The 143,288-nt window shown below is 40.9% G+C and overlaps 10 protein-coding genes and 3 non-coding genes across 24 annotated transcripts; 3 read left to right on the forward strand and 10 right to left on the reverse strand.

Annotated features, from left to right (window-relative positions):
• Positions 1-10,122: 10,122 nt before the first annotated feature.
• LOC106650649 lies at positions 10,123-10,671 on the reverse strand. The gene has a single exon (XM_023460750.1). It carries the CDS (start codon positions 10,669-10,671, stop codon positions 10,123-10,125), a length of 549 nt encoding a protein of 182 aa, XP_023316518.1.
• Positions 10,672-17,657: 6,986 nt separating this feature from the next.
• Positions 17,658-18,792, reverse strand: LOC106650692 (transcription factor MafK-like). The gene is made up of 2 exons (XM_014368853.2): positions 18,614-18,792; positions 17,658-18,535 (listed from the first exon to the last, which is right to left on the reverse strand). The coding sequence occupies exons 1-2, from the start codon at positions 18,665-18,667 to the stop codon at positions 18,110-18,112; spliced, it is 480 nt and encodes a 159-aa protein (XP_014224339.1). The 5' UTR covers positions 18,668-18,792; the 3' UTR covers positions 17,658-18,109.
• Positions 18,793-22,934: 4,142 nt separating this feature from the next.
• On the reverse strand, positions 22,935-27,532 carry LOC106650675 (ankyrin-1-like). Of its 8 annotated transcripts, none has more exons than XM_023460733.1 (2): positions 27,474-27,532; positions 22,935-25,484 (listed from the first exon to the last, which is right to left on the reverse strand). In XM_023460733.1, exon 2 carries the CDS (start codon positions 25,465-25,467, stop codon positions 23,107-23,109), a length of 2,361 nt encoding a protein of 786 aa, XP_023316501.1. In that variant the 5' UTR covers positions 25,468-25,484; positions 27,474-27,532; the 3' UTR covers positions 22,935-23,106. The 8 variants fall into 8 exon arrangements, with proteins under 8 accessions (XP_023316501.1, XP_014224311.2, XP_014224312.2 ...); XM_014368825.2 differs by having other exon boundaries at positions 27,464-27,518; XM_014368826.2 differs by having other exon boundaries at positions 22,935-25,471; positions 27,468-27,517.
• A 22,456-nt stretch (positions 27,533-49,988) lies between these two features.
• LOC106650711 (ATP-binding cassette sub-family A member 5-like) lies at positions 49,989-66,645 on the reverse strand. 4 transcript variants are annotated; one of them, XM_014368883.2, is made up of 17 exons: positions 65,530-66,645; positions 60,909-61,028; positions 58,461-58,634; positions 58,193-58,374; positions 57,678-58,109; positions 57,422-57,608; positions 57,048-57,342; positions 56,910-56,986; positions 56,029-56,831; positions 55,281-55,948; positions 54,935-55,202; positions 54,680-54,851; positions 53,985-54,596; positions 53,760-53,906; positions 51,439-52,029; positions 51,042-51,381; positions 49,989-50,952 (listed from the first exon to the last, which is right to left on the reverse strand). In XM_014368883.2, exons 1-17 carry the CDS (start codon positions 65,572-65,574, stop codon positions 50,849-50,851), a joined length of 5,217 nt encoding a protein of 1,738 aa, XP_014224369.1. In that variant the 5' UTR covers positions 65,575-66,645; the 3' UTR covers positions 49,989-50,848. The 4 variants fall into 4 exon arrangements, with proteins under 4 accessions (XP_014224369.1, XP_023316499.1, XP_014224370.1 ...); XM_023460731.1 differs by lacking the exon at positions 65,530-66,645 and adding an exon at positions 62,656-62,966; XM_014368884.2 differs by lacking the exon at positions 65,530-66,645 and adding an exon at positions 61,650-61,671.
• Positions 66,646-71,786: 5,141 nt separating this feature from the next.
• Trnay-gua lies at positions 71,787-71,880 on the forward strand. The gene is made up of 2 exons: positions 71,787-71,823; positions 71,845-71,880. It is a non-coding gene; the product is annotated as a tRNA-Tyr (tRNA).
• Positions 71,881-72,457: 577 nt separating this feature from the next.
• On the reverse strand, positions 72,458-72,530 carry Trnar-ucg. The gene has a single exon. It is a non-coding gene; the product is annotated as a tRNA-Arg (tRNA).
• Positions 72,531-75,990: 3,460 nt separating this feature from the next.
• On the forward strand, positions 75,991-100,505 carry LOC106650648 (nucleoredoxin-like). Its single transcript, XM_014368788.2, has 7 exons — positions 75,991-76,491; positions 87,748-88,017; positions 88,126-88,226; positions 92,458-92,653; positions 99,285-99,375; positions 99,462-99,598; positions 99,680-100,505. The coding sequence occupies exons 1-7, from the start codon at positions 75,991-75,993 to the stop codon at positions 99,929-99,931; spliced, it is 1,548 nt and encodes a 515-aa protein (XP_014224274.1). The 3' UTR covers positions 99,932-100,505.
• On the reverse strand, positions 88,398-91,646 carry LOC106650710 (60S ribosomal protein L3-like). Of its 2 annotated transcripts, none has more exons than XM_014368879.2 (7): positions 91,572-91,646; positions 90,785-90,977; positions 90,303-90,471; positions 89,683-90,005; positions 89,278-89,480; positions 88,872-89,027; positions 88,398-88,672 (listed from the first exon to the last, which is right to left on the reverse strand). In XM_014368879.2, exons 1-7 carry the CDS (start codon positions 91,572-91,574, stop codon positions 88,481-88,483), a joined length of 1,239 nt encoding a protein of 412 aa, XP_014224365.1. In that variant the 5' UTR covers positions 91,575-91,646; the 3' UTR covers positions 88,398-88,480. The 2 variants fall into 2 exon arrangements, with proteins under 2 accessions (XP_014224365.1, XP_014224366.1); XM_014368880.1 differs by lacking the exon at positions 91,572-91,646 and adding an exon at positions 91,484-91,505.
• On the reverse strand, positions 91,056-91,133 carry LOC111694068. Its single transcript, XR_002763558.1, has one exon. It is a non-coding gene; the product is annotated as a small nucleolar RNA U43 (small nucleolar RNA).
• LOC106650709 lies at positions 94,816-97,114 on the reverse strand. The gene is made up of 3 exons (XM_014368878.1): positions 96,390-97,114; positions 95,732-96,322; positions 94,816-95,670 (listed from the first exon to the last, which is right to left on the reverse strand). Exons 1-3 carry the CDS (start codon positions 96,962-96,964, stop codon positions 95,220-95,222), a joined length of 1,617 nt encoding a protein of 538 aa, XP_014224364.1. The 5' UTR covers positions 96,965-97,114; the 3' UTR covers positions 94,816-95,219.
• A 1,638-nt stretch (positions 100,506-102,143) lies between the features above and the next one.
• LOC106650664 (general transcription factor IIF subunit 2) lies at positions 102,144-103,962 on the forward strand. Its single transcript, XM_023460719.1, has 3 exons — positions 102,144-102,424; positions 103,150-103,504; positions 103,636-103,962. The coding sequence occupies exons 1-3, from the start codon at positions 102,270-102,272 to the stop codon at positions 103,885-103,887; spliced, it is 762 nt and encodes a 253-aa protein (XP_023316487.1). The 5' UTR covers positions 102,144-102,269; the 3' UTR covers positions 103,888-103,962.
• Positions 103,963-104,701: 739 nt separating this feature from the next.
• LOC106650663 (cell division control protein 45 homolog) lies at positions 104,702-107,939 on the reverse strand. Its single transcript, XM_014368810.2, has 9 exons — positions 107,602-107,939; positions 107,362-107,514; positions 107,070-107,279; positions 106,822-106,995; positions 106,519-106,751; positions 106,102-106,438; positions 105,627-106,021; positions 105,486-105,562; positions 104,702-105,400 (listed from the first exon to the last, which is right to left on the reverse strand). Exons 1-9 carry the CDS (start codon positions 107,650-107,652, stop codon positions 105,336-105,338), a joined length of 1,695 nt encoding a protein of 564 aa, XP_014224296.1. The 5' UTR covers positions 107,653-107,939; the 3' UTR covers positions 104,702-105,335.
• Positions 107,940-122,445: 14,506 nt separating this feature from the next.
• LOC106650647 (transmembrane protease serine 9-like) lies at positions 122,446-124,275 on the reverse strand. Its single transcript, XM_014368787.1, has 4 exons — positions 124,200-124,275; positions 123,805-124,115; positions 123,406-123,723; positions 122,446-123,315 (listed from the first exon to the last, which is right to left on the reverse strand). Exons 1-4 carry the CDS (start codon positions 124,273-124,275, stop codon positions 122,446-122,448), a joined length of 1,575 nt encoding a protein of 524 aa, XP_014224273.1.
• Positions 124,276-143,288: the final 19,013 nt, after the last annotated feature.

The following is a 143,288-nucleotide window of genomic DNA, read 5'->3' on the forward strand; positions in this document are numbered from 1 at the left end:
AGAGAGATAGAAAAAAAAGCTCGGCGACTCTTACCACTTGAATGTATCGTGACTTAGAAGAATTTTTCCTCTTTACCCACACGCGCCTGTTTTTTTTTTATTTTCATTCTTATAGTCTTATACCGCTTCTCTATTTCTCTCTCGAGCATCGTATAGTGGAGGAAGAAAACTTAAAGCGAGAGAGAGAGAGGCAGAGAGAGAGAGTTGAAGCCGCCCGCATAACTATTTCGCTAATCTTTATAATTGCTAATTAGTCTGCCAAGTTATCATGCAAGCTCTCTACTGCTGCAAGCTCTGCACTGCCAAGCGCGTCTGCATGGCACGAGGCGCAAAGAAAAGTAAAAGGGATAGACGCGCCGCGTACAATTTGCCTCTCAGACTACTACTACTGCTGTGCAAATTTTCTTCGATATATATAATACTTATGTGAGATGTTATACGTATGGATAACGATACACGAGCGTCGAGTATTTATGCGTTAAATCTGCCGCGTACATTGCGTGTACATAATAAGTAGATATAATACGAGAGTGCCGCCGAGTGCAGCAGTGGCAGCAGGAGCAGCTCGGCGTCGAGCCAGGCGCAACGCAACGACGAGAGTGAAAATCAATACACGCGATAGGCCGCGAGAGAGAGAGAGAGGATCGATTTCGAGCAGACGCCCTCGTATATGTATAGTATTTTATATGCGCGTGCGTGTGTGTGAGTATGAAAATTTATCGTCCTGTAAAGCTTTTAATAACTCGAACGCGAAAATCGCTCTCTCTCTCTCTCGGTACCGGGCGTATGAAAATTTATATCTCGGTCCGAAGAGCAGCAGCAGCAGCACCGCCGCTGCAGTTTCTCAATTTGTCAGTCTTATACCGGGCGAATGATCATTCTCGCCCCTGCAGCGGCAGGCCGGTGACGTGCGCGCGACGTACATTCGACCGAGCTGGCTATACATCTCGCTTCTCCTTCCTCCTCGAGCTGCTGCTGCTGGCCCCAATGTAAATCCTCCCCCCCCCGATATAAAACTTGGGTGAGTGATTAATCGCGCGTGTCGCTCGCGTGTATTTTTTTGATTCATTCGCGCTCGCGCGCGCTAGGCCAGTCAGTGTCGACTTTTGTCGACTTTCCGATGCAGCGGATCGCGTGATACATTCATTTTTTTTTTTTTTTTCTTTTCATATGGCTACGTGCGGCACGATATCATACGTGCCGCCGGCTTCGTTGATTGACGCGGGGGCCGCGTCCGACAACGAGCGACGTTATTCTGTTTACGTCTATGAAAAAAGAAATAAATAAAAAAAAAAACAACGATCCCTCGCGTGAATCCAATATATAAGCGAGCGATTGTGGCTGATCACGCGAAATTTTCCCTCGTTTGATTAGTCGGGAAAGAGAGAGAGAGAATGAGAAAACGAGGAAAAAAATCGTACAACTCTGCGAGAGCGAGAGAGAGAAGCAGAAAATCTACGCACTGCTCGGGTTTTCTCGGTGCGCAGCTTAACGAGCTTAAATTAAATATGCTCGAGCTCCGCTTTTATGTATTATTCGTATGCAGAGAATCTTTCGTTCGATTCTCCGTCGGTGAATAAAGTCGATTTGTGTGTATAAGCCAAGTCATGGAGCTAGCTCGATACATCTCTTGGCTCGAACGAACGATACACATACACCCGATCGCGGCTTCGAGCTGATTTTCTTTTCCGTTTTTTTTTTTTTCTTCTTTTTCTATCCTCGACTCCGTTTTTTGCGTTGCCAGTCCCCATTAGCGTGTACGCGACCGCATCGATGGATGCGTGCTACACGTGGTACATATACGGACACAATTTCTAAGCTCGACTTCGTTCGACTCCGTTCGCGTAATTCAACTATACCAATCAATTAGACAGTGTCGTCCTGCGCGCTCGTAATTGGCTGCTTCTCGATCCCTCTTTTAATCCATTAAAAATAAAAAAAAAACAACTGCAGCTGTATGGGTATACACGGTGCAATCGAGAGATGAAAAAGAAGAGGAGAGGCAGGCAAAAAAAATCGAATCAACGATTTCTTGCCTGTACACACTGGTACACAGTCTGTATATATAATATATACCGTATACCAGTCTCTCAGTCACTCCTGTACGTGACAGGTACTCGTCCTTTTCGGACTCTCCCCCGACCCTCTCGCTGCTCGCAGAAGTGAGCGTCGAGCTTCGCCCTTTATATATAAACTAGCTGCTGTATATACAGGTGAGTGGGTGTGTGTGTATGTGTGTGAGTCCTGTCTATACGTGTGTATAACTTGAAAATGGGTACTGCTGCTGCTGCTGCGCAACTCGCTCTCGTTTGCGAAAGTCCGGGAGAGTACGAAGGCCTCTTTCGCCCCGTGTAATTTACATACATAATTAAGCGCCACGCCCGACCAGCAGCAGCAGCAGCAGCAGCAGTAGCAGTAGCAGCAACTTCAACTACATTACATATACATATATAGACGCACGTGCACACACAAAGTCGCGCGCTGGGGGCATATATAGCTCATCTCACTCAACTCTTCTATACAGCAGCACGTGTATGGTATATATTGTAACAGTGAGAGTTACAGGGGAAAAGGGTACTTGCGTTTTTGCTGCGTTGGTCGCGTTAGCGACCGGGTCCGGTTACCTAAAAAGAAGTAAGAGGGAGGAGTGCACAAGCAATCAAGTGACACGAAGGGATTAAGTGTAACAAAATAATGATTATTATTGATAACTAAAGGAGTCAATTACAGCCGTGCTCAGAACGGCGATTTGGTGCAGTACCACGGCCGCGCGAGCGTTCGCCTAAACCGGCGGACGCGAATCGCAATGCAATTTGAGAGAGAGAAAGTCAGAAAACTGGCACTTACAGTAGTTGCCTCCGGATGCGATTTCCGCTGCCCAATCCACGACGCTGGATTCCGGGCCGCTCACACACACTCGCTCACAATGCACCCAAAATGCACGCGTTGCAACGCACTCAAACTCGCGGCGCGATTTACAGCGGGCTAACAATAATCGTCGATTTCGACTTGCGCGTGTCGCTCGAAATCGGGCCCAAACTGTACTGTCCTTGTAGCTCGCTGCTCGTAAGCGTAATTAGTCGCGACGCGCTCGCGTTTCGCGCAGTCCCTGCGCGCACGTGAATTTGTGTCTCTCTCTCTCTCTCATTGCGATCTGCCGTGGTCGCGTTTCTGCACCTGAAAGAAAATCTCACGTATGAGTACAAGTTATATTGGCTTTGGGGGAGAGAGAGACGAGATCCTGTCCGGATTCTCGTCACAATATCTACGCGTATAAAAGGTATATACTCGCGCTTCTGCCGCTGCTGCTGTGCGGGGGTGTAAACCGAGCGTCTGTGGTGATGTTACGCGGAGTACGTATAAGGCCAAAGTCTCGAGTACATCGAAGCTGTACTACTGCCTACACACAAACATACACATACAACGTTGGGGAGGTGTTAGTTGATTACCAGAGCAGCAAAACTGGCTTGGATATATACGTACACGCGTATTACAGGAGCGCGAAACCGATGGTAATACAACAATGTGTATACGCCGCATTATTTGACTATGTAATACGTACGCTGCTGCAGCGCCGCACACGCTCTTCAATTTGTGCGCGACAATTCGTGTATTACGTGTATTCTCCTCGTTGTTCTCTCTTATTTTTGGACGGAGAAAACTAGGAGACTATATATGCAGAGTAAAGAAGCTCCAAAAGAGAGACACGCGCTACTAGGATGCGGAAATAAAAACGAGTAATAAAAAAATGAAATAATAAAAAAAATTCGACGCTGCGTATTATGCAACGCGCGCGCGGGCGAGACTGGAGCGTATGTACACGTCGCGCGTATCCGCATCTGCGTGCTGCTACATATGTATGCAATGTGCGTGTGTGTGTGTGTGTGCGTCTATGTAATATAAATAAGTTTGGCCGCGGCAGCGGCGGCAGCGACTTTATGCTCTGATATGCACGACAAACAATTTAGACGCGGAGCTTTTGTGCAAATATAATGCAGTCCGCGCGTGTTTCGCGCTTGCATGTGTGTGTGTGTGTACCGTGTATACATATGCTACTACGTAAGCCGCAAACCTTACGACACGAGGCAGCAGCAGCAGCAGCAGCAGCAATGCGATCTGGAGCGCGAGCGCATTTTTTTATATACGTACACACGAAGTCGCCGACGACGACGACGACGACGACGATGGTCGAGTCGAGCTCCGCATGTAGCAGTAGTATAGGCAGTGCTACTGTGCGGCGACAGCATACGGCATTGTCTTTCTTATATTTTCTCTTTCTCTCTCTCCTTTGCTTTTGCCAAAGGGAGAGAGAGAGAAATTCAAGTCCTCAGGGCGCTGCTGGCTATGTGTACTGTGCGCTACTGCTCTGCTGCTGCTGCTGTTTCTCTCTCTGTGTACTACCGTGTGTATGTGTGTGTGTGTGCGCGTTGCTGCTTCTTTGAAATAGAACAGAATCCCCGTGTATACACAGCGTATATACAGTAGTATATATACAGGAGCGCGCGCCAACATAAGTTTTTCACGTAGAAACGCAAGCTGCAACGCATATATCTATAGAGGATATACATTTTGTCATCAAAATATTATATACAGGCGCGCGTGTGTGTATGTGTGCCTGTAACGGCGTACAGACAGCGAGTCCGTACACAGTATATAGAGTCTGAAAACAAGTCCTCTTCGGCTCTCTCTCTCTCTCTCTCTCTTTATATGTGTCGACTTTTTTCGTCGTACTTCGGGCTTGTATAAGCCAATAAACTTGGCCTCGAGCATCAGCGCGCCGAGCGTCCGCGCTAGCTAGCTAGTAGTATAGCGGCAGCAGTCAACGCCAGCACCAGAAAAGCATGGAAAATATATAGAGTAAATTTCTTCTCCTGTTCTTTTTTTTTTATTTTTTATTTTGCTGTATACTCTTTTTTTCAAAGAAAATAACTCAAGTTTTTGTTGTTGTAAGTAGCATAAAATACTGACACTGCGCGGAGAGAGAGCGTCGTCGGACTCTCTCTCTCTCTCTCTCTCTCTCTCGGCAGCTGCAGTGTTATGCACACACACACACCCATACACTCGTGTCGAACGTACGACGCGATGTGTCTCTTTTTTTTTCTTTCGGTTCCGAGCGCGCGTATACATATAAAAAAATATATATATCTACCCGAGGGCTGGAGAAAATTTATGCCTCTTCAACTGCGCGCGGCGCGCGTATTAAATATATATAGAGAGAGAGAGAGGAGCTTCGAGACTTTATATCTCAATTGAAATTTATACGTCGATATATAGGAGCGCGGCGACAAAATCTTGCGTACATAAATTTGTGGTTCTTTTGCACCAACAAAATAAATAATAAAAAAAGAGAGAGAGAGGTTGAAAAAGTATATAGTGGAAGTTTCGGAGTCAGATGCAGGAAAAAAACGTCGCGCCGCGCGAGAAATTATTAAACGACGCGCGCTACTGTAGCGTTGTCGTATGTATGTGTGTGTGTGTGCATGTGCAACGCTGCTGCACCATCGTCAAAAAGAAAAGAGCGAGAGTAGTAGTAACCGAGGCAGAAAAAAGGCACAGCAAGACAATATATCACGCGGAGAGAGAATATCACTCGGGCCGTTCGCGCCGAGTTTTGGATTTGACTCCTACACACACACACACATAGGATAGCAGCAGCAGCAGCAGCAGTTGTGCGCAGCCGAGGCCTCTGCGTATGCAGAAAAAAATTTTTTTTTTTCGACTCCTCGTTCTCTTCGCTTTTTTTTCTCCTCGCGCTTTCGCTCGGAGCTTTTGTGTTCTCGTCCTTTGAGCGCGCGCGTCGAAGCCAGGTGCAGTTTTACGTACAGTAAAACTCAGTCGCTCGCACACATACATACAGCCGTACGCGTATAATATACATATAGATATATCATCGTATGGACGCGCGCGAATATAAGCGACTAGCGCGCGCGGCAGCAGCAGCAAAAGAGTTTAAATTTATCGCAAAGTCAGCTGACGGATTACGCGCGCGCGCGTGGGGCTATATATGAGAGATTTAAAAGCTTATACGCATATACATGCACACACACACAGAAACGCACGTGTGCCACTGCACTTTATGAGCTTTATATAGAAGCTGCGCGCCGGAGACTAGAGGGCTGTTGATGCCCGCCAAGCTGCTGCTGCTGGCGCACTAATCACTGTACTGCGCGTCTACTGACTCTCTCTCTCTCTCTACTTGCAAAGCTGAAACGCGTGTTTATCATACACGCAAGTATACTCGCGAATAGCTGCTGCTGCCGTGTGTGTGTGGGTGTGTGCTCTTTCACCTTACTGACCTTAATACCGGGGATGTGGATTTCTTTCACCGTTTCCTTTCTCTCTCTCTCTCTCTCTCTCTCTCTCTCTCTCTGTTTATTTTCATTCAGTCAGTGATTATGCTGGATCGTTACATTAATTACGATGACTTTAATGCGCAGCAGGCAATTTGAGTTCGTTAGACGACCTATCGATCGAACTTAACAATTAAATTTCTCTGATCAACTACAACTTGGAAAAAAGTGTGTGTTTTTTCGTTTAGCAATCGTTCTTTGACTATATCTTCAGAATTGAGTGAACCTTGGAAAAAGAATTGTTCGGCTCATTGTTGAAACGACGATGGTCATTGTTTCGAGAAGCGTTGCGAGCTTTGAAAACAAAACTTTTACAGCTGCGCTGCGTGTATTCAGAATATCCTGGGCTAGAATAGCACTAAGATATTGAACAACGAGGCTGACTTTGGGTGAATATATTGATTTTGGAGATGCTTCCCACACAGCACGGAAAATTTTTTAAAAGATTTCAACGAAACATATTAATGAAAAGTTTTAGAAAAGAAGTTGAAACAATTCAAAATCATTGCAAAAAGTTATAGTTAAAAGTAAACAATGACAAATTGTTGGAAAGTTTACGAAAAGTTTCACATATATCAACGATAAATAAGGACATGAAATGTTTTTGAAAAGTTTCTGATACGTAACGCGATATATTTCTTAGTGAATGAATAATTAGATGATAATTTAAATGTAACTTATTGGATAATATATAGTGGTTGGAAATTTTTTTGCCACTTGCGAGTTTTCAATACTCCATCTGTTGATGTAATTAAAAAGCTCACAATAACATAATATGACACCTTTGATTGCAATGAATCTTGTTACAATACAAGTGGAATACTAATCCTAAAATGTTCCAACAAAATTATAACTAATTTTTGAAAATAACAACAAAATTTCACAGTAAAATCGAAGTCGAAGCAAATTGATAAATTGAATTCAAAATCACTAAAAATGACAGACGAACTTAGTTTTTCACATACGGCGTCTATCGATACAAGATACTCGAATCATTAAAATTAAATTTATAATTTCAATTGAATTGACTAATTTACTTGGACTTCAATTATTTCTTAGCTGTTTGTTGGCGTTTTTTGATTTCTACGATTATCGCGTTCACTCAACGCGCGTAAAGAAGTTTTACTTTCCCAAAAAAGTCGAGATAATTAACCTCCGATACGATTCTCTCTCTCTCTCACTCTTACTCTCTTTAACTAGCCGTCGTATATAGCCTCTCGCTCGCTAAGCGAACATTGACGAGCTATCAAAACTTGGCTCGAGTAAAAAAAAAAAAAGGAAAAGGAAAACATATATATCGTGTGCTCGAGCTTTTGCGCTCTCGACGTAGCTCCAATTATCTCATCGTCGGCATAAAATTCGCCTTTACCATCGTCGTAAATGTGTGTGTGTGAGTGTATACATTAAATATATGGTTGAGAAAAGCTATATATAGGCAGGGTGGGGGGAGGGCGGGCAACTAAAGTCGATCTCTCGCACCGAAGCAAATGCAATATTATGCTTTTCAATTTTCCTCGCCTCTGCACACGCGAGCGGGAGAGTATAGAGAGAGAGCTCTGCGCTCGCGCGGAGAGAGAGCTTTAAAAAAACAAACTACACGCGAAGCGAGCTGGAGAGAGGCTCGAGAAACTTATATAGCAAAGAATGATCGATCGACATTCGGAGCTTGTATTATATAGATGGTGTACAGAGGGGAGGGCGAAATTAACAATTCAGCTAGTCTTTGGCACATAGCGCGCGAGGCGCGAGCTATATATACATACGTAAAACGAATTTTAATTCCGATCTTATTATCATCGCGGACTTATTCTACACTTCTCGCTCTTTCTCGGCTGACGATCTAGCGAGTGACGTATTAAAACTCATTCGAAATGAAAAACAATCGATCTCTTGGCGCGCTCCGAGCTTCATCACGAAACCATCTTCTCGCTCTCTTTTTCTCTTTCTCTCTCGTTGCAGCAGATCTCTCAGGCTTTCTGCTTCTCTAGCTCTTAGTTCTCTCTCTCTCTACTTTGCATATAGCCAGCGTGAAACTTTTCTTACTCGACGTAGCTACTGCCACTGCCACTGCTGCTGCTGTGCCTTTATATAATATAAGTTTCAAGTGTTTATCCTAATTGAGATCTCAAGAATCCCGCACAGTCGCGCGCCACTTATATATATCTCTCGCTAGTTATTTTATTTATTATTTTTTTCTTCGTCTTCTCCTTCTAAAAAAAAAGGACATCTCATACTCTATACGCAGATAGCTCGCCGCGATACGACAGCTCTTATAATCCCTCCCGAGTGTGCGTCGCTGCGACTATTTTTCTTCTTTTTGAGCGCGCGCGCGCGCGTGTACACGTGATTTTTACGCGACGAGACTCGGTTCGCTCTGCCTTGTTTTGTTTTTTTTTGTCGCTGTAACGAGAATCGTATTAGCCTAATAACACCGCAGGCTGCGCTGCTGTGCATTACAGCAGTAGCAGCACAGTACATCCTGCAAAAAGCACACACCAGAGCCTGTGCAGCTTTTTTTTTTGTTTCGTTCATCAGAGTCGCAGCGCACCGGGCATACACATACACACACACACACACGTGGAGGGAAACACGCAGTCGTAATGTAATATCAGGGACACGCGAGATTTCCTTAATTGTCCGACCGATTGCTATCGATTCAAATTATACGCTCGGCTCGATATAGATATATAATATACGGCAGCGAAGCGTGCAGCTGCACATGCAGCAGCGTATATATATATATATGTAGACCGCTATGGTCTGCGCGCTGAATACTCGATGTGTGCCTGTGGGAGCGTGAGTGCCTTTTTCTGGCATCCGCAGAACTCCACTGCTGCCGTTTGCTGGTGTTATTATCGCGTGCGCGCATTTTTTTTTTTTTTATTTCGTTATTTTTTGTTTGCGGAACTGTAGTGCACTCACACGCATATATAGCAGCACACACTCGTGGAAACACTCGCGGCACGATCGCTGTCAAAGATACACGTGCATACATTCCTTTTTTTCGCGGTATTTCGGATCGCGTTATTTTTCCCTATTACTCGCGTCGCGGAATCATTTAGAGGAGAAGCGGGATTGATTCGAGTTTATTACAACCCTCATACGCGATTCTTTATGCCTTAATCAGTCGAGCGATTAAACGCGCGCCTGACTGGCAGGCAGGTAGCTCTCCGCAGGGCAGGTGGAGCTGTGCAGAAAAGTTCGCGCGCGCGCGCGTGCTGTGTAATCATCGAATCGGTTTTGAAGCATGAACGCAGCTCTCCATAGGAGCTGGTCCGCGCGTGGAAGCCTTCAATTTAAACCCGAACAATTATAGGATAAAAAGGCACGAATGATTTACGTTCTTTTTTTTCCCCTAGCTCCCTCTCTCTCTTTTCTTTACCTCTTTTTTTTCTCCGACGCAGCCGCTCACTCTTTCCAATTTTCCAGGCCAAAAAAAGTAATTATCGGACGAGCAAATTGATCAACGGGGTAGGAGGAGGTGGTCGGTCGGTCGATCGGTCGAAGTAGCTCGCCGCGTGTGCATCATGCAGAAATACGAAACTACCGGCCTGAATTATATCGATAAGAGAGAGAGCGAGAGAGAGAGAATTTTCAATATCCTTGAGCTCGAGGCATCGTCGGATGGAGAAAGAAAAAAAAGGTAGAAAAGCAAAAAAGGGGAGTGGAATAATAAAAGCACACACACAAACATACATCCGGCAATTTTGAATGGGGTATAGCGAGTCGCGCATTCATCGCACAATAGACACCGCCGCGAGATAGATATACATTAAAAGTAGGGTGAGAGAGACGTCTCTACGCGAACGTAGGTGTAATCACGCGGGTGGTGGCCTACACGTAAGCCTCGAACAACAACAACAACAACAACAACAAAAACGACGACGACGACGACAAAGAGGAAAAAAAAAGTGACACTCACCGTCCTGCCGAGCACGGTCCTCACGGTCTCGATCCGCTGCTGCGTCGGCCAGCGGGCCCACAGGTACACGAGCGCCGTCAACAACAACGCGCACGTCGCGCAGCGCCAAGCGTGACGGCCGAACAGGCCGCTGGTGCGCGCCAGCAGACGCTTGGCGGGCCGCGTGGCCAGCACCAGCTGGGGCGCGAGCTCGAGCTTGCCCGCCCTGCCCAGGATCGCGGCCAGTTGGCCCCTGGCGAGCTCCACCTCGTCTTGCTGCTGCTGCTGCTGCTGATCGTGTTCGTGTTCATGCTGCTGATTAACCGTAGTAGTTGACGGCGGCACTACTTCACCCGTCTCGTCGTCGTCCTGCATCGTCGCACCCCAGGAGCGGACTGGAAGCGTCGAGCGGATATTCATCCTGCCCATGCCGCGCTGCCGTCTGCAGCGGCAGTAGTATGAGCGCGGTATAGTCAGTCGGTCTGTGTGTGCGCGCGCGCGCACCCGACCTATACACCACCCTCTCTCTCACCCTCCGTAGAATAGCGCCGGGTATGTATATAAATTTTTCCTCGCCTCGTGAGCGGGTGTGAGCGCCTGCGCGAAGATTTACCAGTACTACTGCCGAGTGCCGCCGAGTGCCGGCGCGCACTGCCGCTACTACTACTGCTAGTCTGCCGCGCCGCAGAGTCGATGAGAATTTGTGTCGGTCTGCTGCTGCATGGGCGTATATAAGAGCTGCTTTTGTTTGATTCTTGCGGACTGTTGAAGCTCTCTCGCGTACTCGTTTTTTTTTCCTTCCTTTTTTTTTCGTTTCGTATCCTAGCGTGGCTTTCTCTGTTTTCTCTCTCTCTCTCTCTTTCATCTTTTTCTTCGTTTTTCGCGTTGCCAGCTCGCACACAGCTTCGCGTAACACCACAGAGATCGCTCGCGCGCACGGATCCGTGTATATTTCCTCTCTCTTTCTACCTCCTGTATCCTACCTTTACTCTTTTCCCTCTCTCTTTCCGACCGTTTGAACCCCGATTTTAACGTACCCGCGAAAATAAGCGTATAATTGCGTCGAAAACCGTAACGAAGGCTTATTCATGCGCGCTCACGTACCATACGTACAGACGCGCGGCATTATAATACGGTGCGCCTACGGGTCACGCGCGCCTATACTCCGATTGCGACGCGATTATCGTCATATTACGCGCGTTTAATTTATCCTCCCCGAAATTTGCTCGAAGATATTATGCACGTCCTGTACACCGAGGGTGTATATAGCTGAAAATTGAAATCGCGCGAGCTGTCGAACGACACGTATGTATATCGTTGCTGCAGAGAGGATCGACGCCGTATTTAATATTATGATAAATTGTAGATACTCAATGGTGCCTACGAAGAAAATCCCCCTTTCAAAACAGCAGCATATTAGTTTTTTTATACAAGAATTACTCCGCTTTTTTAGATCTAGTCATTACAAGTTTATGGAAAAGTTTGAATTACGAATCGAATTAGCGATTTTTTTTCGCCGCATTTTGAAAAAAGAAAGAGAATTTCTTCGATACAGGAATTTGTCTGCATTTAAAAAAGATACATAGTCTTCGTAAGCATCGTTGATATATTCTCTTTCTGTCTCTCTCTTTTGCTGCGAACGAGATCGCTCATAGCTCGCCGGCTAACTACATTATACGCGATTCCTCAAACGGCATCTCTCTCTCTCTAGTACGCGAAGCATATTCTCAAGGAGCCACGGCAATTCGTTGTAAATTATATAACGTGTACTAGACTACCAGCCAAGAGAAAGAGAGAGAGAGAGCCTCAGAGCTTATGTAGGATCAAACTCGCCGAACGCAGGCCCCTGCACATTTCTACTCCTCCTCCTCCTTCCTCCTTACTTATCCTCGACTTGCTTCCTGGGGAGAGGTATACACACAACTATTGCAATAATACGCGAGCCGAGGACCAAGGCAGCCGTGTCTAATCCCTTGATTCGCTTTTCTTCGACACTTTAACACGGGTAAAATTCCTCCGCTGTACAGCAGCAGCAGCATTTCGGAATTACTTCCAGCCGATTAGATATCTTCCTCTCTCTCTCTTCCTCTCGTTACTTGTCATCGATATATACGCGCGCGCGCGCCTCAAAGACGTAACTCAGATAGTCGAACGAGTACGTATATAACATCGGCAGACGAGCATTATATTATATCCCGCGCGCTTTTAATTAAGAAAATATGCCTCGCTCGGCGGAAACGTATTAGCCCCCCCCCCCCCCCNNGCCCCCCCCCCCCATGTTATTCATACGTATGCTCAGACACGTGTATAAGGGACCGTTTGATTTCCTTCGAACGCTCGCGTATAATTCTCAAAGCTCCGCTGCCAAAGTCTCTCTACTCTATATCTCGGGCTCTCGTACGTATACTACTACTACTACAGTCGAGAGATGGAGATATTATTCCTGCTACGTATAGCGTATAGCACGGTATAAGGATCTGGCGTCGCGGCGCACAAAGTTGTGCAGAGCTCGTCGTACACATACATAGTTACTACCGTGACGTTACGTCCGCATGGCAAACTAATCTAAAGTAGGTGAATGTGCACACGCCGCTTATGTGTATATTACATGTACGTGTGTATGTGTGAGTGTAAACACACACAGAGTTCTTCGAGACCAACTTATATGTATATACTCTCATGAGTCACGGGGCGCGCTCTATCCTTTTGCAGTCGAGGAGCGACGCGCGGAGCTTGTGCGAGAGAGAGAGCACATGAGTAGCCCCGTCGATAACACTCCTTGCTGCTGTTGCCGCTGCCTCTATGTCTAGTAGTGCTATTGCTACTACTTACTGCTGTACCACTGCTCGTGCACTTCGAGGCTTTTTTTCCTTTTCCTTTTTTTTTTCCTCAACTCACTCTCACTTGAGCGTTCGAGAGGCCACCTCGAGCAAGGCACGTATAAATAATATATATAAATTTTTTTTTTGCAGCACAACGGGACATTTTTCAGAATACTTTTTTTTTTAACTTCCACCTTTTTTTTGTCAAGATTACGGTGTACGTCGATACGACTATATATATGAGCAGTTTTTTCATATATGTACAACTTTTGTGCGGGGGGTTCTCGGATCTGCCCCAAAATTTAGTATGTTATTTGGGTATGTGAAAATAGCCTTCAGGTAAATTTTTAGCCCGCTAGGGGCCTTAGGGCCCAAATTTGGGCCCCTCGAAGGTCCAAAAATAGCCGTTTTTACCTATTTTTGCGTATTATTCAAATATTTGTAACTCGGGCACCGGTGCATATTTTTCAACTCTGAGGGTCGCATTTTTTAGGTCAAGACATGTACTTTTTGTAAAAAAATTATGTAGAGCTCGATAGACCAACCCCCGGTTATGGGGGGGCAATGAAGGGGGATGAAAAATCGCAAAATTGACGTTTTTTAGCTTTTTTTGAATTGATGCAGAAGGCGACTGGATTGACGTATTTACTTTTGCAACGTCTCATTTTAAAGGTATTTTCATTACCTTTAAATTGCCGTGCGCAGAATTAAGATTGGTTCAAAAACGACGGAGATAGAGCTGTTTAAAGGTGTCAACATTATGAAAAAAGGCGTTTTTTCGAGATTTCGATAAGCTGTAACTTTTTTCTAGTAACATGAATCTCTTTGAAATTTTATGTGAAAGTAGTTGATTACATGTAGTTTGAAGCCATGTAGGTAAGGATCTTGGTATTTGCCTCTATAACCGAAAACGAGGCCCCCGAAATCCGGCACTTTAGCCCTTATATAGGCAAAATACATGTTAAATTGGGCGGCAAAACTATTTGGTAACTCCTGAAATTATCGCAAAATAAACATAAAAAAAAAATCAAAAACCCCATATTAAACGTATTTTTCGACGAGGAATCCAATGGTAACCTCGAATTTGACCTTGAACATAACCTCTAAACTATAGCGAACCAAAATTGATTTTTCGCACGGTGACCCCCTTTTTTTATTTCAGATTTGAAAAGAGCGGAAAATTTCACGTTCAAATACATATTTCGTTTTTTTTTTCAAGGTAATTTTAAGGGCCCCACAGATCAAGAATAAACTCTTTGGCTGAGTTTAATATTAGTTTTAATGGAGCCTTCATTTTCAAACTGTGGGGCCCTTAAAATTACCTTGAAAAAAAAAACGAAATATGTATTTGAACGTGAAATTTTCCGCTCTTTTCAAATCTGAAATAAAAAAAGGGGGTCACCGTGCGAAAAATCAATTTTGGTTCGCTATAGTTTAGAGGTTATGTTCAAGGTCAAATTCGAGGTTACCATTGGATTCCTCGTCGAAAAATACGTTTAATATGGGGTTTTTGATTTTTTTTTTATGTTTATTTTGCGATAATTTCAGGAGTTACCAAATAGTTTTGCCGCCCAATTTAACATGTATTTTGCCTATATAAGGGCTAAAGTGCCGGATTTCGGGGGCCTCGTTTTCGGTTATAGAGGCAAATACCAAGATCCTTACCTACATGGCTTCAAACTACATGTAATCAACTACTTTCACATAAAATTTCAAAGAGATTCATGTTACTAGAAAAAAGTTACAGCTTATCGAAATCTCGAAAAAACGCCTTTTTTCATAATGTTGACACCTTTAAACAGCTCTATCTCCGTCGTTTTTGAACCAATCTTAATTCTGCGCACGGCAATTTAAAGGTAATAAAAATACCTTTAAAATGAGACGTTGCAAAAGTAAATACGTCAATCCAGTCGCCTTCTGCATCAATTCAAAAAAAGCTAAAAAACGTCAATTTTGCGATTTTTCATCCCCCTTCATTGCCCCCCCATAACCGGGGGTTGGTCTATCGAGCTCTACATAATTTTTTTACGAAAAGTACATGTCTTGACCTAAAAAATGCGACCCTCAGAGTTAAAAAATATGCACCGGTGCCCGAGTTACAAATATTTGAATAATACGCAAAAATAGGTAAAAACGGCTATTTTTGGACCTTCGAGGGGCCCAAATTTGGGCCCTAAGGCCCCTAGAGGGCTAAAAATTTACCTGAAGGCTATTTTCACATACCCAAATAACATACTAAATTTTGGGGCAGATCCGAGAACCCCCCGCACAAAAGTTGTACATATATGAAAAAACTGCTCATATACAAGTGTTTAATCTTATTCCCGAGCTTAAAAAAGAGGGAGAGAGAGAGAGAGAGAAAGACAAAAAGCTGGCTCGCAGCTCCGATGCGATTAAAGCGGCCGAAAGGTGTGTGTTTTCTATAAGGTTTCCGCAAGGAAGTCGTGAGCTAGAGCGACTGTAAGAATGAATAGGATCGCGCGCGTACAGCTCCTGCGAAATAAGAAAGAACACGCGGGAGTACTTATTTCCGACTTGTCAACAAGCTCTCGCGCGGCCCCCGCGCGCAAGAAGCCGAGACACAAAAAGAAAGTAGGTAAAAAAAGAAGAAAGAACAAGAAGGAATACGTATATATATCTGTACGAGCATTCCAAGCTCGCGAGAATAAGAAGTCGAAGAAAAGGGCGCGGAAGAAGAGAGAAAAAAAAAGGAGGAAAAAAAAGTAGTGGAAGAAGAAGAAGGAGCCGCGCTCGAATTGTGAGCGAAGAAGAAAGAGAAATAGCGCGGGCGTATATACAGCTGATTTTCTGAAGGAGGTGAAAGACGGCGGCGCGCGAGGGGTCAGCTGCTGCTGCAGGAAGGCGGCAGAGACGAGGGGGATTCAATTCCGAAGTGTAAAACTTTTCCAAAGCTGCGAGCGCGCGCTTGCAAATTTACATTCGGACCGAAGCGTGGACGCGAACTGCTGCTGCTGAGCGGAACGGTGATGAATGTTTCATTCGACGCGTTTTATAGATATATAAAAGTACACGGGCTCGCGGCGCACTTGTTGTACTGCTGTACGCATAATGTAAAATAGTTTGTTTTGCTCGGGTACGCGCGACACGTTTATAATCGCTCGAGTCGCGCGCGAGACATTACGCGTACAATGAAATTTGCGTCGCGCCGACAACGAATCGAATCAGGCTCGAGCGACAATCGTCAACAACGATATAACAATTGCTACGGTTAAACCGGTAAAACTCGGGTATGCTCGTGGCGGGGGTGGTTCACAAAATCGAGATATTTTTGCCAAAGATAAATTTGCTTCGGCTCTTGCGGGCTGTACCGCGAAGGCCAATAGATATACATATATAGAATTTAATACGATTGACGCTGAAAGCTCCAAGTTCCACGCTCGTTCGCTCGCGCAAGCACATAGCGTACATAGATGCAGCTCAGAGAGACAGAGAGGAGAAAGGCTAACAATCCGATTAGAGACCGCCACGACGCGTGTTCAAGTGTCTTTACCCGTGGCAGAGAGAGACTTTGACTTGTCAGACGTGCGCGCGTGCCATTATACACGTGTGTACGTGTGTGTAGTGTAGGGCACACACAGACACACACACATCATAGATAGATGGATAGATAGATAGTCGAGAGAGATATTCGAGGAGCGAAATACAAAGACCGGAGCCGTAGTCAGAGGGAGCGAGGCCAATCAATTGGGCGTGCTGCGAGCGAGCGACTGATAGAGACCGACGAAACACGAGAGTTAAACGGATTACTCGATACATACATAGAAATTGACAGCCAGGGTGTGCTCGTTACGTCGTTATACATATATACACGAAGAAATTCGCGCGCTCGAGCGTTTCAGGGGGGGGGGGCTTTTTCGAAAAGAGCATCGTGCCAAAAAGGTAAAGGTGAAAATGAAAATTGCCAACCCGACGAAATTCTCGTTGCATGTAAATATCGGATCGATGTTTTTCAAGAGACGGAGAGCCGTTATGCAGAGACGCCTTTTCGCAGCTCTCCCGAAACTGCATTTTTGGAGCAAAAAAGCAAAAGTGCAAGAATGGCTTTATACCAGAGACGAGCAAGCGAGAGCCGTGCGCAGTGTACGCAGTGTATATAAGGTAGCAGAGCTTAAACGTGTGCAGCTAATTAAATAAGAGCGGAGAAGATTAGTGGAATTTCGGTGCAAGGTTGCGAGATCCTGTAGGAACGGACGGAGAAAGAGGGAATTTTCGGAGCCTACCCTCCCTAGTTTTCGCAAGCGCGCGAGATGTATGCGTAAAATTTAGCCTTGGCTTCGGTGACGAGATCGTCGTCGAGAGACTATTTCGAATTATTCGATTCGTCATTTTTTTTACATACGCGTCGTGTCTTCGTTCTCTGATTTTCTAATAACAATATTAGTTCAAAAATGGATATTGAACTGGAGTCAGTATAACTGTTCATTATTGGAAATTATAGAAAAAGTTTAAATATGCTAATAATCTAATTTTAATGTTATATCTATCATATAATAAATATATAATATCAAATACATTGTAGTCTTCTAATTAAAAACAATAAAGTTTAAATAGAGTTTTTGAATTTAAAGTCTAACTTGCTAATACATGTTAATGAATCAAAAATGATTTTTTTATATCCTTATTTATTTCAATAAACTATGAATAAATTAAGTTTCGCATAAGAGTACCATATACGCATTTAAAAATTAAAATTTCTAAATTCATTCTTCAAGAATCCCATTTAAGTTATTATTAAACTTATTATTACTAAAAGCTATTGCTCGATTGAGATAAATTTGTAAAAATAGTATATTTTGCTCCAAGGAAGGGAAAAACTTGAATAATAAACGCGGGCTATGACACTATTTCTTTTACTAGATCGGTGCCAATGCACTAGCTGGGAAATTCGCAAAAAACTGTGAGTAGCGAAAACAAAAAATTTCATAGCCCGCGATTATTCCTACATACTTATTCGTTTGTCACAAAATATACCTATTAACGAATGAATATCGTTGCATCGCATTTTCACAGATACTTTATTGTTTTTCCAGTTGTTCCACTGTTGGCCGAATCTCTGAACTCCGTAGATCTGCTTCTGCCCCCGGTGGCAGCGGTATACTCCGTTCTATGGCGAACCTCATCAGAGCCTGGCACTTCTTATTCAACAAGATCAACTCTTTAAGCATCTTGTCGTTTTCTTCCTGCAGCTGCTCCAACTCGTCGTACTCTTGGTCTTTTTCAAATTCGAGCCCACCTTCTTTCTCAACTCGCTCTCTGTCACGATTAGCTGCGTAATCTTGATTTTTCAGTTTCCTGCGGCGAGATCTCAGGATCTGTTTTTGATCGTCCGACAGGTCAAGCGAATTCATCAGTTTGTTCATATCCTTCAAGTCGTACGAGATAAGAACATCGTCGCTTACTCCGAAAAGAGGTGGGGATGTCGGAGGATCCAAGGGCTGGTTCTAATTTATCGCGCACAAAATTCACGTGTACAAACATTGCAGAGTATTATTTTCCGATTGAGTTTAGAGAATACTTACCGTTTCTTCAGGTACACCCAATCTGGATGGCCGTGAAACTTCCGCACGATCCATCTTTCATACATCCACTTTACTGGGTTGGGTTTGTGCGCGATGGGAGCAGACCAATTGCGGTTAAGTAAATCGCTTCGATGTTGGCTCGTTATTCTCACTCGTAAAAGTGCGGCAGCCCGTGTGACAATCGGAGCGAGAGTGAAAGGTATTTACATCGGCACTTGTCAACATATCGCGTCGGTACTCGGCACGCGCTGATCAAAATATTGTTCGACGCACGCGCATCCTTTCGTGTGTCTGCTGCGTTCAACATGTTGTCAATGAGGCTCATGAGTCGGTACTAATTTTTTTCACGCTTATTGCTCGTGTTCATTTTTTAGGGCTATGTCTTTCGAAAATTATGAGTGACTGTTTTTCATAAGAGCCAGTGTAAAGCAAACAAAGAATGTCTTCATGGTGTATCTCGGATCATGATCCGAGCACAGTGTATTCGTATCATGGTCATGGATCGAGAGTATTCGTTAAATGAATCTCAAATTTTTTAAGGAGATCTGGACCCCAAATTTTTATCGACCGAGACACGCAAAGTTTCTTTTATTTTTAACTTTTTCTGTAATTCGAATTTCGACAAATGGCTCTATGGTGACCTTCATTTTGTTGCTAAGAATAAGCAGTTAAAATTGCAGCCCATTCCATTGCGTAAATTTCCCGGAAAACTGGATTAAAATTTTTGATCCTGACTTTTGATCCACGGCTTGATCAAAATTTTCAATCCAATTTTCCGGGGAATCTGCTCAATGGAATGGGCTGTAATTTTAACTACTTATTCTTAGCGACAAAATGAAGAACGCCATAGAGCCATTTGTCGAAATTAAAATTACAGAAAAAGTTAAAAATAAAAGAAACTTTGCGTGTCTCGGTCGATAAAAACGTGGGGTCCAGATCTCCTTAACCCATCTGATACCAAGAGACCCTATTTTCGACTCAGTTTTCCACGCGTTCTTTTTTCGTGAAACCATGGCCGAATAAATGTGAGATACCATATTTAATGAGACGATTTTAAAGACACTTTTGGTTAAACGAACGAGACAGAGTTTTTGAACCTTTTTACTCAAAATAATCGTTTTTTTTTTCACCAAGACTAGGCATTCGAAAATTCCTGAAACTCTGCGTCTGGTGGTATACAGGCCTAAACTGAAAGTAAGTAGCGTTGGTTATTCCAGATTCGAAATGACAGCCACAAAAGTAGCTGATTGCAGCCGAAAATCTATAAAATTCAAACGTATCGAGACATCAGATTAATTGCATGTTGCTGTTAACAGCATGGGGCTAATCAGAGAGAACACGTATCCGCCTGCTCCAGGGAAATAAAGCCGATCTGTTTAAAGATGTAATATTTTTTGGCTCGAAGGCCAGCGTTTACACATTCTTCCCTTCAGAAAAAAAATGAACGTATCCAGTCTTCTTATTAATTTAATCGGTACTGTTATGAGATAGCAGCTGATAAGAGTGAACACGACACAGTCCGTTACACAGAGATAAAGCCGACCTATTGGAAGACGTTCTGATTTTTATTTTCAAAATCGGCCTTTCATTCGTTTTGTACGTTGAAAAAGAAAACGAATCCAGTCGACGTCTTAATTTATTCAGTATTGTGAGGGGAAAGCGCCATGATTGGAGTGAACACGAAGCGGCCTGTTACACAGAGATAAGACCGACCTATTGAGAGACTTTCTATTTTTTCAAAAATTCAAGTAAATCAATTTACAATAGAAAAAAAGCGCTGCAAGATGTGTTACTTAAGTCACAATTAAAGGTTAAAAATTAAATCAATAAATAAATAAATAAAATAAACCAAATAAAATGAAAAAGTATTTGACGTTGTTGATGATTTTTGTTTTTTATGCTCCGACGCCAGAAGTGCAACGTCAAATACTTTTTCATTTTATTTGGTTTATTTTATTTATTTATTTATTTTTTTAATTTTTTTCCGTAAAATGTGATTTTAGTTACACATCTTGCAGCGCTTTTGCTGCCTCATAGAGGAAGCTTTGTGACGGACCGATTTTCGACTTTTATAACTAATAATCGTAGAGTACTTTTACAAATATATTCTTAAACTAGATCGAATTGCTGACATATTTCTGTATGTGTCAAAATATTGTTTATGGATGGATTAAGGATGAAGCCAGAAAATTTGATTTAGCGATGTTCGAACAAAAAAAAAATTTTTTTTTTATTTTAAAATTTTTTTTTTTTCTTTTTTGTATCGTTTGATTGAGAAATAATTTATGATCGAAACTGTTTTGTGAACAAATTAGAAAAGATGATATTAATATTTCCAATAGTACATTACTGCCCTAGGCCGCTAAAAACAAAAAAGTCCCAGAGTACGTGTAATTAGTGTCCGAGGCGAAGCCGAGGCCGATAATCACGTGCTCTGGGACTTTCTTTTTTTGCGGCATAGGCCTGTATACTATTATTCATAGTGGTGGTATGATTGAAACTGTTTTGTGAACAAATTAAAAAATATGATATTAATATTTCCAAATTATTTTCAAGTTAAAAAAAAAGTATGAGGAAGCTACTTGCCAATACATTGGCAGCGGTTTTTTTTTATTGTAAATTGATTTACTTGAATTTTTTGAATCGAATTACTCGAATTTTGTTTTGATTTAATTACTCGAATTTTAGATTAAATTACTTGAATTGTTTAATTTTCAATTCTATTTTCAATATTCATAAAGACGTTACACATCTTACAGCTGTTCTTATACAGCTCATTTTGTTTATAAATGCAGACAAATTCCCGTATCGAAGAAATTCTCTTTTTTTCAAAATGCGAAGAAAAATATCACTCATTCGATTCGTAATTCAAACTTTTCCAAAAACTTGTAATGACTAGATCTTAAAAAGCCGGGTAATTCTTACATAAAAAAACTAAAATGCAGCTGTTTTAAAAAAGGGAATTTCTTCGTAGGCAGCATCGAAATAATCTCCATTAAACGCATTCTCGTCGTATTAATTATCCGCGAGTGTAATGTGACAACTTAAATTCATTTAAAATTCGACGAAGAATCCGAATATTGAATGATTTCACTTAAGTTTTCTGGAAAGTCATTGAAATTGAAAATTAAAAACACAAAGATGATTCAGTTCTAATGGAATCTGTGAAAAAACGACTGCTACATATACATGATGTCATTCTTCATTACAATGCTCGGCGTATGAGGCCCATGGGAGTGTTACTCCCCCACTCCCGACTCTCTTACACTTATCATACGCTTGTGTGTGATCCTTCCCTGCGCGTATTTTAGCATTCGCACGCGCCAAGCTATCTTACATGGTCATAAATTTATATAATTATATTGCTGATGATGATAGCTCTCGAGCTTCGCGTACATTCCAATATACTCATAATTGGTCAGTGCAATCGACCATAGTGTCATTAGTAGTCAGCCAGGCCGTGCGCGAGCATGACGTATTTTTTTCGAGATGAAAAAATAAGAAAAAAAAAATACATATATTTGGGTGATGTACTTATCTCAATGTCAAGAACATTAGAGAGATGCATTGCAACTTCACAAAAGCGATCTGACGATATCATTTAAAAATCTATTGAGTTTCGAAACAGTGCTTTACAACGAAAAAATTTTATTCAACAATTTGAAAGTGTTACTCTCCGCATTAATTGAAAAATTTTTTTATAATAATAATCGCAATTTGGTGACCCAAATGTGTCAGGTGTTGTAATTTATTTTTGTCCATTGTTGTATGTGCAGGATAATACACTGGAAAAAGCCCCGGGGCCCGTTAGTTAACGCGCGAAAAAAACTAACAAAACAATCGAGCATTTTGGTCGTTAATGGGTTAACAGAAGTTTCTCTGTAAAATGTTAGCCTTTTAGGCGCCTGAGAAGTAAAAATATAGTCATAGGAAGGTTGAAAAACGACGTTACATTAATTTTTTTTTGTGCTATTTCTATCTTTATACACCTGTACGTTGCGTAATTTTGCTGCTATTGAGATGAACGAGTAACCAATTTTTTCGTCTTTTAAAGACGTTTTTAACCATATAAATTTGTATAGGGGTTTTAAAATTTTTACTGAAGCTACAGTATAATACGTCCAACCTTTTGAGTCGCGAATAATAGTTTATTGTTAAATCCCGTCCTCGGGATGTAACACGAAAAACGAACATTAGTAGAAAATAAAAACATTCATTACGTAGCAATAATTCATTTTTACAAATGAAATACGTGTTAGGAAATTTATAAGAGGCTTACAATGTTTTGAAAATTAAAATCAAAGTTTTAGAGTGGAAAAAATTTTAATAGCATCAAAAGTACTACAATTATATGTTTATGGTCAGCATGAACTGATATTGTAGTTCCCAAGCAAATATGGCCGATTCTCTGTGGAATCGAATGGCCAAAAAAATTTTTTTGGGCCAATTCGACTTGACAGAGAATTGGCCATATTCATTCATCGATGAGATTATTATTCTTCTGCCATTTTACATTGTTTGACTAGCTTTATCACATTCAATATCGTTATTTCTTCTTCTTTTTTATCGTCCTTAGGAATTTGAAGTTCAGTCGCCAAACAAATATTATACAAATTCTCGTTCGTGAACGTATCATCGATGATCATTTCACAGCACTCGATCGGCAGTCGATAATGTGTCAGCTCCCAGTAGCAATCGAGCGCCCAACGTTGGAAAAATCTTCTCGAAAGCTTCTCGCACACGTTCGCGACGCAGGCGTCCAGAAAATCTTGTCGAGTTGGTCGGTTGGTTCCTGCAAAATCCCACGTGCGTGCGCATTCGGAGCCATCCCTGTATGCGAGCAGTTTTTTCGCCTCCTTGGGTGCTAGCGGGAACAGATCGTAAACCGATAGACTAGGAGTCGTCTTTGTCTGGTTTTTTTCTGCCTCTCGATCCAATCTGTTATTACGAAGAGATTCTTCCATCTTCGGAAAAATCTTCGTGTCTTTTGCCCAACTCGCGAACTGCTCGTCGTCGTACCATTTTTGCAGATCCGATGACTTCTCGAACAATCCGTAATCGGCGAAGCATTTCATGATAGCAAGGGCCTCGCTTCGGTAAAATTCGTATCCTCTGTTCTCAAAATGGTCGATGACGGCCACCAGGCCACAGGCCAGTTCCAATTTAAGCTTGCACGATTTATTTTTTTCGGGGTTGAATCTCTCGATAAAATAATTCGTGGGAAAAACATAGTTCGACAAATCAGCACCGTGATCCAAAATTGCATCAACCACATAGGGCAAGAGATTTTGCACAGCTAGTTGCAGCGGCGTTAGGCCATTCTTATCCGCGACGTCGATCTGCACTGTCTGATCTCTGTCATCGCTGACATCGAAAAGTATCCTCGCCAATCCAGCGTCGTATTGCTTGTCGCAAATTATGAGCAGAGGTGTCAATCCCTCGGCATCGGCTAAATTAGGATCTGCTCCTGCTCTCAGCAGTAACTCGGTACACATCTTATTGTCGCCGCGAATAGCCAAATGCAATGGTGTATTTCCCCTATTATCCTTAGCGTCTACCTGCACCGTTTGATTATTTGCGTCGTTTATCTCGAAGAATGTCTTCACAAAGCTAGTTTGAATCTTGGGATTTTCGCATATCATGTGCAGAGGGGTGGATCCCTCAGTGTTGGTCAAATTTGGATTGGCGCCTCTTTTCAGCAGCGATGCGGCATCTCTACTGACCCAATTGCGCAAAGCCAAGTGCAACGGCGTGTTTCCAAACATGTCCCGAGCATCGACTTCTACTACTCGCGACTGATTTGCTTCTTTGCTGATCTTGAAGAATAGCTCGATCATGTCGACATACCAGAATGTCTTGCAAATAATATGCAGAGGGTGGGTTCTATCCTCGTTGACGATATTCGGGTCGGCGCCTGCTCTGAGGAGCAACTCAGTGATTCTCTGGTTCTCGTTTAAAAGAGCCAAGTGTAGAGGTGTCTGGCCCTTATGGTTCCGTGTGTCGATCTTTACCGGATGGTACTTTCCGTCGCTCAACTCGAATAACATCCTCGCCAACTCTTCGTCGTCGTTTTTTGTCATGCAAATTGTGTGCAAAGGAGTTGATCCCCATCTGTTGGCCGAATTCGGATCGGAGCCATTTCTCAACATCAATTCGGACAGCCGCATGTGGCCGTTAGCCAGAGCCAAATGTAGTGGTGTTTGACCGAACTCGTTCTGAGCGTTGATGTCCAACGGCTGATATTTTTTGTCACTGCGCTCGAATAACATCTTTGCCAAGTCATAAGGGTCGCTAGATATTTTGCATACAATATGGAGAGAAGTATCCTCGTCCCTATTAGTATAATTGGGATTAGCGCCATTTTCCAACAGCAATTCGGCCAACTTCTGTTTTTTATGAATCAGAGCATGATGCAGAGGTGTATTTCCCATCATGGTTCGATCGTGAACTCGCAACGGCTGATATTTGGCGTTGCCGAGCACGAATAACATTTTCGCCCACTCGTAACAATCTTCGCGGGCGTCTTTGCAAATAACCTGCAGAGGTAACAGTCCGTTTATGTTTTTTACTTGCGGATCCGCGCCGTATTTCAGCAGTATTTCGGCCACTTCTCTTCTGTTATGAATCACAGCCAAATGCAGAGGGGGATTGATGGACTTTTGCACGACCAGATCGGGATTTTGACCGAACTTGAGAATTTTCTCGACGACGTCTTTGCGTCCAATCACGCAGGCCGTGTAGAAGAAGGCGTCGATGTCTTTGTCGTCGATGGCGTTTAAATCTAAGCTTTCAAAATTTTCCGGGAGTCCGGGGAGTAATTCTCCTAAATTTGGTTCGACGTTGTAGTAACCCATTGTTCTGCACAATCACACTAAAATATATTATCAAATAGTTGTCTCATTGCATTCGCAATGCTGCTCACGTAGTACAATGTGTCAAGATTTTTTAGCCTTGGCTAAACGAACAGCTCAGACAGAATAATTTGACTATTATTTCTTCACCTCCTGCCTAGTTTTTTCGTTTAGCCAAGGCTAAAAAATCCTGACATACGGGTCATTTCACGTCAAGTCTCCAGCGGTGCGCGCGAGCGGCCTTATTAAGCCAAATGGCTCAATTTGTAACTCGTCAGAAAATTATCTAAATGCACCTAGAAAAAATATGAGCCACATGATTTCGATTGGAAATTACCTCAGCTTTCCGATGGTGAGGTCAGATTTTCAAAAATTTTCCATTTTCCTCGAAAAAATTGCCGGAGAACTTTCAAAGTCGAATATCTCAAAAACGGCATTTTTAAGATTTTTCTAAGTAGTCTCAATCAAAAGCTCAGAAAATTTCCTATCGATATGCAAGTTTTCAAAGAATGGTATTGATTATATTACTTAGTGAAATACAGCGACGAACGTGTAAAAACGCGACTTTTCGGCCGACGCGGCAGCTATTTCGGCTCGCAGTGCCCCGCACGGCGCTGAATCTCACGTTTATACACGTTCGTCACTGCATTTCACTAAGTAATATAATCAATACCACTCTTTGAAAACTTGCATATCGATAGGAAATTTTCTGAGCTTTTGATTGAGACTATTTAGAAAAATCTTAAAAATGCCGTTTTTGAGATATTCGACTTTGAAAGTTCTCCGGCAATTTTTTCGAGGAAAATGGAAAATTTTTGAAAATCTGACCTCACCATCGGAAAGCTGAGGTAATTTCCAATCGAAATCATGTGGCTCATATTTTTTCTAGGTGCATTTAGATAATTTTCTGACGAGTTACAAATTGAGCAATTTGGCTTAATAAGGCCACTCGCGCACACCACTGGAGACTTGACGTGAAATACCCCATATATATGAATAAAATGCACTTGGCCACAAAATTATGTCAACAAAAAATTTCATCGAAATTTTGTCGATTTTCAAATGCTTTATCTTGGGCTATATTTATCGTATCGACACGAATTTTTTATTTTTGATTTCTTGGAAATGTCCTCTTTAAAACCATATATACTATGATAAGATTAGAGTCAATATCGAGTTACCACTAGTATTTGAACGCAACACTAAAAATTACTGAAAAAATTGATTGTTTGAACGTGTACTAGTGCCACAGTAATTTTTTTATTGAAATCTAACATACACCACCGCAAAGTACTCTTTTTAACAAGTAATTTAAAAAAAATTGAGCTCTCTACAATTTTGTTAACGCCGTGTAGGTCGTTTTGAAATTACCATTTAAAGTACGTAAAACCCTTCGTTTAGCTGAAATCAACAAGAATTTCTGGGCATTTTGCGTACAAAAACTGTACCTTCAAAACGACCTACAGGGCGTTAAAAAAGTCGTAGAGAGCTCTATTTTTTTAAATTACTCATTGAAAAGAGTACTTTGCGGTGGTTTATGTGAGATTTCAATAAAAAAATTACTGTGACACTAGTACACGTTCAAACAATCAATTTTTTCAGTAATTTTTAGTGTTGCGTTCAAATACTACTGGTAATTCGATATTGACTCTAATCGTATCATAGAACGGAAGAGCTGGATGTGTTGGCATGTGAGGTAAATTGGCAAAATGGCATATTTCTCTTTACCAATGACTTGAACCGAGATTTTGCCATTACATAAAAATAATACATATTATGATGCTATCCCTACTGATAGTATCATCTTTATACAAGTTAGTGATAAGGAGAAATATGCATTTTTGCCAACTTACCTTACATGCCAACACACCCCGCTCTCCCCTATATATAGATTTAAAGAGGACAAAATTTTCAAGAAATCACAAAAAAAAGTCGTGTTGATACGATAATTCTAACCCAAGATAGAAGCATTTGAAAATCGACCAGGAGTAGCTCGTACGGACACACACTCGAACTTGACGCAGAACTAGGCTATAATATACGCGTCGCTACGCACGGACCAGCACAGAGTGATCTCGCTGTCTCTCACACGTAGGCCCGTCAGTCAGATCAGGCCTCCCTCCTATGACAGCTTTTCGTCTGCTCTCTCCATTAGGCGCGCGAATCTTACGCACGGGTCGCGCGTCTCTCGCTACGAATTCGGCGCTCTTGTGAACGGCGCCGATCCAGATTACATCGGGCTCGCGATACTCATACGTCTCTCTCGACACGGGTCAGGATTAGGATACAAGGAAGGAATACCGCCGGACTCTGTACTGGCGTCCACTTCCTTACAACCTTTTCGGCCCAAAACGACCCAAACAACACGTCACTCTTCGAAGCTGTACAGTTAACGCAATTGGCGTTAGAAAAAAATGCGACCTACATATTTTTAAAATTTGAAAGCTCTCTTTTTCAATGGTGGTATTTAAATTGTGCTAAAAAGTTATTAACGTGGTGAAAAAACCGCTGCCACTTTATTGGCAAAGAGCTTCCTCATAAAAAATAATATAAACAAAAGGCATCGTTTATTAACGTGAAAATTCGCATTTTTAAATTTTGATTCACTGTCTAGTGTCCTAAGTACCAGTAGATCACGACCATCAGGACTACTACATTTCTATGTTAGCTAAAAGGCCAAGAAAACAAAAACTTATACAAACATTTGTTGGTAATTCAATGTAGTTTCCAAATATATAAACCAAATTGTCCTACGAGGTCTGGTCCAAAATCTCGTTTTCGAGCCTATCACAGAGCTTCCTCTATGAGGAAGCAATTAGTTTAAGGAGGTTCAGGGGTCTCGTTCAAAATGCAGCCAAATTTTTAAAAAAAATTTATTCGCTTTGAAACTTTATATAATGAATGTTTAAATCATAATACAAATTTTCACTGTAAAATTTTGTTAAAATGATAAAAAAAAAAGGTTGACCTTTTAACGAGAAATCATGAATTTTCGACTTTCAATGAGCATAAACATAATGTAAAAAAACAAAAACTAAATAGAAAAAAATACCTACATTTAGGAAATTTAATAAGGAATAATAAGACTGCAAAAAAAAGTTCATCGACCGTTTAGTTATCGAGAAATAAATTGTTATGTGTAAAAATTCATGGGTTATTTGTGCGTATCCTAACCAATAAATGAGCTAGAACAACAAAAATATGTGCTTATTGGACTCTAATGGCAAATAGAATATTGTTTCACGCCTAAAACATCGAAAAAAACTCATCAAAATGATATAATTATTAGTAATAGCTATAATTGTGTGCCAGTTCATTGAAAAAACCTATAATTTTGTGTTATTTCGAAGTTGGCAGGTCTGGTTTTTTAACACGGTGAACATAGGAGCCCCTCGCGTCCCGCTCCGTCCTCCTCTGAGACCCCCGAACCTCTTTAAACAAAAAAAGCCACAATTTTTTTCACGTTTTTTTGTTTTTAAACCAAATTTCAAATGTGTTTCGAGTATGCTATGACCTTGGAAACGCATCAAACCGTGGCATAAATGATTTACCTTTAAAATGACTAGGGCTGTGCGAGTACTCGAAAAAACTCGACTCGTCGAGTTCGAGTCGAGTACTCGATTTTTTGAGTACTCGAGTTTTTTCGGGTACTCGCGTTTTTGTCGAGTACTCGATATTTTTCGGGTACTCGAATTTTTTCGAATAATCGAGTTTTTCGAGTACTCGCAATAAATTTAAGTTTTAGTAAATAAATGATAAATTAAGGAGATCTGGACCCCACGTTTTTATCGACCGAGACACGCAAAGTTTCTTTTATTTTTAACTTTTTCTGTAATCCTAATTTCGGTAAATGGCTCTATGGTGTTCTTCATTTCGTCGCTAAGAATAAGTAGTTAAAATTACAGCCCAATCCATTGAGCAGATTTCCCGGAAAACTGGATTGAAAATTTTGATCAAGCCATGGATCAAAAGTCAGGATCAAAAAATTTTAATCCAGTTTTCCGGGAAATCTGCTCAATGGAATGGGCTGTAATTTTAACTACTTATTATTAGCGACAAAATTAAGAACGCCATAGAGTCCAACCACCATTTGTCGAAATTAGAATTACAGAAAAAGTTAAAAATAAAAGAAACTTTGCGTGTCTCGGTCGATAAAAACGTGGGGTCCAGATCTCCTTAATCATTAATTTTAATGTTTTTCCAATTTATAGGCATAAACGCAGGTGTGTCTCCTTAAAGAAATTAATCGTTTACATTATAGTCGACATAATGAAGGTTTCTGATAAGAAATTTCCATGGCCTGAGAACAAAAATCTTTATACTTTAATTTTCGACTCTTTTTTATCATAAATTTGTTAATTTTCATTTTAGCGATGAAAATCTTTCACAGACAAATACTTCAGATAATTGTACCCGTTTGCTTGACTTATCTGTAACTAGCGACCCCGTCGTGGTTTCGCCCACGTTCAATTTTTACGAAAAATGTGAAGACGTTAACCCAATATTTTTAGTTTTGTCTATTGGGATGTATATAAACAAATTCGACTGTTTGAAAGCTCTTAAACAAGCCACGTCAATAGCGTAGCAGAAAATGTCTAAATCGAGTCCACACACTTGTAATAACACATGTACATATCAAATACAATGTATGCCGATGGACCGCATGTAGGAAAAAACAACTGCTTTCGGTCTTTTTTATAACAATTGACAGGGCAAGGGGCGAGCGCGCGCGCGAAGTGGTGGAAAACGAAAAAAATTCTGAACTCAAAAATAAAGAAGTAAATAATGGTTTTAATATGATAGAAACTTGCGCAGTGGCATATTAAATGCATGGTAAAAATTTCAAGCTGCGTGTGCATGTCTGTGCGTGTCTGTGCATCTGCATCAGTAAAAATTAGAAAGTGTAACTCAAGTTGTACAGTAGGGTGTCCGTTATTTCCCGACTTTTTTGTATTGCTTCTCCCCCCACCTAGATGTCTTCTATTTGATAAGACAATGAGAAAGCCGGGTTATAGAGTTCGAAAAAATGATTTTAAGGTGGCCCCCAAGCGGCTTGAAGCTTACATGTATTTTAAATGGGAAAAACTTAAAAATTTGATTCTCAGCGATAAAAATGATGAAAAAATTTGAAAAAATTCAGCAACCCATGTATTTTATGTATTTTTTGACGAGGAATCGATTGGTGACCTTGAATTTGACCTTGAACATAACCTCAAAGCTACAGCGAACCAAAAATCGTTTTTTTCACAGTGACCCCCATTTTTTCTTGCAGATTCGAAAAGAGCGGAAAATTTCATGTCTGATTATGTCTTTCGATTTTTTTTCAAGGGTATTCAAAAGGCGCTGCAGATATAGATAAAGCCCTAACTAGTACAAATTCGAAAATTGCACGCTAAAATTAGGGTTTTATTTGTATCTGTAGCATCTTTATAATGCCCTTGAAAAAACATCAAAAGACTTAATTTGACTTGAAATTTTCCGCTCTTTTCGAATCTGCAATAAAAAGTGGGGGTTACCGCAAAAAAAACGATTTTTCTCAATATTTTGTTCGCTGTAGCTTTGAGGTTATGTTCAAGGTCAAATTCAAGGTCACCAATCGATTCCTCGTCAAAAAATACATAAAATACATGGGTTGCTGAATTTTTTCAAATTTTTTCATCATTTTTATCGCTGACAATCAAATTTTTAAGTTTTTCCCATTTAAAATACATGTAAGCTTCAAGCCGCTTGGGGGCCACCTTAAAATCATTTTTTCGAACTCTATAACCCGGCTTTCTCATTGTCTTATCAAATAGAAGACATCTAGGTGGGGGGAGAAGCAATACAAAAAAGTCGGGAAATAACGGACACCCTATTGTACAGGGGCGTAACCTATTCCTAGACATATGTTAAGAGTAATATAGTCGCAGATGGTGGACACTCGAGGGACCCATTACGTGACTGAACTTGAAATTTCTACTCGTTATCGTATTAAATGACCATTACTGTGCACACAGCTTTACTTGTAACACTTAAATCTTTTATAGATGAAATAGCCTTAATAAGGCGTCTGCTTTGCCACGAGTTTCTAACATTTCTCTTAAAATCACTTGCGAGTCTGTGTGTATTGCTCAGTCAACTTCATCGACGCGTAATACATCGCTACTAATTTTATCTCTCGAAGCTTCGATGGCCATGTGTTTTTTTGGCTTAGTTCGTAGTGTGCATGCATTCGTAACACGTCTCAACGCTGCAGCGTGAGGAGCTATAGGAAAAATTTCATCGAAAAGTGTAAAATAAAATTTATATTATAAGAGATCGTGTGTGTTATCAGTGAGTGCGCAGAACAATTTTCAACGATTAATCCAAAGTAACTTTTTACGGTGTTGGCCAGTCCGATTACAATTCGTAAAACATGGATACGGATTATTACCATGGCCAACTCAACTTGGCAAAATTGGAGATTTTACGAGAAAAGATGAATTGGGAGATTGAACGGGACAGATTCGAAGTTCTCTGTGAACTCGACAAATTGTTTAGCGAATGGAGGGGCCAACTTCCGAATCTCCGAGACATTTTTTATCCCCAAGAAATCGAGTGTCTTCTCTCGGAGGTTGTAACGGAGAGAAAGAAGAACATAGGAAATCGACAGAGCCAAAGAATCGTTGAATTCGTGGCTCGCAGCGGCTACAAAGACGAGCCCGAAGTCGATAAAAACGGCAAGCCACTGCTGCGTCGCATCACACCGATACATCTCGCGTCTGGAATCAATTTTCCTAATCGCAATGCCATCCTCCGCGAGCTCTTTAAAATATATGACAGGTTTGACGTGAACTATGTCGACGAAGATGGATTTACACATTTTTACGCGGCCTGTCAATTAAACGAGACCGATATCGCCGAAAAATTTCTCGAGCTCGGCCAGGACCCCAATTGCCGCGTGGAAAATTCGGAAAAGAGATTGTGCGATCCGCCACTTCCCATGGCCGTGCTGCACGGCCTCAAGGAGATGGTCAAATTGCTGCTAAGAAGCGGCGCCGATCCGGATTGGGCCAATGCGCGCGGAATGACAACTCTGCACGCAATTGGCTGCAGAGGCGATGTTGAAATGGCGGAAATGCTGTTCAAGTGCGGCATCGAAAGATGCCGTCCGGTACAAATCGACGCTAGAGAGAAGTTGGGTCGATCGGCGCTGTTCTGGGCTCTGCGCTACCACAACAAAAGCGTGACCCAGTTCCTGCTTAGAAACGGCGCCGATCCGAACTTGGTCAGCGAGGACGGATCGACGCCTCTGCACTCCGCTTGTTTGTCGATAGGCTATGAAGAGGATAATCTATCGAAGCTATTTTTCGAGATCAACGACGAAAGAGGTCAGGCGGTGCAGATCGACGCGCGGAACAAGATGGGTCAATCAGCGCTGGAATTAGCCGCGGCGTATCTCAAGCCGGGTCTGATCGATAGACTTTTGGATCGTGGGGCTGATCTGTCGAGCTTCGTTTTCCCCGCTGAAAAGGACTTCCTCGTGGGATACGACACGGAAATAAATTCTTTGAGTAATTTTAAATTGAGACTAGCTTATGGCGCTATGGCCGTGGTCGAAAGTCTCGAGAACCGAGGATACCAGCTGGACCGAAGCGACGTCCTCGCGATCATGAAATTGTTTGACAAATTTGAATTATTCGAGAAACCGACGGCGGATCGCAAAAAATTGTGTCACGAAGACTTGCTGCTGTACGCGACAGAAGCGGAAAAGATAATGATAAAAGACAACGATCCAAGTCTGTCGCTCTACGACTTGATCGGGTTGCGACCCGAAGAGGCGGCGAAACGCGTCACGTACGCGGACTACTACGAGTTTTGGCGTTCGAAAAAAATCTTCAAGCTGAGCCGGAGTCATCGCCAGGCTTGTGAAATTCATCTGTGCGAGAAATTATCTAGAGGATTTTTCAGGCGTCGGACAGTTTATCCTTTCTGGGAGTTGATACACTGTCAGCTGCCACTCGAGTGCTGTGAAATGGTCTTGGAGAATTTGAATAACGAAGATTTATATAATACTTACTTGGCGGCTACAGGCCAAAGCTCCTGATGTCGATAAGCATATTTGCAGTATTTGTCTATGTCTTGTATTAAAATTTGAAAATTTTTCATGTCAATTAAATAAATAAATTTAAAAAGTGAGCTGTAATTACGTTTCTTTCGCTGAGAATACTACCATTATCATAATGAAGTAAACAATTTTTAAAGTTTATATTTATTGAATACTAGCGATCCCGTCGTGGCTTCGCCCACGTTCAATTTTTACGAAAAATGTGAAGACGTAATATTTTTAGCTTAGTCTATTGGGATGTATATGAACAAATTCGACTGTTTGAAAGCTCTTAAACAGGCCACGTCAAGAGCAAAGCAGAAAATGTCTAAGTTGAGTCTGCACACTTGTAAAATGTGAATAGCGTAATAACACATGTACATATCAAATACAATGTATGCCGATTGACCGCATGTAAGAAAAAACAACTGCTTTCGGCCTTTTTTATAACAATTGACCGGGCAAGGGGCGAGCGCGCGCGCGAAGTGGTGAAAAACGAAAAAAATTCTGAACTCAAAAATAAAGAAGTAAATAATGATTTTAATATGATAGAAACTTGCGCAGTGGCATATTAAATGCATGGTAAAAATTTCAAGCTGATCGGACAAATAGTTTTTGAGATCATAAAAGACAAACAGACACCAACTTCGTTTTATATATGTGTGGTGGAAAGGGAGAACCAACCAACTCCATTTTTTTCGAAATCGAGTTTATGACGTTAAGTTGGCGCAACTCGAATGTTTTCTTACTCCAGGATACAATCGAAGTGTAATTAAATTACACAAATCATTATCGATATCACACGAACACGTGTAAAATGAAAAAATTTGCCTCGATACCTATGTTAGAATAACGTAAGTGCCAGATTGGTCGATATATGCCGAAAAGTATTCGATCGTAGATACAATTGTTTAATACAGAATGCGAAAGTAAATTATCTCGAAGTAAACGAAAGTCGAAAGAAAAAAAATAGTCAATTGATCTAGGCACTCGAAATAATTGTAACTTTAAAACTAAAAATATGAGTCGCGTCGAGGCGGCTCAACTTCAATGTTTTCACAGAAAACGTTTAGATCGAAATGTAAGTGATGTATAATAATCATCATCGATTAAAGACATACGTGTGAAATAACAAATGGATTCACGTCGAAAATATTTTTGTGTTTCATAGAATTTTTTTTTCTCACGGTATTTAAATAGGTGTTTTTTTCTTCACGGCATTAGATGAAGTGAAATTTTATTCATAACCAATAGCGATATACATAGCCGAATTCACGGAACATGATGCCTTATGATTATGCAAACCGTTTTCTAATGGGGGCGACGGATCATAGCAATGATTTTTTGACGCATAAATTGTTATTTGTATTGGTCTCAGTATTAGCGATACAATGACTCATGAATTTTTTAGTCACGAGTCCAAGAAATGTAATGTTGAGTTTAATTCTTAGTAATTGCATTTTTCTTTTCATTATTTTTCCATTATTCTCTTGGGTTATATTTCATTTTTACAGTCAACTTTAATTTAAATTTTATTTCCTGAAGCTTTTGTAGAACTGAATTGAAAATCTTTTTCTTATTAAAGTTACAATTTTCTAATAAATATTAATTCATGTTGGATAAGCATTGGATGATTGATTGATGTTACCACATCTGCTACCGTCTAACAAAACATAAGTTTTTTAAAAGCAGCTTAATTTAAACGTCTCTTTCGTTCTTATTTTTTATTAATTCCATTCTATTATATTTAATTTTCTTTCATAGCTGCACATGGCACAAGCCCATACGAGTAACACGGTGTCAAACAATATATAAAATCAGAATCGATTAGAAAGTCTTATGATGACACCTATCTATGCGCAGTCGGCTCGAGTTGCTGCACTCATTGCTTTGGACATGTGTTGCGTGCAGTACGCGTTGTAGTGTTCACGAGTATAGTTTACAGCTTCGTTGCGTGAATACCTAAGTAAAATTTCATCAACTGCGTCAAAAGTGATACTTGCGAAATAAGTGTAACATATATTTTATTTTACAAGTGATTACAAGCGATTGTTTGTTTGTCATAAGTAAGGATAAATTTATACATACAAGCGGTCTGTACTGTACGGGATTTAGACTTCCAATCGTTACTGCACGTGATAAGAGTTGCACCTCTCATTGCTTTGGAAAGTGATATTTGCGAAAAGTGTAAAATATATCTTATATTATAAGCGATTGTGTGTTTATATGTGAGTGTGCAGGAAAATGTTCCAGAGCGTATCTGAAGTAACCTTCTTGAAAAAGTTGAAGAACTTACTAGAAAATATGATTCGGGAAGAGCAGAAGCGACCTGAAATCATCTGTCAAATTGAAAAATTAATCGAAGATTGGAAGGGCCAACTTCCAAAACTTCAAGGCATTCTTTCTCCCGAAAAAAGTGATATACTTCTCTCGGAAGTTGTAATGAAGAATGCTCAACAGAGACAAAGAATTATGGACTTTGTGCTAAGCAGCGGCTACAAAGACGAGCCGGAAGTCGATATAAACGGTAATCTAGAGTTGCGCCGCACCACACCGGTGCATCTCGCGTCTAGATACATGTTTGTTAACCGGGAAAGCGTCGTCCGTGAGCTTTTCCAAATTTACTCTACTTTCGGCGCAAATTACGTCGACAAAGAGGGCTTGACACACTTCCATGTGGCCTGCAAATTAAACCTCATCGATATCGTCGAGAAATTTCTCGACCTTGGGTTTGATCCCAATTTCAACGGTACAAAATTAGTTGATCCCCCGCTACACTTGGCTCTGTTTCGCGGCTATAAAACCATGTCCGAATTGCTGCTAAAAAAAGGCGCCAATCCGAATCAGTTCAGTGCACACGGAGTGACGCCTCTGCATATTATTTGCGCGAGAAACGACGACGATGTCGACATGGTCAATATGTTATTCGAGTTCTGCTTGGACAAATATCAGCCGGTAAAAATCGATGCTCAAGACAAATTCGATCGGACACCGCTGCACTATGCTCTGTACTTCAACAACAAAAACTTGGCCGCGTTGCTGCTAACCAACGGTGCCAATCCAAATTTGGCTGAAAGCAACGGATACACCCCTTTGCACGTTATTTGTCATAAAAGTAACGACGACGAAGAATCGGCGAGGCTACTCTTCGAGATCGCCGCAGAAAAAAATGAGACAGTGCAGATCGATGCTCGTGACAAGTGGGGCAATCCCCCGCTACATTTGGCCGTTCGCTGTGGCAACAAAAAAGTGGCCAAATTACTAGTAGAAAATCGCGTCAAGCTGACATGCCTCAACAGGAATGGCCTGACACCGCTGCACAACATTTGCAAGAGTTTACTCTATGACGACGAATTGGTGAATTTATTCTTCGAGAACGTGGAAGCTAATCATCCGAGTAATCTGGTAAACTTCAAAGACAATTGGGATCGAACGCCACTGCAATTAGCAGTTGCTAAAATTTCGCCCCACGCAGTCGACGTGCTCCTGGATCGCGGAGCTGATTTATCCAACTTCGTTTTTCCCAACAATCTCTTCGACGAGAAATTTGGCTGTGCGAAAGATTATACGCTCGCATCTGAATTGAGGCTGGCGTCCGGCCTTATGGCTGTCGTGGAGTGTCTCAAGAAGCAAGGATACGAATTGGACCAAACGGACGCCCTAACGATCATGAAATTATTTGATAAGTATGCATTGTTCGCGACCTCGTCGGATCTTGAAAAATCCTGGGGCGACGACGAGGAGTTCGCGAGCAAAGCCAAAGGGATGACGATGAAACCAAATCTGTCGCTCCTCGACCTCCTGCAATTACGACCCAAAGAGGCTGCAAAACTACTCACTTCTATGGACTACTTTGAGTTCTGGAAATCAGGAAAAATTGGTCAGCTTCCTGAAAATCTTAGAACGTCTTGTGGATTTAACCTGTGCGAGAAAGTATCGAGAAGATTTTTCCATCGATGGGCACGGGATCCTCTGTGGGAGTTGACGGGCTACCGACTGCCGAATCTCTGCTGTGACATGATCAACGACAAGTTGACGAACAAAGATTTATTTCATATCGTCATAGCGGCTGTATATTGAATCTGTAATAGATTTTTCACGCGATTGAAATAAAAATATTTTCAAAAGACACTGGCAAACACTTTTTTTATTTTAGATCCAATTTTTAATACTACTTTAATTTTTTAATTTTACGTTGAATATGTTGATAGTGCTACACGGTGACTTTTCGATGTCCCGGCATCGAGGTCGCGAGCTCGAATGGGGCTAGAAATGTGACGTTCGGGGGAAGAAAGGCGAAATAACACAACACATACACTGATTTATTGTTTATGAGAAAATCACTTTTTATTGATCAGAAGAAAATGGCGTAATTATCTGGCTTGATCGCGACTATAAACACACACTCTCGTACACTGCTGCGGCGCTAGTTTTACCGACACGTGCTCTTCCGGATGATGATCGAGACTTCGGCCACGTGTTCTTTCCGGCTCTCCTGAGACGATGCAGGCGGTGTGGTCACTGGCAAATTTCACCCACGGCGGTCAAAGACCATAGTCCAAGGTATCGCAAATCTTTTCTCCGTGACTAAAATTGACTACGCGATCATTACTCGTTGTTAAAACAATGAAACCACTTTTCTTGCTCACTACTCAACTCTCTATGCACTATCTCTGGCGCATTTCACTCTTTCAGCACTTCTCAACACTACTCACACGCTCTTTTTCTCAACACTCAACTCAATACCACTCACACTTAACCTTTATTTCTCTCTCGCACCCAGCGTTGTGAAAAACTTTCCGGAACATGGCCACAGCTGTCGTCTGCCGTCACTGTTTTATCATCTGACCCGATGCTGCCAACTCAAACGTAGGCAGCAGAACTCAAATGGTATGTTATGATACGTGTGACTTAAGCAGGCCATTATTGCACCGCTCGGTTAGCACCCGAGCGAAGCGAGCTTTTTTATAGCACTGTGCTAAATTCACGTTAAGGCCCCCTTTGGCGAGATATAAGGTGCTCATAATAGCTTCGCCGCGCAATGATGAGGAGCTTAAGTCACGGCAAAGCGTGCCTTAAACGTGATGTTTTGTGTACACGATGTAGTTTTGTTATGTTCTTTTTCTTCATAAATGAAATGTTTTTTTACATCTTACATTAATTAATGAAATGTAATTTACATTTCATTCACGAAGAAAAACCATGTAATAAAACTACAGCATGTACACAAAACATCATTTGAGTTCTGCCGCCTAAGTTTGAGTTGGCAGCATCGGGTCAGATGATAAAGCCGTGACGGCAGACGACAGCGACAGCCATGTTCCGGATAGTTTTTCACAACGCTGGTTTCAGTGGGCTCTATGGATGTGTATTTCCGGGTAGGCCTCGGAAGTGGCTCCTCGGAGATGATGTGCTCGGCCTGGGTCCTCAGAAGTGGGCGATATTCCCATACGTATATCGCCTCTGTTGCGTGTTCTGGTTGCTGTAGGTAGATTGTAGAAAAAGGTAGAGTTCACCGCGTACTAAGATCGAGAGGAAACTAGGTGCAAATTACTATATGTCACTCGTTATATGCTGAATAGAATTGATACACTTTATTTCTTAGCGTCGTGGTTTTAAATCGGAGCTTACAAAAGGTGCTCATTCGACAAAGGGCTGACTAGCTAGATAGCTGAATTACGACTGAGAACCGCTGCTGCTTACCCAGCGAGGCGCTGTGGATCGGCGCCAGCGACGCGATTGTAGAAACTCGTGTGCGTGAGCCCACAGGCTCTACGCTTATAGTCTATGACCGAAATATACCGTGGCGCCGGTGGTAGCGCAGAGCTGAAATGAGCAATCGAGCATATAGATATACGAGCGCGAAATATATGCTGAACTCAAATTTGATTAATAATTATCGTTAAATGGTAAATTAATTCTAACACAACAAGACAAGTTGAGTCCATCCATTTACTAAAACAGGTTTCCTTGAATTTTCTCTGACAGGCTTTATATTCATCCACTCTGATTTAGTTAAAACAATGTAAGACTCTACTCCTTTTAAAATACAGACAATATTATTTTTCGTGAATCCTCCAGCAAAAATTAATTTTTTCGTTTTGGCTGCCAGCAAGCAGTAAGCGACTGTATTTATGAGTGCTGTGCAGAACGATGTTTATGTTCGGCGAGATATCCGATAAGAATTTTCATGGCGAGAGCGGAATTGACGGGAGCGGCGAGTACGATTTTTAACACGTGGATCATCATCTTAATAAAATTAGACGTTTGAAACGCGCTTCGCGCATGTCAATTTTTTTATTTGTGTTTTGAGGTTAGTTTGAGATTTACAAATAGTAAGTTTCAAACTCGCTTCGCGCGCGTCAATTTTTTCATTCGTGTTTTAAGTTGAGGTTACTTAAGGGCTAACAGGGGGCTTAATTATTTTTCATTTTTCAATACCAGTACTAGGCGGTAAAAGTGAAAAAAAATGTTTTTTTCAAGAATTCACATGATAACCCTTTTCAAAGCCCTATTTGAAAGTATTTTGTCCAGTTAGATACTTAGAAACAATTGAGTACCATAAAAATGAGGGTATTGGTCCTCAACGCAAGCTATACGCATATCTAAGCTACCTGTCGTAGAAATCCAAGGACAAGCATTAATCGATGGTACCCCAATTGGTTTAATTTTATTCGATAGCCAATTGGTCATGGTCGCAACCAAAAGCTAGCTATAAGATAAACTGTAGCTACTTGTGTGTACAAATTTTTAAAATTTAGTATTCATTTTTTATCATAAGACCTTGGAAAATGTTGTAAAATATAAAAATTCACCAAACAATCAAATAACGAAAAAGAAAAGTACATAGACGTTTCTGAAAAATTCGTGCTAATTGTTTTTTGAGGGATTTGAAAATTGAAGTTTGATTAAATCTCGATCAAACTTCGGCTAACCGTAACAATGAAGATACAAATCTTTTTACTTTTCAAGATAAATTATACAAAAACTCCTAAGGCTTATTATCTCAGACCATGAATTCACGAAATTTATTATTCAAATTTTTACTTATTATTATTATTATACATTTTTCAATTTCGCGTTTTTTCAATATTCAAACTTCTATGTGATCCAAAAAAATGTTGAGAGCTTGATGTATCCTAACTATAGTTGACAAAATGATGGTAAAAGTATAATCTTGTGTTGTGTAAAGTAAAATTCAAAAAAAACCTTCGACTGTTCCAAAAGTAAAATATGAATAATAAATATTATCGAATTCGAAAAATTGTCAATTTCAGAGCAAAAGGAGTTTTTCTCCAGCCGTGAGTACCTAGTGTTTAATTTTTTTTAATGTCTTTTTCATCTTTTTTTTTTTTTTTTTTTTTGTCTTTTTTTCCTTTTTTTTTTTTTTTGTCTTTTTTTATTTTTTTTTGGCCTTTTTTGTCTTTTTTTTCTTTTTTTTTTTAAGTTTTGTATACTAATTAAATCTCTCACGGCCCGAGTCACTTACTTCGATTTTTTGGCGCAGATCCAACGATGTTTTCCCGATGATCCAACGACGAACTCCACCGGGCCTCGAGGCAAGAATCGAACCCCCGGATCTCCATATGTCTGGCCAGAACCACATGGAGACTCGAGCGTCATAACCACTTACCCACGAGGCCCATCACTTATAAATGTAAAAAACTTCTACATATACAACGTCTGAAGCATCTTATGCGCGCGCTACGAGTCATTGAAATCCACCTTCGAGCTCACGCGTAGATGGCGCTCGTGGGTCGCTTAAGACGACACAAGCGAACGATGACTGTGACCACGTCGCGAGTGAATACTTATATATAAATACTTTTCCTTATATTCTTGACCTACCTTGAGTCAACCTATTTTGTGAGATATTCGACTTTTAAGGTTTCCCGGCAATTTTCTCGGGAAAAAATGAAAATTTCGGAAAATTTGACCATACCATTGGAAAGCTAAGACAATTTTCTATCGGAATGTTGGATTCATTAATTTTTTTAAGTATATTCAGGCACTTTTTCAGTGAGTTATAAATTTAGCGATTAGACTAAATAATGCCGCGCGGCCGTAGTTCGACTCAAGTCCCAGCGTGGAGTCTCCGGATATCATCGCCGGACAGCCAGCGATTGAGCCAGGCAAGCGTTCCGGCGATTCTTGCTTGATACATGTCCTCCCTCAATCGCGTATATTTTCTCTCTGTGTAGTGAGAATATTTCTCCGTGTACGTGTTTTAAGGTAAGGTGGCTAGTCAGTAATCATAACAATAGTAACCGAAGTGACTACTTTCACTTTTTCGTGTTAACAAGATGCGGCGACGTGAAAGAGGGGCGAGCGTTAAGTTTTAAGGCGAGCACGTCGAAACACGAGGTGGGTATGCTTTACGTATCGTGAAACGTTCAGTGCGACGTATTCTCGTGCGTCTTTACAACTTATATCTACTCGTGAGCTCGAAGGTTGATTTCAATGACTCGTAGCGCGTGCATAAGATGCTTCAGACGTTGTATATGTAGAAGTTTTTTACATTTAAAAGTGAAGGGCCTCGTGGGTAAGTGGTTATGACGCTCGAGTCTCCATGTGGTTCTGGCCAGACATATGGAGATTCGGGGGTTCGATTCCTGCCTCGGGGCCCGGTGGCGTTCGTCGTTGGATCATCGGGAAAACATCGTTGGATCTTCGCCAAAAAATCGAAGTAAGTGACTCGGGCCGTGAGAGATTTAATTAGTATACAAAACTTAAAAAAATAAAAAAAGAAAAAAAAGACAAAAAAGGCCAAAAAAAATAAAAAAATAAAAAAAGACAAAAAAAGTAAAAAAAAAAAAGGAAAAAAAGACAAAAAAAATACAAAAAAAAAAAAAGATGAAAAAGACATTAAAAAAAATTGAACACTAGGTACTCACGGCTGGAGAAAAACTCCTTTTGCTCTGAAATTGACAATTTTTCGAATTCGAAAATGATTGGATTTCATATACTTATATAAGTATGATGAATTTTTTAAGCGTTTATAGTCATAAAAATTTAAATTAAGCACTGTATAATGCTACAATTTAATAATATGGCGAGTTTCATAGCATTATAAGAGATCCGACAACTTTCAAACAATAACATATGATGATCTCAAGGTTCAGGGGCCCAAAAAAAGTCGTTTAAATAGTTTTAAGTAGAAAAATGGACATTAAATGCGCTTCATTTCAATTATTTTAATTATATCCATACATTGACTTCTCCTAAGCTTTCCAAGGCCTATGAGAATAAACTAATAGTATGGGACATGTTTTTTAGGTGTACTAAAGCACCACAAAAAGTTTGGCAAGGATCTATGACCCAAAGGTGAGAAGGTCTCCTTGTAAGCTAAAAATTATGTAAACCAAATCGAAAATAGGGTATTTGCATAAGATAAAAATAATGATATTTTTGAAATCATCAAATATGAATTATCAATGAATTTTTTTTTTTAATTTTTCATTGCGTTTTTATTTAAAAATTTATCGTTTCAAAAAATACAACTTTTCAAACAGCCGAAAACGCGCTCAAAGCGCTCGAAGCTGTGCAAGCGGACCGTGACGTCATACTTATTAGTAGACACATGTATATAGGTATAGTTACATGCAGCAGCCGAATTACATTATAAGTATGACGTCACAGTTATGCGGACCAATCAAAATCGTTTGTGGAGTTCAAGATAATTTTCAATTTTTTTTGATTTTTACTCTCGTATTAAAAATTACCTGACTGTTCAAAATTATTTATTTTTTTACTCCCACATTCCTTGATACGTATATTTAACGATAACGTAATTATTGCAATTTTTTTTTTTTCATGCAGATACCCTATTTCAATTAAACTTAAATTCGTTTTGAAATGGAGATAATGTAAGTAGAGGCCATGCAAGCGGCCTCGGCACTCATTAAACGAAGTCACAATTAATCCGGAAGTATCTACTACAGCATATGTCACGTCACCCTTATTTTATTATAAACAATTATAATATTCTTAAAAATAATGTACATTCAAATAACGATAAACATGAAATTTCACTCTACGAACGAACGCACCAGCCTCGATCTACGGGATCTGACGACATCAAGCTAAGTGAAAAACAAAACTATAAAATTGCTAAAAACATCGAGTTCTACGAAAAGAACATCGAAATCTACACCTCTTACAAAGGTGTGAAATAGATACGCTATGCAAAGCATTGATTAAATTTGAGGCGATGTCAGTTTAGCAGGAAGACCAATGAACTCGTAAAAATTAGCAAAAACTGTTGTCAGGTTCTCACGGATGAGCAGGTGCTGACAGGTACTTTCTCCTATTTTTGTATGCGAAATCTAGTAGTATATATTGAGGACCCATGGAGGCCTCTGTGCGATTCGACTATCAACTTATTCGGTGGGCAGAGCTCACGTCACTTTGTACCGCGATTTTATATCATTCAGACTTGTGTAAAATTGTGCCGCGAGTCCAATGTGGAGTGTAATTTGTAATCGAGACTAGTGCAGTTGGTGCAGTGCAGCCGACCAGGAGCGTCAGCCAACCAGTTGCAGAGTGAGCCACGATCTACACCGAGAATCGTCCACCAGGCTTATGAATATTATTTTTAATTAGTTGAGTAAGCCTAGGTGTAAGTTAAACTTTTGTATTTGAATGGATGAATAATATTGCATTGTAATTTATTATAACAAATAATAACGACTACTCCACTCCAAATCAAATCAACCACATCATATATACTTTCCCTCGTTGTCACCAGCCAGAATAAAATCAATATATATTATTTATTATAAATTGGCTCTCCAGCCGTAACACATAAATCGAAAAATTAGTTTCATTAAAATCAATTTAAAAAATTAAATTCACAATTCTAAATGAACAATTCTAAAAATCAGCTGTATAAGAACAGCCGTAAGATGTGTAACATCTTCATGTACGTATAAAAATTTAATTGGATAATAAGCAATTCAAGTGATTCAATCGAAAACAAAATAATTAAAAACTTAAGATGTGAATTCAAAAAAATTAAAGTATATAAATTTTCAATTAAAAATTTTACAATAAAAAAAAATCGATAAAAACCGCTACAAGATGTGTAATTGATGTTAAATTTGATAGCAAACAATTCCGAAAATATAATCCAACTAAAACAAAAAGATATTTGATGTTACGCTTCTGGTGTCTTTAGGTATTAGCAAATAAATAAAAATAAAATGGAGTCACTAGCTTACCCAACGAGCCATAAGACGTCACATTTTAATAAATAAATCGATTTTAACTTGGTATGTGTATCGCAACCCGAAGAGCCAACACAAATACTCGGCTATTTTTTATCTCTTTGTCAACTCTCGACTTTATATAAAACCGCCTTCGATCGCGTGTTTGCGACTCGGTATTTAGGCATGCCGCTGCTGTGCACACCTAGCACACCCTCGGCGAGCACACGATGTAGGCATATTATTCAAACGTGATGTACTAGGCAGCCGATCGATGGCACCATTTTTTTTTTTTCAAACTCCTTCTTCTATCCGAGGTGTATTTCAAATACCAATTACCGAATATACGACCGTATTTCACGAGACTCGATAAAAAAAAGAAGAAAAAATGACTCGTAACCACGCGAACGAAGTGTTGATTAGTCAATATTTGAGGATAATTTCCGATGCGCGATACATCAGAATTCGCATAACCGCACGAGATCGTTTGTCGATTTATTTAATATTTATCATTAAAACGAGTAGAACAGAATAAAAACAATATGGAAGTTTAAACAGAAGCGAAACTCGATACATAATGGGTAAAACATGCCGTGGCGCAGAGCACGCGCGGCGGGCTTATATAACGGCGCGTGCCCCGAGGCGCGAGTGATTTTGACCGTAAAGTAAAGTTTCATGTATTTATACATGTGTCAGGGGGCAGCAAGGAAAAGGAGCAGCAGCAGCATCGGTGGCGGAAGAGGAGCAGTAAAAAATAAAACTTCCTTTATAATACGAGTCTCAGGAGAAAAATCGAATGCTTTTTTATTACATTATAAACATGAACTTAAAAGTTATTTGCCCCCCATGCTGCATGACTGCGCTCGGGAGTTTAAAAAATATTCCTGCGCGCAATAGTTTTTTTTTTTTTGTTCTCTCTCTCCTGGCAGCAAGAGAAGTATATACACGGAAAAACAAGAGAGGGAAAAAGGTAGCGAGATAGAGCAAAAAAAAAATTAAATTCCCATTCGATTTTCATTTATTTACCTTTTTCTTCGAATAACTCGAGATTCTTCGTAGCTGCTCCTGGTTTTTCCTCTCTCTCTTACTCGCAACGACGACGGATGAAAAAAAAATTCTGCACTCGTTTTTATTTTCTGTCTCTGTTCCGCGCGCGTAAGTATCTGTCTGTCATCGCGCGGCGTAAACGCATCGGTAAAACGCCCCCCCCCCCCCTTTATATACACGCATAAGCAGCTTATGTACACCTTAGCTGTGTGCGGCATATGAGCCCCGCGCGGAGAGAGGATTGCGCGGATATGCGCTGAAAATGCGAACGAAAAAAAACGAAAAACAAATCACGCCGATGAGCGCGAGAGATGGAGCGAAATAAAAACAAAAAAAAAAAAAAGTAGTTCGCTCTGTCGATGAAAACATGGAAAGTGAATCGGCCTATACGCTATGTACGCGTAGCCCCGGGAGCGAAGTGCGTTGCAACGTAAAAGGAAAGATGGAAAATAAACGATCGGCGCCGTGCATAAATACGCGAGTAGCACTCGCTATCTCGCCCGTTTTATGTATGATAATAATACGCTGTATACATTTTGTATACGTTCTAACTAGCTGTGAGATCGATTGTTCCAGCTTAGCTTTCGTTACTGCGCAGATGATAACGGCAAAGAAATGTAGTACGCGTATATATATTTTCGAGAGAGAGAGACGAGAGCTTCGAGAGGCGCGCCTCGTTCCCTTCGGATATTACGTAAGTAAACGAGGATCTTTCTCTCTTGAGTTCTACGACCTGTGAGAAGGTGATATGTATTATATAGCCGGGGATGTATATATTTTTATACGCCCCGGACAATATTATGCAAAGTTAACGACTTTGCCTTATACCCTTTTGTTTTACAACTGCTTCTCGTGTTTTTTGTAGATATATTATAAAACCCCGTAGTCGTAGTCGTCGTCGTCTTCGTACAGCTTGGGAGGCGGCCCCCTCCGCTTTGATGGCTCGAAATTGATGATTGCGTCTGATCGGATACGGAGTTTTACTACTTGCGCTTCGCGCTCGCATCATCTTGAATTGATGAGCGCTTATATATATAACGTTGAGCGATGGATTCCCGGTATCGAATCATTATTTTACTTTGAATGCGAGCTACTCTCTCTCTGATATTTCATCGTGCGAGGAAAATCTCGAAAGGTAAGAAACTCGACTTTCTTCGGGGGGAAAAAATTAAGAAAATTAAATCTCGTCGCTGTCAAAAGTGGAAAAATAACTTCTTCAATGAGTCGACTTACTACGACTTCGTAATTGTGAATTTAAACGTGTCATATTCTAGACACGTAATTTCATCGGATTTTTGAGACGATTATAAGGAAATTAACGTAATATAAAACAAGTCTCCGATTTAAAATCTGGTAGGAAAACTAATTTTAGTCTAGACGGTGTTTTGAAATTCATCTAATTATTCTTAGAATAGGGTATCGATTTAAGAGTTTCATAGAATAATGCAATTTACTTGTCTTACTTGTACTGATCTTATATTATTCATGAGCTCTATGAGGTGTCATAATTATCGAACGCATGCAGGTATGAAAATAAAAGAGAAAAACAGTTACTATTGGAAACTGCGAGATCGTTCGATCCGTCAATAAATTTTTATTAGTGAAAAAGCATGTTGTTGTTTAAAACAGCTGATTTTACATCAACAAATATATTCTTCTGATTGGCCTCGATTTACCCCCCTCCCCCTGTTTATTTATTATTTTTTTTTTATAATTCACATCTAAACGATATCGTGTGATTCCAAGTACAATTGTGATGCCTCTTACATTTGTTTTTGGAGATTTTCGGTGGTACATGTTCATTAGTAATAACGTGATCGTAGCATACCTCATTCTCACACGCGCATTCACGCATTCACGCACACTTGTTGTCTCTCGTGTTTTTTGTATTTCGTTTTTTAATAGTGTCGCCTTTTTTTATGTAGTTTACAAGAGACATCGCGTGTCTCTAAAAAATGCAGTTAAAAGCGACTTTTTGATAATTCGCTATTGTGCCTTAAATATCGTGACTTATTTACGACGTGCATAATAAAAATCGCTGCTGCTCCGTTTCTCACTTCGCTCTTCACGATATATAATAATTATCACGTACTCCTTCGTTATCGGCTGATTTAATTTATTCATACAGTTCATTTTATTTTACTTTATTTTATTTCATTTTTTCTTAATTCATTTTTTTATCATCATTATTATCAAAGTAAAAAATTATAAAGTCAAAAAGCTGATAAAGTTTTTGCTCGTTTAAAAATATTACATAATTATAACAGGCAAAAAAGTAAAATGTCGTTATGATCGTTACAAGATGTTGTATTTATAAAAAATCGTGAAACGTTATATTAATTTCATTCTCACGTTCGGCGTCGTCGCTGTTGCGCAACGATCCTCGTTTTTATTTCTACAATGAAACGATACAGCATTATTACAAGCGCAGGCTTATTCACAATGATACAATGTTTACGATAATAATTCCTTCATTTTGTTTTTTTTCTATATAAAATGCACAACTTTTATTTTTTTTTGGTTTGCGGTAGCGATGATGTGATATTATAATTGACTATAAATGTTTAATTACATTTGCTTGTAATAAATCGCAAATTGGGTCGATCAACGAATTATACGTTCTTTGATAGAATTGAAATTCGCGATCCGATTAATTTCTTTCCCCTCTCGCAGCGTTTCTATAAATGACGTAATATTTTCGGCTTTTATTCTCGTATCAATTTATTAATTACTCGATGATACATTATAACATTATTATATGTAAGTGTATATTATGTATACGTATATACAAAAACGTTTCATTCTTGGATTGTATTTTTGTTGACTCGTAATGTGTATGATCGATCTTGACGAAATTCGAATAGCTACCTACGTAATTGTCTTTTTTCTTATCTGTAACTTCGACATTTTTTACCTACAAAATATTTTTATGTATTTCTCAGTCCTTGGAATGTGACAGTAGCGCATTTTTTCTTCGTGTACAATGCATTTCCATGGAAATTCATCTTTTTCGTTCAATTGAGCATCTGCGAAACTACGCAGTTGTTGTCTCTCTTTTTTTCGCGTGCAATTTCACGCTCCGCGTGTTGTTCGAAAACTCTTACTTTTGCGTACTCTCTGTTTCGCTTTATACTTTTGAAGTTTTTTCGTGCGCGTGAATGAACTACAGAACTCTCTACACTGTCAGAAATTTGATTATCTATTTTTTCCCCTCTTTTTTTTTTTGGTTAGATACTATTTATCTTTAGGTTTTTGAAAATCTGTAAGTACTGATTTGATTTCATTTTATATAGTTCCTACGTTGAAAAAAAGTTCTTCTCCCTTGGTAGTTTTTCTTCTCCTATCTTTCAACTATGTTTTTTGTAATTGTATGCAAAAGAGGCCAAAAATTGCGTAGCTTGTAATACGATAGTCGTACAAACATTCTTAATTCGCGCGATTCCCACTATTATTATTATTTTTTTTTATAATTGTAGTCTTTGGTTTGTTGAAATTTTTGTTCTATCTATTATAAAATGTATATTACTACGAGCTTGCAAAATTCGAGGCCGACCGTAAAGTTTACGTTACTTTGAAATTAGTGTCTCACTTGGTTTTACAGTAACATGCGAATTACCCTAATTACCTAAAAGTTCATAAGAATTACTTGATTCGTCGAGACGCATCGTTCAAATTACGGTGTTTTATATCTTTGAATACGGGTTCACCCCCGGATTTACGCTACTGAAAAAATTGTAGTCTATTAATTTTTTTCCATCAATACGTACTTATGCATGAATCAATATCAATAGTTGAGTTTTAGAATATAAATATTCCTTTCGTTTCGATTCATCTTCATTTCGTATTATTATATAATTGAGGCATCAAATTTTTTGCTACATTCCCGTATTTTTCTGTTTCATACGAAAAAAATCACACATACACATACATTTCTATCATACGAACATTGAAAAACACACAGGAGATATTTGATATTTCAATGATTTCACGGCACATTTTACACGATTAATTAATTAATTTTTTTTCTTTATTTATACATTGTAGTGTAGATAAAATTGCACGTTTGCGATCACCCGATGCGCATATATGTAATGCTTTTTATTTTGTTTACATGTAATAATATTTTTTTTTCTTTATTTACGTGATATTTATTCAAAACGCTCTTGACTCTTGAATTAATATTTTATAACTATTATTATAAGTATCATACTTAACATTATATTAATATTATCATTTATTATTAATTATTTTCATTCGGTAATAATATTTATTATCGTATACCTAATAACAAACGTTAGAAAAAACTCACTAGTTTCACGTAATATAATGTACAAAGCAGGAACGAAAGAAACATCTTGTATCCTCATTCGATTTATCATTAATGTCATTAAAAATTTGTTTTCGATCGCCACTCGCGTGGCCTATAATTTTATTTACAAATTATAATACTCGTCCGTTGTACGAGGTACGAAAAAACGGCACCCATGCGTTCAATCGTCAGACGCGATGAATTTCATCGATGTATACAAGTATATGATACACAAAACAATCGATGACATATCTACAGCTATGTATAAATAAACGATTTTTAAAAAAAAAAGTGAACGAAGAAGAAAAGAGTCTGTACACGCTATGTATAGTAATTTTTTTTCTCCCGTAGTGTGTAGAGTCGGTACCGATGATTCAGCACGCGTCTCTCGTCTCGATACATAATGTATCGCAATAATCAAGGACGACGTTCGTGAACACGACGTTATTTCTTTCTTTTTTTTTTGTCGATCGATGTGGATTTAGCGGCGGCGGCGGCCCTGCTGCGAATTCAAAGCGATGCGCGATGGTCCCTCCGGTTCGCAGGGGGGTAATATATACGATATATTTTTATTTATATATAAGTTGAAGCCGTAGTCTTTTCGCCCGTGAAAAGACACGCGGAAAGTTTTTTTGGTTGTTCGTTCTTCTTTGGATTATTTTTTTATACAATGAATTGTTTTACATCCGTGTGTGTGGTTGGTTGGTTGGTTTTGTTGACTCAAAGCTGCGTGACTCTGTCGGAGCCACAGCTCTGCACTCAATCAACCGCGTCGGCTTCGTCGTAATGCGAGAACTTTAAAAAGACCTGCTCGAGCGTCGTCTGGCTGAAGCTGTACTCCTCGATGTCGAGCTCGATTTTGGCTACAGAGGCGAGGACGATACAAAAAAAAGCCAATAAACGTCTTGTCACGATAAACGTATCAATTTTCTTTTTTTTTTAAGCTTCTTACCTTTTTCGAGCTGCGTGAAGCATTCGGCCAGCGAATGCACCGAGTGCTGGGGCACGCCGAACACGAGCCTGTCGGCGAAGCTCTCCTCGAGGGTGGCGTCGTGAAACAGGCCCGTGACGAAGTCCTTGAGTAGCTCCACCCGATTGCCCGAGGGCGTGGTCGGGGTGCTGTCGCCGCCCAGCAGCTTCATCTCCAGCGTGTAGCCGGCCCCGTAGAGGTTCTTGAGGTGCTGGGTCGAGCCGATGCAGCGCAGCTCGCCCTTGACCATGATGCCGACGCGCGAGCACAGGGCGTCGGCCTCCTCCATCGAGTGCGTCGTCAGGATGGCCCCTCTGCCGCCCTGCAACGATAACATTAGCCATACTGTCGATCGATCGATGTGCAATCGTGATCTTACCTGAAAACTGGCGAGTATGGTGTCCCAGAGGAACCTCTTGGAGCGAGGATCCATGCCGGTACTGGGCTCGTCCATGAGCACGACCTTGGGGCCGCCTATCATGGCCATGGCGAAGCTCAGCTTCCTCCTCGTGCCCCCGGAGCACTCCTGCGCCTGCTTGTCCGCGTGCTCGTAGATCTGCAGGCCCGACAGGTAGAGATCGACGATGCGCCTGATCTCGCGCCAGGGCACCCCCCGGATGGCGGCGTAGCACTCGAGGTGCTCGCGCACCGTGATGTTCTTCCAGAGTGCGTCGTGCTGCGGACAGTAGCCGAGCTGCCTGAAGGCGTCCGACAGCGAGCTGTTGATGTTGTTGCCGCCGATCTGGACGCGGCCGCGGGTGGCCGCCTCCTCGGCGATGATGATCTTCATGGTGGTGGTCTTGCCGGCGCCGTTGTGGCCCAGCAGGCCGAGCACCTCCGCCGGCTCGACCGACAGCGAGAGATTGCGCACGGCGATCTTCTTCGTGGGCTGCGGCTGCTGCTCCTCCTCGCGCCTCGAGCAGCAGTTGCACTGTATCGACTCCTGCTGGCGGTACTCTTTGCGGAGGTTCTGGTTGTTTTTTATTTCGTTGTTGCGGGGAAGAAGAAGCGAGAAAGAAAAATTTATTGCTTGAGTTCTCGATGTGCACGAGGCACGAATGTAATGTTGAACGTATTTATATTGAAATTCATGTAAGAGAAGCGGAAGTTGCTTTCCAACACGAGGATATATTTACTTTCATGTAAAGCATTTAATTCATTTATGTGATGTTAAATTGAAATATTTTTACATTACCATTACCAAAAATTTACTCTTACTTATACAACTTATACAATTACTTTTACTTTGTCACTTGCAGATTTACAGATAAAGGTACTCGCCATCTACCGGCAAAAGCTAGCATTAATTGTGATTGAATTTTCATGACCTTTTTGAAGCAATTTTAATGTAAAAGTTTAAATTTGGGCATAGAATGAAATCTATCGACAGGGGCGCCACTGTCGCGATGCTCCGTATTGGGTTCCCTCCCTCTTTTCCGAATCCATTTTCACGACAACCATTTTCACGACAAGTATTCTTCCCGACGTCCATCATAAAGAATAATGACAATGGGGTTTGGAAAGTGAACTGTGGGCGGAGCCTCGTCAATGGCTGTTACATAACGCGTCAACTGACGAAACGGAGAGTGCACTGCTATACGTAAAGTATACGGCTCTGCAGCACTCTTAGATTAGTTCTACCGCTAGAGGACGTCCGGACGATTTCACTTCTCAATAACGTCGACACATATGTTGGTCGCGAGTAAGGAACTAAGGAGGCATCCCATTAGGAAGCCGCGTTGCTGGTTGCTGCTCGACCACTTGCCAGTACAGATACAACCGCAATAACGAGCGGAGCACGGAGCCACGAAATCCTTTCTTTTGCCACGTGTCGTTGCTCACAGTTATTTTTTTTCTCTTTTTTCAGTTATAGTCGAGCTTTAGTGCAGTAGTGATCTCGACCACCGTGCTGAGTGCTAGATTCAAAATTTTCTTTGAACAATTCAAGTCAAAATGAACGATGAGTACTACTCTCGTCCACAGGAATTAAAAACACATTTATCGGGCAGGACCAAGTCGAGATACGCATACCTTCAAGCGGATAGCGCATTACTTATCTATGTATAGAAAGTATAACTGTTATTTTAAACAAGAATGTCAAAGATTACCTACAAGAAATTTACGAGACGTTCAGACAAAGAGTACCAGCGGATATACGCATCCATGAGCCTCCTTCAATTCCCTTTTTTTAGAAGAGGTTTACTTATATTATGGAATACATAATGATGTATCGCTTGATCAACTTTGCAAAATGAGCTACAGTGAGGGTTATTCGATTTTAAAAAATCTAAAGAATTGTCGTGTCCCACCAATGGAGAAAATAATGTATACTCCCATGAACATTCACGGCAAAAAGACACGTTGCAAACATGTTAATAAGACCATATTTGGAATTGATAATATTCGATCTTTTCATGACAGATTATCGAAGATTGAATCTGCCGTATCTTGCTTGTCTCAAAGTGGCCGAAAACATGAGCGACGAGGATTTATTCCGTTTGTGTGAGCAGACAAACGAAGATAATCTAACACACCCGCTACCGATGCGACGTAGCAGTCTGGGAGAGGGCTACGTTCCATACGTACTCAAATAAAATTCAATAACGATCACATTCATTTCAATGTCTGAATCTTTACGCGAATCCCTCATAAAATGTAATGTTTTTTTTTACGGAGTAGATTAATTAGATGAAAACTTACCTGAACTAAAACAACGGGTGGCTCTTGCACCGTCGACGCACTCATTATGTTGAACACTTTCTGTCTCTCGTTTTTCACATCAACGTCCTCGTGATCGCCCACGTCGTTGTTCTCCATTATCTCTTCACCGATAGAGCCACCGTTGCGCTGCAGAGAAAAAGAAAAAACAATTTTCATCAATATAGCTCAAACTCAGCGATCATCTCAGTACGATTATGAACTCACGATGAAGTATTTGAAAAAGTCCTTGACGTTGCCGCCGTTCTTCTTGGTGTCGAGCAGGAGGAGAACGAGAAACAGCACGGGACAGTGCAGCACCACGCCCACGCCCATGACGATGATCTCGGTGGTCATGTAGCTCCAGATGGTGAGGTGATGGCAGGCGGCGTTGATCGAGCACATGAGGTGCACCCGATCGATGTAGTAGAGCGCGGCGTACGGCACGTACATCGTGTTGCAGAGCGAGAAGATGACGTGCAGAGTGAAGGCCGCGACACCGCCGACGCCGAGCATGTCGAGCGCCACCACCAGCAGAAAGGGTATGAGGCCGATGAAGGTGGCGATGTTGGGCAGGAAGCTCTGGGCCGAGTCCATCTTGTCGAACATGTAGGCCAGCGAGGTGGAGAACATGATCGAGGCCGGACAGTAGAGCATGATGAGGCCGCCGAAGGTGAGCAGCGCGGGCACCTCCTGCAGGGAGGGCACGTCGAACAGGAAGATGATGCCGAGTATGCCGAGGCAGATGAACGACATGAGGCCGATCAGCACGACGAAGTACGTGAAGAAGTACATGGTGAACGACAGCCCGTTGACTCGCAGTTGATTTTTCGCCTTGATCTGGGTTAAAAAATTGAATGATATAACGTCAGCTGCACTTTCGGGAAAAGTATATACGCCGCGGGGGTGTTCCGATACTCTACCTCGCGATCGTAAACCATGTCGACGGCGAGGGTTATGGGCACGAGCACGAGATCCATGCCGATGAACAGGGCCGAGCTGGCGATGCCGATGTTGAACTCCTGCGGCTGCGACATCTGCTGGAACGGATGGGTCTTGACTCGGATCGGGCTCACCTTGCTCGGGTTCAACAATCTGTTTCGAAAACGAAGAAATATTGGATATCCAATCAATATATATAAATTATGACATTATATGACTCATCGTCGTATACTCACTCGTAGAAGGCGTTGGTGAAGACGTTGAGCACGATGGGCAGCGAGTGCTGCATCGTGTCGTTGTACATGACGGTGAAGTTCATGCGCGACAGATTGTAATCGGTGAAGTTGAGCACGGCCATGTGGGGGGCGCGTTTGAGCAGCTCCGCGAAGGTCCCGTTGTACTCGGCCACGCGGCCCACGATGTTCGAGACCTGATTCACCACCGGGCTGATGTCGCGACCCGAGCTGTTGATGTACATGAGCCGAGTGTCGTCGCCGTAGCTGTCTGTGGGATCGAAATAAGTTTCCAACGTATAATACTTAATTCCAATGGAAGCAATGATGAGGGGGTGTATGTACTGACCGTCGTTGAGCTCGAGGCTGTGCATCTTCACCTCGACCGTCTGTATGCTGTTGAGATAGAGGCCGAGAAAGACGAGGGTGAGCGGCGCGACCACCGTGAAGTACAGCAGCTGTATGCTCCTCATGAGCCTGAGCACTCTGAGCTTCAGCATGGCGTAGAACGTCTGAAAGACGCGCGGCTGAATCTTGATCGGATCCAGGCCCAGGCCGAGTATCTGCGGATTCTTGTCCTGCGACGTGCCGTCCGGGCAGTCGCTCGTGCCCTTCAGCGCGTTGTCGTTCTGCACCACGTTGCCCTCGTTCTGCAGGCTCTGATACGAGGTGCTCTTGCTCTGCAGCGACAGCGATCGGCTCAACGCACGATTGCGCACCATCTTCTTGGACAGATTGTCCATGGTGGTGTCGGTCTCCTCGTCCTTCTCCAGATGCAGAAAGACCTCCTCGAGGGTCGTCATGGACACGCCGTAGCTGCTGATGCCGAGGCGCAGCGACTTGGTCCTGATCTCGTGCTCGATCGCCGAGAACAGGGGCGCGAAATTGTCCACCGAGTTGTGCGGCAGTATGAAGCTGAGCTCGCGGCCGTGGCGGCGCGCCTTCTCGGACTTGCTGACGTGCGACGAGACCAGCCGGGCTATGGCGTTCTCGCGCACGTTGCCCTCCAGTACCAGCCTGATGAAAATAATAGATTATTTTTACGCGGCTCGACGATAAAATTCATCGGTGCGTCAAGTGTATATATGTAAACTCACGTGAGATGATAACCGATGCCGAACTTGTTCTTGAGGAAGAGCGAGCTGCCGCAGCAGCGCAGCTTGCCCTTGCTGATCACCGCCTTGCGATCGGCCAGTATGTCGGCCTCGTCCATGAAGTGCGTCGTCAGCAGTATGACCTTGCCGTGGCGTCGCGACTGCAGAAACGACCACATCTGTCGACGCGAGTACGGATCCACGCCGGCGGTGGGCTCGTCCAGTATGATGATCTTGGGGTCGCCGATGATGGCGATGCCCACGGAGAGTTTGCGCTTCTGGCCACCGCTCAGGTACTTGGCGAAGGTGTCGGCCTTCTCCGTCAGGTCGATGTCCTTCAGGGTCTTCTTCACCTCGTGCTCGATCTGATTGCGCGGTATGCCGCGCACCGCCGCGAAGAACTCGAGATGCTCGCGGGGTGTGAGCAGATCGAACAGTATGTCGTGCTGCGGACAGACGCCCGTCATGCTGCGTATGGTGCGCATGTCGTTGGAGTCGCGCACGTCGTAGCCGAAGATGAGGGCGGTGCCCGTCGTGGGGGCCGTGAGGCCCGTCAGTATGTTGAACAGGGTCGTCTTGCCGGCGCCGTTGTGGCCGAGGATCGCAGTGATCTGGCCCTCGTAGATGGTGAGATTGATGCCGTTGACGGCCTTGACCTCGGCCCGGCGACACTTGCTGTAGGACTTGTAGAGGTCGACGATGCGTATGGCCTCGCGGCCCTTCATCTCGCGCACCACCGGCTCGACGTCGCGATTCGTCTCCTCGCCCGGTATGAAGGAATTCGATTCGCCGTTCACCGTGGCTGCCTGCGATCGAGAAAATAATAATCGTGTTACGAATGTCGAGTCGTTTTTGCGGGATACACATCGAGAGATGCGACTTACTCTTGGAGCTTTGGACTTTTTGCACCAGAATCTCGGCATGAAGCAGAACCAGGGTGGACGTTTGACGCCGTATTCCGCTGTAAACAATCGCAATACTATAAATAACGATCACTGCATACGAATTTTCGCGAAACTTACAGGGCAACACCGAGTCCAGGTAGTAGGCCAGCAACGCGTAGAGGAATATGTCGAGGGTCATCATGACGAGGCTACCGCCGAACGGTATACCCGGCCCCGACCACAGATTGTCGAAGTTCACTCCCTCGCCCTGGAGATCGAGCACCAGCGCCTTGTCCATGGCCAGGGCGACGCCCGTCGGCGAGAGCAGCGAGACCAGCCAGAACGACACCGAGCTCGAGTCGTCCACGAACACTTGTATGAAGTACATGAGGCTGAGAATCGTCACCGCGAAGTTGCCCAGTACGCCGGCCGTCTGTGCGATAAGAGTATATCGTTGAGGAAACGAATGATGATTTTAATTTATTTTAGCGAGATGGTTGCGTTTGGCTGACCTGTGATTTGTCGAAGAAGGGCGTGATCATGAAGGCGAACATGATCACGGAGAAGCTGTAGAGTACGACCAGCAGGAATATCGGTAGGAAGTGAGTGTGCTGGAACATCTGCAGAGTGAACAGCAGTACCACCGCCACCGCCGACAGGATCAGTACGAAAATAGCGTAAATGATGAACCAAGACAGCCTGTGGAAAACGATGTAATTAAGATATGCTCTTACTCGCTAGAATAAAGGTATATGTATATGCTCTTACCAGAATACCGAATCCTTCAGGCCCATTATTGTCATGCCCTCCTTGATCTTCTTCTCCTTCTCGCCCACGATCAATATCAGCAGATACGTGATGAACTGCGACAGGGCGATCACCATGTAGAGCGGTATGACCACGCGGAAGGCGAGCATCCAGTCGGCGGTGAAGGCCTCCTTCGGGAACAGCTCGAGCCTGATGTCGGGTATCATGATCTCGCTGATGCCCGTGTCCAGGCGGATCTTGGTGAAGTCCATCATGAGCTGGAGCGCCATGAAGCCCGACAGGAAGTAATTGTTGACTGGGCAGGAGCCGCCCGTCTCGATGGACAGCATGCCGCCCATCCAGTTGGTCTCCTTGCGACAGGTGACGCCCGAGGAGAACATCTCGGTGGGCGAGGGTGGCGCCGTGTACACGGGATTCGTTCGTATCTCGTATCTGCATCGATTGTCGTTAGTTAAAATTTTGTTTTTTTTTTAATAGAACGTAAACTCGACTTGAAAGGAATTCAAGGAACTCACAATAAATTACTAGAAATTGGCTTCGGATCCTCGAATATCACTGCGAGGGGTATGCTGTAGGGCTCCTTCCAGTAGGCGGCCTGCAGCTCGTCCTTCGTATCGAATACGATGAAGTTCAAATTATACCTAGCTGGACGATCCCACATGGACATCCACAACACGTTCATATTGTTTAAAAAAGTCTGCGAAAAAAACGAAAACAAGGTCATTAGCCAAGATATAAAATTTTTTGCTCCAATGTATATAATCTCGCATCGACGACACTCACAAGGGTCTCTGTTGTATTCGGCACAACGGCAATGGTGTTATTCTTGTAACCATTGAAGAACTCGAAGATGTCGCCCTCCTGCCTCTGGGCGACGATGGCGGGATAATTTGGATTCGGTATCAAAACTTTCACCACGATCAGTATGCCGAGGATGTACAGCGGCAAGAAAATTTCCTGCGAAACAGAGAGACGAGAAATCATTAATTTTTTTTTTTTTTCATTTCAGGGCGATTGCGCTGTATCTATTCGAGCGTTCGGAGCTTTTTCATTCTTGCTCGCGGAACAAGTTAATAAAAGTACCATCTACTACTCCCTCTTGTTTCTCTTTCTCTATCCTCGTGCTTTTCGGTCGGTTCATCGTGTGCGATACAATTGTGTGTGTATGTGCGATAGTGTATGCCTATAGAAAAGCGCGCCCCGACAACGGAGAGAGCCGCGGTTACCATGGCTGCCCGAGCAAACTTTATACATTGCTCTGTGCTTTGTGGCAGAGGCCAACAAATCCATCGTACGTATACACAGAGCTTGCAACGGGCCGGGCGCGCACAGTAGTAGTAACAGCCGCGAAAACCACTCTCAAAATTTTTTCTTTATTTTTTTTTCGATACACCAATCAATCTTATCGCCTCGTGCATTCAAAAATCATCATCATCATCGTCGTCATGTCGTTCTTCGTGGACGTGGTGAGCGAGGACTCGTTCTACGAGAATCTCACGCTGGGCGCGACCAAGCTGCTCGAGGCGAATCCGTGCGTGAAGAACGTCCAGCTGGAGCGACGCGGCGCCTGCGACCGCCTGGCGCTGTCGAGCTGGGAGCAGAAGCACTGCTGCCTGCTCACGGAGGACCTGCGCAACTTTTACACGTCGACGGACGGCTTCCTGCTCACCTGGAGCCTGGAGATAGCCGGCGAGGAGTTTCCCATCGGCCGGATGGAGATCAAGGATCTGGCGAGTCTGAAGCGCCACACGGGTATACCGATCGGCAAGGAGCAACAGCAGAAACAACAACAACATGCCGAGAGTGGCAGCGGAAGCGGCGGCGATTCCAGCGCCGAAGCGAGCTCGTCGTCGGGAAGCATCGTCAGCAGCAGCAACAAGTCGGAGAGCCACAAAAAGAGTTGTCCGCCCTTGGTCGAGCCGAGTTTTTTCGGCGGCTCGCGCTGCAAACTGTTCGAGCTCGCCGAGTGCGGCCAGGACTGTCGAGTGCTGCTGGCCTATCAGCTGCAGCCGGACCAGGACGAGCCCTCGGTCTGGCTGTATCGAGGCGGCGGTGGCGATTCCAGCGTGACCGGTAGGCGCTGGTACCGACTGGCCGACAGCTTCTGCAGGTACTTTCGCATGATGCTGGTGCATCTCGGGCTGCCCCAGTGGCAGATCTGCGCCGCCGGCCTACAGCTGCCCACCTGGCTCGAGCAGGTAAGTGTATTACCGATCCGCGCACCGATCGATCGTTTTTTCGGCTCATCGTGCGCGCGATGATTCGCAGGTTTATCTGCTGATCGGGCCGCATCTGCTGCCGGAAGTGGCGCCCGCGAGTCAGTCCGACACGACGGAGACGAGCTTGTGGAACGACGGCCCGACCAACCTCCTCGACCCGGCCATATTCCGAGGCAAAGAGTCGGCCGGTCCGGCAGCGGCTCGCAATGCTACCACTGCTGCGGCTACTTCCTCTTCTGGATGCAGCGGCAGCAACCCGACGAAGACATCGTCCAAGACGTCGTCGCAAACTACGACAACACCGGCTAGCAAGAAAAAAGCTTCGGCCACCACCGCAGCCACCGCTTCGACGTCCCATTGAAAAGCGACTGTGCCTCGAGTATAGTCCTTGGCCTAATTGGCACGCACGCGATTTTACGCGCAGAGAAGAGGAAATAGAGAAAAAAAAAACAAACTAACCAGCACGTAAATGCGTGTGTATGTGTATAGGGGCTTGCCAGCTCGTGGCATCATCTACACACGTGTCCTCTGTGTGCGAGATAGTCATAGTTTACTGCGCGAAACAATTTCGAAATACACCGAGAGTTGAGAATCGATTTTTCAAATGTGTATATTGGGACAATGCTGGTCGAGTGCAAGAGCACCCGGTGACAGAGAGACAGAGAACCGTTTACACGTGTACGTGTGTACGTGTGTACGTGTGTGTTTATGTGTGTGGGTAGCAAAAGAAAAAAAAAGGGAAAAAGGCGCATCGCGTGACTGTACTACTACTGCCAAGCGTGTCTAATGAAACGTATACCTTGCGATTCTCGTTCGTTTCGTTTTCTTTTTCCTTTTTTTTCTATATCTCAAGGCTACGCTTACTTTCTCGCACACAATTACAGCAAAATATCGCGAGAGAGAGAGAGTAAAGGTTATAAACGTGGGAGAAAATTGACGATATTGTGCAGCGCAGCATCAATTTATAATATATAACGGATGGATGGGATGGATTTATATACGATATACGTACCACGATCGTTTTTCTTTTTTCTCGCTTCTTGAGCAGCAGATTCCTAACGAGCATGGCTCGCAGCTGAGACAGGTACACCCCGCAGGAACTCATTCTGAGCTCGTCAGACGCCGTCAGTATCTGCAAAAAAAAGGAAAGCGATATTTCAGCCATTAGATACGAAAGCGGTATATAGTGGTGAGAGAGCTGCCTTCAAGCAGACGTCGTGTAAATATATATAGTCGTAATAACGATAATAATATAATTTTATAATGTAACATCTTTCTGTATCTCCATCTCAAAAAAGTCTTTTTCAATAAAACGTCTGATGAAGCACACTCGACCGACTCGATATTGGATTACATTGAATTAATCACGCCTCGTTCCGTTTGACAATGAGCGCGACGCGATTTTTTTCATTCCTTCTTTCACTACTCGATAAAAAATAACGCAACGAGCGAAAGCGACGATGGTGGGGGAGAGAGCCGCGTCGCGTATCAGTTTACCCAAGTATCGGTCTATAAATTAAAGCTCGTAATAAACTAGCCGTTGAGCTCGTAATTCACTTTTCTGTTACACGTAAATTTTCGTCTTTCTCTCTCTCTGTCTCTGTCTATGTCCAAAGCTCTATGTACATTCGTTAGAGTATTATGAGCCACTGTACACAGAGATAGATAGATATAGAGAGAGGCCTTTTTGTCGCTGTCGACAAAGAGAGAGAGAGAGATGAGCTTGGCCTGTGTGCAACAATCGATATCTTACCCTTTGATCATTTATACCTCCAGCGATGCAATATATCTATGTAAGCTCAACTTGCCTGTGTACACGACAAAATGCATAGTACAGGTACGGGTTCGTTTGCAGGCGAAAATCGTCTATATATATAAAAAGAAAACGAGTCGGCCCTGCGCATTATATATTGCCTTTGCGAATTTAACCTGTACAGAGAGAAAGAGCGAGTGGTTGCTGCCTTTGCACCTTGCGATGATGCACCACACCACGACTCGAGTCACATAGAGCTTTTTACGAGCGAAGACAAAAATTGCGCGAATTATCGCCGGGGGGAACTTGATAATGCGCATAGCGATCGTGTCAGGTGGAAAAGAGGAAAAGAGGGAATATATTACAGAGAAATTCGCGATGAACCTGCACATAATACCTCATAAATATGCGTTCATTATAGCCGCGAATTCCTCGCCCGTTCGTTATTATTGTTTCATCGTTTGTGCCTCGGCGCTTGATAATATCGGTTCGATGGTATTGTTGTGCAGTGCTCGACGCGGCAATCGAGTTGCGCAGCTAATTTTATACTCCTTTATACATCGTACATAGAGAAATAAGCTCTCGTGTTCGCCTGCATACATTTACAGCGATGCATTTGCACGCTGCCGTGTTACATCGCTATATTATAAGCACATTGGTGCACAAAGTGTGCCGCGCAGCTTTCGACGCGATATATTTTACGACGCGTGTAACGACGATTGATTTACACCTTTTCGCCAGCGCACGTCGTAAATAGATTCGAGGGGCTTTCGACGCGTGTTCGAGAGATGAAAAGAGATTGGCGCTCTTTTTCCTCTTCGCGCGTGTAATATCCGGCAGAAATAGTAGAAACACACGCGCACCGCGTGGTTTTTCCATTTTCCGGCCTTCGCCTAGGATCGACGAAATATCCGTCGTCGATAGGTAATGCCGAGGAAAAATAAAGGAGGAGAGAAAAAGTCGAAGCGTCAACATCTGATGCACACGCACACACAAACACACTTACCGATGTGCATATTTATCGTTTTGGAGAGTGCCTTAGCTCTCGCGAGCAAACCATGAGATAAGGACGGCACGCGCCCGATGAAAAAATAAAGAAGTAGGAGGCGCACGAGGCACACGTAGCGTAACACACCCACTGCTTACGAACACACTCGTATACCGTATATGCACTTGTGTATATACAGACGATCATCGACACCTGCAGCGGCAGCAGAAGAGAAACGAGCCTCGATGTTCACGTGTATTGTACACAGTACGAGATGCTCGCGATGTTGTATATATTATTGTGTCACGTAGACAATATACGGATCGCGTACAATATGTATTTAATATAAAATGTATACATCGCCTCGCGCTGTACAGCTCGAAATGTATATACAACTGACAATGTGTACAATATGATATACGTCTGTATGCGTGTAAGTGTATATATATGCGCGCCTCATTCGCCAAAAGGAGTGTACAGCAGCAGCAGCAGCTATGCGAGCGGCATGAATATGCAAGCGAGAGAGAGAGAGAAACAGACAGAGGCTAGCCGGGCCACCCCCCAAGCAGCAGCAGCGCAAAAGGGTGCCAGGTATATACTCCGCTTTTCGCTCTCTCTCTATATGTATTCGTGTGTGCGTGCGTGACTGTATATATGCACGAGTATCGACCGGCTCGTGGTGCGGTGCGGTGCGCGCGCGCCGCCACCGCCGCCGTTGCCGCTCCGAATTAAATACGCGTGTGCTGCTGCTGGCACATACACGCGAGCTTTGCCTTATATATACGCGTGCATGTGCACAATGGTGCATGGTGTGGTGTGTGTGTGTTCAAAAAGCAACGACGGCGGCGGCGGCGGTGGCGGACAAGCCCGGCATCGGCGCAAGCGCATGGGGACTCCCTTTTCTCTATCTCTATCTCTCTTTCTCGCTCGGCTGCTCGGCTGCTCTCTATCTCTTTCTGGTGTCTTTTTCACGGCGCCAAGCCAACTGGCAAGTGCACGCGGCTATATCTGTATAGTTGCACGCCGAGCCCACGTGAGAGAGAGCTATAGGCTATGTATATGCTGCTGCTGCTGCTGCACGCACGCACACGAGAGAAGATGTAGCCGAGCGGCGGCAGCAACTTTATTTCATTTCTTGCACTTTTATATCTGTGTGGGTGTAGGTGAGCTTGAGCTTTCATGGCTAAGAATTTATCACGCGATGTATCTCGCGTATACAGCTTTCTCTCCGCTGCTGCTGCTGCTGCTGGCCGAGCTTGCGAACTCTTCGCCTCATTCACTTTCATCCGACTCGCGCGTATCGTCGAGAGAAATGAGAGTTTCTTTTTGGTACAAAGTTTTTGCGCTGTGTATGTAGGTGCGGTGCGCGATGCGACGCGAGACTTTCAATCAAGAGAAACAAGTTGAGAGTTGCGACGTTCGCGAGAATCGAGATAATAATTTTCGTGTCCGCTTACGATGTGCTATATTCAATTGAATTGTACTCAGGGCGATTCGTAAGACGCTTCATCGTTTAGGAAATTTTTGTAAATAAAATAAGTGACAACAATCAAGCTCGAATCACCTCGTACTCGCTTTACATCGTTACGACGCGTTGCGCGAATATCGCCGGGTAAACACAGCTGTTTTCAAGCCCATCAACGCGTATAAAACACGCGTATACGTAATGGGTAAGCTCCGCTCTGCGCTGCTACTACGAGCAGAAAGCAAAAAAAAAAATTTCCAGACAGCCTCGCGTCGAATACACACTGTACGTATATGCGTACGGTCTCGTGACGCGCGCGCGCTCGCCGTATCTATATACATATTCGTCAATAATACCTCTCTCGGAGAACTGCACGTATAACGTATATCCAATGGAATAAAAGGTGGTGTGGTTATACGGGGGACAGCTCGCTCGCGCGTAATCACATTTCACCGTCCCTCGCGGTAATTTACTTTCTTTCTTTTTTTTTTGTGCGCTAAAAGCAAAGCGCGGGGTATAATAGAGGAACGAGGCAAAAAAAAAGAGTTAGCCACCCTCGCTCGCTATCGAGGCAAAAGTTCATCGCACACACGTATATACATAGGATAGTAGAGAGAGAGAGAGAGCCTGGCCACGCGCGCGCGTGCGTTTTCCCGTAGGCCTTTTTGTCATACGGCATACAACACGCGCGTGAATATATAACGAAACGCACACAATCTCACGCGCGTTATACACACGTACGTCACAGTGAGCCTAGCACATAGAGCTTTTAAATATATAACGTATATAGCGCGCGTGTGTATGCATAGAGCCGAGAGGGGACGACAAAAGCCAAGTTGGTCGCGGGCCGATCGATCTCTCTCTCTCTCTCTCTCCTCGTCTACTCTGTCTTTCTCTTCTACTGCTACTCTCTCTCTCTCTCTCTCTCTATACTCGCTACCGACGTTGGGTTTGCGCTCGCGAGCGGCAGGGGCGCGAAGGACGCCATCGATCGTCCAGCAGCAGTGGCATACACACTCGCAGCAGCAGCGCGTTTATACATAATATACCAGCAGCAGCAGCAGTAGAACATACCAAAAACGATCGAGCTCCGAGCCCGAGAGCTTTCGCGAGCTTCCTACTTTTTTTTTCATCGTTATTATTTTATTTATTTTCGATGTCTACGCGCGCGGTCTACGTGACGCGGGCGGAAAATTTCACCACGACTACTGCGTAGTGTGTAGCAGCGTACACAGCACACCCCCTTTTTCGACGCGCGAAGCTCTCGCTGTTAGGGAGGAGAACCCACGGCAGACGGCGGCCGCGTGCAAGCATTCGTTCATCGTTACACAACCTGCCTTTTGTAAAAATCAAATCCTTCTCTCTGCGTGTTTATAGGCTGCCCCGTTCGTTATAGGTCGCAGCTCGCTCGCTTTTGTCGACGATACCTTTGTCTTAGCCTCGGCGCTTGGCCTCTCCGCAAAGATATCCATTGGGTGCCGCCAACGCGATGACGCCCGGCTGATGCTCTCTCGCTCTTCCTCTTGTCTCGCGCACTTCCTTTTGTCTCGTTGTGTCGCATTCACTGGAGATATTTAAATGGATCGCTCGCAGGCTGAACCTGTGTGTGTGTGTGCTTGCGCTACACTAAATGGCAGCAGCGATATCGGACATGATCGTCGTCGTCGTCGTCGTCGACGTCGTTGTAGAGAGCTTAAATGCCACTGAATATCACATCGTGCACAACGGGAGGAGACGTTGTCTCTGATCGTCCTCGTCGTCCTCTTGATCCTGCTCGTCGCCAGATCCGCTGCTCATGCACAGGATCGCCGCGCACTTGACGTACGGCCGACTTTTCATTGCTTTCTTCTTGTCACTCGTTGTTATTTCGTTTTTTATTTATGGATGCACGTAAGAGAGTGTGAGCGACGAGAGAGCAAGAGGTGGGGCTCTCGTGTATTATATCGTTTCCCAATTAACTGTTGATTATGACAACCGATCGAGCGTCACACACATTATTTTTTCTCGTATTCTTATTCAACAACACAACACACGCACTGACATCACATTATTATATATTATGCTCACTCTTGCTCACTAGCACACTACACTTTAGCATCAGCAGCATCAGCAGCAGCAGCGGTGCAGCAGCGGCAGCAGCAGTCGCGAGATGGGGTTATTGGGTTGCGTGCAGCGTTTCACGAGTATACGTGCTATTCGTCGACTCGTATACATAGTATAAGTAGTCCCCGCGTCCCCGACTTTTTGGGGTATACCAGAGCTTGAAAAAGATCTCCACACACGGCAGCGCGCACACTTTTGACAATAATAATGATAATAAAGACGATTCGCGACGCGCAACTGGGCCGCGTGCAGCTTTTCACACACACACACAGTCGACACACACTCACACGCGCGCGCACAATTTTATAATCTAGCAGCAGTAGAGCATACAGCAACGGTAGCGGTATAGCAGTAGCAACGATATAATCGGGCAACGTCGTCGACCAGCGACGCCAGACTGCAGCGGAGTAGCGCTGGTAGCCGCTCGGAACGAGCGAATACTGCTTAAGCTAGCCTAGCCTAGCCTCTGCTACCGCCTTCGCGGAGCTCCTCTATACATATAGCTCTCTCTCTCTCTCTCTCTCTCTCTCTCTCTCTCTCGCTCTGGTGTATATCCCTATATACGTATCGCGCGCCGACTTCAACGCTCGTCGTGTGTGCAGTTCAACTGTAGTACAGGCAGCTACTGCGTCTGCGCGCCATACTACGATATATATATGTAATCCGTCGACGACGACGACGAGCCGCTATATATCCCTGTGTATTATATAGCCGAGAGCTTTAGCGATTATACGTATGCCATATGCAGCTCTGTATCATAGCGCGTGGATATGTGCAATGACGACGACGATGCGTATGTATACGTGTAACAACGATGACGATCCGCGGCAAATGAGATATATAATGACCGCGACGAGCTGATAATAGACACTGCAACAACGACGACAACGATGATGACGATGATGACGATGACGACGACGATGATGAGCTTGCGAGCTTTTATATATATCTATCCTATATAAAGTACGTATATAATACGCCCGCGACTATCGAGCTTCGTCGAGCGTAATGATAAGCTCGCAAGCTCTCTCTCTCTCTCTGCGGGCTTATTATGTTCCCTACCTACCTCTATATACGTGTGGCTTATACAGTGTGCGTGAGAGTTGTGTGCGCGGGTTGCTGCGTGGGCGGGGGGGAGAGGTGAACTCCGTCGAGCTTGCGGCCCGATTATACGTATATATATATGCTGAGCTCAAATTGCGGATTGATGAACTCTTGGGCTAGATGAGAGAGAGAGAGACAGAGAGAGAAATGGACCATTACCCTGGCTAATGTATGATTTATATCGTTCTGGGTTAGGGTCAATGTATCGCTTCACATGATTCTCTCTTTTGTTTACAGTCTCTGTCTCGACAAGTAAGCAGCGGCAGCAGTAGCTGCTAACAGGCCGAACTAGGCAGCACTATAATAAATCCGAAATGTACACATCGATTAGATAATAATTATAGACAACGACACGCGCCGTAACGAGAGTGAATTCTTCTTATCGCACAGCGCCGAGGCGCAAATGTATAGAAGCCGCGGGGGGACCCCGAGAGAACCGATCGGTTCGATAACGCGTCGTCGTCGTCGTCGTCGTCCAAGTACAATGGCTGAAAAATGTGTCAAATCGCTTAGCGCCGTAGTGTAACTCGAACGGCCGCTCCGTGCTGCTATAGAGAAAAAAGAGTGTATATGCGCTGCTGCTGCTGCATATATAACGCTCCGTCGCCGCTTCGCATCATTAATTCAATTGATTTTCAACCGCTTCCAGGAAACCAACGAGGACAGAATGCACACGACGACGTCAAACCTAATTGGAACTCTGACCCGCGTGCATTATGATACTTTTGATTCGGCGGAGAAAATAGAAGCTGCGACACGTGTGCAGCAGTCGTCGTTCTATATAGATCTTCATTATGTAGCGCAACGACTCCGAAGACGACGATGACTATTGCAGCGCAGCGCGAAATTTGCCGAATCCAGATCGCGCGCGAAACCAGATGTGCAGCGCAGAAACGTGGAGAGAGGGCAACGCGTGGAACATATACGTTCTTTGCCCTTTTTTTTCTTATATACCATTATAAGCGTGCAAACTTCTGAGAAATTTTTAGGCTTCCCTCGAGAGCCTAGAGTCGCTATTTGTAAAAAAAAAAAAAAAAAAAAAGATAAAAGAAAAAAAAAGGAGTACACGGAAAATAAATGTCTATGTATTAAGGGGATTTATCATCGCGCGACGCGCTTGTAATATATATATGCACGCGCTGCACATCGGACTAAAATCCCCCGGCCGGCGGAGAAGCCCCGCGCGTACACGTGCACGTTATATCGCGCAGCGATGCTTCGCCGCTGCTGCCACTGCTGCTATAGTATAGCTGCACTAGCTGGCTGACTATATAAGATGTTATTTTATTTGCATAATTCTCGAGCTGCGAGCGCGAGCGACGTTTATATACGTTCGCGCGCCAGAGTCGAATGACACTCTTTTCCTTCCTCGTATTTTTGCACTCGCGTATTTATAATTGTTTTTTTTTTTTCCACGAGCTCGAAACGAGTGACGCGCGTGTGCGCCTGTTGAAGGGATCGCTCGAATCGGAGTGCGATGAACCGCGCGAAAAATTCTCATTGTTTTCTCGTTTAATTTTTCACTCTATTTTTACTCGAAAATTCGCGTACGCATACACCAGCTGCACACGCGTACGTCTCGTGACGCGATCGGGATGAAACGAGTACGAAAAAAAAAAGATAGAGAAAGAAAAGAATCGCTGAGCAGACACCCACGCACAAGCCCCCATTGTATAAGCTTGACAAATTGAAAATTGCAGCAGCAGCAGCGCGGCACGCAACCTTCGATAAATAGTGCCAGTTTTTCGCGCGCCACATATGCTTTTCTCTCGAAATATGTATAATATTTCCCGCTCTCGTGTGCCACTATACGCGCGCGTGACACTTTCGGTCTGCGTCGTGTGGGTATATACATATATTTTTCACCTGCATTTTTCCGCGGTCTCTCGCTACGGTCGCTATTATGTATACGCTAGATACGCTTTGGTTCTCGCCCCCTCTCGAGTGCGCCAGGCCATAAATATAGAAAGATAGAGAGAGAGAGAGAAAAGTCGGGGGCCGCCGCGCACGAATACACGAATATTTGACATTTTTTTCTCTACCGCTGGGGGTATTACGGGGTCAATCCCGCAATTTCCGTCCTCGTCCTAATAAGCTTTAATGTGAGGTTCTATGACTCTATTTACGCTCGTGTTCGATCGAGCTTTTTCTCGATATTATATTGAATGTAAGTGCAAAATAAACATATTTTCCGATCTATTACTGGGATTTTATGGACTTGTGTACTTTTGGTGCCCGAAATAGCTAGGGAGAAGTTGATACTGAATTAATTATTGATCGCGTAATGATATTTCGATTGTTCGTTCGTTCGATTGTGGTAATTTATAAACGATCGTAAAATTTTCAAAACTACTACAGCAGCTGATACCTCTCTCTTTATAAATAAAAAATTGATAGCCTGAAACGTGTTTTGTAGATTAAATGGCCAGCGAGATTATAATTTGAGATGATATTAAAATAAAGCAGCACTTGTAGCAAATACAACAACTGTCGAACATCATAATGCACACGTGCGTTCAAAATTTATTAAAGTTAATAAAAATATCGATTCCCTATAAATCTTTACTTTATGAGATTTCAACTTTAATCTCTTTGAAAACTTATGATAAAAGCGGCGTCATAAGAAATTGACATTAATCGAATTATTAAAAAGTTCCATTAACTGTTTCTTGCTCTACTTAGGCCCTCGTGTATAGTAAAAGTAAATTGCTTCATTTTACGGTTTACGTCATTCTAAGAAAACCTTTAAGATAATATTGATGAGTTTATAACAGGGTTTCTTTAAGTACGCTTTTCATGTAATTCTCAAAAGTATTATAATCGGTTTAATTTTATAATCTCCATTATTTTGAAATCTGATGAATTTTTTAAAATAATTCGACTACGTATCATTTATTTTTACAAAACTTAGGAAAAACGCAATTCAGGAAAAATTGCACGCTTACGTGATTATAAAAACACTCCAAAAATTCTGGAGGCTTTTAAAGTATGTACAAGCATTAAACTGTCTCTGTAGGTAATAATTTTAATTGCTCAGTTGGTACAGTGGTAAACTGTTGAAAAAAATTTCAACAGCATGAGAAATCATAAACAAATTTTTTCGTAAAACAGGGTCTTTAAAATTATTCATGAGGGCATATATTAAGGATATTTACCATTTGTATGATTTTTATCTAAATGAATTCTGTTTTACAGTTTATGTTTAGTTTAACTGTCTACTTTTCCACTAAATTTCATGTATCGAAGAAATTTTGTGTCAATTAAAAATCGGGTCTATGCTTAAATAACGAAAGATATCAGTTTTGAATTAATAGATATTACTTGATATAAATGGATGATAGAATATGTTATTGGAGTTATATATCTCTGCTTTTAGGAAGTAATCTAAAAGTAAAATATTGTGATGTGATATATCCTCAAATCAAATTCTCTGATCCCAAATCATTGTAATTTAAATTTTTAAATCCTTAATGAATTAAAAGATCGTATGATATTATCCAGATACGTCATAATTATTCGTAATATTATTACAATTTCCAATACAAAATTATATTTGCCTGAATCATTTAGTATATTTTCATTTTTCTAACTAAAAATGAATCAAAATGTCTCCAAGAGACTAAATAGAAAAACGTCTCTGTAATGAACCACTGACGAAATTGATGTCATTAAAAAATAGAAATATTTTTTTACTTAAATATAAAAAAAATCACAGTTATGTTAAGGATCAATCTGAAACCAGACATGCTAACAAAAACAATGGTACAATTTGAAATTTCCCAGATCATGCTTTCAGCCCGCATAGTCTAGATAGTATTACAAAGAAGAATCTGAAACTTGTTGATGATTCATCTTCTGAAAAATCAAGTCTTGAGGGAATGGCAAGAATCATGAAAAACAAAGAAGGTGAAGATTGTTATAATTTTGAGTTCTTTTAACAATTTTTGCAAAAATAAAAGAATTTTAATTCTAATACTAGAAATTTTAAAAAGTGATATTTGTCAACAGAAATATAAATTTAATTTTAATGTTAAAAAAAATACTTTCAATAATTGATTATTTAAATAAATTGATGAGCAAATTAATTTTTTTAATTTTTAACACGACAATTAACGTTGAAACAAAATTACTTTCAAAACAAAAACAAATTATAATTGAATATATTAGTAATTATTAAAATGAATATGTAACTGAAAAAGTTTGTAACAATTGAAATGATTTAAAGTATTGAAATGAAAGGAAACTCATCATCCGAGTATGTAGATGCATCATTTTAACGTTAATATGAGGTTTTAGGTTAATTGTAATTATTACGAATCATACTTTACACTTACTTACAATAACTTGAAGTTTTTTCGTTGAACTCGTGATTGTTGCCTTATTATTTAACAAACTGATGATTAAAATGGTCATAGAGACGCTAGAAATAAACTTGCATCTGCTTCAAGTAGAGTAAAATTTCACTTCCCGACATATCCCTTCGATAGCTCAGTTGGTAGAGCGGTGGACTGTAGTTGGTTGATTCAAAGATAGAAATCCATAGGTCGCTGGTTCAAATCCGGCTCGAAGGAGAAACCTCTTTTTTGCATTTTTTTTCACTAAATCTTTACGACGCGCAATAACAATATTTTGATTTCGAACGTATTTGAATATTTATTAATAAAATTACTGTAAATGTAAATGTGAAAATTCATATTTTAAAAATAATGCATATTAATTGATGGTTAATATTAAATCAAACTAAATATTTCACTGGAATTAATTTTCTCTTCAAAATTGCGTTCTGTTTTTAGTATATTAGTTATAAAATACACGTTTTAGCTACGTTGCAATTAGCAAAGTTTCATGTGATGAATAAGCAGTATCTTAATTAAAAGTAGTATAGCGACAAAATTAACTCAAACTAACTAATCTTACACTTGTAGTGAATATTATGCTGACAAATATAACTTGTTATCGTTAAAGTATAAAAATATTTATCAACTGTATTGTGAAGAGTTATTATAAAAAACCAATTTTGCTATTTTTAAAGTTATAAAGATCGATTGAGTGATGATCCACATAACAAGTTGAATACGTCACACAAATCAAAGACTAGTGAGGTTTGCTAAATTCTCAATTATTATAAATAATGGCAAAAAGATTGTTCGACCGTGACAGGACTCGAACCTGCAATCTTCGGATCCGAAGTCCGACGCCTTATCCATTAGGCCACACGGTCTTATGACTACGAGGGAAATCTATTAAATCACAGGTTTCATAACACTGTACGTAATACGTGAATTAATTATCAAAGCTTAATTTATACGTTATCTATAAAAAAATATTTATCAAACTCACAGATTACATGACATTTTTTAGGTATTGTGTTTGATGCTGTAATAGCTACGTTTTATAGCTAGCTTATTAGAGTCTCATGGTACTTGTAATTTAGATTCCTACTTTACCGGCCCTCGATTCAACTATCAACTATTAACATCGTTCCCTAGGTTATCTATAACAAAATTTTATTCATGTTCAATCGATTTAAAATTTTAACCATAAAGAAAGGAAAATTTGTTGTGCCTTTATAGATGCCTACAAAAAAATTAGTAACAGTATTTTTCAAGGCTCTGACATCTCATACATTTATAGAATTACAAATGTTTACCATAGTCAAGTAATAAAAGGTATATACGCAGTACCATAATCATGCAAATTGAGTTATTGATTTTATGCAAATGCGTAAGAAACTACCTTACTCCTATTTTGGGTATAAATGCGACAATCTCAAGGAATTCTGCATCCAGTACCTAGTATTCCATCGGAGAGCACTTCATGGAAATGTGTCGCGATATTCGAGGCTCAATTCGAAGCGCCTGTATCACTGCAATATTACTGACACTCCCGAAACGTCTCTGGATACCACTACGATTAATAATTAGATTCTCGAACTTGAATTTAAATAAAAAAAGCCGATACAAGAAAACGTGACTAGGATAAAGGGACTATTCAGAGAAAACTAAATTTATTTTCGTGTCATTAGTTAATGCTTAAACGCATACCGCTCAACTTAAAACAACTTAAAGCAACTGGAAGAAAAAATTCAGCAACAACGCTTTGTACTATATATATGAAACATATTCCTCGACTTGACATCTTAATTATGCACCTCATTTAAAACTACAACAAGCCTTTAATACCGGGAGCGTATTGTTTCATAGATTAGTTTCACAAGACATAAGAATATAGAAAGAGGAGAGGAGATTTATCCCTATAAAAAGCTTTTAATACCAGAATTAGATACGAACAAATATATAGTATACATTGCATTGCTCTTACTTATATAATTATCTCTATAGGCCACCACTTGCAGGATTACACGTAATGGTCCACTCGCCATCTGGCGGTGAAAATCGACTTTAATTATGTGTGTGCTTTATATTATTTACTTTATTGGTCTCTGTATTCATAAGGTATATTTTACTGCGATAAAAAAGACCAAGACAGTGACCCAGCAGCAAGACTGACTTCTAAGCCTTTCTAGAGTTTACCAGCAAACACGTATATTTTTTAATGGCTTTTTTAGGGGATGCTAATTTTTCTAGGCCTCTTTTCAAGATATTGCGTAGAACTGAATATCTACTTTTAAAAGTAAGCTTCTTTATACGTTGTAATCATTTTTTTTCCAAGCGGAAATAATCTTTTGCTACTGTAATAATTAAATTTAAAATTGAGCTAATTGCTTAGAATTATCTGTAATAGCTCTTACTTCGACTGAATTGGTCTACGACAATATCTTTTTAGTCTTTAAACATAATTCGCTCAACTTTATTCCATTCTTAAATGTAGTGAAATGAAACGTATGTCGACTTAGAGTCATGAAAGGACTCAAGACGTTTTCCTGCAGCCTGAATACTGAACTCCTGAAAGACTGAATACTTTTGTGCTGATTTTCCTAAAAATAAATCGCGCCTATACTTTCATCAACATGATAGAAGTTTTTCAAGGATCCTCGCTTTCAGGTCCTTACAGTAAACGCTAAGGACTAATTGACAAAGGCAAAAAATATTTAATTTTATTTTTAAAGTGACATCGATCCTTATCCATAGCTGTAAAAAATTTCTCAGTGTAAAATAAGGTTCATTACGAATAAAGAAAAATACGATGAAAACTCCTACTATTTTTTAGTAAATAAAACGATCGAAACAGCCAACTGCGATACACAATCACTCCATATGCACACTAGAGCTCTTCTCAATGTCCCGAGACAGAGAGAGGCAAAAAAGACAATGTAATTTTGTCTTTGACAATTGCCCACCTGCACATTCAAGCTGCGATTCATACGACTCAATTATACGAGAAACACGGCGCACGTCGCTGTTTTTCTTTTTCATCTCTCGAAGCTCCACTACAGCTATACTACTACTACTATAAGTAAGAGAGCTAGGCTACGTCGTGGAAAGGGTTACTGAGACACATTCTCGTTTCTCCGTTTTCTCTAGGTATAGTAGCTATAGCTAGCTCGCAGCAGCAGACACCTTTGAAGTGCATAAGCACATGCGCGCGCGCGGAGCTGTTCTTTGTTTCCCAAAAGATGCGCTAATAGCACTTCCCTTTGTCTGCGCCTGCCCCGCGCGCGGTACACGACGACGCAGGGGCATGATCACGGGCACGAGGCTCTCGGTACACACTATATACGCCGCGTGAGAATCTTCAAATGAAAAGGGATCTATTCTGCATATTATTTCGTTATGCATATTCATTAAAAAATTACGATGTTTTTCAGGGCCTGCGTGTAGCACAATGGGCCGTAACAAAAGATCTCGCAGTTCGAGAGACTCAATGACTCCTTTAATTTTTTCCGTTTTTACAGTAATTGCTCGCGATTGGCTTTTCTAACTGTCGATTATTCTTACGTCGAGTACAACTTCATAACAAAAGAAAAAATCTGTAGATACACAGCCCCGTAACTTTTAACGTTTCGGATGCACGTCGGTCGGGGGGGGGGGGGNGGGGGGGGGGGGGGGGGGAGGGGGGCCAATCATCCGATCCACCGAGCACGAGTTATCCGGCAGAGTAAACGCGTTATAATAATATACAAATAACATACATTCGCGCGTTCCATACAGGCTCTATAAGCTCTTAAAAATACACATAAACGCGCTCGAACGATCGAGCTAATGATCGCACACTGCCGCATTCCTCGCTATATCTATCGGCTTTTGCTACATGCAACATTTATATATTTTATAAGCGGCGAATTTCAAATAGAATTCATGGCGTGCATATATACAACGCAGCGGAGACATTCTCGCTCATCGAGTCTCGGGTGCCCGCGTCATGTGGAGTATGTGCACTGCACGCATAGCCGCTGCAAGAGAGAGAGAAGAAACTGCACTGCGTAACATGTGTCCGTGACTTCCACCCGCATATGCATGTAACTGCATATATATGTATAATACACGCGGCGCAGACGTATCGGCGCAAGTGCCTCGCACCGCACATGCAACACTGTACAGTATAGACAGAAGCTGTAGCTGTACACGTATAATAATAACAATGTACAGAAGCGCAGTGGCAATAGCGGCGGCGGCGGCGGCGGCGGCTTGAAAAGGGGGTTGCCGGCATTGCCCTTCCACCATGGGTATAATGTACAAACTTCGGCGTCGTCGTCAGTCAGTCGCACGCGGAGCGTCGCCATGGCCGCCTGCTCGGCGGTACCCAACGTCGCCAACAACGTCAACGATTGCGCGAGTCGAAATAACAAACAGCAACAACAGCAACTGATGGATCTCAACGGCAAGAGCAACAACGGTGGTGGTGCACCTTCACTGAGCCAGAACAAGGTAGCCTGGCAGCAGCGTCTGCTGGGCAAGCAGCTATGCCGCTGCGCCAAGCCCGGCCTCAAATCGTCCACCCTCGAGCTCTTGGTCAACCAGTGCGAGGTGCTGGGCCTGTACTTCAGCTTCGTCGATCCGGCGGCGAGCTGCGACGACTTCACCCGGCATCTCGCTCAGCTCTACGAGGCTCTCAACAACAGTGGTAGTGGTAATAATGTCAAGAAGAAGCTGGAGGTGGTGCACGTGCTGCTGTGGAGCGGCGCCGCGGCCCAGGAGGTGCTCGACGTCGAGGCCAGCTTTCGCGAGCACGTGTCCGATCTGCCCTGGCTGGCCGTCGCCTGCGACGATTACGAGCGCAAGGTAAGCTTATTTTGTGATCTTCGTGGGGGTTTTTTTTTTTTCATCGCTAATCGGCTGATACCTTAAATACGAGATATCGCGTCGCTACTGTTTGCATTTCACACGCGGGGCTCGCTCGAACAAAGCGACGCCGATATATAGAGAGAACGGGAAGCACCGCCGCATGCAAAAACGAAATTGGTGCGATGCTATCTCTCTCTCTCTCTCTCTCCGAACACGAATGAATTTGTACTACGCGCACACCGTGCGGTGAATGCAAATTCGTACTTACGTATATATAGTAAGCTCGACAGTGTAAAACATAACGAGTACGTGTTTCTTCGCATATAAATGCAATTAACGTCTTGTCGAAAATTCGAGTACCGCTGCGGTGGTGGTGCGGTACTCTGCGCGCAAATCGCGGAACAAAATATAATTGAACGCGTGTATTAAATAACGTATGTATACTTTATATTCCGACAAGCTCTCGGAATCAAGTGCGCAAAATTTATGTGTTAAAGTCGCGCGTTAAAGCGCCAGTTTTTCGCGGCAAAGGTATAAAATTTATGTATTCGTGTACTTCTCGTTATACCTCGAGGTATATTTTTTGCCCCCTCCCATTCGTTCGTATTTAAATGCCATTCTCGCTCGCGTTTCGTTTCCTGGAGCAATGAACCAACTATGAGCTATATAGTGCGTAGCTCGTTTCGCTCGATAAGATTCGCGGGATCGAGAAAAAAATCATCATCGTCGACGATCGATGCGCAAAAACAAGAAGAAGACGGAGAGGTATTTAGATGGTAAAAAGTCGCTCGCGCTCCATCGAGTCGAACTCGGTTCAATCAAGCGTGAAATAAAAAAACGTGAACAGGTGCACGAGTACTCCGCGCGTATCAAGCTCGATTATATTGTTTTTTCGTTAGATACGTTTAAATAAAAGACGCCGAGCACGCACAACGATATAATAACGTTAATGGCCCGAGACGTCGTCGTCGAGACGCTGCACAGACGCTCGAAAACTTGGTAATATAAATCATCGAGTAAGTAGTTGGCGAAACAAAGTTGCCTCGCGCGCATTTCTGTATATTCGAGTCCGGAGGAAAACTCGGCTCGATTCGCTCCTCGTGTCTTATATACAGTTTTCCCAACTCTCGAAGAAAAGTCTCTCTGTCGTCGGTGGCTGCTGCTGTCTTACGCGCGGGCTTATGCGATTCCCAATCCGCCAAGACAGAAGAAGAAGAAGAGAAAGAAAAAAGGAGCAAAGAAAAAGGAAGCGAGCAATATTTTCGTTTGCCCGCTATACGGCATCGACAAACAACGAGGAATTATTATTATTGTAATATATGCTGCTATATGGGATATACGTGCGCGTGTGTTTGTGCCGCACTCGACGTATAAACAATATAATATAATATATATATATGTGCAATAAAATGACGCCGCGAAGCGTGATACTCGCTTTCCGGTCGATATAAACCGCGTGTGTATAAAAAAAAAAAAGGAAGAAAAAAGAAAGAAAGAAAAAAAGTCGAACGTTTGTGTGCGTATACATACATTTATACATTGACTTTTCCCCTTGCTGTATGCTACGCTCCCTTCTTCTTCTTCTTCTTCTTCTTTTTTTTTATGCGCAAAACGTTTTTAGCCTACGCACATAGCGTACGCGTATACCTTGCAGCACGTGTAATTCCAGCGGCACACCAGGGTGGGTGGTATACAGCGAGAAGAGAGAGTGAATTTACGACCATAGAGGGGGAGAGAGAGAGAGAGAGCAGCGAACTTGGCAGAGCTAGATAAGGAGAGAATTAAAGGGACGGCTGCTGCTGCTGCTACTGCTGCTCCGCATCAAGCCACTATATAACTATGTAGACGCACAGAAAGTCAGCAGTTTACGGGAAAATTCGATTTAGCGCAGGGGGGTACACGCCGTTTTCGTGTCTATATATATCTATCTACGAAATTGCGTGTGTATTTGCATGATAAAAAAAAATCAGGCGCCTCTCGAAGCGTAATATTATAATATTTTTCCTCCTGTGCGCGCGCAATTTTCTTCCTCTCTTTTTTTTCCGAATATTTTCGCGTTTCTATTAGCCCATTGTGTATTATACGGAGAGAGACGTTTATTTCAGAAATGAGTAAAATGAAATGAAGGCTCGTTTGACGAGTCGTCGTTTTTGTACTATGTACAGATATACTAATGTAAAGCTCGCTGTGAAATCGAATTACGCGAGAAAAAGTCGTTGTCGTCGTCGTCGTCGAGTAAGATTAAGCCATTATACGATCGTGCACGGAAAAGGACATAAGCTGCCATTATTTCAGGATATCGTCGTCGACTGCTAATCGAGCTCCGCCGTTCCCTCCGTCTATATGTATACGTTACACAAAAAGCTCGCGCACGACTATTATTATCCATTTTCATTGAATTTCTCGGTCTCTCTTTATTCAATCCGATCTCCGCGTGCCCGGCTAAACTGATCGCGCGTGGCTGCAAGCTGCAAGCTGCAGATTATAAACACTCCGCGCGTTTATGTGTGTATCGGGTCTTTGACCCTTTTTTTTGCATCGATATATCGCGTGGTGAGCTTGCAAAGCACGAGCGAAAAAGAGACTATTTCGGTCATTGAGATTATTACTGCGCGCGGCGAGCGAATCATACGTTTTAAACGACTGTATAACGATTATCCGACTACCAAATACTCCCGGGGGGTAAGCTCTGCTCTTTTTCGCGACTACGTCTGCCTATTTCGCTCGTTTAACGTAAATACTGACCCACATTTTTTTCGCTGTATATACAAGTGTGGGGCTTAGATTCCTCGACTCTGTACATGTGTGTGTATATAAGTATCAAGTACCGGCGTCGGTGGCATGTTCTCTGTGCACCGTCGAGACGCGCATTCGACTTTCCATCAAAGCTTTGAGCTCGAGATCTCTCTCCCTCGTCGCTCTCTTTTCTCTCTTTCTCTCTCTCTCTCTTTAGCTTCAACCTTGATGCAAGCTCGGCGAGAAACTCGTCTATATAAGGTCTTTCATACAGCAGGCATATTTCGCTCGGGTAAAATATCAGACGCTCGGAGCAAAGAAACGCGTGTATATACGCCGAGATCCTCGAAATCTGCGAGTTTCTCTCTCTTTTACTCTCACTCTTTGGGAGCTGCTCTTTGGGGGGCGGTAAATGCAAGTAGGCTATTCGCTATATATACACGTAAATAATACTTTAAGCGACGTTTGCTAGACTGTAAAAACGTCGTCGTCGTCGTCGTCTCTATAACCAGCTGATGTTTGCCTTTCATTAATACTTGAATCGACGCCCGCGCCTAGTTCCTGCGTACCTTTAACACGCATAGAAAAGAAAAAATTAGCAGCGACGATACATAGCGATTGAATCCTCCTCCTCCGTACCGGCTCGCTTTTGAATGAAAACACACCCGCACACACATCGCACCCGCGACTCCGCCATATATATCGCTCTTTTGTCATTCGCACTTGCGTCGAGCGTCATGTGTATGCACCTATTGCAGTATGTGCAGCAGCACATGTAGCTCACACGACGACGACGACGACACTTGTGCATGCTATACTTGCTGCTCGCTGGGGAGTGAAACTCCACGAGGCAGCTCCATATTTATGTCACCAACCTTTCCCCCCCAAGCTCGCGCGCACAATAAAAAATTCGTCGTCTTTCTCTTTTTTCGAGAAGAAAAAAAAAGCAAGTTTTTTCAACGAGTTCGCCGCTTTCATTGATTCGCAGGTGATGGTACGCACACGTGTGCGGAGCGCGAGTAGTCGTGTTTGCTTTTCGCCCCCCGCCCCGCGAGTGCCTGCTATGATCAGTTGAAGAGTTAATTTCGTTCGACGATTTGTAACGATGTGTAGGCGTGTGTGTGTATGTAACGTGTAAACATACGAGTCGAAAAAAAAATCCTCTCTGTCTCTCTTTTTTTTCATTATCTCGATTCGCGTATATACGTTTTCGTTCCCCGATAACCGATATTGTTCTTTCCGAGCTTCTCTTCAATGGTGCAACGACGACGATGATGATTACACGTACATATACGATACGAAAAAACATTACGATAATAATAACGGTGATCATCCCCACGTGTATTACGAAAAAAACACCGTCTGCAGCCAAGTATCGCTCTCGTGTAAAAGTTCGCGTAATGTATCCTACAACTGAGAAGCAAAAAAAAAACATCAACCCGCTATTACTATTGTGAAGATTAAAAATTCTGGCTGGCTGCGAGAAGAAAAAAGAAGAGATGCAGACTACTAAAAAATGAGTCACATTCATCGTCGTCGTCTACATCGCGACTCGCTCCGCCGTGTTTTTATCCGTCGCGCACACGTGTTGTTGTATGTGTCATAGCTTTACTTGGCGTTCGCGCGCGCGTCTACCCGCGCACACGTATGTACAGAACTCCTTACGTTCGTTTCAAGTGCACCAATCTTGGCAATGACTATTTTTTGCTTCCTCTTCTTTTTTATCTCGTCGCACGCGCATATAGGTGTAAGTACTACATACACACCCACACATTCACTTTTTACGAACGAATCGCGCGAAATTTATGAACTGCTCGCTCTGTCTGTATAAGTGTGTAAGTGCAGTCGAGGAGAGCCGAATGCATATAAATGTACGCGCGGGTCGCATTATTTTCCCCGGGTGCGCGTTATTTTACACGTAAATATACAGGAAGATAGCTCTGATAGCGGCCGGCTGCGGTCGGTATACGCATCCATTCGTTCTCTGCTGGCTGCATGTGGGGACTCATCGATCAAACGGAGGAAAATCCGGCGTGTATATAGTACACATAGTTGAAAACTAGCCACATCGAAATCAATATAAGGCAACTCTATATAAGGTACCACACACAGTCCACAATGTATCCGTGTGCGAGTACACACAGACACAAGTTATGTACCGGCTCGACGCGGCGCAATACAACGAGTTAACGCCGCCGCGTGTACGGGATTATACTTCGTCTATATACTTGTGCTGCATGTGTATACGTGTATTTTATGCTCACCCACACACATACATACTTACAGCCACACAGTCAGCAGAAGGGGGGAGACGATGTTTCGCCGGCGCAGACGGGGTTTTCTCTCGAACACGTGTAGCGCACGGGGGGTATATAATACAGTATAGGCCCCCTCCCTCCCCTTCATTTTTCGTGCTCGCACACACGCGAGTCCTCGAGAGTCGTCTCTAGTGCTCGGGCTGCTGCTGCTGCGGGGGTGTGTTGTAACCATGGGGCATGCGTGCACCCCCCTGCTGCACACACACGTACATAACATGTCCCTGTGCGATGTCGTCGTCGTCGTCGCCGCCGACGTCAACTTGGCGGAAAAGGAAAAACTCGGCCTGTGCGTCTCCCCCCGCGGGGGCGACGTTTCATTCAGCTTCTTATTCAGCGAATCTCGTTTTTTTTTTCGTCCGATTGCGCGCGTTGAAAAATATATAATATCGGTATCGCGTTTGCGTCTCCATAGTCGTCGTAGGAGCTCCCAAAAATATTTTGCCTATTATTATGTTACCGCGATATTTTTATAAGGAAAATTGAAGAGTCGAGTACTTATACGCCGCTGTTACGAGGGGCCTCTCGTATAATCACAAATTATATATACGTCGTTTATACCCGACGAAACCTCGTGTACATTCAAGAGAGACACTAGTCGTACAACAGTAAGCCAGTGCGGCAGCTATTTAGCGAGTATTTGGCAATTTCGCGGGGCTGAACGAGGACGACGGCGGCCCACTCGACGCATTATTACGAGTGGCTTGTCGGTGCGCTGCTCAGTTTCGGGGCTATATATATATATAGGGCCTATTCACGCTTTTATATACGTTCCGCCGCGATACGATCGTCATGAATAAAATTGACGAAAGAGGCATTAACAAGAGCCGCATAAAGGAAAAGACTCTCGAGGTTCGTGTACAGTCGAAATTTTCCTTTCGGATGAATTTCACTACTGCGCGTGTCGCTATACAGTGCGTAGTATGGCATTATTGCGTTTGTAGAAGATGATAATGGTTCGCGAGCGGTGGAATCATTTTTTATAACTCGATCGAAGACTGGAAGCTTCCGCTTTCCAACCTTCGGGAAATCTTTCATCCCGAAGAGATCGAGTGTCTTCTCGCGGAGATTCTCTGAATTACTGCGGCTGGCGGTAATAATCCAGCCGGAGAAAAAAGGGCGCAAAAATTCATCGGGTACGTGGCCAAGACCGGCTACAAGAACGAACCCAAAATCGATGAAAACGGCAAGCCGCAGCTGCGTCGCCGCGTGGCCAGACGCCAGCAGCGGTGCCCCAACAACCGAGACATCGTCCTCGAGCTCTCGAAGATATACGACTCGAATTACGTCGACGAGTCGGGTTTTGGGCATTTCCATGTGGCCTGCATGTACGGTACGAGAGGACAGGGATCTGATCATGGCGATGCTGAGAAAGGGCGGTGATCCTAATCTGGCCGACGAGGAGGAACTGACTCCTCTGCACTGCGTCTGCTCGGCTATCAGACGCTGCGGAACATCGACGCCCGGGACGCGCAGGGTCGGACCACGCTGCAGCTAGCCGCTGCGAATTTCATGCCGCTGACCTTTTGTTTTACATATTCCTTGTAAGCACCTTCATTCAACTTTCACGGCGACGTTTCATTCAACTTCTTATTCAGCGACTCTGGTTTTTTTTCGTCCGATTGGGCGCGTTGAAAAATATATGATATCGGTATCGCGTTTGCATCTCCATAGTCGTCGGAGCCCAAAAATATTTTGCTTATTACGATATTATCGCGTATTTATAAGGAAATTTTCTTCTAAATTTCACTACTGTGCGTGTCGCTATATAGTAGTAGTGGCATTATTGCGTTTGTGTAAGATAATAATGATAGTTATTTCTCAGGGAGATTCGCGAACGCTAGAATCATTTCATTTGTCTTTCAATTTTCCGTACAAACGTATCGTTGATATAAATTGTTTACTAATTTCTTCGACGACGTAATTATAACTATCCTACCTTTGGATAACTTCGAAATTTCACAGCACAGAAAAACCAACAAAGAACACAGAACTGTGTACTTGTTCCGTTGTTTACGTCGTGCATGCGACCTCTCGGTGTGTTGCCCGCTATACATGTTTTGCCGTGCATACCAAATAGCTCTCAGTACTACAGAGAAGGGCCGCGCGGAGCTCATCGAGCTGATGATCTTCCGATTCGCACGCAGTTTTTGAAGATACAGCGAGCGCAGCACACGCATCTATTCTTCGATCTTATCTTTCGTGTTTAGTTTTTCGTTTGCCTTATATGGAAAATCATATTTGAGAGGTCAATCGTTTGTGAAATTCCATGTGACAATGATGGAATCCAGTGACGGACTCGATTGCGTTGTCAGGTAATTTTTATTGTTTGATAATGAAATCATAATAACGTCATAACCTAATACTCAAGTCTACCGGATTTATTTTAGAGTAAAAGAGGAGCCAAGCGATGTGTCGCTTAATGAAAATAATCAAGAAATGATTGACGAGAAACCCGACTTGAAAAACTTGCCACTCTTGCCATTAATTGAAGAAAATGCAGTAAGGATTCATATTTATATGTAACTCGTATTTTTCTTGTTATGAAAATTCTTACATAGCTTCGATTTTTCGACAGACCGTTACGCTTTCCAAATTTGAAGAAAATCGTGAATTCGATGACGAAGTGGAAATAGTCGTTGAATGTGAAGACGTCAAGCCCAACATTAATTCAATAAAAAGTAAGAAATTCGACGATGATAATCAAAATCCGTTGCAGAATATAAAAGATAGCAATGATTATAACACTCTGAACATAATAAAAGTGGAACCCAAAGAGAAAGCGAAACAGGAAGTTTTTATCGGCGCTACAGAAGACACAAATATAAATTTCGATACAAATTTAAATCTCTCAGCTAAGAATTATCTTAACCATCACGTCGATTCAGTGCATAATAAGACCACTCCCGCTTGTGATATGTGTAGCAAGACATTTTCGCGAAAAGATTATCTCAAAATCCACATGGATTCAGTGCATAATAATATCACTCACAAATGCGATACGCGTGGCAAAACATTCCCGCAAAAAAATACTCTCAGGGAACACGTGGAAGCGTCGCATGGCCATAATAAATCCATCTGCGATTTATGTAAAGAAAAATTTTCATATAAAAAAAGTCTCAAACGTCACGTGGATTCAGTGCATAATAATATCACTCACAAATGCGATACGTGTGGCAAAACATTTTCACGAAAAAATAATCTCAGGCAACACGTGGAAGCGTTGCATGGCCATAATTACTTCACCTGTGATTTATGTAAAAAGAAATTTTCATATAAAAGAAGTCTTAAACTTCACGTGGATTCAATGCATAATAATATCACTCCCGCTTGTGATTTATGCGGAAAGACATTCTCAAATAAGGGTAATCTCAATATCCACATGGATTCAGTACATAATAAGATAACTCACCCATGTGATATGTACGGCAAGACATTTTTTCGAAAGGATAAACTGAAAATTCACATGAATTCAATGCATAATAAAAACACTCACGCCTGCGATATATGCCACAAGACATTCACACAAAAATGTAATCTCAAAATCCACGTTGATGCGACGCATATTGGTGTTACTTATACATGTGACGATTGCGGAAAAAAATTCACAACTAAGGCCTCCCTCAAATATCACACGGATTCGTTGCATAAAGGCATCAATTACGGTTGCAATTTATGCGGAAAGAAATATACAAAGGAGAGCAAGCTCAAAGCCCACATCAATTCAAAGCATCGTTCGCGCATCACAACTTAATACATAAAAATTTTGGTTTATATTAAACCCCATGAGTTTCTCTAATATCATCTCTTTACTTAAAAACAATGTTCAATTTAGAAAATAAATATAAATAAATTTTGGAAAAAATGAGTCACACAAATTGCAAGCTTTTTTCGCTACCTACTCACGTCCATGGTAAATGAATCCCTTCAAAACTCCTCACACTATTCAGAACAGCGATTTTTTACAATCGAAAATATACAAACCTACCTCACGCTCCGATACCCGAGGCACTAATTGAAAGTGTCTGAATTTGCATAGATTACGCCTATCTATATACACGTGCTCCGTGTGACCATGCGTATGATGAGACGCTCGCGCGATTAACCCTCGCGTGACGCGTCTATAAATAACGTATTCTGCGTTCCGTTGCGCATTTGGTTGGAAATTCGCGCATTATAAATACGTAAGTACCTAAGCGGTATGTATACGAGGGGCTAATAATCGAACGAGATGATCCTGGCAAATATTGGATGAAGGTGTTCCCGATTTATAAATAGCCTGGCATACGCGATATTATATTATTCTCCCCCTTTTGCGTTTCGCGATACGCTCGCGGCAACGACAACGACGACGTCGACGTCGACGTCGAGAGGTGATTCGATCAGTCGTCTGTGCGAAATCGAATATGATAAAGGGAGGCGAGACGGGCGCGGGGGGCAATTTCGATTTTCTAAAAATGCCGCCGCTGCAGTAATTCGCTTCGTGGAGCTTATATCATAGAAATAATATAATAGTGGTAGTACGCTTAATCTATATTTATGCGCCGAGTGTCACCTACACGACGAATTTCCAATTCATAATGTCATATAGATGTATACGAGGTGGGGAGCTGTGCTTTTTCCCTCCTCGCCTCGTTACGCGCGCCTCGGCACGGAGAATCTGCAGCCCGAGGGGGGGGGGGGCACATATACATACATACAGCCTAGCGAATGTTTGCCAGCTGACATATGCTTTTTCGCTTACGTCCGCGCGACGATCGTTTGTTTTGCCGATTGTATACTACGGCACACGCGCGTATTACACGTCTGTTTTTTTGTCGCTGTTATTATTCCATTTGCCGGTCTCGGGGCGCGCGAAAGCGCATTTTACACTCGCGGAGATACAAAAAAAAAAAAGAAGCATCCGATAAACGGTCCACGCGCTTTGTCGCGCGCGTGTCCCGGGGAATGGCATATTTCATAACGTGTTTTTTTTATCATGCCCTCTCTCTCTCTCTTTCAGTTCAAGTTCCATTTTCCGTTTTCTCTTGCTCGTTGCTTTTTTTTCCTCATCTCTCTCTCGCTCTCTTTTACCTTGGGGCTTGCTTCTTCGTGTATGTATATGCTATCTTATACTGAATGACTTGGGAGACTGTACTGCTTGGCTCCGCGCTTACTCTCTATATGTATGTTTCTCTGCCGCGCGCACTCGAGGTGAAACTCTCGCCGAGGGACCCGACGTCGCTCGACCAACCCTTCGTAATCTCTCTCTCTCTCTCTCTTTATATATAGCGAGGGTATCACGTACCAAACCGAGGGGTGTGAATACTGGAGACTCTCGCCATGTCTGCTCGTATACAACATGTACACGCCGGGATATATATATTCTTGCGCTCGCTGCACGAGAGCTTTATTATTGTGTTGGCCTCGGAGTCTCGTGATGTGTATGTGTGTGCATAAAAAAAACACATACGAACGCCAGAGACAGAGAGAGAGAAAGCTCGAGAATGGATTTGCCTCGTTTTCCTCTAATCATAATTAGCTGCTATTTGCGCGACGAGCCTCAGCTCTCTCTCTCTCTGTCTGTCGAGCTCGATTATATTAAATGAATGCCTCTCCCCGGGACTCGGCTGCCGCTTGTCGGAGTCTAGGATCGGAGTCGCTCGAGAGCCATTCAATTCGTCGACGTGCACATGCTGCGCGACTCGAGCGCGCGAGCTTTTTTTTTCTTGTGTTTTGCGGCGGTGGCGTGACGTGACGTGACTCCGCATTGAAAAGCATATATCCCTGAATTGTCCGAGAGGGTGCGAAAATTTCGCGCGTGAATTTTCCCCGTATTTTAAATGCCCCGAAAAACCGCATATATTCATCTCGAGCGAGATGAACGGCTGACTTCGTGCAATATGTCACGCGCTGTTTTCGCGCGCCGACGCGTATATGAGACATTTATACTTTATAATACGAAATACCGGCGTATCTCTCGTCGTTCGAGATTTTTCGTGCGTATGATTCGCTGCAAGCGATAAGGGCTTTACGTTATATTGTATACGTCGTATATAATCCAAACCGAGACCGAGTCGAGAGATTATATACAGATCGATTGAGGTGGTATGTAAAGCTTGCAGCTGAATACCTCAAGAATTGTGTCGAAGCTCAATGAACGCGTAATGACACGACAAGATTTTTCTAACTCTTTACCCCTATTTTTTTTTCTTTTTAACAGACACGACTGACGCGCCGCTACCGCATCAAGGCCGGCGTGCCGACCCTCGTGCTGCTGGACAACGCCACGGGCCAGGTGATCACGCGGGGCGGCGTCGAGCGCGCCCTGGCCGATCCCCAGGCGGTGGGCTTCCCCTGGCGGCCGGCCCATCCCAAGCAGGCCCTCGAGGACGGCCCGCTGCTGCCGTGCGCCGGACGCGACAGCAACGAGCCGATGCTGCACGAGGAGCTTAGACACTGCTACAAGGCCGTCTACTTCAGTGCCCACTGGGTTCGTATTGCACTTCCTGTTTTTTCATGAACGAATTACAAGGCGAATCGTGAGTTCGCGTGAGAGACAGATCCGAGATTGTAATTTTTTTTTTTCATCTTTTTGCAGTGTCCGCCTTGCAAGGCTTTCACGCCGCAGCTCGTCGAGACGTATCAGCGCATAAGGGAGCGCGGTCACGACTTCGAAGTGATTTTCGTTAGCTCGGACAGGTGAGATATCGACAGAATATCATAATAGCTTTTTGCTTCGACTTTTCCTCGTCGATTATTCATTTATAGACTACGTAATGAGAATGAGATTGACAGGAATAGAGGGAGCGGATTCGTTCGGGGGATGCACGACAAAGCTTCGTTTTTTGTTAAAAAATTAAAATTCATCTATTAAATTAATAAAAAAAAATTTTTTTTTTTCGTTTTACTATTTACAATACTCGTCAACGAGTATGTATGAGGTAGGATTCCGTTTAGGATTCCATGGGGGCGGCGGCGGCCACCTGGGCGGCTTCCTCGCGGATGCGGTCCTTCTTGAGTTGACCCATGAAGGCTGCCTTGTCGGCGGCGGTCTGGAAGCGACCGTGACCGAACTTGGAGCTGGTGTCGATGAACTTGAGGTTGATCTTCTCGAGAGCGGCGCGCTTGGTGTGGACGAGGAGCGACTGTAATTAAAAGAGGCATAAGATTAGTATCGTTGCAAGGGGAAATTACAGATATGAATTTGATTCTAGTATTTGCTTCAGTCCTATCATTCAGAATCATGGAAATTTTTTTCATAATCCTTTTGGCTCTAGGTATACTCATCATGGTAAAAAAAAAAGAGTAGTAGCTAATGATATCTTTCAAAAACTCTTTACACACCTTTCTCAGAGTGATGACACGCTTCTTGGTTCCCATGCAGCAACCCTTGATCATGATGAAGTCATTGTTGACCTCACCGTAGTGGGGGAAGCCACCCATGGGGGTGATGGTTTTCTCAGTGAGATCGTAGGCGGTGGAAGCGTTATCCTTGACAACCTAATAAAATAAACGTACATAATTAATAAAGAATTCGTTGAAAATTAAGTATTTGGAGGAATGAGTTTTTAAATGAATGAAAATGTAGCTTGATTGGGAATCTCCCAAGTGATAAAAGCACAAGAGAGAACTATGACACAGCTCAGATTTGCTCTAGCCTCAACTAACTAGGGTACTCGACCCAAGGCACAAAGTCCAAGTTCGAGTTTTTAGAGGCAGATAGTCGGATGTAATTGAAAGTAAAATTTACCTTTCCGTCCTTGGTGTGTACACCATCTCCGATGCGGTAGATCTTCTTGTTCATCTCAGTACGGTGATGGTATCCCTTCTGACCGGCGCGAGCGACGGTGAAGGATACTCTGCTTGGATGCCAAGCACCGATACAAGCGACCTTCCTCAGACCCTTGTGCGTCTTGCGGGGCAGCTTCTTTGTGTGCCAACGGGAAGTAACACCTTTGAGAAAAAAAATAATACGTTAGAAACATGTCAAATGAAATATTCATCAAGTACTTGACGAACTCAATAACTTCAGTAGGAAGGCAGCATGAGTGTTTCACCAGAATAGTCTGATTAGGCAATCATGTTTTTTCATCATGGTAATTGAATCAGCTCGAACATCTCCATAAAAATAACAATAAACAAAGCGATATCTTACCCTTGAATCCCTTTCCTTTGGTGACACCGATGACATCGATCATCTCATCTTTAGCAAAGACATTCTTGATGGGGATGGATTTTTCCAAGTGTTCCTTGGCCCATGCAACTTTGTCGGCGATAGATCCACCGTTAAGTTGGATTTCCATGATGTGGGCTTTCTTTTGCCTTTGGTTCATGAGCTTCATTTGGGTGTGGGCAATGACGCGTACAACCTTGCAGTACTTCACGATTTTCTTGAAGTTTGATTCAATGTTAGATTTTCCAGCCTCATCGGACCATTTCTTGGAAGCCTTGGTAAAGGCCTTCTTTTGGCTCTTGTACCTATGAAAAATTGAATATCCTTTCTGAAGTTGTTTCTGAGGTTGTCCTTATTCTGTGGAACTGGAAAATGTGAGGATCTCATCGGTGGATCACATTGTGAAAACCACGAGTGAGAGGAGATCTCAACACCTTCTTACTAGTTGAGCCTTTTCAAGAATCATTATAGAATTCTTTTTGAGATTAGTTTCTCAATGGTTCAAACTAGCGGCTCCGGTTAAATATTGCATGGCATATTTCTTTTTGATAGTAATGAAGTATAAAAAAGATATGCTCAAAAGGTACTGTAAAAAAACTTACCAGTTCTTGTAGAAACGTCTTCTGCATTCCTCTCCAAGATGCTCGGCCCACACAGTAGTGAGAGCACGGAGACCATGGGGAGTTTCGATGTATCCAACAACACCGACAACAACCATTGGTGGGGTTTCGAGGATGGTGACAGCCTCAACAATTTCTTTCTTGTTGACCTCTGTTAAGATAAATTTACATGTTAGAAGTGTTCTAGTTTTTCAGTAACTAAAAGTAACATTATATTATAAGACTGTGTTCAGTATGGTTTGTCTCTCTGTCTTGGCCCAACGGGCTACATCAAGATTATGGAATATACCGAACTTATGCTCACACCTACAAGTAGGGGGCAAGTTCTCTATTCGCCTTGCAGTCTGGAGAACATACCGTACAGACGGCTCTCGTACTGCCATCAATTTCAAAGAAAGTGATCCCCAGGCGTTCAAAAATTATTTTAGCATTACGAGGTAGCAGATTGAAATGAGCCAACTTACTTGATCCAGGACGATCAGCCTCACGGACGACGTGGGTCATACCGGCCTTGTAGGCGATGAAGGCCGTCAAGTGGACGGGTTTGGTTGGGTCATCCTTGGGGAAGGCCTTTACCTTACCACGATGACGCTGGGACCTCTTCTTGGGGTAGAATCCCATAGACCCGTGACGGGGTGCACTGAATTTTCTGTGAGACTGAAAGAATGAAGAAATAGCACAAAATTAATCATACTGCCGGAGACACGAGGTCGGGTATTTTTGAGTGTTAGGTTAATGCTCAGACCGCCCTAGAATAATATCTTCATGGTTTATCAGTTTTAACCATAAACAAAGAATTATCTAAATCATCATGTAAAATGTGTGTAGAAGAGAAGAAAACTGATTGTTATACCATATTTAAGGAAAGATAGCTCGGATATAAAATTGTTGGTGGTGAATAAATTTTTTCAATACGATTGCTTGAAATATCGCCGAAAAATTCGTACTAATTTAATTAATAGAAACTTTTCTCGTTGTTAGTGTTAAGTTAAATGTTTTACAGAGAATTATTAGAATAATTGCAAGATGGCTAAAAAAAAACTAACCAAACATGTTACACGTGTAAGAATTTATAGCCGGCACACATGGCTTTTTCACAGCACTTTTATAACCGAAAATCAGCTTTATAAATAAAAAATATTTAATCAATGCAGTAAACCAACCATTTTAAAAGAAGTTTAAGTTAGAATTAATAGAGATGCAAAGTAGATGCAATTAATAAAAAAAAGATTCGGAGAGCCGATGTCTTACCATGATGACCCGACGTACAAAAAGGAATAGAGAGAATTCTAGATCGAAGCGAGAGACTTCGCAAGCAACGTCGTGGCGCCGCCTGGGAGAGTAAATTTCCGCGCAGTCTCCAATAAAGCGCGCTCGAGGCGCGCCAATAATTCTGTCGGGTGACGGTCAATGCATTTATTTATTTATTTTTTTTTTCTATCGAATAAATACGAACATTAGCCAGGAAACAAAATTGGAAATAAAAATATGTATAAAAAGGTTTTGATATAGATTAATTCTAATGGCGTCGTAAACAGTGAAAAAAATTTTATAAATAGTTATCAGTCAATCAACCAAATTGTCGGCTGAAATTTATACTTTTTATTTTATTGAAAAAAATATGAACTATAGCTGAAATTGTCAAAATAACGCTGCAGGAAAAAATAACAAAATGTATAATTTTCTACAAAAATTGCATACAAAGTAGATCGTATAAAATTACACGAATTCCATTACCGCAGCTCGATCGGCACAATAATACCGGCACCTTTGCCAGCTGTTGGAGAGTTTGTCAAATTCTTTGTCAACGAGAATGCGTTCAAACAATGAGTAATATTCATTATCGTGTATTAATTAACTGCGTGCATAGACTCGGCAGGGTGATTCCGATATAATACGCTAATAATTGGTATAATAGGTCACGAACCTCTCGAAAAAAATCCGCATCGTGCCCGATAGATAATACCAAACGAGATCTGAATGATAAAAGTAGGAAAAAAAGTACTTATGATACATAAAAGACTCCATGCAATGAACTCATGCATCGATGAACATTTAATTCTGTCTAAATAAATTATGCGATATAATTTTTTATAATTAAATCGTGAACTCTCTCTCATGTTTTCGCCTTCAACAGGAGCGAGGAATCGTACAAGACGTACACGGAAACGATGCCCTGGCTGAGGATACCCTTCGAGCAGGAGGACCGACGCCAGAGACTCGCCCGAGCCCTCGACGTCCAGGCCATACCCACCCTGGTCATACTCGATCCGAGGGACAACATAATCACCCTCGAGGGTCGCACGGAACTGCTCGAGGATCCCGAGGGTCTCGTAAGTATAAAAAAAAGTATTTGCACGTATTAAGATTGGAATCAAACACGTCGATCTTGCAATATGATTGCGTTTTTTATTACGAGCGAATCGTATTTTTTATTGCGAGAAAAATACGAGAAAAAAAGATTTTATAATTAAGAAAATTAAAGATTTGATTGTAATTTCTACAGTGAAATGTGAGTCGATCATATTTAGAAATAAAAAGCTTCAGAGGTCGTGTAAATTATCAGTCGAAGCAAAGCTGAGGTATATCGATACTTGAAATTCAATTAAAGTGACCTAGTTATTAAAATTAAATGGAATTAAGAGCTCATTGATGCTGGAAAAATGTTATTCAATTTTTGAAAAGTATTTTTATTCCCTTTTCCAAAGTAATTATACCTTATTTTTTTAAATTCCAAGGTGATTTTTTTTATTACTAAGATACAACCATTTCTTTGAGTCTTTTTCGTATATTTTGCGTGTTAAATTTTTTGCGTTCCTAGAGTTTTACGTTTTTCGAAGATGCACTTGCAAAAGTCGATCGATCATATGAGGCGTTTAATACCACAAGTATTCTATAGGCGTGGAGCAATTTCGCCTGAAATTGCTTAATTTCTAATTCGCCGAAAAACCCCCTGAACTCACTTAAAAAAATTATGTGACATATGGCTTCAATTGGAAATTTCCTCAGCTATTCAATAGTGGAGTGAAATTCCGAAAATTTTCCATTTTTTCCCGGAAAATTTTAAAAATGAACTTCAAACATTAAATATCTCAAAAAATGTATTTTTAAGATTTTGTGATATAGTTCGAAAGCTGAGGAGATTTCTAATCGTAATACATATTTTTCAGAGAGTACATGTTATTTCTATAAAAATTAAAAAACGTCGATAAACGTCTTAAAACATCCGATTTTGAACAACACGGGGTACTGCGCGACGAAACAGCTATTACGCGGGTCGAAATGTCACCGAAATTTCGAAAATCTGACTTCTTGGAAAGCTGAGGAAATAATTGTCTGTTTGTTCGTGAGTGCAGTTGCCATGTCTACGCGTGCACATGTGTACTAGACCGGGTCGTTTTTGCAAAAATTTTTTGTATCGCCTGGGCTCATGGCTGAGCTGAAAGTTCAAGGTTTCAGATGAAAAAAGCCGGGCTGCAGAAGTCAAAAAAGTGACCGGAACCGGTGTCGATAGGCTTTTGAAGTTTAAAAACGTGCTTCGGAAATTTAGCAAAATCGCGCAGAAAAATACATCTTTATCCCAAAAAACGACATTACGAAAAATTGAAAAATCGAAAAGTGTATTAGTTTCTTCCAGGAAATGGCTAAGTAGAATCAACTATGGAAAAAATTGCATGAAACTATCTGATAAATTCTGCTTCGCTGGTTTTTTAATGAATAGAGCTGGCTCAGAATTATTGAATTTTAAGCTAAAAAAATGCATCGTACGAAAATAGCTGTATCTCAGCGAATCTTGAGAATTTTTAACTTCTGAAACCGGCGTTGGGAAGGTGAGAAAAAAACCTATCAGATAGTTTCATGCAATTTTTTCCATAGTTGATTTTACTTAGCCATTTCCTGGAAGAAACTAATATACTTTTCGATTTTTCAACTTTTCGTAATGTCGTTTTTTGGGATAAAGATGTATTTTTCTGCATTAAAATAATTTCAAAGTGTATACTAATTTATACCATTGGATTCGTCATAAAAAATCCTAAACTTTAGCAGTGTCAAAAAATTTTCTAAATTTTTTCTGTTCATTTTTAAACGTTTACAAGACGATTTTTTGTTTTTCACGCAGAATAAAGATATCGAAAAAGTGCATTTTTTCAATTAAATCGTCCTCCTAGGTCAAAACTGACTACGAAATTCGATTCTACACACAAAAATACGTAAGAAAACGTTTTGTCGACATAAATTTTACCTTCTGAGCAATGTTAGCAATCTATTATATGATTGCCATTTTCAGAGCGATTTTGCTAAATTTCCGAAGCACGTTTTTAAACTTCAAAAGCCTATCGACACTGGTTCCGGTCACTTTTTTGACTTCTGCAGCCCGGCTTTTTTCATCTGAAACCTTGAACTTTCAGCTCAGCCATGAGCCCAGGCGATACAAAAAATTTTTGCAAAAACGACCCAGTCTAATGTGTACCCTTCGTAAATGATGTAGCCATAATTGTAAATGAAACTTTAGACATTTTATTATATTTTTAATGATGATTCAGTGCAAATAGTTTAAATAAATGGCGCAAAAATGTGGCATTAAACGGTGCGTTACACAACAAGGCATATTAATTCATTTTATTGTACAAATTTATATTTTTTTTTTCAATTTTCATAGAGTTATTGCAAATTGACGCATTTATTTAGAGTATTCACTTGAATGATTATTTCGATAAGCATTCCCCACTGAGGCCTCCAATTGAATGTAAAAAAAATATTTACCTTCAAGTGGTCGGAGTGTCACCTTTTGGGGTTGCTATAAGTTTATCACTAATCTTTTGAGATGAAAACCACGACTTTCTGGAGTATAATTATCATAAAATGATTTATTGCATGCATAAATTAACGAGAATGTATTCAATTCAATTCTGCTGAAGCAAATTTCACTGCATTTTCAAAGGCTACTTGTGATAAGCCTGTACATAAAGAGGCACCAGCGGCTTCGATTTCTTCGTCCGTAAAAGCTTTGACATCTTCTTTCGATGAGACTTCCTCTTTCTCCATTTCTTCTGATAGAGGAAAAAATGTAACATACATTTTATCACTATAGACTTCAATAATTTTTGCTGGCCAGAAATACGAATTAAACCTTTTCGCCAACACCACCTCATTGGGAGAGTAACGGGAAAGAAATCCCTGGTCTACCGGTATTGATACTACTGAAGGAGGGTCACTATGTTCCAATGGAATATCTACGATAGGTGGAAGGGTTTCCTCGTCATCGGTGGTCACATTTATTGGACTATCTTCGATTGGACTTATCGTAATTGTCCCTGGTTTATCAGCATAAAGAGCTTCATTACCTCTACTGAAAATTAAATTAAATATTTTAAGTATATAATTGTATTAATTTTAACATATTTACTCACATTAATTCAATCGACGCATTTTTTATATATTCGATCTCCTCAGAATCAATATCGATATTTTGTAAATATAATCGAATCGTTTCCACATTTTTATTTTTACACCGAAAAAAAGATCTAGCCGATTTAGCTAAGGCTTCATTGACTTTATTTTCTTTAGGAATACCACAGAGTTCTTTATATAATGCGGTGGCCTTAGAGTAATTGCTGTTATAAATCTTTCTATACTCTTCATAATCTAGTCCAGGAAAAAGAGCATATTCAATGCATACGATCGTTAATATCCCGGCATTCAATCGATAAAGATTAGTTACAGTTAAGTATTCGATTTTAAAATTAAGAATCGTTTTTTTAAACACTTCTAATTCTAATTTTATAGGTGCATAGGTGACAAATTTATTCAACCCCTTGCGTAGTATATCGATTAAAATTTTTTCGTTCTCTAAATCTTCTTCTTTCACTTCTTTTTTCTCCAAATAATTTACCAAATTAATGAGAACTTCTGCGCTTGCTTTTATTTGCAAATATTTTCGAGTTATATTATATCTTGGCAATGGAACAGTGCGAAAAGTTTTAAAAGTTTTCTTATTATTACTGGAAATTAAATTAAATTTTTTTAGACTATATAATTGTAGCAGGCATTTTCAATACATTGACTTACATAAATTGAATCGACGCATTCATTATGTAGTGCTTTTCTTCTGCATTAATGTCAACCGTTTTCAAATAAGATCTTACTGTTTGTAGGGATGTCTCTTTATTATAAAACAAGCTGTTCCTAAAAAAAAATCTACTTGATCTAACTATAATAGGATCAAGTTCATTTTCTGTTGTGAAACCACAAAGTTTACGCAGATTTTTATACATAACGGTTGCCTTATCATGTCTGCAGTTATATATTTTTCTATATTCTCTATGGTCTTTTCCGGGGTATAAGACATGTTCAACACAAGCGACGGCCAATATACCACGATTTATTCGATATAGATTAGTTTTCTTCAATTCATCAATGTTAAAAAAACGAAGAGTTTCTTTAAACGCATTAATATCTTTTGGCGGAAGGCGTTGTCTTACAGATTTACCCATTCCCTTACGTATTATATCATCCAAAATATCTTGATTATCTAAATGTTCTTGTGTAATTTTATTCTTATTCAAATAATCCACTAAAAGTATAATATGAACAGCAGCGGGTTTTTCACGAAAATATTCTTTAGTCATTAATGTTGGTGGCATTTTTTTTGTCAACTGCTCTTATACTGATGAAACTTTATTTTTAAAACTATTGGACGTTGAATGTTTATTATAAATATTTAATTTTGAACAGATTAATTAATATTACAATCTGATGTGTAAGACGTTCGATAATAATAGCTTTTGTGTCAATACCAACAGTCAAACGAATTTACGCTTTGCTCCACATCAATATTGTGTTTTCTAGCTCACATAGGATATAAATCGGTAGAAGAATAAATATACCAAAACATAATTTTCACGTTCTTCTTGTCATATTAATAATTTTTATGTATTAAGCAATTCAATTTATAACTACATTTTTGATTAGCTGTATCGCACCTCTGTTATTCACAGTCAAAATACAGCGGATTGGCATCCGTCGGACCCATTGATGCTAATTACATAATTCGGTCATCAAGATTGCATCCATTTCTTTAGGAAAGCAATAGTCTCTACTCTCTGCTCAACCACGAGTAAGGCGATCAGAGCCATAAATCAACTTGCACAAATACACAACGCAACAAAATTATCGCAACAAAAATTGTCATCGAAATTTGGTCAATTTTCAAATAATTCTATCTTTGTCTATTTTGATCGTATCGAGACATTTTTTTTTGATTTCTTGAAAATGTCTTTTTTAAATCCATATATATTACATATGGGTTCGGTCAATATTGAGTTACTGTAGTCCACATCATGTTTGAACAATCGATTTTTTTCAGAAATTTTTAGTGCTATGTTCAAATACTACTGGTAACTCGATATTGACTTAAACCCATATGTAATATATATGGATTTAAACAAGACATTTGCAAGAAATCAAAAAAAGTCTCGAAGCGATCAAAATAGATAAAGGTAGTCATTGAAAATTGAAAAAATTTCGATAAAATTTTTGTTGCGATAATTTTTTTTGAGTAAATTATGTGCATCTAGTCATGCCACTATATTCGATCAATAATTAATATGAACAACTTAATTGTACGTAAGAAAATTTTTTTTAATAATTGGCTGAATAAATCGAACATTTCAACAGAAATATATTATTCAAATTCAGATATCAAGTTTCAGTCCTATATAAAAAACGTGGATTTGTGCAAGGTGATTTATGGCTCCGATCGTCTCACTCGTGGTTGTGCCTAAAGTAGAGACTATTGCTTTCCTAATGAAATGTATACAATCTTGATGACGTAGTTTTAATTTTTCGCTTTGAAAGTTACGAGAAGTGAGGTGCATTTTTGAAAATATGTGTTCAAGTATTTATTCAAGGTGATTTATGACTGCGATCGCTTCAACTGTGGCTGTCATAGAGACCACTGATTTCTTGAAGAAATATACGCGATGTTGACGCAGTAACTTCAGGGGGTTGCTCTGAAAATTACGAGAAGTGACGTGCATTCTGCGCACTTGTAAATACACGCAAAAGAAGTAAATATTTAAATATTTAACACGCAAAGTTTCAGGAAAAGGCCCGCAGAAGTGGCTTGTGTCCCGCAGTAGAAAATAAAGGTATTAAATGTCAAACATGCTAGCGAACTCAATTTGATAAATACAATTTATTATGAAAATCAACAAACAGTAAAAATGAAATTTCAAGGTAATTTAAAAAAAAAGTTAAAATCCAAGCTAATCAATCTATTTTTAAAATAGAAAAATTGATGGAAAAAAATTAAACCGAATAGAAAAGTTGCTCCCAGTTAAACTTCCGATGCCTCAATTTTTTTCGTTTGCGTATTCACAAAACCGCGTAATACACTTCCACTACATCGAATAATGAAATTGCATTTTCCAGCGGGGGCGGGTAGGCTCTTGTAACGCGCCTCATGAATGTTTCATGGAAATACCGCGACGGCACGCGTAGCGGGGACCCAGTGTATAGTTATGGTACGAAATATCGCGCAACGTCGCGATACGTTATAAATCATCGCGTATAAATGAAGATTTATTAAACGTATTTGTTTGCCGCAGCGTTTCCGATCCAATTTTCTATCGTCGCTCGTATAGAATTTTTAATGCGCGTCATTCGCACGTATAATATCTATTTCGCACGAGGAATAAATTGTGCGCGAAAATGTCAAAGTGAGCAGCCCCGCCGACGTAGTCAACGCTTCCCCACCGCATGTATCATACATAAGAAGCCGTCGCGTCGCTTTTCTTCTTTCAGCTCGCCGCTCGCGCTCGAGTTTCCTTTGAACGCGTCCCTCGAGACGCTCGTGTGTCCGTCGATAATAATCTGCACGATGGGAGACGAACAAAATAAAATAAGAAAAAAACGCGTAAAATAATATTCCTAACGATCCTGTCTCATTTTCACGATTCACAGAACTTCCCGTGGACGAGTCGGCTGGTAAACATCCTCACGGAAAAATATGCGACGTCGCTCCACGACGCACCCGCCATCATTCTCTTTGTTGGTCAGTACAGCACTGTCTCATGCACGTATAGCAGTTTTTTTTTTGCAATCATAGATAAATTCATCTGATTCTTTTTTCTTTCGCAGAGGGCGACGACTGCGAGATACAGTTCGGCGAGAGCGTTCTGCTGCCCGCGGCGGAGTTGTACAGGCGCGAACGACCCGACTACGATCCCAACTTCGACGATCCCGACGATCAGTTGCAGTTCTACATTGCCCTCGACGTGAGTATACATAACAATTTCTAAATTTCAATTTTCTACGTGTAATGAACTAAAATTAAAATTAAAAAAAAAAAATTGCAGTGCGAGACGTCCGACATACTCCGGGAATTCGTCGGCCTCGAGGACGCGGTGCCGCTGCTCACCGCCGTGGACATACCACGGGGCCTCTACGCCGTGATGGAGGACGGCGCCGAGATCGGCGTCGAGTCGGTCCAGCAGTTCGTCGACTCGTATCGCGCCGGCAAGCTGCAGACCCACAAGATCACTGCGGTGCACAAGCAGAGCGGCGGCGGCGACCAGCAGCAACACCAGCCCGACGAGAGCCAAGAGTGAATGCGTTCAATCATTAAAATTTTTAATTTATAGAGAGAATACGCGACGATGCGTAACGAGAGAACTAATTATATCGTGTGTGTAAACTCGAGTAACCGAATATGTGATAATTGTAGATTTTCACGAAATTTTAGTTGACGATAGTATATAAGGTGCGCGACAGTATTTTAGCGATATTCCGTTAATTTTTTCCTGTGTCTTCTTTTTTTGTTTTTTAAGAGGCCCGCCCGATTAATAAACTGTATAATGAGTTTTAGTTGTAGGTATATAGTGTAGCACCGCTTAATAACAAAGTCTAAGCTTCTTTACATCGTGTCCAGATTGATAAATTCTATATATGGAAAATATATGAAACGGCGACAATTATAATCGTGATATTTTTGGAAGACGATTCAAACTTCGAAAAGATATATTTGTAAATTAATCAGAGTTCTTATTGTACTACTAGGAGAGAAAAAAAGCAAAGCTTCTTATTTGTATGCAAGCCAAAATGAAATTATATCATATAGCTATATGTGTGTAGAGGTATGTTTGCGGACTCAGTTGTTATAAAGAAAAAAAATGTTCGTTTCAATGCGAGAACCTCTTTATTGTGAATGTGAAACTATTTTATGATTTTGATTGAATAAAACGAATAAGTAAGCAATAACTACTGATATTGTATTCTTAATTATAATAAACTTTCGTTCGCCCACGACAACATTAAAAAAAAATTATAGTAATAAACTTGTATCCATCATGTCAACTACGCGTAATGATACACACTTGGATAAGTTTGCCTCCACTCGTTAAAAAAAAAGCAGCACGATCAATCGTCTTCTTAGTTTAGTCCGAACGCTGAAGGGGTTTCGCAGCGTCGCGTAAATGAAGATTTATTAAACGGATTTGTTTGCCGCAGCGTTTCCGATTCAATTTTCTATCGTCGCGCGTATAGAATATTTAATGCGCGCCATTTGTACGTATAATCTATTTCGCACGAGGAATAAATTGTACGCGAAAATGTCAAAGTGAGCAGCCCCGCCGACGCTTGAGGTCTATACGAACGAACAATGGTTTTTGACACGTTGAATTCGAGCATATGGTCATCAAGCACGTGTTTAGAGTACGTGCTAATAACGCGTACTCTGGAACTTATCTCTTTTTGTGGCCTATGGGCAGTAATGTACGCTATCCCACACTGACGCGTCTATTGTCAAAAATTTAAATCACGCGCGAATTTTGGAAAACACTCGTGCACGTGACGAGCTCCACCCACAGAAACAACTATTGGCTCTTTCTTTCCCCCCCTCTCTCTCTCAAATCGATGACATTCTGAGATACCTGAAAATTTCATTGGATAACGGAGCCAATCCGAATCAACCGGACTACCCGCAATCGACTTAGCTTCACGACTGTGTCTGTGCGAGTGCACTTCCGGCTCGAGGCTCTGCAGTTGGAGGCGGCCAGTTGCCGATCTGGTGAAAATGCTCGTCGATCGGGCAGCTCAACTCGAAGCACGAAATCGTCACGACGACACCTCCTCTGCAAGCGACTGCAGCTCGGCTGGATGTGGAGGCAACAACACGGAGCGGACTTGACCAATTTGAACGAGGATAAAATGTTCGAGCGCCAAATCCACACTAATCGAAATGAGGAACTATTACCTGACTTTGATGACCTGATCAAACCGGGAGTTCGAGATTTCTTGGGTCAAGGATGCGACGAATCAATACCTACCCGATTCCACGTCGGAAGCCTGGAATTCGAAGACCTTTGAATTTTGTTCACGATATTTCGATTATTTGTCGGAAGAAGTTGCCAAATGAGCTGTAGCGAGGCTCAGTCGCGATTGAAAAATACGAAGACTTGGCGCGTGTCTTCCGTATAGTGAAGGATATATCATGTAACAATACCAGTAACATCGTAAAAAGACACCTTGCGAATATATTCGTACAACTGTTGGACTTATTGCTCGCGACCGATATTCTCACATTCGACTTTTTGAAACTGCCGTACACCGTCTGCCGTCAAATTGTCGAATACAAGAGTCACGAGGATATATTAATTTTGTTCAAGTTTGATAAGCGAAGATAATAGCTCAGTTTAGTTCAGGGCATTTGGTGACTTTTCGAATTCGCGCGCCTGCCGCGGCCATCTTGCTTTCCGCGAATTCAGCAGGTGAGATCAGCGACGGGACAAGATAGTTCACATTTTACGAGCAGCCGACGCTTCTCGCCATCAGTGCAAGTCAGCAGAGCTGTCTGTTCTCACTCGCATTTTTGCACATCGAGCCGTTTCGTATTTTTCTTTTATAGCCGACGTTTTGCGATTAAAAAATCACAACGTTGACGCGTTAGCGATGTCCAAATCGAGTAGCGGAAGCCACTCGGAGCGTAATCTCGACCTGGCGAATGCCGATCGAGGAGTTTGGCTCGTCAAAGTTCCAAAGTACATAGCCGATAGATGGGAAAGGGCACCCGGCAGCATCGAAGTTGCCAAGCTCAAAATTTCAAAGTTAGTTAGTTAGTATTCGTATTGGTGAAGGTAATAGTGGGCGACAAATTGATTCGTAGGAAATATTAGTAATTGTAGCAGATTAGAACTCAAATACTTTAGTACTTTGTTAATTAATCAACGAGCATATTTTAGTTGTTAACCTATTTGCCAAAGATGTATCAAAGCCAATGTAAACATTATTTTTTATACGTGCTCTGAAATATCTAAATGATATTTTTTTAATTGACTTTTATTTTCTACAAGATTCAAAAAATTTTCTGTGAATAATAACTCTATTCTAAACTTTAATTCTACTTAAAATCTTTAACTCAGTTGTTGTATATTTTTTTTATCTAGCATTATTTGCATAAAGTACTATTTGTCAACTCCTGTTGTTTTGTTATTCAAGTAATTAAAATAAAATTTTCCTAGCTTTTGGAAACTACTCATTGTATTTGTCTGTATTATGTCTCATTTACTAGCTACTTGTACTGATTATTACTACTATTTTTCATTCAAACTATTACAGAAAAGTAGTAGTATAGTCAGCCTGACGCAGAAAAATATCTTATGAAATTTAGAAGCAGAAATCTGCCCTAGTCTTGTATTAATATGATGAAACTAAGGCATGTTTTCAACTCTACATTTCAAAAGATATGTATGAATTTGACGATATATATTTTTCCTACAATGATAATATTAGTTATTATAACAATTTAAATATTTTTAATGTTTTCCCACAGACATTATAAACAGAAAGCTGAAGTATCGCTCAAACTTTCTGAAGCTGCTTTAGCTTTGAAAGAGCCTGATGAACATGATATTCCCAAGGAGCATAAACTTGATGTTACTACAGTTGAACGCCAAACAATTGGAGTTTTTGCACAATTGAATTCATCAGAAGCTGAAGTAGCTGGAAACAAAATATATATGGAAGGCAAAATTGTTCAAAAATTGGAATGTAGACCATATGCGGATAAAACGTACATGCGTCTCAAAATGGAAGGTATAAGGAAGGCCTCAATTCCTAAAAGACAAGCTCAACAATTGTCGAGAGCTGTCCAGAATTTCAAACCTGTATCGGATCATAAACACAATGTGAGTAATGATGTATTAATATTACATCTTCAAACTATTCCAATACCTTTGCATAAGTTATAATTTATCCCAAAAAATTAGCTATTTTATTTTCAAAATAACAATACAAAATAACCATTTCTAATTTACAGATTGAGTATGCTGATAAGAAAAAGTCAGAAGGAAAGAAAATGCGTGATGACAAAGATTTTGTTTTGTCTAAACTATTTAAAGCTTTTGAAAAACATCAGTACTACAATATTAAGGACTTGGTTAAATTAACAAACCAACCAGTGGTATATTTAAAAGAAATTCTAAACGAAGTTTGCAACTACAATTTAAAAAACCCTCACAGAAATATGTGGGAACTCAAACCAGAATACAGGCATTATGCAGCTGATTAATCTAAGTAGGAAACATAAATACTTTAAAAGTGTAAATATGTTTAAGTAGTAATAAATATATTTTTATAATTCAAATTTTTGTTTTTAATTTCTTAAAAACATTAAATTTCATATTACATGTGACAAGAAGCTTTAGATGAGAATAGGAAATAAAATGACTTAAAATCATACAATCTTGTTGAGTCAAAAACTGGTGCTTGAATTGAAACTTTAAAAAATTCAAATTTATTTTATTGAATATTCTGACTTTACAAGATTCATTCAGAACTTCATTCAACTGAAAAATTCTACAATTATTGGTAATCTTTTGCTTTTTACCATGAAATAGAATTGAAAAGACTAGACACTTGTTGCTCTTCAAAGATTTGTTTTTTTTTATTATATGTTATTTTTTTGGTCTGTATTAAGAAGTAAAAATTTTACTGATCGTGAGCAATGTACCACTTCGACCACAGGTTGCGGGCGTAACCACTGATATCCTGAAGAACAACTAAATGATAATCTTTCAATAATAAGATACGAAAGACAGTTTATTTCGAATACATGAATTTCTAAAAAAAACCGGAAAAAAGATAATCAAAGTTTGAGATTGATGAGTTCTTGATGGACTTGATTGATGAATTCTTCATTTTTAAATAAGGAAAAGATCTACATATTAATCTTAAAAAATTTTGACGAGTCGCAAAATATAAACCACTTAAAGTGTGATAAAAGCCGATATTCTATTGATTCCTAGCCATGTTGCACTATATAATTCGTTATAATACAGGTGAACAGGTAAATGTGAATTGAGCCAAGACTTGACTGTAAAAAATTTGCATTTCCATACAACAGCCTCTTTATTGTGAATGTAAAATTATTTTATAATTTTGATTGAATAAAATTGATAATTAAGTAAAAACTAAGTTCTGACACAATAGATTCCTGATTAATAATATAATTTCAAAGTTCATTGTTGTAGATTAAAACAAAAAGACGACATGATTAGTATAATTACGACAAATTTTAATGTCTTTTTTTAACGCCTTACTATTCAACAACTTTTTTGAATAGTTGCTTCAACGCAGTAATTTTTTAAAAACTCACAGTATACAAAAACTAATGCATCGGCGTTTGTTTAGTATTTATTTAGTTATTCTATGAATTACTTATAAAAATAAAAACATCTTAAGCTTACGTGATATCATTGATTACCTTCAAGCGACTCGCGCCTGTTAATTTTATAATTAAATTAGTCCATCCATTAGTAAATTCATAAAATATTCATGATATACGGAAAGCAGGATAACTTCAGTTTGTTTTTTTTCCTTTTTCATTTCAATAAATATGGTCTCAATTGCGTCATTGTTATATGGGTAAAATTTCCTTTGATATCCGTCGCCTACTGTAATGAAATTAGAGACAAATATTCCTGACCTGCAGTATAAATCCAATATTTGTCTATCTTTTTATTGTAACAATGCCGATAAAGCATCAAAGAATTTCGGTCGATCTTCGGATTTTAATCTTGCCACTAAAAAAAAAGAAAAGAGATAATTATGCAAACAATGTAACAATATGAAGTTAAAAATGCAAATTAATTTCTTTAATTAACTTACTAGTTACGTCAAAATAGTCTTGATCAATAAAAGAATTAGTGTTTTCAGCTGCCTGGGAAAAGGCTTTGCCAAAGAAGCTGAAAAAAAAATTTTTATCAACTTAAGATTTTTACTCTTCAAAAATCAAGAGCAAATATATACCTTCTGGGTTGCTCTTCCAATACTGGTGGTACACCAACGATTAGGCATGTACCCTCTTCTTCGCTAAATGTTGCAGAAGCAACAAGAGGAAGAGTGGCAGTTTTTCTACTCCTTGTTGATTCTGCATAAGCCCTCAAAATGAATTGAGCCAACATAAGTAACATATGCGGATGAGCAAATAAATGATGGTGAAGCATTCCTTCAGAAATGACTACGTATAAAAAGTTTCCAGCATTTGTAACTTGTTTCAATTCCAACAAGCTCTGAGCAGCTTTGAAAACATATCCTAACATAATTTTAGCTTTTTCAATGCCTTTTTCAAGTATTTCTTTTTTCATGCGTGATAAACAGTCTGATGCCTCAAGAAAACAAAGTTGCGGAGGTCTGTCTCTGCCCTGTAAATATTTTGATCAAATTAATATAAATTCAATCTTGCATTTATTATTGCAAGAATTTTATATGATTTCAAACTTACAGTTGATTCTAATATAGCTAACATAGCGTAAACAATATCAGTAGCACAGTATTTAAATCTGTATCCATACTGCATTGTAAAATCTCCACTAACAATGCTTCTTATTTTGTACTTATCAGAGAGCTTTTCAATCATGTCTTTGAATTCATTTCGAAGAGTCAAATCCATGGACGAAAATTTTTGTTTTGATTGACACAGTGGGAGTCCCATCTCAGCTAGTAGTTCTCTCATTCTATGTTGTCCTTTAATTGACCACAATCGTAATGCAACAGCTGTTGGCAATGAGTGCTTCAAACTATCTTCGACAGTCCAATGACGGTATAAAGCCAATCGAAGACTGGAAAACAATAAAAATGTTAAAATGTAATATTTTTTTCATCTAATTGTTCAATTACTTTTCATGATTTCTCTACTTACTCTTTGTCATAAGTCACTTTAATTGCACTTAGTTGTTGTTTATCAATATTACCTCCTCTGGCATGAGTTAGTCTTGAAACATGACTTTGTAAGTTGCCACTTTCTAGAACACTAGTGCTAGATTCTACCTTATTTAAAATAGCTTGTTCAGTTGATCCAATGATAGCCCACCACACCATATCTAAATTATCTCTTGACATTTGCCATGACATTTCATAAGCTATAACAGCACTCTGAAATAAATTTTATAAAATAATAAAATATACTTACCAGATTTTTTTCTGATTCATAAAAAAAACTTACAGATTTGGCATAGTAGCTTAATTGTTCATAGTGAAATAATGCCTCTTCACGTTTTTCTTCCCATTCACGCCTCTTTATTTTCTTATTTATTCTAGCTTCATGCTGTCGGAGTCTTCTATTTTGTGCAGATTCTTCTTCATTATCCGAAAATTCTTCCTCATCTTCCTCGTCAGACTTACATTGAAAATAAAAATTCATCAATAAGTATACGTTGCAGAAAAAAAATTGACAGTTATCAAAAAGCTTACCGATTCATCATTGAACACAACATCGTATTCTGGAATTGCTTCCTCCAAAGTTGGATCGCCAAGAAGTTTAATCTGTTTTTCATTGTAAACATTTTTCAAATCATACGGTCTGTGACTATCTAGAATGAAAAATGTAACAGTCTCTTCCGGCTGGAGTATTTCAATCAAGTCAATGTTTCCACCACAATTGACCAGAACAACGTATTCGATCTTGAGTGAAACAATAAGAGATGTTAGATTTGTAGATACACGCCAGAACAAGTTTTTGTAATCAACGCTGCAGCAAACTTACATCCTCAGCGTTGTCGTCGTATGCACTTTTCAAGTCTTTGACACCCTGCACCGGTACCAGTGTGTAAACGACATTATCGTTCTTGAACAGGGACTGCAGTATCTTGGACGCACAGATGCCATCGACGTCGAAGTTCACCAGAATCAGGCATTGCTGCAACGTAAACAAAAAAATAATCGGATGATTTAAAGGGACACACTGGCTATTTAAACACACGCTTTTAATTTAAAGAACACAAACCTTGCCCGCGACGACCTGGTAGAAGTCCTTCGTCAAATCCTTCACGAACATCGTCGAACGGAGTTAAAGTGCAATATATATCAAGTAAACGAAAGATGAAGCTGCAGCAACCAACGACTCAAAAAATCAGAGGGTCATCAGATCCGTTAGAAAACGTGTATTAAATCGAGATTAACACCGCGAGAAAGAACGAGAAGAGAGAGAGAGAGACAGAGACAGAATTCGATTGCATCGAACGTATCTCTAGTGGACAAGTCGTTGAACGGTTTTGTACACACACTCGGGGGCACGACCGTCGACTATATACCACCAAACTGCGGGTCTGCGGGGGCCTAAGTCAGTTTATTTCTGCGTATATAACTGAGCGTCGTTTTGCCGCCAAAAAAGTCGCAATGGTGGACAGACGAGGCGCTCTCGTCGCGCGCGGCTCACATTATTACCGGTCGATTCGTGTTCTTTTTACATATATATTTTTAAACATTTCGAACGCTCGGTAAGAACGCGTCGAGCCTGTGTTGAGCGAGAGTCAGTAAGATGGCGCGAGCCTCGGTCCGAATTGCGCGCAAAACTTCGTTGGCGGGACGGTTCGAGTAAGGAGTAGCTAGAGTTTCGCCGAGTTTGAGAAGGAGAGACCGCGAGCCCACGACGACGACGACGACGACGATCTCCACTACCAGCGCGCAAAAAAGAAGTAGTAGTGGTGCAGAAAACACTACACGGTACTCGCGGGGCCGCGTGTGTGGGGCTAGCGCATACACACACACACACGTACGATATAGTATCCTCTCGTTCGCGCACGCCGCGCTGTATAGCACACGCGAAACCTCGGGGCAGCCGTAGCGTAGTAGTATACCTCCCGCAGAAAACGGCGTTATAACCCATAACGCACTCACCTGCCGGAGAGGAAAAAGGCCTCTACTACTCCGCGACTGCAGCAGCGGCGCGTGTACGTGTGTACATTACAAGCGTGTGTGCTGTGCCCGCTCTTGTGCCGTGTGTAGTGCACGTCGAGTCTCGGTCGGTCGGTCGATCGGTCGCGATCGTGTTTTATTATTTTACACACACACACATAATCGCACCGTTACACTTTTCTCTTTCTCTCTCTCTCTCTCTTTTCACTATCTATGTCTATCGCAAGTCGCGTTTTATTAATCTGTTTCGTACCCGTTGTTGCTGCAAAAGTCCGTTACGAGTGGTGTGCACGAGTTCGGTAGCGATCGTTGTTGTTGTTTTTTTTATTCAAAAAAAAAGGAGTGTTCGATTCGTTCGCTTGTTTTTTCTAAGTGCTCAAGTGCATTGTGCGTGTTGTAAAAGTAAAGAAAAAAACTAGTGACAGATCATCGATCGATTTTTAAAAATGTAATGAATCCGAGAGGAGGACGTTACTCGCGGGCCGTTGTGAGTTGCTCCGAAGCTTGCGCGCGAGTTGTGGAGGGCTCGTTCGTCGCTGTCATCGATTATCATCATCATCATCATGCAGCCGCTCGTCAGATCCTCCTCGGGCCTACTGTCCTCGGCGTTGTTGGTAATCGCGATAATCGCGATCAACGGCGTCGGACGGGTCGTCGACTGCAGCAGTGGCAAAAGTAATGATACCGTCGCGGATTACGCGTCGCCGCAACGTAAGCAGCAGCAGCAGCATCGAGTCGACGTCGAGGCGATCGCCGACGACGAGATCGACGACGACGATGAAGAGGCCGACATCGAAATGGTGTTCTTCGAGGCGATTCGCAACGGAGTGCAGGACTCGTCGACGCCGCTGCTCACAACAGGTCAGTTCATATTCGTTCGTTCGTGTACATACACCATAATACATATACGAATATATTTTTTAAAAATATACGTGAGACAGTTGAAAACAATATAATGTCTCGGGCGTTGCTCTCGCGCAGCGTATACATTTTTATACGTGCCGTGCGTGGAAAGAACAAACGACGGCACATTGCCGCTGCTGTTGCGAATTGATATTGCAAAAATCTTCGCACACAGACGTACATGCATATGTAGCTCTATATGTAGCTGCGTGCATACTACTTCAGGCATCCACGGCTTTTATTTATATGTTATATACCTATACACACATTATATTCGTGTCACGCCTAAATTCCCACGGCGAATCGAGGCCTTTATAAGCAGTAGCAGTGCGGCACAATGTGCTGCACTCGCTGCCGAGACGCATATATATATATATATATATCTGTTCTGCGAGTGCACGTGTGTGTGTTTGTGCGTCTATTGCTAATAGCCGCGAGCTGCAGTGCAATATCAACACACAAACACAAACTCAAGAATCACGGGATGCGAGAGGAATCAGCACGTTGTATATCGCGATATTTACTTTTCCACGTAAACGCGTGCTGCATCCGCTTTTCTTTAAATCTATATTGGTTTTTTCATCTCATTTTAGAATAGTAATGGTAAAACGAGAATACTAAAACGGGAAAAAAATTACGGATCTTTGCGCATTTGTAATCATGGCAGCGGCAATATTGCAGGTGGTTTTGGTGAAAAATTTGGCTGCATTCGTCGCTGCATCAAATGCAATACGCAAAATCCATATTAACTGCACGTTTAGACATACAGGCACAATTTGCACAGCTTAAGACGAGGAAGTTATTACGCTTGGCTTCTCTCTCTCTCTCTTTCACGTCATGTAGATGCATAAACGATTTCTCACATTCCTTTGCAACCTACCACTAAGTGGAGTCATGCACCAAATCAATTCTTTTTATCATTTATGTGATATAAATGTCAGTTTAATGTCAATCTACATTTTCAACATAAAATTTATATCTTAAAGTTCTAAAAAATGTGTATAAAAGTTGCAGAAGGTTTTGTGGATTTAAAAATAGTTTATTTTTGCTATACTAACATTTTCGCGTCAAACGCAGAGGGGTAACACAATGAACACAAATTAAATGAGTTAGTGGTAAAAATTTTTTTCTTTATTAATTTCATGACAACAATACTAATAGAACCTTGATAATTTTCATCATACATCTTGTAGCCTTTCTGGAGCTTTTTTAACTCCGTAGGTCTTTTATTAATACATTTTATTACATTTTTTATCAAATTTGTATTACTATTCTTTTGTCTTTTGTCTTTTTAGAGCTTTTTGAGCTTTTGGAGCTTTAGTCCTCTTAAGTTCTTTCTTAACACATTCTACTTCATTCGATTGTACCTTTTTCTTACCGTCCTCAAGACTTTTTAGTTCAGCTGCCAAGCAAATGTTATATAAATCTTGGTTTGTAAATGATTTATCGACGATCATTTCACAGCAGTCCATTGTTAGTCGATAGGGTATCAGCTCCCAGAAACATTCAAGTGCCCAGCTTCGGAAAAATTTTCTCGATAGTTTCTCGCACAGATGCAAAATACAAGCATTTTTAAGTCGTGGAGGCATGAGAGATATTACATCACAACTTGATAAGTCAAGGTATTTCTCATATGTGATTGTTTTTGCGGCCTCTTCAGGTTGTAAGAGCAACAAATCTTCCATAACCTTGAACATCGGACCATTCGGCGTCTCTTTTATTTCCTTCCTGAAATTCTCGAAATCAGACCAAGATTTTTCAAAATCTCCAGATTTCTCGAACAATTCATATTTAACAAATAGTTCCATAATCATTAGGGCTTCACTTCGGTATAATTCGTATCCTCTTTTCTTAAGCTGTTCGATGACGCCCACGGCCCTAGCAGCTAAATTCAATTCAAAAATAGGCTGAGATAAGATGACCATATGATTTCTATTTTTACCAAAGCAATTCAAAGTGGGGAAAACGAAGCTTGACAGATCAGCACCACGATTCAATAGTGTATCGACAGTTCGTGGCAAAAGACTCGCAACGGCCCATTGCAGCGGAGTCCAACCCAACTTGTCTCGGGCATCGACTTGTATCGTTTTATTTAGCTCGTCGCAGATTTTGAATAAAGTATCTATACACTCCAAGCCATTGTATACCTTGCAAAAATGATGCAGAGGCGTCGATCCGTCCTCGTTGGCCGAATTAGGATCGCTGCCATTTCTCAGCAGCAATTCAATCACCGTCCTTCTACTTGGCGACTCGTGTAGCATTGCATATGAGTTCAACGGTGTGTTACCTTTCTTGTCGAGGGTGCTGACCTGCAGTGGACGATATTTTTTTCTGCTTAACTTGAATAAATCTTCTGCTAACGCATGCGCTGTCATCATCTTGCAAGTCAAGTGCAAGGGTGTCAATCCCTCTGCATTCAGTAAATTTGGATTTGCGCCTTTTCTTAGCAGTAATTTGAACAAATTTCCGCTCCAGGGACGAATTGCCAAGTGTAGCAGTGTGTTACCTGACCCGTCAGGATCTCGAGTATCTACTTGCACCGGATGGTACTTTTTGTTGCTACAGTAGAATAACATCCTTGCTAAGTCATCTCTTATTTTGTTGGGGTCTTGCTTGATTATATTCTGCAGAGGTGTCAATCCTTCCTTGTTAAGCAAATTTGGATCCGCACCGTGATTCAATAGCAGTTTTACTACTTCTTTTCTTTTGTAAGTCAGAGCCAAATGCAGCGGTGGTTCAAGTGATTTTTGTGGCGGACGATTAGGGTCCTGGCCAAGTTCGAGGAAACTCTTGACAACCTCGTGACATCCTGACATGACGGCCACATAGAAATGCGACAGGCCGGACTCGTCAATGTAGTTTACATCAAACTTGTTGTATACCTTGAAGAGATTAGAGATGATATCAACAAAAAGCTTATCTTCGCGCGGATGCCCGTTTGTGGCTACGCGATGTATTACGGTGGTACGACGCAGCAGTGGCTCGCCGTTTTTGTCGACTTTTGACTCGTTATTGAAGTCGCACTGGGCCACGAACTCACAAATAAGTTTTCCTCTACTGTAAGATTTAGGCTTTAAGAATCCGCGTGCACAGTCCAAAGAATCCAAGAGAATGCACTCGATTTGTTCGGGCTGAAAATAATCTCGGAGATCTGGAAATACGCCCGTCCAATTTTTGATCGCCTTATGAAATTGGTTAAGAAAATTAAGTCGCTCTTTTTCGTTCTCCCAGTCGATTCTTTCTCGCAATTTCTTCAAACTTTCCAACTTTTGTTGGTTAAAGAAACTCAAACTGCACTTGACTTTTGACGTAGACATTTTGCTGCGCATTCACTCACAAACACAATGCACGATCACTTATAATTTGAAATATTGGTTATTTTTTACTGAATGCAATCAAGCGATCTTCGATTGCAGCTAACACTTCACTGTGACAACATAAACTAAATATTTTTATGCACAAAAATGTATATGCACAGAGAGAGAGAGAGAGAGAGAGAGAGAGAGAGAGAGCGAACACGTATTCGTAGCATCGATATTCTATTGACTGTATACGATCTGTGTAGTGTGTATAGAGTTTTTAGAATATGTGACAGAAGCTGTATGACGTAGAGCCAGCTGCGTGTACAATGACGAAGAAAGTGTATAGTCCAATGTATTAGATTCCACCAGTGTGTAGAACATATGAGGCAATAATCAAAATGGTACGTGACTAGCTACATAGACAACGCCCCTCCTTCACTTTCTGGTCGCTACTGACGTAAACAACTCCAACTGTATGACATACACGGCTGCGCGCATGCGCGATATATAAAAGGTCGACTATACTTAGCATCGACACTTGGAAACACACATGTCACACAAAAAATCTTTAAGGAGGTTTCCTTGCCTTACTATCAAGCAAAGAGACTTTCTCAATGATGAAATCACACTGAATCTCTTGGTAGTTTTTTTCGGGGGGTCAGCATGTAAAATCCGAAGATATTTCAATTCAAAGTTGTAAGGTTTTGTACTCTAGGATCATAGCCTCGTATGGCGTCGGGCGTCAATTTGATTTTCGATGTCTGATTTCTAACATAAAATGAAAAGTTACGTATATGAGACTATGACGGGTAAGCCAAAAAAATTGCTCACTTTCAACGAGAAGTTTCACCTTAGTAGAGGTTCGCGGGTTAAAAATGATATCGTGCGTGATTTTCTTGAACTTCCTTTTTTTGAATTATATTTATTTCATGACAATTGAAATGAAGAATTATTTTAAGAAGAACTATGAAGTGATCATGCCACTCAACCTTTTAATTGAAAAATGCTAAGTCCAATCGGAAGAGAAAAGGAAAGATAACGACGCTTTTTCCCCCATCTCATTCAAAAAATCAATCGTCCGGGAGCAAGCTACCTTTCCGCGGGACTTTTTTCTCGTTTTCAAACACTCATTATTCGATAAAATTGTATTTTAAAGAAAAATGACCAGAGACACTTTTTTCAAAATTTTTCATAATGCACTTTGATCTGCCTAAAAGGTAGTTCTCTCCCGGACTACAATTCATATTTCATTAAATAAAACTGCAGTGGTTATGCCAGCCGATCGAGAAAGGAAGAAGGAGAAACGAACTCCCGAATAATTCAACGCCGCAAGTATGTTATACACGTGCGTATAGTAAACCGCAGCAAGGATATTTCGACAATTTCGGCCGCATCCGGAATCACGATCGAGTAAAATCGCATCCTAATGCCGCCGCGGCTGCGCGCGATACACGCGCGCACGTATTAGGCTCTCGGAGGCGCGCTAAAAAGAGAAGGGTACAATCTAAGATCTATATATGTTTAAAGGTATACACATCTAAAGGATGTGAGGCGATGTTGCAGTGCTATAACGCGAGCTGTATCTATACACACACACACACACTCACGTACGGATTTTACCGGGCTTTTTTCGCGCGTGAAAGTCTCTCTGCGAGTCGTGCGCGCGTGGACTTTTCTCAGACGCGAGCAATAATACGCGTTAATGCACACCTTCACGGACGCGCACGTGCCCGCCACGCGGGAAAATCATTTTCATCGCTTATCGCCTCGCGCCTCTTCGTGCGTTATTATACACACCCGAGACATGCGTACGTGCCGAGTATTTTTTTACTTTCAAAAAAAAAAAAAAAAAAATCGAATCCACGCTCGCTCTGTGCTGTCGCTGTCGAGGAAAACAAAAGAAAAAGAGGAGGAAAAAAAAATGTTCGTCGACGCCGCGGATGATCCGGCGATGACGATGCAGCCGCGTGTAACAACACACGACGTGCACGCTCAACAACCATGATCTCAGCGATTTTACTCGCGATCAATTTCCAACGTTGTACACATCCATACTGACCCAAATATTTTTATCATCGAGGGCGAAAAACTCGCTCGCTCGCTCGCTCGAAAGACCGGACGATTTAACATTATTACGTGCCGTTTGTTAAACTGTCGCATAAATGAATATATATGAATAAAATAATACATATATACGACTTGTAACGCGCTCGAAATTCCTCGAGTCCAGCCGCCCGAATCGCGCGGCGAACCAGCTCGACCGGCAATTGCGCCCCGACCGACCGTTCATTGATTTAAACGAGGCGATTTTCGCACGGACTGATTGGATTCTTTTTTCCGTGTTTTTTTTTTCGCTCTCTTCGTAAAATATATATTTGCACTAGCCGGGCTCGACTTACCGCGCGTGCATTCGTGTGTGTGTGTGTGTGTGTGTGTGTGTGTGTGTGTGTGTGTGTGTACGCATAGACAAGCAGCTCTATTGGGAAAAAGGAAAGTGTGCGTAGTTTTGGCCGACGGCGGGTGCCACGGCGCGCAAAATTGCCTCGAGGCTGCTGCCCGACTGCCTGCCGACTGCTGCTGTGCGCACCAATTTCAAATGGCGTGCGTGTGTTTTACATGTCCTAAAAGTGCGGTGCTTTATACATGTGTTTACCGCGCACGCGCCAAAGTGGCCACGCGCGTATTTACGCGTATATTATAATACATATAAAATAAAACATGAATTATTTAAACTTCAAGGATCGGACACGTGAATACATTAAAATTCGAGCGTGCTCGAGAGTCCGCGGGAGGTTCGTTATTATTCATACGTATATTTTTATCGCGTTACACCGCAAACGTTTACTCGCGCGGTCTTTCAAAAACGAATCGTTTACGTATACGAGTCCTGCGCGTTAAATAGCGTTCGGTGGCAAAACAAAAATAAAAGACTCGAGGCGCTGGGCCATTATCATCCAGGAAAAATTAATTAAACTCGCGCAGTCGCGCGCGAGAGCTGTAAATGGGCGATTTTTAGTCAGTCGCTGCACGAGCGACGACGATCGTTACTCAACGCCCCGAGCTGCGCTATAAGCGTGATAAGTTGGCGTTCGTTAGACGACGTGACATTTTTCTCTCTCTCTCTCTACCCACTCCACACTTGACCGAAAATCCGCGTTAAATATTCTCTTTGACGACTCGGCGGAGAGCCTCGGTTAGGTACAGAACCCGTGGCACGGAAAGAAACGAGGAGGGCAAGAGCAACAAAAAAAAAAAGCAACGACGTTACGTTACTGCCTCCGACAACGTCGGTGGATATAATGATGATGATGACTTCGCGCAACTACATCGTAATCGCGTCGTCGTCGGCTATATGGGTGCCGCAATTACACTATATATACAGCGTATGCACACGTACAGACTACAGACACACGTGTACGCGACAGACGAACGCAGGAGGACACTGCATGGCTTAGAGAGAGAGAAGGGACTTTCTCCAAAAGCCATATAACGAGCTTCGATATACATTATTATGAGCCATTATTATTATATACACACACGCGCGCGCGTACACATTTTATTGTACCGCTGACTTTATAGATAATAGAAAGCCGGAAATTGTCATCTTAGCGCGAAAATGGACGTACTTACACGCATTGCCATTTCTTCTATTTTTTTTTCTCCTCCCGATCCCCCCGCCCGTCTCTGTTTTTTTTCGGCGGCGCGTATATATGCGCGATAAATAAATAAGGGAAGTGCGTGCCAGTGAGCAATATCGCGTACAGCAGTAGCTTTCCCGAATTGTTTATGCGCTCTTGTCTACGTGTGTGTGCGCGCGCGCGTGTGCGTATTATGATGCAGCTCCCTCATTGATTTGCCATATACCACGACTACCAGAGTGACTCAACCTCCCATTATAATGTTGAAGCGGTATTTCGAAAGTTTTACGTTTGCTCTCTTACGCTAGTTTTATGTGCACTGCGGCAAAAGTGCACGCGTGCGTGTGTCTGTCTGTCTCTGTCTGTCTATACGAGCGCAGCTACTTATATACTAATATACCTATGGGCCTACGACCGGCTCTCTGCGTTAAATCGAATGGCTGAAAATTGTTTGTTTAGCTGGCACGAAAAAAGATTGTTGTTTTTCACGTCGTGCGTGACTCCGAAATTTTATTCGAATTTTTAGAATCGACATATAGTTTGTACGCCCTCGCATTATGCTCTTGTATTGGTGCAAGCGTCCACCAAGTTTTCACCCGCGAGCTTGCGAAATTCGTACAAGTGTTTAATAGTACAAATATGTGTGTTTGTGTGTCACCGGAGGCACAAGTTGACGCGCTCGTAACACTAACTAATTTTAATCGGAAGTCTATTTATTTACACTTGTTCTTTACAAAACATCTGAACAACACCCATCCTCGACAGAAGCGTCGTGAGTTGAACGCCTCTTCTGTCGAATCGCACACGTTATGTGCTGTACCCTCGTTCGTGCCTCGCCGCGTGCTTTTGCCCATAGCGCGCGTGTCGCGAAACTCTCCTAAATAAGAGCCCGCTGTGTGGAAGTTGAAATCGCTGGCATTCCGCATTCCTTGGCACATTATACGGCTCGAATAGTATGCGCGACGACGACGACGACGAGCTACTTTACTCTTAATTACCGAGTGAGAACTACATTTTTCGAATCGAGCTACTCACGCGCGTACATTGACACCCTCGCTAAAGGATGGGAAATTTCAATGTTCCAAGCAACGTAATCGCAGCCGACAGCCGGTTAATTAATAATCGCAAAAGCTCGAGCTTTAAATTTCCGAATGCGAGAGAAAAGTACAAAGCGCAACAAAATTTATGCCATATTATACGGCGATTCCGGTGTGTTTACACAGCCGCTTACATCTCTCTGCAAATTCCAATAATAATACAATGTAAATACGCGATGCTCATTACGCGATAGATTATAGGCAAGCAAAAAAGTAAAATAAATAAATAAGTAAGTAAAGGCGAGACTAAGCGTCTAGCTAGATATGCTACGCTCGCCATGCGTGCGGTATATCTCTGCTGCTGCTGCCGTGCGCTCGTAATGTGTGCGCTGCACGCAGCGAGTTCGCGCGGCGAGAGTTACATAAATCGTGTACATGTGCATGCGTATGCGGTACGTCGGTATTCTCGCCAGAGAAGCTATACGGAGAGAAAAATTTCGTTGTAATGCCGATGATTTATTTCGCGCGTAGCAGCAGTAGTAAGTATTTTCGCGCAATTATATTATTTTCTCTATAAATAAATACGCGCTCCCGAGCGCGTGCTCAAAAGTCCATTGTAATTTTCTTTTTCTGTTTTTTTTTTTTTTTTTATATTTTATATAAAAGTTATGCGGACGGTGTACGTATGCGCACATTACGGACGTGCACACGTGCGCGCCGTATATCATCCGATCGGTATGACAAAGTAGAAGCGGCTCTCTGCACTCCTATGTTATGTTCTAACCCAAGACTTTCATGTAAGAAAACATGGTGAATTGACGAAAAAAAATTCTCTACACTAATGCGTTGGCAAAGAGCTTCTTCTTTTCAAGTGTGATTATTTCTTTTTTTTTTTATTTATAAATGCTAACCAAGCGAGATACATCGTCATGAATGGCAGATGACCCTAAATAGTCCGATGTATAAGGTATGTGTATGTGCGCTTACAGCTACATACTCGAGCTCTGAGAGCTATATATATACGCGTACACACATAGAAAAGTTGTGATGTACAAACAGACGTTTTTTTTTCCACACAATTGTCCAGGGTCGCGAGCGCGCGTATTACTTCATCGCGAGGCGCGTTACGCTCCGTGTATACGTGTAAGTGTGTGTATGTGTGTGCGCGCACCAAAAGAAGGACGCGCAATAGACGGTGCATCGTGCGATTTCAAGGTTTCAAACGTATATAACGTTGCTGCCTCTGCTGACGGTTGACTTCTTCTTACGTAGCTGCTCATGAAACATTGGCAGAATGGCTCGATGCGCTCGCAAAAGAGAGTCAACTAGTGACTCTACTTGCGTTATTATGATAGTCCAGTGTACAAATGCAAACCATATTTGTAGACGATACAATTTTACTTTATTCATTTTTATATAATAAATATACAATTACCTTTTTTTTTTAGAGTAAAATCGATCGAGTTATAAATTTACCTACCACATGATACCTATTATGTCCTTTTATATCTGCCAATTTATTAACCAAAATTGATTTAACCACTTTGAGGTTAGTAATGCGACATCTATCGCCAACAAGCTAACTATAAAATATATTGTTCGAGAGATTGCCAAAAATTTCAAGCTGCGCGCATACGCTTCGTCGTGCCACAATATATTTTCTTCTACTCGTGAGTTGAAACTAAGGGTTGAAACTATAGAAAAAAAAATTTTCTACACCTCCATGTAAACATAATTTCACGTAAAATTTCGCTGAACTAACGACGAGACCATTAAACATGTCATTTCATCTTTCCAATATTAATCGGAACTTCGAATTACATCCTTGCGCCGGCGCCTCTGTATATAGCGTTGATGAAAACGGACAGAAACGGCGCGAACTTTCCCCGCCAATGCGCAGCGCAGCGCGCTACGTACGTCGTGTATTATTATACACAAACTCACGAAATCCATCAAGTACGAAGACTTTCTCGATGGGAAGAGCCACACACACTCATAAACAGCGGCGTGGAAAGCAGTCACTGCACGCCAGACACCGTGAGCGCGCGCGCGCCGCACGCCCGACACTCCTCCGTATATAAATTAACCTTTTTCTTTATCAAATCGTACAAATGTACGTTTACTTGTCATGATTTTTTAGCTCGATTGTATTTTATACGTATATGGATTGGGTGTACGTATATAAAATACTGCGAATTTACTTCATTTTTTTTTCTTCAAATCATTACCGATTACCGTATGGGCGTGTGTATACACGCCACCATCGGAGTTTCGCAATGAGCCGGGGCCATTGTAATCCGCATCGCGGTTGTTCGCGTAAACTATTTTTTTACTCTGCTTCGGTGAATAATCGACGGTTTGTTATTCCAATTATTCATTCGCGGCTCTGCGTGTATGTATGGCTGTGTGTGCTCAACTAAACCAAATGCATTGGGCGAAAAATATGCAGAAAAAATGTTTCATTATTCGCTCGTAATTACTTTTTCACCAACTCACGAAAGAAACGTTATATATTGAAAATAACTCATATAGATACAAATGCATTGTAAGAGTTTACGATTTGATTGTATAGTAAAAAAAGGTTAGCCTGATTTATTATGCAAATTAAATGTATACGTATGCGATTTACAATATATAAACACTCAGATGTTCGACATAAAAATACTGTAAGAAATTATAATGTTTATTGCCATTGTCTCATTAATGAAAATTCCTCTACTGTGACGAAGTCGTGGCGTCGTCGTCGTCGTCGTCGTCGCTCTTTTTTTTCACTTTTCTTCGCTCGATTTTCGTGATCGACATTTTTTTCGCTGCTCGCAATCAAACGCGTGCTTACACGCACGAACGATCATTATACGCAATGAAGTATGAAACGATCCATTGACTACTAAAATACACATCATATTATAACTCGCTGTTATCTTCATACGAAAAAAACAATCTTTTAAGAGGATTTACAAGAAGAAAAGTCGGAAGGGTTCAAAGCTCCACGCGTGCAATCGCTTATGGGCAAAAACGAAAAACACACACGCCGAGATAGAGATTAATTGGCAATGGCGATTAAAGCTGACTCCACATAGATATTTCTCTCTTTTTTTCCACCGCCCATCGTCTATTCTTGCGCCGAGCTATAGATATAAATCCTCGTCGTCATTCCCATGAGAGTCGCTCCGAGTAATTTCACATCTGATGCGGCGTACGATTATTATATATACTGCGTATACGAATACACGAGGGAAAGTGTCTCTATGCATAGACGACGATCATCATCCATCAGAAAAGTTTGCACTGCACCGCTTCGTGCGCACATAATGTAATAATACATCTAGACATACCGGCGCTGAAAGAAAAAACAGCTAAGCAGCAGCTACAGCCCAAGAGAGTACGCGCAGCTCCACGCGGGGCTATAAATGTATTAATTGCTCGGAATTTTAAATACTTAACTTTTTTACTTTTTATTTATCTCAAAACTCCGATGTGTTTTATTGGAGATCGAATTGCAGTTCTCCGCTGCTGCTGTGCGCGCAGCGTACCTGATTTAATGCTAGAGATTGGATTAGCCGCGCGCGCGCGCGCGAGAGATCGTATACGAGAACACGAGCCCGATACTTTACCTTCCCTTCTTTTCTTACATTTTTTTTTTATTTTTCATTTTCCACTCGTCGCGGGTTACGTGCGTGTTTTGCCCCCGTACGCGCGCGCGCTATATGTGTGTATGTGGGTATGTGTTATTACGCCGATATAAGCCGTGCGCTGTGTTCCATATATTTACAAGCTATTACTTGCCTTTTATTTCCGTTTATTATGTATTTTCATTTCGCGACGCTGTATGAAATTACAACGCGCGTTCCATGGCGTGGGTTTGAATTTTTCTTCTCTTTTTAATCGACTAAGAAATGTCGAGAATTTCATCGAGTACTTGGCTTAACCGAGATAAGCAGAAAGCTCAAGTGTTGGTTGTTATAGATACACGGAGTCTCAAGGAAAAATTTTAGTACACTTCTAAATTTGATTAAATGTTTCTTAAAGTTGATTAATTTCATGCTGTGAATAATTTTGATATTATACAAAAGAGTAATAACATTTTGTCGGAAGGTGTTAAACGAATAAAGGAATCAAAAATGAAAATATTTTCAATTAAAATACTTTATTAAACACTACCAAAAAAGAGATAAATAACAAGATGCAAGGTTGAGCTATTTATCACATAGTAACGCGGTACGAGATTAAACATTAATTAACAACACTGATTAATGAATGCTCATTAATGTAATTTGTGAATAAACGAAACATACCAATCGGCGGCGTCAAGTACAGAAAATTGTTATGGTTTATACATGATACGCAAATCTCATTACGTCGATTACATTCATAATTATGCGGCATATGTAATGTACCTCAATATTATCCTCATGAACAATGGTATGCGCGTGAGATGCGTCAGCCATGTTCCCTCATTTTATAAAATATAAAAACAACAACAACAAAATTAATAATAATAAAAAAAACAACAACAACGTTTCGTGCGTATCGTACGTACGTGCCAGTGCGCGTTACAGCCTCCCCTTGCGCACGCGTGTAATACACGAATTGCACGAGCGAAATTCGCGTGTATTTTTTTCGTCGTAAAAGCCGAAAAAAAGTAGCAATCTCGCGCGAAAGTTCACCATTGGGTACAACCACGCGTACAAATACATTGTATGCATGCGCAAGTTTTGTTTTTCGGTATGCTCTGCTCTTGTAATGGACCTTGATGTATAAAATTTTACGGCCGTTAAGACCGCGAATATCTCAAAGTTATAACTTTTGCGCGGCAGCGGTAGCAGCAGCCTTGAGAAAGATGAGACTGACAGTACCGCGGCAATAGTAATTCACGTACGTACAGCAACTACAACGAAAAAAGAAAACAAAAAAATTTATAACAATAACCGACGCGTAAAATTACTTCATTCGACGCGCCGAAGAAAAAAAAAAGAAAACATTTCCTTTTTCTTATTTTTCGTCGTTATTGGAGTTTCGACGATACTCTTGGTTCCTTTCTCGAGAAAAAAGCCTACACCTCGTTGAATTCTATGGGAGAAAATTGTGACGAATAGCTCGACGTTTGATTTTCCTCACTCTCGAGGTCATTCAAGGCCGACGTCTCTTCGTTTTCTAAGGGAGTAAATTCTGACGAATAGCTGGATGTTTGATTTTCCTCACTCTCGAGGTTTTTGAAGTCGGATGCTTCGTTGGATTCTATGGTAGATAATTCTGATGAATAAGTAGACGTTTGATTCTCCTCACTCTCTAAGTCTTTCAAGGTCGATGTCTCTTCGTTTTCTAGGGGCGAAAATTCTGATGAATAGCTGGACGTTTTGTCATCCTCGAAGTCTTTCAAAACCGATGCCTCTTCGGTTTCTATGAGAGACAATTGTGACGAATAAGTGGAATTTTCCTCACTATCGACTTCTGTCGAGGCCGAATCCTCGTTGGTTTCGGTGGTAGACAATTGTGACGAATCGGTGGTAGTTTTCTCACTCTCAAGGGCTTTCAAGACGGATGCCTCTTCGGTTTCTATGGGAGAAAATTGTGACGAATAGCTGGACGTATAATTTTTCTCACTCTCGAGGTCTTTCAAGATCGACTCCTCGCTGGTTTCTGCGGGAGATAATTGTGATGGATTGGTGGAAGTTTCCTCACTCTCGAGGTCTTTCATAACCGATGCCTCTTGGGTTTCTATGGATGAATATTGTGACGAATATGTGAACGTGCGAATTTTCCGACTCTCTAGGTCTTTCAAGGCCGACGACAGGAACCTCAGATGCGTCGTAATTCTGGTGTACATAGTCGGTACATAAGCGTCGGTGCAGTTTTCTTGATTGGCCGACACCACACCGATGATCTTTGTGCCCTGGTACACGAGTGGCGAGCCGCTGTCACCCTGTGCAGTAGTAATACACGAAATACAAGTCAGTCTCAGCTCGTTTCCGAACAAAAAAGTTAATTTTTCCAACGATTTAATTATACGCACCGAGCAAACACCCTCGTCCTTGTTTTGGTCGCGCTGACGCATCTTGGCACAGATTACTCCCAACGGGGGACTCGGCTCCATTGCCGCCTCGTAAAGCTTCTTGCACATGCTGTTGGAGAAAATTTGAGTGACACCGTACCTCAATTTCTCATCCGAATAGCCGACCTCGTCGAAACCATCTTCAAGGGGTATCAATTCGATTTGATTGTAGCCGTATCCCGTCACTATAGCCTCTCTATTCGCAAGCTGTAGTTTTGCGTCAGCTGCCTTCAAGGCTGTTAAGTTTGGATTCGTGGCCAGGCCCAATGGCTTCTCCAACTGCAACAAACACATGAATTTGTATCGCTCGAGTCTGCATTATTCAATTTTATCCAACGAGTCGCTCCGATTTCGACGTACCCGAACCATGGCTATGTCGCTCAAATTAGTGTTATACATGTAGCGGGTGGGCACGTAAACTTTATCGATTCTGCGGATTACGGCTGACTCTCGTTTCTTCAAGTCAAAGAGACCCGCGACGACCTGGAGTCTCTGGTCTTGCCACTTGAAATCTCCATTTTTCACGAAACAGTGAGCGGCTGTCACGACGTGCCAATCGCTCACGATGGCTCCGCCGCAGAAATAGAATCTATCCCTCTCTCTTTCCAGAGCTACGTGATATTTGAATTGACCAGGCTCAGCTAAATCGCCACCGACTATTCTCAACTTGCCTACGGAAGTTAATTGAAAAAAAATTTTTTTTTTTTCATAGTATTAGTGAGTAATTTGGGATATATCTTGTAAAACTAACTTACCATGGCACGGATGCAAAAACAGGAGTAAACCTACGAGATTGAAGATTAATTTGTACTTTGTCTGTATCGACTGCATGATTGTTAAAAGCTTACGCGGCTACTTCGAAGCTTCGATTTTGTATCTGATAGTCCCGTCCCTCGAGACATTTTTATATGCGCTCGTAGTGACGAGCAAAATAACAACAATTTTCACCCGGAACGGAAACTTTTGTTTATCGGTTATAAACATTATAAAAATTTTCAACAAAGACTCATAAACTAATTTAGGTCAGTGCGTCGACGTATCAAATGCCACAACAAGCATCACTAAGTTTGCTATCTAGATAGTGTAATTTTGATTTAGTGGCGCCCGGTGACTTTTTGATACCCGACAAAAACAAGGAAAAAACAACAATCAATTAGTATGTTTGTATTCTATTGACGCGTCGTTAACTCCAATTATAATGTTAATAATTGGTTTAATTGACTGAAAAGGACGATTAGTTGCTACTAATGATGCAAACAAACTCGTAAACAACATCTTTTGGGTTTTTAGCTCACAAACATTCTAATAACTTCTAGAAAAACAATTGATTTTTAATCCATCTAAGATCAGCCAACATAGATCCTTTTTTAACAGTTTCATATTGAAGTTACATTTGCGTATTGAAGGTTTTGAATAATAATCAATTATAATAACAATAATAATTTGCATTTCTTCAAATTGACGCAATCACGCACATTTAGCACGTATTGTGAATCGATCGATCGATCGACATTATCCTATTTATACAAACTAATTGCCGCGTCGCGGGTAAAAGCCCATACACACGTAACGATACACGGTCGGTGGGCGCGCGCGCCGTACAATACTCGCGACTTCCTCGCCGAGCAATTACGGGCGAAAAAAAAAACAAAACAAAAAAAGAAAGAAAAAGAAAAAGAAAAGGATAACGAGGATGTGTCGGTGGTGTGACGCGGCGGCACGTCGTATTATACGTGTACAGACGCGGAGGCACATTTAAGTGACATTTCCTCTCTCTGTGTGTCCGATGCGCCCGTAAGAGCAAACTCACGCGATTCCTCTTGGATAAAATTAGAAAGTCCGGATCCTCGTGTTCGTTGCTTGTACCTGGATATAAAAGCATAATACTCTACTAGTAGACGAGCGCTTCGGGTCTATCACGCGGCGATCGTTTGTCGCGCGCGAGAATTCTGTGGTGTCTTCTGCCCGTGTACATACAACAATGAGCAATTTTTAGTCTATCTGGTCAACGCGCGCACATCCCATATCCATAATACACACGACTGTGTATACGAGCACCGAGCGACTTTTGCCTTCATTAAATGTGCACAATTTGCGCGCGCATCGCTGGGCTCCTCATTATTTTTTTTTCTCTCCTGCTCTCCAGGGTATATGGCACAGATTTCAATGGAACGATTCGAGTTTATGTTTATACGTTTATCGCGCAAAATAATAATCCAAGCATTCAATGGTAATAATAGGAAATAAAAAAATATCGCTCGCTGCGCCGCAGCGGTATCGCAATAACAACAACAACTGCAGCAGCAGCAGCAACAGCGATGGCTACAATAACAATAAGTTCTCGAGATATAAGAAGCCTCTAATCGATCTAAACAATTTATCCTTATGTAACGTCGCGCTTATATCTCGATTAATACGTACGGTCGTGTTCGCGAGGGGACTGAATAAAATGTGGCATCAACCGCAGCTGTGTGTATGTGTGTGTACTAATAGGCACTCTGTGACGTGCACACACACGTGCGACAACGATGAAAAATGTTAATTAGAAAACCATCTGAATTATTATCATACACATATTGTACAGATACGCGGGCTGCTGCAGCTGCTATACAGCACATCATTCCTGCCCGCAGTAACGAAAGAATTTCATTACGTGAACGGAGTTAGCTGCCGCTGCCGACTTTATATGCCTTTATAAATACAATACCATCTAAATTTATTCTCAATTAAAAAGAAATAATAAATAAATGAAACGAGGAATGAAAATGAATTCCGCGAGGATTATTGTATTACGCCACTGGATAGCCGTTTGGTGTGCTGCAGCGATCATTCGCGATATACTTTTTTTTTCATGCCGAACGAGAGCAAGATATCCAGCTGCGAGAGAGATGAGAGATCGAAATAGTTGTGTACTCCCTGTGTGTGCGCGCGCGCGGCTGATATACAGGCGTATAGAAGAAGAAAAGCAAAGCAAAAAAAATTCAAAATAAAATCATCTAGCGGATAAGACGCGAGACTATCTCTCTCGCGAGGGGAAGCAGGGCATGGAGAGCCGCGCGCGGCATGCAGTAGTAGTAAAATGTGCTTATTTGCGCAATATCGTCGATGCTCGCGCGCGAACCTCGCCATGTAAAATCGAATAAATACACTCGTTAATCTGATCATAGACACGTATACAGCATTCAATATTATATAGAGGCGCGTCGATAAAGATTTGACGCTCGACCAGTAGTATACAACAACAATAATAATCTTGATATTACGTTTGAATTTAATAACCACGTCGATGGTAGGTACTGCACTACTGCGTGCGATCGTTACGGCGAGTATATCATATAAAGGGCCGCAGCAGCAGCTCGGAGAGATTTCAATTGTCAGAGGATCGGAGAGTAGGTGTATATAGTTAACCCGGTGTGTAATGCGGTATGCTGCGAGGCACGAACTAAATAATAATCCCGCAGTTCTCTGCCGCTCCATCGGCATACGCGTCGCGAGTTTAACATTTTCTCGATATACGTTTATTCATTTTTTTTTTCAACGGTTCAGCCTGTACGCACGGCACGTATTATATTACCGATCTATTACGTACTTTATTACTATTATTATTATTATTATATCTTCGCGCGCGGCATATTGCATACACGAAAACCAGCCTCGAAAGGATACATTCCCTCCCTCTCCTCCCACGCGTGGTAATGAAAATAAAACGACAGCTCGTTGTTCCTCTCCAGCCGCACCGCAGTCGAATGCTGAAATTGACTCTTGCGCGGCCGCGAACACGAGTCGACGATTTATCAATTATTATCGTAGAAAACGCAGAGCGGTGCAATGTTCGTGCCGTTTTTTCCCTCCGCGCATAAATCGCAACGCGTCGATTCGTACCGATCTCGCGGCTAGTGTTTAATCGATCGCACGTATAGAACAATATTTTGCGCGTGAGGGGCTCGCAACGAAATATCTCGCGCGGGAACTCGTGATCTCGGCCGCGCGCGCATGTATACGAAACGTTTAACGTAGCACGTGTTCGACGTGGCTATATCGGAACTATCATCGTGACTTCGATCAATTGTTGCTCGCCGGGTACGTATATGTTTGCTCAGGTACCTTAACAGAAACTAATGGTCAGTTATTATGTGGCTTATCGCATCGTGTATGTTTGTATTATTCGGGACTTCGTTATTTCTTCTTCGTCCATAAGACTTATTCTGAAATATTTGTTCACTGGTATTTAAAACGCATTTTTTCGAAAATATGAAAAGTGTAAGTATATAAGTATGAAAACTTAATGTACTATTTCAACGCGTTTTTTGGATATGAAAATTTTGTGAAAAATTCACCTGCATCATTTTATTTTATCATTTTCTATACGTACTCGTAACTTTGAAAAAAAATATTCAATGGAAATTTCAAATACTGCGTGAAATTTTTCATCCTGGCCTGGTGGGTTGGTGTTACACTGCGACACTGCTTCCCGGTGCAGAGTCGTAGAGGGAAAATTTTCTTTTCCCATCTCGTGTGAAAGACCCTTTTCTTACTCCAACGGTCGTGGGCTTCACCTGCCGGGACAGGGGTCGTGTAATTGATCGGGAGAACCAATATACACGGAAAAACTTTTGACCATGTTTTACGATCGAATGCTGAAAACGAATCACACTCGAGTTCTACTGAGCTCGTTTCATAACCAGCACTGAGTGCGATTCACGCTCGAGCCCGAGCGTGTATCACGCTCGAGTTCGGCTGAGCTCGTTTCGTCATCAGCACTGAGCGCGATTGACGCTCGAGGCTGAGCGTAAATCACGCTCGAGTTCGGCTGAGTTTGTTTCAGCCGCGATTTACGCTCAGTCTTGAGCCACTCAGTCACAATTATTGAATAGATTTAACAAAAATGAATAAATATTGAATATAAGAAATTTATATGGGGTGGTGACTCTCGCAACATCCGTCCACAATGTAATACTTGGTCAATTTGACAATGAATTAAGTGTTATAGTCAAGTGAATTACTATGTAAAGACTGTCATTTTGGTTTTACAAACTGTTTTTTAAAATAAATCAATGCAAATATAAAACACAGTATATTAAGCCCCCTTCAGCAGGCTGTAGCGAAAATGAAAAAAATTTAGATGGAAGTGAAATTTTAACCAATGATAGTTTATTAAATGAAAAGATTATATAGATGTTATAGGAAATCTTATTCGCTTTCGAATGATATAATTATAAATGGGTGTTTTCAACCATTTTCAAAAGATATTAAGAATCCAAAATATTTCCCCTATGTTCTGTCATGCTAATTCTGTTTGCTGCGTTACGCATATAGACACATTAATCTTTCAAATTCATGATTCAGGATTAATTCGCTCGCATCGGCCGAACCCGAGAGCATTTTGTGCTCGGGTCTGAGCATGAACTGTGATCGACTTCGAGCGCGAATCTCTTTCCAGATTGAGTTAAGGGTAATATCCTGCTCAGCGTCGGTCATAATACGCACTCGACAGAACTCGAGGGCGTTTCGCGCTCGGGACTGAGCATGAATTGTGCTCGACTCAGAGCGTGAATGTATCTCTATGTATTCGAGCCTGAAACATGGTCAAAAGTTTTTCCGTGTATACGGCTAAAAACAACGACTATTTTATTTATTACAACGTTACAATATGAACTTTCTCTCTATATAGTCTTGGAGCCGAAGAGGGGTTGGATAGGCCACGTGAAAAAGATGGATGTTAACTATGTTATTCTTATGTATTTTTTCCCGCTAAAACCGAATATCACGTTGGGAAGTCGCTCAGACTGCCGAAAAATTTGTTATAAAGAAATATAGTGCAAAATGAAGAAAATTTAAATTTTTCTAAATTTTAAACCCATATTTGTGTTCTTTGGGCCATTTTAAGCAAAAAGTGTCTCTTGTAAAATTTTACCAAAAACAATAAGCTAAATAAATGAATTAAAAAAAATTCAAATCCTTAATTTGTATTTTGATTATTTCTTTTTTCTCACTTTTTCTGTGTGTAATATATGTTATTTAATTTATTAATTTGAAGAATTTTACAGAAACACGTAATTAGCAATTAGAATAGTTCGATTTTTTTATTTTAATAAACAATTGCAATTTTCGATAAAGCATTTTATTCCTTGTTTTCTTCAAATTTCCTTATTGACCTCTTCTCAAATCTTAACGGATGATCATTATGCAACCTTGTTTCTGGTGACCGTTATTTATGCATTCTTTTATCCTTGTACAGTATTGGAGCTAAAACATATAAATAAAATGACAATATAGCATACTAAAATATACTGATAAGAAATCCTTATAAAGTTAATTCGTTACAATTATTAAAATATCAAAATAACCATCGAAAATGTTTTTTTATATTTATGTTAGCTTATTTATCATAATGCATTACTTTTTTACATATACTACTCTCGGTTTTTCTTTGCCATATAACACTTTACGTCTCGCGCAAACAATTTTCGCACAAATTGATCGAGCGAGCGCAGAGCAGATTTTTCGTTTCTAGCCTCTCGGAGAGCCCAAAACCATTGGCTATATAGATCGAATATCAAAATGGGCATTAGCTGCTGCAGCAAGAGTATGTATAATAATACAGTCCGTGTCCTTCGAGAAGCTGCCCCCGAGCGTACGTATATGTACGCCGCTTTGGCTTATCGCGGCGCAGGTCGTTAGTCTTGGAAAATGGCCAATCCCACGTGCATTTATACAATAACTAACCTGGGTCAATTTAACAAACAACCCGAAGGAGTTGTGTAGGTGTGTGTTTGTTTGTGTGTGGCAGCAGCAGCAGCAGGGCCTGCAGCTCAGCTCGGCTCACGATGTTTCGCTTCGATTGGATCGTGGTCCTGCGCTTCCGTATATAACCGTCGTATCTGTATATTGTTACAGCAACGATGCACAAATGCACGTTACACGCGGCTACAACAACGGAGGAAGTAGCATCCTCTGCACGACTCGACGCGCGAGCTATCTCGTGGCTGCTTGTTTGTTTCTCTCTCTCTCGCTCTTTTATACTCTTTCTTTCTTTCTTTCTTTCTTCCTCGTGCATGCGCTCAAAGCTCTCTACAGCCGTACGCTCGAGCGAGCTTCTCGCGAGGGTCATGGGTTATAAGTCTAACTCTCTTGCATGAAAAAAAAAGGAAAGAGAAAAAAAATTCTAAAGCGATCTCCTCTGCACGTGCGGAAAGATCGCAGCTATCGCTCGCTTACGGCTCATTGTGTGTGTATGTGTATGTATTAAATTTCCAAGTCACGAATCGCGCTCTGGCTCTATAATATAAAAGCGCCTACATATATATATTTCTAAGCGCGCGATGATACGACGTGGCCTGCAGCCATACAATAATGTACCGAGACGAGCATATGTACGTGGATGTACGGCGATGAAAGTTCAAAAATGCGCTTGCGCTCGCCGGTGAAAGTGATTACGTTTATAATGCAGAAAACACTTGGCGCGCTTATTTTGGATGAGCTCGCGCGCGCGCGCAAATGTGAGTACGTGTAGGTACACGAGCGCTAGATGAATCGCCTCATTGTTTCGTACGAACGTTTATGACGAGTATATGCGTATACGCACATTAATCCGCGCGTTTATTACGTTATCTATCGCATAGAAGAGGCCGTGTTGTTTCGAGCTTTTACGCGCCTGGCCATCGTAAGAGTCGATTTTTCTCGATATAGCTGCAGGTCATCGCACGCGTAATATACACACGACGATCGTCGTACGGGCCTCCATTGTCTTAGATTCGCGGGCGCGATACATATTCATATAGGTGGGCGCGCGGTCTCTCTCCGCCGCACGACAGACTGCAAAATCATCGACGCGAGCGCGAAAATAAATTTTAAGATTATGTACCCATAGGTATATGGTACGTATATACCGATCGCGAGTAGTGCACGCCCATATTTATGTTTATCTCTGTGTGTGTGTTTGTATTTAATTAACAGATTATGCTTGCACTCGGGGGGTCGATAAAGCGCGCGCCCGGGGAATTGGAAATTTTTTTACGTAATCTCCGCTCTAGTCGCCGCTGATCGTTGCACCAGAGAGTGAGAGAGAGAGAGAGGGTATCGAACACAATGATTCCCTTCGAGAGAAGAGCGGCGCGGTATGCACGCCTGGACATTTTTATATGCGCGCGCCGTTCGATCGCTAGCTTAGAACACAATACGGAAGAAGCGTGTAGATATAAACACGCGGCTACTAATGCGATTTATCGCGCGGCGTTGGCTCTCTCTCGTAGGTAAAAAAAAAAGATATATGGACTTTTGATTCCTCGTTTATATAAATAAAAAAAAATTTTATTTACTGCGCGTGGATCGTTCTCTGCTTACATCGAACGTGTCTGTGTCTGTGTGTGTGTGTGTTTTTTTTATCTACAAAGTTACATGCGCGCAGCTCGATATATTAGTTGGATGCTGCCGTTGTTGCTTATAATACACATCGCGCTTTTATGTAACGAATTAGGAATTTTTTTCCCGTAACTTTTTTTTTCTTCTTCTGTAGCTTGGATTTTTTCGCATGTAACAGGTAGATTACGAGTCGAATGAGTTCTTTACGTGTATCGGGCCTCTATAAATACTCTCCGGCTGCTTAATAGACACATGATTGTTCGCGGCGCGAGTGAGAGAGAGAGAGAGGATCAGGACTCGCGAGTAATTGTCAAATTAAGTTTATTTTAGTCACGGAGAGAAAGAAAGAGAGAGAGAGATTACTGGCTTTTAAAGATTATAATTTCTTCTATAAATACCCGTTCGAAGCGTCCTGTAGTACAAGGCTTTTCTCTCTTTACAGCTTAATTTTAATGGCGAAAAAAATTACGTAATTTATCGCCGAGCATGGCTATTGGTCTTTAACGCTAACGAGCCTTTTTATCGAAATTATGATATTGTTATTGTCTCGTAACATTGCGAACCTAACGATAATCTGACTTTGTTTGCGTGTGTGCGTGAAAATCTCGAAAGTCCAGCCGAGCGTTCGCGTGCTCCGTGCCTCGTATAGCTCGATTTTCAACGCGAAAAATCGTAGGCGCGAAAAATTGTCAACCATAAATATATACGCGCGCTCTCCCCCGTCGGATCTCTATTTCTCACATAAACGAGATTTCAATCTCGAGCTCGACACAACGAGAGGTAGTAGGTGTAATAGAAAAAAAAAAGAATATAACGATCCAGTCATCGAAGAGACTATGTCGTCACTATTAAAGCGTTGCAGATCTGCAATTACGTCAACTGCGACGAGCTCAAAGCTCCGCGCACCGTGTACACGTTATATCTGTATTTATTGTGAGGTTGTATATTGCGATGTGCTCGAGGCCCCGGCGATGGATGTGACGCGAGAAGCAGCAGCAGCAGCGTCATTAGCATACCGCGTGCTACATAGCAGCTACTGTTCGACGATAAATAAACGGAATTTTTTCGCTGTTATTGTGTTATTGAATGTCCGCTGAGAGATAGACACTTCCGGGCGACATTTATTCATCGTTGAAGCGAAACATCTCGAGGCGGGTTGGGTGCGGAAAGTTAGCCCTTAAAAATCGAACGATCGATTTACGAAGAGCGAGCAGCATCATTTGGAATTGAAACTTCAAATGACTCTCAGTAATTAATTAAAAATTCAATAAATTTTAATATGCAAATGCAATTTTTAGATATATTATGAAGGGAATTATTGAAAAAATAAAACAAATTTTTTCAAGCAATCACTTATACGCATTAAAAATCAATAAACAGTTGTTTAAAATGAGCAGTTCGAAGTAAAACTTCCAACTAAACTAAAATATTTCGTTTGCGTTAGTAAAAGAGACAAGAGTAAGCAAAACCAAAAGTAATGGCGCCATTGTCAATGAATCGAGGAGATTTCAATGCCAGCAACGTACGGCCTATTCTCTTTGTAAAATTGTTAATATGAGCTCGCAGAGATGTAAGATTTTTCATCGGACCCGCCGCCTGATCCATTCAAAATATCGCGAAGATAAAAGTACATGCATTACCAGACTAGTTTCTCTAATTATGAGCTCATATCTTTTGCGTCTACACGAAAACCTGAGCTTTTCACTGCGCGATACATATTTTATCATTTCTACGATTCGTAGTTGCGCAGTTCGATATGTTCATGAATACACACCAGAAGCTCCGGGCCACGGGCTCGATACAACCGCGGTGAAAATCCATATCGAATAATTTACATTTCCCCTTGGTGTCTGCGAGTATCCGCGCACTCTCGACGTATCCTTTTCATCCGCGAAATATCGAGAGACGCCGTTATAACAAATAACAAACGTCTATTATATCGTGTTGTACACGTGAGGCGTATGTGTGGCACCGCACACGTGCGCCGATCACGCGTTACTACACAAACCAAAAAAAAAAAAAAACGAATAATAACCGTGAAATTTCACCCGATAGATAAAACCACTGCGCGTGCGTATATAAAGATTGCAGTATGGGCTCGCGCGTCGACTTTATAACCCATGCGTTATACTTTTACTCTCTTATTTTTCGATGTATCTAAGCGGCGAGCCGAGCGCGTATAATGGTCGTATCGTTCGCGAGCATCCGAAAGGAAACTCACTCGCAGCAGCAGCAGCAGCAGTTGGCAAATAAAACTAAAAAAATAAATGAAAAATAATAAAAAATGCAAAAAATAAATAACGCAAATAGCTAAGGGAACCGAAGCCTAGGCAGAGAACAAGCGGTATATAAGATACGGGCTCTCTCGGCAGTCTCGCAGTTTTATCGCGATTCAAAGTGGCCTGGAAATCGCGCAAGCGCGTTTCCTTTCTTTTGACGCGCCTTCGGTAGTAGCAAGTAGTATATAGCGGCTGCGGCGGCTCGCGGTGGCAGGAAAAATGCTTGCATTGTATTTTATAATACACATTAGGTGGAGTCTCTCTCTCTCTCTTTCTTACCTATATATATAAGCTCGCCGTCGATCTAATCGACGAGCGATTTTTCTCTCTTTCTCTCTCTTCATAGAAGCACACGGACTGATATAATTAATAGAACGTAAAGGGGAATTTTGCGATATTTCATTATAAGATGTTTGAAAAGAGCTCGAGTGGAGATTAGATGCCTTTTTTGTTGCTGCTGCTGCCGCGCGCTTGTTGTTTGTTAAAAAAGTTGAAGGAGAATAGAGATTCGTATTGAATCGCTGCTGCTGCTGCTGCTCTCTTGGCAATTCTCAATGGATCACCTTTGCCGAAGCCTGAACATGATCTTGTATGTATATGAGAGAGAGAGAGAGAGAGAATTAATTCTGCCTTTATTTAGATCGCACGTTTTTGCGCGTTATCGACGCAGTCTCAAGCAAGGATTGTCTTGTATATCTGTAACCTGTGTATATATATGAAGTGGTATGCATACACCGTACCACAGCCCCGCGTGTAAGATGATGAATTTTTCAAATATATTATACATAAGCTATTATATCGATTTGCCGCGTGCACGAGACTTATTGTTTGATTTTATCTATCGATTTCTTTTCTCCGTCTCTCTCTCTCTTTCTCGCATAGCTCTGGTATATGAACATATCGCTTTATAGTGATAAATAGCCTCTACGATCACTCGTGCGGATTTTTTCCTCGCTCTCTCGTGAGCTCTTTATCGGCTGCACACATACGGCACAGATTTTGACGAAGATGCAATTGTTTCTCGCTGTGGTTCTGACGGATCGATCTTGGTTATTTTTTTCCTTTTTCTTTTTGTTTATCATTGTGATTATTGTTAAATTCATATTTGACGGAGGAAAATATATTTCTGGTTGGATATACGCGTTTCGGTATCGACTTGAACGCGAAAAATGATCGCCCCGAATAAATTGCGAGTACTTCGTTACATTCGAGGCATTGCTATAAGTGAGCTTTACTACCTGCTATCTATCTATCCTTCGCAGCTGTGTGTGCGAGTTTCTAATAATGTTATTTACAAAAAAAATATCCTTTTACTCTCGCGCTCCCGTAGCTGCGATCGGATCTTTCGCTGTATCGAACTGCATACACTCACACACACACACATCCATAAAAGCTTTTTCTCTGGAATTATACAATTAAATATCTCCGACTGGTTTATACATTATATGTGTGTGCTAGAAATATCCTTCCCTGGAATCTTCTACTTCTTTCTCGAATACGTAGTAGCTCTTGCACGCTCAGAAAGAGAGAGAGAGAGAGCATGGATAGAGGAATCTAGACCTTTTAATGAGCTTAATTCATCCTCAGAGGCGAGAATCTCTCTGAACTCTTTGTGCAAGTGTAGTTGGTATGTTACTAATAAAAATAAAAAATTTTTCGTTTTTTTTTTTGCACATTCGACATTAAATTGAGCATTCCAGATATACAGTGTCCACATTTTAATTTTGTATCATATTAATATTCATTTCTTTTTTTCATTTCGAGTTCGACTCGATTCTGTCTAATTATTAATCTTGTTATTAAATCAATGCTATTTTAACTACTTTTCGATCGATAAAAAATGATCTATAAATTGTTTCTACTTCAATAAAACTGAAATAAAATAAAGAACGTTTCACATAAAAATTGCTTTATTATAATTTCAATAGCAGCAAAGTAAACAATTGATTTATTTATAACTAATTTCTCCCCAACATGAGCGATTTTCTAGTTAAAAAATTCGGATTCAATGAGTCAAAATATATTGAAGTACATTTTTTACACAAAATTCCCTCAGTGCTTAGACTAATGCCTTATGAAGGCGGAAAATTTTTAAATGAATATTTAAATTTTTTATCATAGTTTTCATTCACAATTTTTGATATGATATTCATCTCAATTTCACAAAAAGCTACTTTGAAGTATTTAATTTTAGAAGTCCACTGAATTTATCGGCAAGGTATCATTCGTACACATGAAACTTGTACACGGGCATTTCTGTGCACAAGTAAAATGTGTCCAATATTAGTATACATAATCGAACTTATTTTTAAATTCAAATAATTCAAAAAAATAACCGTAATCGTAATTTTTTGAATTTAAAAATAAGTTCGATTATGTGTACTGATATTGGACACATTTTACCTGTGTACAGAAATGCCCATGTACAATTTTCATGTGTACGAATGATACCTTGCCAATTTATCCGAAGAAATCTTGGACAAGTTTGCATTATAAATTGATTCAAATATTGTAAACAAAATGTATAAACAGTTAAATCAGAAAATAAACTGAAAACAATATAATCACAAATAATTTTGGAGTAGTACCTCTAATACTGATCGTATTTATAGTAAAAACAAATTAGTTTGAATGTTGTCTTTCTTGACGAAACAAGCCATAACATCAAAAGATTAGTTTTGCTCATTCGATTTCTGCGACACTAAATTGAAGGATTCATCGTTTTATTTATGCATTAAAATGGATAAAAGTGAAAAGAAAACCAAAATAGTTTTCTCGGAAAATAATTTGAGTAAACATGACATTGTTGTTTCCGACGACAAAAAATGTGTTTGTGATATTTGTCAGAAGGCATTTATACTGGAATCAAGCATGATGGCACACCGAGACAACATTCACAATGAACGGAAAGATTACTCATGCGACAAGTGCGAAAATACATTTGAGTTCCGAAGTCATTTGAGTAGGCACCAAATATCAGAACACAGAGTCCACAAAGATTTTGAATGCGACAGCTGCGAGAAAAGATTTAAGAAAAAATCGAGTTTGACAACGCACCAGAAATTGGTACACAAAGATCGTGAAGATTTCATGTGCCACAAGTGCGAGAGAAAATTTGAAAACAAATCAACTTTACTTAAACACAAAAAAATATTCCACGAAGTGTTCAAAGACTACTTGTGTGAAAGATGCGCGAAGAGATTCGGAAGTAAACATACTTTGCTCTTACATATAAGCAAAGTACACGAGGGTTGCAAGTATGAAGCATGCGACAAGTCCGGAAAAAAATCTGAAAAAAAATCGCATTTGCTCTTCCACCAAAGAATAGTGCATGGAGGTCAGAGAGATTTCCCATGTGACAAGTGTGAGAAGAAATTTGGACGCAAAAGGTATTTGCTTTTACATAAAAAGATTGTTCACGAAGAACGTAAAGATTACGCATGCGATAAATGCCAGAAGAAATTTGGACAAAAATGTCATTTGCTTTTTCACCAACGGGCAATACATGAAGGTCGCAAAGATTTCGCATGCGACAAGTGCGAAAGGAAATATGGAAGTAAATTAGATTTGTCGAGGCACCAAAAATCAGTCCACGAAGGTTGCAAAGATTACGGATGTGACAGGTGTGAAAAGAAATTTGGATTCAAATCAGCTTTGATAATGCACCAAAAAACAATCCACGAAGGTCGCAAAGATCACACATGCGACAAGTGCGAGAAGAAATTTACACGAAAACCGAGTTTACTCTATCATCAAAAGACAATCCACGAAGATCGCAAAGATTTCGAATGTGACAAGTGCGAAAGAAAATTTGGAAGTAAATCAGATTTGTCGAAGCACCAAAGAACAGTGCACGATGGTCGCCGAGATTACGCATGCAATAAGTGTGAGAAGAAATTTAGACAAAAACCGAGTTTACTCTACCACCAAAAGACAGCACACGAAGATCAGTAGGATTTCGCACGTGATAAATGGGTAAAGAAATCAAGTCTCATGCTTATGGAAAAATATGAGGTTCCTTCAGTATGAATAAGTAAATTCCAAAATACATTAACTCTTCAAACTACATCAAGATCAGAAAAGTTTTATTAGGCATATCATTTTTTACATAATTAGATTTTCTAGAAGTACAATGACTATATTTATCATGATAGTAACTTTTTTGTAATGATTTGCTGTGCGGTGTACTATAAAATACTTATATCGATATTATTTTGAAATTTCAATTAAAATCATGTCAGAACACAATTGGGTCTTACCTGAAACTCTTATTACGTCCTAGTATGACATTTTCTCATTTTCGAAAGTGCAGTGAATGAAAAGGAAACTAAGTTATAGTGGAAAATCTGTTATATTTCATTATCATAAATACACTTACTAATCTAAAATATCTACTGCTGTGTAGTTTTCGAAATTCGTAATTCGTAATATTCGATGACCTTAGCTAGTATCGAAAATCTAAATTCATCCTTCGCATAAACTGAAATGACTGTGTCGGCACAAATGATTAGCAAAATATTGTTCTATTTTTTCGATTACAAATGCTCACTATTCCAAAATCAGTTAAAGAGTAGTGACTTTATTTTCTAAAAAATTCTTTTACTGAAATCTAAAAGCAAAATTATATAATACTCTTAAACTACGTTTAAAATTAATTGAGAAAGTTTCTAAAATAAAACTAAATAATAAAAATGAAAAGAAATCGAATAATAAAAAATGCAAGTCAACCTATGAATGAGTTTTTTTCAAGTTTATTCATTTGAATAATGTAAAATATATTGAATAAGGATTTACTGAAACGATATTGCATGAAGTTATTTTTAATTATTTACTTTTAGTCAGACATAAGAAAATTCCTGGAAAAAATCGTCGTCAAATTAGAATTTTAAATTGTTTCAAATATTGTAAGCATAATGAACAAATAGATAAATCGATAATTCAATTGTAAACAATATAATCATAAATGATTTTGAATACATTAGTCATGTTTATAGTATGAACAAATTAGTTTGTATGTTGTCTTTCGTGATGAAACAAGACATAGTACCGTAAGATCAATTTTACTAATTGATTTTTCGTGGCACTTGATAGAATCCATCATTCAATTCAGGCACTACAATGGATAAAAGTGATGAAAAATCCGAAGAAATTGACTTGGAAAATAATTTCAGTGAACAAGACATTGATGTTTCAGACGACACAAAATACGTTTGTGATATTTGTCAGAAGGCATTTATACTGGAATCAAGCATGATGGCACACCGAGACACAATTCACAATGAACGGAAAGATTACTCATGTGACAAGTGCGAAAAAAAATTTGAGTTCCGAAGTCATTTGAGTAGGCACCAAATATCAGAACACAGAGTCCACAAAGATTTTGTATGCGACAGCTGCGAGAAAAGATTTAAGAAAAAATCGAGTTTGACTACGCACCAGAAATTGGTACACAAATATCGTGAAGATTTCATGTGCCACAAGTGCGAGAGAAAATTTGAAAATAAATCAACTTTACTGAAGCATAAAAAAATATTTCACGAAGTTTTCAATCATTTGTGTGAAATGTGCACGAAGAGATTTGATACTAAACATAGTTTGCTTTTGCACATAAAGATGGTACATGAAGGCCGCAAAGATTTTGCATGCAAACAATGTGAGAAAAAATTTGGAACAAAACATACTTTGTTTTTGCATCTAAAGATAGTTCACGAAGGTCGTAAAGATTACGCATGCGATAAGTGCGAGAAGAAATTTGGACACAAGTCGAATTTATACTTCCACCAAGCGACGGTCCATGAAGGTCGCAAAGATTACTCATGTGACAAGTGCGAACAAAAGTTCGTGCAAAAAAATCAGTTGCTTGTCCACCAAAGGACAGTACACGAAGGTCGCAAGGATTACTCATGTGACAAGTGCGAAAAAAAATACGGACAAAAAGTTCAGTTGCTCGTCCACCAAAGGACAATACATGAAGGTCGCAAAGATTTTGCATGCGACAAGTGCGAAAAGAAATTTGGACTGAAATCGCATTTGATTTCTCACCAAAACACGGTACATGAAGGTCGCAAAGATTTTGCTTGCAAAAATTGCGAAAAAAAATATAAAAGTAAATCAGATTTGTTAAAGCACCAAAAGATAGTACATGAAGGTCGGAAAGATTTCGCATGCGACAAATGCGAAAAGAAATTCGGACAAAAATCGCATTTTATTTTTCACCAAAAGACGATACATGAAGGTCACAAAAAGTTCACTTGTAACCATTGTGAGAAGCAATTTAAATATAAATCAGAGTTGTTGAGGCACCAAAAGACAGTACATGAAGTTAGGATGGGTTACGCATGCGACTATTGCGAAAAAACATTCGGATATAATTATGAATTGCTTTTGCATATAACAACAATTCACGAGGGTCACAAAAATTTCTTATGTGACAGGTGTGAAAAGAAGTTTGGGCGCAAGTCGCATTTGCTTTTCCATCAAAAGGTAGTACACGAAGGCCGTAGAGATCATGCATGCAACAGGTGTGAAAAAAAATTTGGACTAAAAACAGTTTTGTTGCGGCACCAAAATTCAGTTCACGATAGTCGCAAAGATTTCGCTTGTGACAAATGCGAAAAAAAATTTGCACAACGATGTAATTTGACTAGACACAAAAAAACAATCCATTAAGGTCAAAAAGAATTTGGTTTCGACAAATGCGAGAAAAAATGATAATTGACAATCGATATTCATACAGACGTTTTTCTAAAATTTCAATAATAATGCTGGAATGATTGTATGTTACGTAAACTTCACTTCAGCTATACAGTGTCATCCGATTTTTAATTTTGTATCATATCATATCAATATTCTTACAATTTTTCACTTCGAGTTCGACTCGAAACTTTTTCTATTTTCATAGAAATAAATTGTAAAAATTGTTTTCATGTATTTCCAATAGTTTAAGGTTAAATAATGGATTTATTCATAACAAATTTCTCCCCAACATGTGCCATTTTCTATTTCTAGAATAACAAAAAAATTCCCCGAATTAATCGTTGCCAAGTTTGATTTAAAAACTCATTCAAATATTGTAAACAAAATGTATGAACAGATAGATACATCGGTAAATTCTTTGTAAACAATATGATCATAAACAATTTTGAAATAGTACCTTGAACACTGATCATGTTTTATGTTTATAGTAAAATTAAATTAGTTTGAAAATCTGTCTATTATACCAAAAAAAATTTTACTCATTAATTCCGTGTCACTTAATACAAGGACCCATCGTTCATTTTAGGCCCTAAAATGGATAACAGAGATAGGAAATCCAAGGAAGTTGTTTTTGAAAATAATTCAAGCAAACACAACGTTGTTGTTTTAAACTACCATAAATACATTTGTAATATTTGTCAGGAGGCATTTACACTTGAATCAAGACTTATAACTCATCGAGACACAATTCACCATGATCAGAAATATTACGCATGCGAAAAGTGCGAAAAGAAATTCGAGTTTCGAAGTCATTTGAGTAAACATCAAATATCAGAACACAAAAGCCGAAAAGATTTTGCATGCGACCAGTGTGAGAAAAAATTTGTGAAAAAATCCAGTTTATTCACGCATCAAAAATTGGTACACAAAAATCGCGAAAATTTCACATGCAACAAGTGTGAGAAGAAATTTGAAAATAAATCAACTTTACTCAAGCACAAAAAAATATTCCACGAAGCTTTCAAAAATTATTTATGTGAAATGTGCGCCAAGAGATTTGATACCAAACAGAGTTTGCTTTTGCACATAAAGACGGTACATGACGGCCGCAAAGATTATGCATGCGACAAGTCTAAGAAGAAATTTGGAAATAAGTCGAATTTTTACTCCCATCAAAAGACTGTCCATGAAGGTCGCAAAGATTTTGCTTGTAACAATTGCGAAAAGAAATTTATACACAAATCGAGTTTAGTTCTGCACCAAAAGGCGATACACGAAGATCGCAAAGATTACTCATGTGACAATTGCGAACAAAAGTTCGTACAAAAAAATCAGTTGCTTGTCCACCAAAGGATAGTACACGAAGGTCGAAAAGATTTTGCATGTGACAAGTGCGAAAAGAAATTTGGACGAAAATCACATTTGATTTTTCACCAAAGGATGGTACATGCACGTAGTAAAGATTTTGCTTGCACAAATTGCGAAACAAAATTTGGATATAAATCAGATTTGTTAAAGCACCAAACGACAGTACACGAAGGTCGCAAGGATTACCCATGCGACAAGTGCGAAAAAAAATTCGGACGAAAAATTCAGTTGCTTGTCCACCAAAGGACAAAGCATGAAGGTCGTAAAGATTATTCATGCAGTGAATGCGAGAAGAAATTTGGACAAAAAAGTCATTTGATTAGACACCGAATGGTAGTACACGAAAATCGCAAAGATTACCCATGTAACGATTGTGAGCAGAAATTTGGAGAAAAAGCAAAATTAATCAGACACCAAAACACAGTCCATAAGGGTTACAAAGATTTTGCTTGCAACATTTGTGAAAAAAAATTTGGAAGTAAATCAGGTTTGTTGAAGCACCAAAGGACAATACACGAAGGTCGAAAAGATTTTTCATGCGACCATTGCGAGAAGGCATTTGGGACAAAATCGAACTTGTTTAAGCACATAAGTACAGTCCACGAACGTCGCAAAAATTATGCATGTAATAAATGCGAGAAGAAATTTGGATTTAAATCAGGGGTGTTGAGGCACCAGTGGACAGTACACGAAGGTCGGAAAGATTTTGCATGCGACAAATGCGAAAAAAATTTTGGAGAACGCATTACTCTGACGAGACACCAAAAAACAGTCCATGAAGGTCACAAAGAATTTGGTTTCGACAAATGCGAGATGAAATGATAATTGACAATTGTAAATATATGTGGATATTTATACACATGTTTTTCTAAAATTTAAATAATATAATTGTGCCGAAATAATTGTATTTTACTTAAACTTCCGCTAAGAGAAAAGTGATCAGTAATAACAAAGCATTCTTACCAGAAAAAACAAACTTGGAAACCATTTAATAATTTAATTTAAACCAAAACATTTTTTTACGTTTCTTCAAAATCATAAAAACCTTTTATGATTATTTTTTTCTTTTCTTAGTACTTTTATCAATCAACAGTATTATATTGAAGTTTTTTGAATTGCATGAGCGGCAAATGAAATTTT

This window comes from Trichogramma pretiosum, unplaced genomic scaffold (assembly GCF_000599845.2).
Source record: "Trichogramma pretiosum strain Unisexual culture from Peru unplaced genomic scaffold, Tpre_2.0 scaffold38, whole genome shotgun sequence".
Classification (NCBI taxonomy): Eukaryota; Metazoa; Arthropoda; class Insecta; order Hymenoptera; family Trichogrammatidae; genus Trichogramma; species Trichogramma pretiosum.

Excerpts from the sequence above, each read along its gene's own strand:
- LOC106650649 (XM_023460750.1), bottom strand. The coding sequence starts at position 10,671 with ATGAATATCCGCTCGACGCTTCCAGTCCGCTCCTGGGGTGCGACGATG.
- LOC106650692 (XM_014368853.2), bottom strand. The coding sequence starts at position 18,667 with ATGGATCGTGCGGAAGTTTCACGGCCATCCAGATTGGGTGTACCTGAA. Across the intron at positions 18,536-18,613 it reads TGGGTGTACCTGAAGAAACG|AACCAGCCCTTGGATCCTCC; the intron begins GTAAGTATTCTC and ends GCGATAAATTAG.
- LOC106650711 (XM_014368882.2), bottom strand. The coding sequence starts at position 65,574 with ATGGATATCTTTGCGGAGAGGCCAAGCGCCGAGGCTAAGACAAAG. Across the intron at positions 53,907-53,984 it reads ACTTTTTCAAATACTTCATC|CGCAACGGTGGCTCTATCGG; the intron begins GTGAGTTCATAA and ends TTTTCTCTGCAG. Across the intron at positions 50,953-51,041 it reads CTTCACGCAGCTCGAAAAAG|CCAAAATCGAGCTCGACATC; the intron begins GTAAGAAGCTTA and ends TCGCCTCTGTAG.
- LOC106650648 (XM_014368788.2), top strand. The coding sequence starts at position 75,991 with ATGGCCGCCTGCTCGGCGGTACCCAACGTCGCCAACAACGTCAACGAT. Across the intron at positions 88,227-92,457 it reads ATTTTCGTTAGCTCGGACAG|GAGCGAGGAATCGTACAAGA; the intron begins GTGAGATATCGA and ends CGCCTTCAACAG. Across the intron at positions 92,654-99,284 it reads TCGAGGATCCCGAGGGTCTC|AACTTCCCGTGGACGAGTCG; the intron begins GTAAGTATAAAA and ends CACGATTCACAG.
- LOC106650710 (XM_014368879.2), bottom strand. Across the intron at positions 90,472-90,784 it reads GGCTGATCGTCCTGGATCAA|AGGTCAACAAGAAAGAAATT; the intron begins GTAAGTTGGCTC and ends TTATCTTAACAG. Across the intron at positions 89,028-89,277 it reads TACACACCAAGGACGGAAAG|GTTGTCAAGGATAACGCTTC; the intron begins GTAAATTTTACT and ends TTATTTTATTAG.
- LOC106650709 (XM_014368878.1), bottom strand. The coding sequence starts at position 96,964 with ATGCCACCAACATTAATGACTAAAGAATATTTTCGTGAAAAACCCGCT. Across the intron at positions 96,323-96,389 it reads AATGCGTCGATTCAATTTAT|TAATAATAAGAAAACTTTTA; the intron begins GTAAGTCAATGT and ends TTTAATTTCCAG. Across the intron at positions 95,671-95,731 it reads AATGCGTCGATTGAATTAAT|TAGAGGTAATGAAGCTCTTT; the intron begins GTGAGTAAATAT and ends TTTAATTTTCAG.
- LOC106650664 (XM_023460719.1), top strand. The coding sequence starts at position 102,270 with ATGTCCAAATCGAGTAGCGGAAGCCACTCGGAGCGTAATCTCGACCTG. Across the intron at positions 102,425-103,149 it reads GCCAAGCTCAAAATTTCAAA|ACATTATAAACAGAAAGCTG; the intron begins GTTAGTTAGTTA and ends GTTTTCCCACAG. Across the intron at positions 103,505-103,635 it reads TATCGGATCATAAACACAAT|ATTGAGTATGCTGATAAGAA; the intron begins GTGAGTAATGAT and ends TCTAATTTACAG.
- LOC106650663 (XM_014368810.2), bottom strand. The coding sequence starts at position 107,652 with ATGTTCGTGAAGGATTTGACGAAGGACTTCTACCAGGTCGTCGCGGGC. Across the intron at positions 106,439-106,518 it reads AAAGTGACTTATGACAAAGA|TCTTCGATTGGCTTTATACC; the intron begins GTAAGTAGAGAA and ends ATTGTTTTCCAG. Across the intron at positions 105,401-105,485 it reads AGACTATTTTGACGTAACTA|TGGCAAGATTAAAATCCGAA; the intron begins GTAAGTTAATTA and ends CTTTTTTTTTAG.
- LOC106650647 (XM_014368787.1), bottom strand. The coding sequence starts at position 124,275 with ATGCAGTCGATACAGACAAAGTACAAATTAATCTTCAATCTCGTAGGT. Across the intron at positions 124,116-124,199 it reads GTTTTTGCATCCGTGCCATG|GCAAGTTGAGAATAGTCGGT; the intron begins GTAAGTTAGTTT and ends TAACTTCCGTAG. Across the intron at positions 123,316-123,405 it reads AGGACGAGGGTGTTTGCTCG|GGTGACAGCGGCTCGCCACT; the intron begins GTGCGTATAATT and ends ACTACTGCACAG.